The sequence below is a fragment of the Pleuronectes platessa genome, chromosome 8 (assembly GCF_947347685.1).
Source record: "Pleuronectes platessa chromosome 8, fPlePla1.1, whole genome shotgun sequence".
Classification (NCBI taxonomy): Eukaryota; Metazoa; Chordata; class Actinopteri; order Pleuronectiformes; family Pleuronectidae; genus Pleuronectes; species Pleuronectes platessa.
The window spans coordinates 18,716,323-18,856,567 of NC_070633.1; the positions used below are offsets into that span (position 1 = coordinate 18,716,323).

General features: G+C 41.5%; 14 protein-coding genes across 25 annotated transcripts; 6 read left to right on the forward strand and 8 right to left on the reverse strand.

The window, feature by feature from the left end:
- Positions 1-965: 965 nt before the first annotated feature.
- On the reverse strand, positions 966-7,895 carry ube2ka (ubiquitin-conjugating enzyme E2Ka (UBC1 homolog, yeast)). Its single transcript, XM_053429622.1, has 7 exons — positions 7,548-7,895; positions 6,855-6,948; positions 6,577-6,635; positions 6,377-6,459; positions 5,776-5,875; positions 2,480-2,608; positions 966-2,369 (listed from the first exon to the last, which is right to left on the reverse strand). Exons 1-7 carry the CDS (start codon positions 7,608-7,610, stop codon positions 2,295-2,297), a joined length of 603 nt encoding a protein of 200 aa, XP_053285597.1. The 5' UTR covers positions 7,611-7,895; the 3' UTR covers positions 966-2,294.
- Positions 7,896-9,035: 1,140 nt separating this feature from the next.
- On the reverse strand, positions 9,036-15,596 carry klb (klotho beta). Its single transcript, XM_053429621.1, has 6 exons — positions 14,509-15,596; positions 12,989-13,502; positions 12,621-12,889; positions 12,277-12,533; positions 11,177-12,111; positions 9,036-10,425 (listed from the first exon to the last, which is right to left on the reverse strand). Exons 1-6 carry the CDS (start codon positions 15,268-15,270, stop codon positions 9,989-9,991), a joined length of 3,174 nt encoding a protein of 1,057 aa, XP_053285596.1. The 5' UTR covers positions 15,271-15,596; the 3' UTR covers positions 9,036-9,988.
- Positions 15,597-17,019: 1,423 nt separating this feature from the next.
- tlr1 (toll-like receptor 1) lies at positions 17,020-21,995 on the forward strand. Of its 2 annotated transcripts, XM_053429625.1 has the most exons (3): positions 17,020-17,302; positions 18,376-19,102; positions 19,328-21,995. In XM_053429625.1, the coding sequence occupies exons 2-3, from the start codon at positions 18,383-18,385 to the stop codon at positions 20,795-20,797; spliced, it is 2,190 nt and encodes a 729-aa protein (XP_053285600.1). In that variant the 5' UTR covers positions 17,020-17,302; positions 18,376-18,382; the 3' UTR covers positions 20,798-21,995. The 2 variants fall into 2 exon arrangements, with proteins under 2 accessions (XP_053285600.1, XP_053285598.1); XM_053429623.1 differs by having other exon boundaries at positions 17,021-17,302; positions 18,376-21,995.
- On the reverse strand, positions 21,016-29,721 carry ints10 (integrator complex subunit 10). Of its 6 annotated transcripts, none has more exons than XM_053429628.1 (19): positions 29,050-29,721; positions 28,345-28,536; positions 28,153-28,220; positions 27,969-28,072; positions 27,183-27,322; positions 27,005-27,086; positions 26,771-26,917; positions 26,483-26,657; positions 25,561-25,730; positions 25,291-25,430; positions 24,996-25,149; positions 24,564-24,646; positions 24,265-24,420; positions 23,408-23,516; positions 22,990-23,069; positions 22,699-22,861; positions 22,484-22,577; positions 22,124-22,192; positions 21,016-21,589 (listed from the first exon to the last, which is right to left on the reverse strand). In XM_053429628.1, the coding sequence occupies exons 2-19, from the start codon at positions 28,471-28,473 to the stop codon at positions 21,433-21,435; spliced, it is 2,220 nt and encodes a 739-aa protein (XP_053285603.1). In that variant the 5' UTR covers positions 28,474-28,536; positions 29,050-29,721; the 3' UTR covers positions 21,016-21,432. The 6 variants fall into 6 exon arrangements, with proteins under 6 accessions (XP_053285603.1, XP_053285602.1, XP_053285604.1 ...); XM_053429627.1 differs by lacking the exon at positions 29,050-29,721 and adding an exon at positions 28,770-29,043; XM_053429629.1 differs by lacking the exon at positions 29,050-29,721 and having other exon boundaries at positions 26,777-26,917; positions 28,345-29,043.
- LOC128446531 (mitochondrial nicotinamide adenine dinucleotide transporter SLC25A51) lies at positions 29,094-33,478 on the forward strand. The gene is made up of 2 exons (XM_053429632.1): positions 29,094-29,241; positions 30,938-33,478. The coding sequence occupies exon 2, from the start codon at positions 31,007-31,009 to the stop codon at positions 31,940-31,942; it is 936 nt and encodes a 311-aa protein (XP_053285607.1). The 5' UTR covers positions 29,094-29,241; positions 30,938-31,006; the 3' UTR covers positions 31,943-33,478.
- A 1,480-nt stretch (positions 33,479-34,958) lies between these two features.
- On the reverse strand, positions 34,959-59,173 carry frmpd1b (FERM and PDZ domain containing 1b). 2 transcript variants are annotated; one of them, XM_053429608.1, is made up of 17 exons: positions 59,031-59,173; positions 51,620-51,771; positions 49,022-49,132; positions 47,418-47,590; positions 45,907-46,009; positions 45,377-45,422; positions 44,963-45,067; positions 44,712-44,807; positions 44,091-44,216; positions 43,780-43,899; positions 43,101-43,234; positions 42,601-42,727; positions 42,194-42,286; positions 41,433-41,615; positions 40,949-41,096; positions 39,717-40,688; positions 34,959-39,528 (listed from the first exon to the last, which is right to left on the reverse strand). In XM_053429608.1, exons 3-17 carry the CDS (start codon positions 49,126-49,128, stop codon positions 36,968-36,970), a joined length of 5,094 nt encoding a protein of 1,697 aa, XP_053285583.1. In that variant the 5' UTR covers positions 49,129-49,132; positions 51,620-51,771; positions 59,031-59,173; the 3' UTR covers positions 34,959-36,967. The 2 variants fall into 2 exon arrangements, with proteins under 2 accessions (XP_053285583.1, XP_053285582.1); XM_053429607.1 differs by lacking the exon at positions 59,031-59,173 and adding an exon at positions 53,157-53,528 and having other exon boundaries at positions 40,895-41,096.
- A 1,266-nt stretch (positions 59,174-60,439) lies between these two features.
- On the forward strand, positions 60,440-61,701 carry tomm5 (translocase of outer mitochondrial membrane 5 homolog (yeast)). Its single transcript, XM_053428932.1, has 2 exons — positions 60,440-60,669; positions 61,341-61,701. The coding sequence occupies exons 1-2, from the start codon at positions 60,549-60,551 to the stop codon at positions 61,373-61,375; spliced, it is 156 nt and encodes a 51-aa protein (XP_053284907.1). The 5' UTR covers positions 60,440-60,548; the 3' UTR covers positions 61,376-61,701.
- A 1,095-nt stretch (positions 61,702-62,796) lies between these two features.
- LOC128445443 (zinc finger and BTB domain-containing protein 5) lies at positions 62,797-65,054 on the forward strand. Its single transcript, XM_053428102.1, has 2 exons — positions 62,797-64,173; positions 64,225-65,054. Exons 1-2 carry the CDS (start codon positions 62,797-62,799, stop codon positions 64,837-64,839), a joined length of 1,992 nt encoding a protein of 663 aa, XP_053284077.1. The 3' UTR covers positions 64,840-65,054.
- On the reverse strand, positions 64,933-68,243 carry grhpra (glyoxylate reductase/hydroxypyruvate reductase a). Its single transcript, XM_053428109.1, has 9 exons — positions 68,018-68,243; positions 67,490-67,620; positions 67,082-67,154; positions 66,856-66,972; positions 66,620-66,708; positions 66,427-66,528; positions 66,193-66,328; positions 65,783-65,913; positions 64,933-65,690 (listed from the first exon to the last, which is right to left on the reverse strand). Exons 1-9 carry the CDS (start codon positions 68,101-68,103, stop codon positions 65,569-65,571), a joined length of 987 nt encoding a protein of 328 aa, XP_053284084.1. The 5' UTR covers positions 68,104-68,243; the 3' UTR covers positions 64,933-65,568.
- Positions 68,244-69,363: 1,120 nt separating this feature from the next.
- si:ch211-203d1.3 (protein phosphatase Slingshot homolog 3) lies at positions 69,364-80,163 on the forward strand. Of its 5 annotated transcripts, none has more exons than XM_053428106.1 (19): positions 69,375-69,524; positions 69,862-69,964; positions 70,443-70,508; positions 70,795-70,937; positions 72,288-72,325; positions 72,417-72,603; positions 73,064-73,179; positions 73,291-73,359; positions 74,127-74,192; positions 74,319-74,501; positions 75,475-75,568; positions 75,689-75,817; positions 76,032-76,078; positions 76,207-76,353; positions 77,119-77,319; positions 77,486-77,699; positions 77,798-77,899; positions 77,997-78,092; positions 78,725-80,163. In XM_053428106.1, the coding sequence occupies exons 4-19, from the start codon at positions 70,890-70,892 to the stop codon at positions 78,842-78,844; spliced, it is 1,857 nt and encodes a 618-aa protein (XP_053284081.1). In that variant the 5' UTR covers positions 69,375-69,524; positions 69,862-69,964; positions 70,443-70,508; positions 70,795-70,889; the 3' UTR covers positions 78,845-80,163. The 5 variants fall into 5 exon arrangements, with proteins under 5 accessions (XP_053284078.1, XP_053284081.1, XP_053284079.1 ...); XM_053428108.1 differs by lacking the exon at positions 69,375-69,524 and adding an exon at positions 69,650-69,665; XM_053428104.1 differs by lacking the exon at positions 70,443-70,508.
- Positions 80,164-80,205: 42 nt separating this feature from the next.
- Positions 80,206-83,781, reverse strand: mrpl18 (mitochondrial ribosomal protein L18). The gene is made up of 4 exons (XM_053428110.1): positions 83,546-83,781; positions 83,258-83,426; positions 80,535-80,769; positions 80,206-80,426 (listed from the first exon to the last, which is right to left on the reverse strand). Exons 1-4 carry the CDS (start codon positions 83,625-83,627, stop codon positions 80,349-80,351), a joined length of 564 nt encoding a protein of 187 aa, XP_053284085.1. The 5' UTR covers positions 83,628-83,781; the 3' UTR covers positions 80,206-80,348.
- Positions 83,782-84,717: 936 nt separating this feature from the next.
- On the reverse strand, positions 84,718-94,267 carry LOC128445442 (V-type proton ATPase 116 kDa subunit a 3). Its single transcript, XM_053428101.1, has 21 exons — positions 94,107-94,267; positions 92,650-92,772; positions 92,321-92,399; positions 92,065-92,213; positions 91,729-91,824; positions 91,333-91,394; positions 91,116-91,242; positions 90,943-91,025; positions 90,773-90,866; positions 90,424-90,636; positions 90,168-90,318; positions 89,684-89,823; positions 89,160-89,317; positions 88,978-89,068; positions 88,752-88,870; positions 88,170-88,383; positions 87,149-87,259; positions 86,698-86,784; positions 86,471-86,588; positions 86,146-86,317; positions 84,718-85,219 (listed from the first exon to the last, which is right to left on the reverse strand). The coding sequence occupies exons 2-21, from the start codon at positions 92,764-92,766 to the stop codon at positions 85,126-85,128; spliced, it is 2,475 nt and encodes an 824-aa protein (XP_053284076.1). The 5' UTR covers positions 92,767-92,772; positions 94,107-94,267; the 3' UTR covers positions 84,718-85,125.
- Positions 94,268-96,155: 1,888 nt separating this feature from the next.
- Positions 96,156-101,905, reverse strand: prpf19 (pre-mRNA processing factor 19). Its single transcript, XM_053428669.1, has 16 exons — positions 101,711-101,905; positions 101,350-101,499; positions 100,486-100,562; positions 100,007-100,148; positions 99,807-99,880; positions 99,641-99,706; positions 99,493-99,534; positions 99,291-99,365; positions 99,125-99,200; positions 98,911-99,020; positions 98,622-98,777; positions 98,445-98,514; positions 98,186-98,359; positions 97,964-98,046; positions 97,110-97,215; positions 96,156-97,008 (listed from the first exon to the last, which is right to left on the reverse strand). Exons 1-16 carry the CDS (start codon positions 101,727-101,729, stop codon positions 96,911-96,913), a joined length of 1,518 nt encoding a protein of 505 aa, XP_053284644.1. The 5' UTR covers positions 101,730-101,905; the 3' UTR covers positions 96,156-96,910.
- An 8,069-nt stretch (positions 101,906-109,974) lies between these two features.
- On the forward strand, positions 109,975-115,700 carry LOC128446223 (uncharacterized). The gene is made up of 7 exons (XM_053429220.1): positions 109,975-110,220; positions 111,920-112,192; positions 112,538-112,834; positions 113,092-113,246; positions 113,730-113,828; positions 113,917-113,961; positions 114,426-115,700. The coding sequence occupies exons 1-7, from the start codon at positions 110,169-110,171 to the stop codon at positions 114,588-114,590; spliced, it is 1,086 nt and encodes a 361-aa protein (XP_053285195.1). The 5' UTR covers positions 109,975-110,168; the 3' UTR covers positions 114,591-115,700.
- The last annotated feature ends 24,545 nt before the right edge of the window (positions 115,701-140,245 follow it).

Genomic DNA, 140,245 nt, shown 5'->3' on the forward strand with positions numbered 1-140,245 from the left:
ACTTGCTCTTTTTTTCTCCCCCCCCAAAATCTCATATTCAGCTCTCTGTTGTGCAGCCCTCTGCTCTGGTATGCTTGGAGGTGTTCCAGATATGTCAGATACACGAGAGCCATATGCCAAAGGATAGAAAATGAGTTTGTCATTAGGGGGATTTGGTAAACCTGAGGCTGGATTGGTTGTGTAGCAGGTGCAGTGCAGCACACTCACAGATCGACACGACACGCTGCTGATTAGCAGACGCACACACATCCATGTGGCAGCTTCTCTCCTGTGAGGTGCAAGCGAGCATGCTAAAAACCAACATTTAGTTTTCTGCCAGGGTGTCCTGGAGAGATTCAGCATAACACAACATGTTACCAAGCAGGCCATCTGTTACTGTACTCCTCCTGTTTACCTCAGCAAGGTTATCCAAACATTATGAGAAGCGGTCGGGCATCGCTTTCTTGGTGAGGATTTAAATGCACTTTCTACAACCAGGAACTTTAGGACAAAGCAGTGCACTACTGTAAAAGTGCAAAGTACTTGTAAAGAAAGGCAAATTCCAATATGCACAATCCATTCTGCAGTTCTTCTGCAAGCTCATTCTTCATCTAAATTGGTTTCCTTGCTCCATTTTCACTAGCGATCCAATTCCCTGTAGGTTCAATTTCAGATGGTCTTGTAAATTTAGCGCCTCGCACTACTTTTTATTCAAATGTATGCACAGCCAAACAAGCTCATAAACACATGCCGGATCCCAAACAGCATCACACACTAAAGGTCCCTCGATAGATTATGATGTGGCTGAAAGGAAACTTGGATTGACCATCAAATACTGACTGAACTGAAGGTTGTTTCTAGGTAGTTTTTGCATGATATGTAGATTTGTTGCATTTCGTTGAGGTGGGGTTGGATATTCCATCCGTCAACTATCACACAACAGAGATGTGTCTTAAAGAGGCAACACAGACAGGACAGCATGTGGATTTAATTTACACAGACTTTAATATCTTTATTTACAGATGAATCATTTGACATTTATCTGTTGCCGTAGTTTAGATGATGCAATATTTTTCGAACTCGTTTGGAACGATTCCCATCCAGACCGGTTGTGTAGGGTTCCGTTGCTGCTGAACTTGATTATTTTTCTCTGTTTGTTTAGTTTTCTCTTGGTTTTAAAAACAAGAATCCAAATGAATTCCTGTGGGAGGCGACCAAAACCAAATCATTTCCTTTAAAAAAAAAACTGGGGGAAAGGGACAGGTGGAGGGAGTGGGGGGCTTTGGGTTCATCAGACATCTGAAGTGGGGAAAACGTGGCATGAAAATGAGTATGTCTACACCTCAGTACCACTTTAGGATCTGGTCTACAGAACAGGGAACAAGCTTCGTCCGACTCTGTCATAAAATCATATTTCATATTTGCTTCTAGGTGCGCTAGATTTACTTTAACACCATTTTTTCTTTTTGAATGTCCAAATGTTATGGAAAGAATATTTTTATAGAGCCATCAAAACCTCATCATCTATTCCAATGCCAGCTTACATTGGTTGAGAGCCGGGTCAACCCTGGAGACCAACAACCATTTACACTCATTCACGAACCACCGTGCCGCAAAAGCTCCCAATGATGGCAAAATGTTCTCTTACTAAGTTTGTAGAACCCTATACCACCATAGAGAAGCCCAAAGTGCGTGTTTATTAATGTGTGAGTGATGGCAGTTCTGGTACCAGTTTAAAAGTCTAGGACTCGGCTAATCCCCTGTTTAGAAAGCAAGACCAAAGTGTGTAAAAATCAGGTCCAGGTCCAGAAGAGCCTCCCTGAATGGCTTGACTTTCTCCTACAAAAAGGTTCCCACAAATGAAAATAAAATGCACTGCATAGGCAAAGATAAGCTGCTGACAGCCGCTTCTTGGACACAGCCAGAAAAGCCGGGAGACTAACAGGTGTGGGTGGGGTCTTAAGTCTTAATTCAAAGGGGGTTGAGATGTGGTTGGACTTTTGATTGTAGTGACGAGTGGAATGTTGAATGGACTTAAAGTCACCAGAGATAAGAGCTCACAGAGCGACTGACTGGAGTGTGTGAGTTACAGCAGAGGTGACGAGGAGGGAGGAGGGATGCCACACAGAGGGGAGAGAGACAGAGAGGGATGGAGGGGGGGATTGTGAAGGTGAGGATTCCACTGTGAAACAGAGGTGGAAGAGACGGACCTTCAGACAGCTGGAATTGTGAGTAGAGAGGGCGTGTATGTGTGAAGTGGGGAAGGGAGGGATCAAGACGAAGATGGAGGGGGAGGGAGGGGTGGTGGGTGAGATTCAGTTACTGAGCAGTAGCTCTGTTGCTGACCCCACATCCCAGGATTTCGACGACAACGCCACTATTACTGCATTCTAGGGAGAAAGACCAAAAACAAACAGTGAGAACCATGGTTTGATTCTGCAGCAGGATTCAGCCGTGCAATGCAACATAGTGGAGTGAAAACAAGTTCATAGATACTTACTCTTTCAAAGCCCATGGAACAGAGTTTGTCTATTTTGCGTGTGTACTCCGCACTAGAGACGGGAGCTCCTGCATAGACATGAGACCAGAGCCTCGCTGTCTGTTTGAACATCTCCGGGTTCTGCTTGTACTGTGTGAACAAATGTGAAAAACATTAGTGGGGTTGTGGCAAAGTACCGCAGTCAACACTTTCTACGTTTCTACGCAGATTAGATCAAGTTGGAGAGAATGGCTTTCACCAGGAATGTTCATCTTTAACCGCTTAACCGTTTATTTTGATCAATTCATGTTCATGAACATTTTGGAAATTGCATTTTTGCAATATGTTGGCTTGGTAATAAGATAAATGGTCTAAATAAAGAATAATAATACTCTCCAGCTGAGGCTCTAATCTGAAGTTATACAATGTTCTAAAACTATACAACATGTAAAATATATACATAAATATATATATATGGGGTGGAAATATTTTCTTTTGCTTTGAATATCTCTCAGTAAATACGTGACTGCTAGCAGAAGAGTGGTGCAATTATGGCCCATCTATACGATTGTGTATATGGGGCTCAACAGCAGGTTGCCAATAAAATTATTCTCTGCAAGATTTTAAAGCTGTTCAGCCGGTCAGAGCCAGAAGAACTGGCAGCGATCATTTCCGCTTTATGTTTTCATGCTGTGTTCGTATAGTTGGCATGTAATGCAGTTGTAGATTTCCCATCATCATAAAATATTAGTCGTTAGAGTACCTACATAAAAGAACTGATTTACAGCTTCATATTCAGATTTAGACTCGACACACTATATTTCAAAAGCCCATTATCTAATACAGTAATGACTAACTTAATATTATTAATGTCAAACGTTCAAGCTGCATTTTCCCTGAAGATATTCTAAACCACCTGAACAGCATTAAGCTCAGACTTCTTTGAAATCCGGACGGATTCTGAAATCAGGTTGCATCACCCATTCGAGGAGTCTTTGCAGATATTTTATTCTTTAATCTCAAACATGCTTGCTCACACTGAGCTTTGAAAATAATGGCACATCTCACACTGCCGGTTACTATTCAGATTATCACTCTAAAGGCAGCAACACAACACCTCACGTCACCTCTTAAACATGATCTTTTGAAGAAGAAGGTGCAAAAAAAACCAACGCAATGAAGAATGGCATAGTGTCACAACTGGCTCCATTTGTAGTAATGATTTGCAGTGTTATAAAACAAAAGCAGAAGATATGACTCAGTTACACAGTTATCTTTTTACTCCAACTCAAATGTCCACCACACTGGTAGAAGAGCTTGTTTCCCCAAAGCTTTTCCAAACAGTCAACTTGTCTCTCTCATTGGTTCCACCGGTAATGTATTGATGTAATTATCCTAATTTTAAATCCTAAATCTCAAACACGTTTGATAATTATCCGGGCGACGAATCTGCAGGCAGTTTGAGAGGTTAAACTATGGCTGTTTGAATCAGGGTTAAATCAGCCTCAAATTCCTGTAGTATGAGCCCAGCTTCAGGTTTCTACTCCATACTGGACCTCTGACCAAATGTCTAAAATTCAGTAATGGAATTTGGGTTTAAAAACATTAATGTCATTTAAAAAAAACAAATCCTATACAACGCTGTATCTTATTTAATTCCTGTGTTCACGTTTCATTGGGATAAGGGCTGGTCATTGACAGACGTATGTTGCTCTACACTGGATTGGTGATTGTATGAAGGTGGTGTGGTTTCAGTAGAAATCTTTTAAATAAAAGGAGCAGATGATGGGCAAACATGTCCCTGCCTATATGTGATATTTCACAGCAGTTTCACATACTGGCACTGCACTGAATAGTGATTAACAAGTAATTGTGTGAAGAACAATCCAGGCCTGTCTAACTGACAAACATCTGAATCAAACAAATGAACTTGACATAAAAGATATCCCTCTAGAGAAAAAGTTGGAGTCTAAAATGTATCTTGTTAACAGAATAATATGATGTGACACTACCTGTCCCCTCTCTCCAGTTATAATATGTACAGAAGAAAGGGCCTGAAGGTGTAACTATTAAATATGATAGATTTAAGAGATATTTCAGCTTTCACTGAGCTAATGTTCCCAGGGACATCATATTTATATTCATAATTAAGGCTTTAATATTAAAAAGGTTTAGAACATGTAACTGAGTGTCAAACAGATGATAGGATCCGCAAAGACGTTGGGGAAAAACACAATAAAAATAATAATTGTCCCTTGGACATGTATTTTTATCTGTGCTACAGTTGAAACCCAAAATGATTCTATTTACTTTAGGAATTATTTAAATGATTCATCTCTTATTTCTTGTCAATGAACGAATGTATTGTCGACTGATCGTCTGCAACTTTACAGCAATTCATCAACCAATCCCCATCCACTGCCCAGAAAGACAAAGCTCTCTGCCTTGGCAGGTGCAACAGCAGGTTTGAATTACACTGCCATACATAAATATCACAATGTTTCTGACAAATAGTTCTAATGATGTTTCTTGGGTGTAAGTGGTGCTGCTCACAGAACGTATTTACAGGTTCATCACCTCCGAGTAAAAATCATTATTAGTAATAGTGGGGATGATGTTTAAGCAGGTGGAGGAATTGATTGTGCATTTTAATCTGCTATAAAAATCCAATACACAGATTCCCAAGAATATCAGTACGAGGGAAGCTGCAGTGTGGTCATTTTCTCACTTGGTAATAAACTGATGACATCACCAGAGTAACTGATTACATCGAACCTTTTACAAGAAAGGAGTGCGTTAGATATGGCTGCTGGAAGCTTTACTCTTCTGCTGCTCTTGAAGATGTGTGCCGTGTTTAATTACCCAGACTATGGTGGTCCACTTCTCATAATCGAATTAAAGATCTTTAAAATGTTTACGCTGCTGTTTCATTGAAAAGCGTATAGCGCTCTGCACCACAGTCACTAACTCAATCCTTCTCTCTCTGAAGCGTTGACCTGTCTCTTGGTGAGCCAGTGGACCTTTAAAACAACTATAACGTTTTTACCATCTTTTAACACCTAATCCTCGTCAACCTTGTCGATCAATACTCCTTTAATCCAGGGATGAGACATTATTCCTCCTTCTTTATAATTGGTTCAGAAAAGTAATTCATCCAACTCCAACTGAAGCATTTACAACCCAAGAACTAATGAGCATTCCATTTATACAAGCTACTGCATTAAGGATAATACAATAATAAATATAATGTTATATTATGTCATGCAATAGTATAATATTACATGAAAAGGTGAAATGATAAATACATGCACACCTACCTGATTGGCTACTACTGCGTCCTGTGGGTCATCTGGTTCTGCAGCTGCCAATAAGGCTTGTAGTGACAAGAGAACTGTCCTCAGAGTCATAGCTGCCGCCCTGAAAGGACATAAAGTACAATATAAGTCACTGTTTAGTGGAACAACAATACAAGAGTGATCTCTGCTCACAGCCTCTGACTTGTGATTTGTGGTTCCCCAAGAGTTCCTGGATTTGTATGAGGGTAGATCATGAAGATTTTCAAAACTCAACAAGATTGTTGACAAACTAGTTTAGGTAGATTTGGTCTGGGTACCTGAATACCTAGGCTCACTCCTCTTTGTAACTCTGCTGTGCCCCTATTATTTATTAGAATAAGTGGGAGCTTGGTTCAACGCATATTGGAGCTGCATCAATCTCAAGCTGTAATTATTGACAAAAAGGCTTGTGTTATCCAGCCGTTAAAGGGCACTGAATAAAGGTAACTTGGATATGACTTATGGGTTTTGGTAGGAGATAAAATGTCTGACATGGAGAAATACTGTCTATACATGACTAGAAAAGTATTTTGTGATGATGCATGGTGGATGAAGAATGTAAAGAATGCCAACACACACTCACCACTGGTCTTTGAGAATGTCCAGACATATTGCCCCTGTGACTGAACTGATGTTGGGATGCCAGATCTTTGTGATAAACCGCACCTGAGAGATGGCGTAAGAGCGAGACGGAGAAAACCATTACTAACAGCACATTTCTGAAGCCATCGTACACAATGAAAGTGATTACGATCAGCAACAACAGCAGCAAAGGATCCCTACCTTTGGTGGATTGAATGGATACGTCTCTGGAATTTTAATTTCTAGTTGATATCTACCCCCTGGAAGAAAAGACAGGTATCACCATTGTTTAGGGAATCATGATAAGGCAGTTTGAAGCATACAATAAACAGGGAAGTTAATACTCTTCTAGATCACATTACTATGGATTAAAAACTTATTGACATAGTCGGGGATGCCCTCACAAACAGACAGGTTGTCAGTACAGCATTGTGCCAGCTTGCATCCAGGTGAGCCAGCAGTGTGAATGAGCCCCTCACCTTCATATGGTGTGTCAGGTGGTCCTGCGATTTCCCCTTTGAGTTCTGTGAAGTTCTCATCCACCAGATCCACCTTTATCTGGTTTTTGCTCGTCTGGAGTGGGTGAAAAGGGGGAAACACGTTATACTTCAAACCTGCCCATGCAGCCCAAGTTACACCCCCCCCCCCCTCCACACACACACAGACACACACACACACACCCCTCTACCCAACATTATCCAAAGTCGACCTCTACTTGTTGCACACATCTTAGGACTTTAACACGTCGCGGTTGTGTTGATAGAGGTTGTCCACACCAGGAGGGGGACACACGTGAAGCTGCGCACCTGCAGCGCTACAGGCGGACCACACCAACTATCCTAGCCAGGGGCTAACACAGCTAGCTCGGAAACCATACAAGGAAGGCACGGTGAGCTAGCCACAGACTTAGCAAGATTTACTAGAGGCTAGGTGGAATTTTAACATCTGCCCTAGTGCTTTCGAGCAGTGGCAGCTGGTGTGTTTGTCCGTAGCACCGCCGCAGAGCCGCCATTAGCTCGCCGTCTGTGTAGCCGTGTCGGACACAGTTAGCTAAAGCTAGCTGCGGCTCGGTGCTTAGCAAGCTGACAGCTGAGCCAGCGACGCGTCACTCGCGTTCAGCTCCTAGTCATGGAGAGAAAAGCAGAAAAGCCGAAGCGGGGGCTTCTTCTAACCTCTTCGCTTTTGAGGACCTCTTTGAATTCCCGTTTTATCCTCTGAACCGCGATGTTGGCCATGGTTCCCCCGCGCTCCCGTCCCGGTTGGGGCCTCGCCGCCGTCCGACCTGCCTGAAACGTTAGCTGGCGTCTCGAGCCCACCGGAGCGCTGCACTTTTTTGGGTGGGGGGGGGGACACAACCTGGACAATAACAGCTGTGAGGTGGTAAACCGTCGGTGGCGTCAGTCCAGGTGATCGACGGGAGGTTCCAGCCGGTTCAAGCAGCTCGGCGCGTATCTGTCATCTCAAATGTATAACAACACGATGGTTGGTGGCACTGGAAACATTTTAATACCAAACTGCATGCAGTCTGGATGAGAGGGGGTCATGTGATCTGTATTGCCATCCTGAGCGCCTCCTGCCATTGGCTGCTGTGTTCGCGAGGAATAAGGGACTGTATTATTATAATAATAGTGATAATAGAGATAATGATAATCGTCTTCTTCATTATCATCCCGGTAATATTAAAAATGAAATATTTACAACCATGTGATGTCCATAAGGATGCTACAAAAAACAAGATTCTACGTCACTTGTTCACAGTAGTGGGATGTAACTGAGTACATTTACTGTACTTAAGTATATTATTCATGTACCTCTACTTGATTTAAGTAGATTTATTGCAGGTATTTTTCACTCTTACACCACTTAATTTATCAGTTAATATCTGCACTTTCTACTCAATTTTATTTTACAACGGATTGTTCTATAATAATATAGAATATAATTTTTTTTTTAAATTTTATTTAAAAAATTTTTTTAACTCCTTTGCAGAAGTGAACTGCGTACCTCCTGCACAGAAGTTGACTGCACAGGATTCATTTCATTTAATAATATATATGTATTTAATTTTTTTACAATTTGTTCTCTTTGCCCACACAAATATATAATCATATGATATAACGACATGGTTTAAAGATGTCTGTAAACATGTGGGAGTAGAAGAACAAAAGGAAACATGGGAGCAGTAAAATGAAATAGTTAACTAACCCTAACCAAAACAGAGATGCCATCTTTACTCAGGTCAGGACACACAGGAAATCTGAACAGTTCATGCAACAGGCTGCATTTTCAGTTACTGCACAGGAGTACCCCAGGGCAGTCGTCTTAGCCTCCATCTTTTCTCATCACCATCAATTAAAATAACAGTGTTTATATTTTTACATTAAAATCTGACAATTAAGATGCAAAAGAGGAATAAAATAATCAGATATTTTTGTTATGTTAAAAAAATCTACAAAGGACATCATTGGATTGTAAGCATTTTTCTAAATCGTTATATTGAATGTATACTTTTTTAATATCATTTTATATGCTATAATATGATAAAATATAGAAGTAATCAATAAAGAGATAAGAAAACAGCTAAAATGGGCTAGAAAGAAGCCACTTCTGAGGCTCAGCACTCCATTAAATAAATGACAATGCAAGAGTTTTTGGTATCATCTGCAGCATTCTTTATTAATATATGTATATAGTGCTTATGTATTGTGCAAGCATGGTGAGTTGGTTTTAAAATCAGTATGCAGCCATATTGTCTAATAATTGGAGTTAAATCAGTGTGACTGTCTCTCATATAATATGAAATGCAATATATTTTTGAAGACAGATATGGAAACAGATTAATTTGAAAGCAAATATCTTAGGGGTTAGAAAATCCTCAGTGAGCACGTTGCACTTCTGATGAGAGTTAAAAAGACTTGAGATATTAATAAAAGTGATGCATCCATGTTTTGACACACAAACTTTAAAAAGCCACAATCATGGCATCTTTTAAAACACAAATGGATCCCCAACTTCTGTAGCAATGATGCTTCGTCTCTGAAAAGAGCATTTCATGTACTTTATGTATTATTCTACGTCTGTTAAGAGAAGAGAAACCTGCATTTTATAGTGAAAAAGCTGGAAAAAAGCAACACTAGGGGGCATCATTGTACCATGGAAATATACACTGTTTACTGTGTTTACTGGGGCCCACATCACTCCTCCTGTTTGAATGAAGTGAACACCATGTTATTTTTCTTACCAAATTAATACAATCCACTATACAATCTGAGCTAAACTTATATTATATGATGTAAAATACAATATTAAGGTCACATTAAGTCTGATATATACAATACAGTCTTCTCTGACTAACTTTTTTACAATATTACAATATTAGAATCATTGACATTGGCATATTTTCTCCACCGAGTGAAGGTCAAAAAATAGGGTCAATATTTATGAAAAGTAATTCTTAACTGTGAACTACAGAGCTCAAATAATCAAGTTTTGAATAAGCTTAACATATGGTTGTTACCATCCCAGGGTCTTTTGATATATGGAGCAGGCACAATAACAGATCCTAGGTCTACTCTGTCAGTGAGTTGCACAGTTTGTACAGAGTCGACCTTTTCTACCGTTTGCACTTAACGACAGGTGGACATGAGAATACAGGAACTCTTTTCCCTCTCCTCCTCCTCCTGTGCATCCTGTCCGTCCTCCTCCCTTCACCCCTTGCTTGGTTTCTCTTGGCGACGATGACAGAGAGGATGAGCGCTGCCATCATCACAGCTGTTATCAGGAGGCAGCCTCCGAAAACCAACATGGTTTTGTTCTTGAGCATCCATGCACACACAGAGCACCGTTCGTGCAGCTCGCTGAACCTGCAGGTCAGAGCAGTGTCGTCCTCAGGGAAACCGCTGTGGGTGATGATTTCTCTGTAGACGGCGACAGAGGCCTTGGCTTTGGACTGGTGATGGGTCGAAGTGAAAAGGCCGAATTGTGGGACGTGTTGATCTTGCAGTTTCCACATGTAGAAGCCCTGCAAGTTGACCCCATCTAACTGTTGAGCTGAAGAGAAAGACAATCGGGATTAAAATCATTCCTCGACTTTCTCCTCCGTTTCAATGAATAACCTAAATCTCTTGTTCCAAATCAGATACACAACGGTTAACCTATAAGGACACAAATGTGCAAGAGAGCCATAAAGGGCAAAGTATGAAGTCAACACTGATATGCATTGCTGCTGTACAGTGTTTCTCTGCCTTCTTCTATGTTTTTATATTTATGGTTCCTCATAACATTTTATAGTATAAAGCAATGTGACCATAAAATCCCTAATGGCCGTGGAGCTATATCTATGTCTCAACCGCCTCAATACTGCAGATCTCCATTTTGTTCCCTGCACCAAGGAGGTTATGTTTTTACGTCTATCCCTTTGTTTGTTTGTTTGAATGGCTTACCATGAAAACTGGTGAAAGGATGTTAATAGGGTCAGAGAATAACATTTGGTTACATTTTGGTGCCGATCCAGACTCTTTTTTTTCACTTTCTTGTTCATTGCAAAATGGAGCTTTTTTTTTTTTTTTTTCACCATTTTGTCAGAGAATAATTCGTTCATTCAGGGAACTGATATCTATGAGGGTGTATACTTTGGTGCAGCTTGACTGAATGTAAAGGAAACTGTTGGGCTTTGGCGGAGGCATGTACTCTACTGAGAGCCTCTAGTTCCTACCGACACATGATTTCACTACACATTTTGGATCAGACAGCAACAACATGATATATTTGAAGACGGGTTGAGATGAAATCCATGTCCCACCTTTCAGAGCCTCTTGCAGGTAACTCCTGAGGTAGTGCTGCCTGAGTTTGTCCTCTAAGGGAGCCTGATCATCGACCCCGCTGGCTGTCACAATGATGGGTAGAGCGCCTCCATATCTGTGGCTCACCCAGTTCAGGATACTCCTCAGGCCCCAGGGTACGAGAGCCTGCCCCAGACTGGATGAAGGCCAGGTGGGATCAGAGAGGGTCAGACAGTCATGATCAGGGGGTTGTTTCTTCTGCTGAGAACCAGCCTGTGCGTGAGGATAAGGAGACACCAACCGGGTGGTAAAATGATTCAGTGCTATAAAATTCAAAGCCCCTCTCAGCTCTTTCTTCTCCGTGTCGGTAAAACTAGGAAGAGGAGATTCGGGGAGCCCCATCACCCGAACTCTCTCCTCCAGGTATGCCTTCATTTCTTGTGGGTACCCCCCCTCGCTATGCTTCACCTCATATCTTGTTCCCAGTAGCGGGTCTAAAAAGCGACCGAGTTCAAACAAGAGGAATCTCTGTGCTGCTGCCGTATGCGAGTCAAGGAAGGGGTTGGCCGGCTCAGCCCAATCCGCATGCAGTGCAAGTGATACCATTCCTCTCTGCTCTCTGTATTGTCCCTTTTCATATAACCTCCACGCTTTTGCATGAGCTAGAAGAAGATTGTGAGCTGCTTGATGCTTTTCTTTCCCATCAGAATAAACATCTACGAGTCTGTTAGGCTCATTGATGGTGATCCAGTATCCAACCCAGGATCCCAGCTGCTCGTAGCACAGAGCTGCATATTCCTGAAAAGCTTCTACTGTGCTGTGGTTGAGCCAACCCCCAGAGGCATGGATTGGAAATGGCAAACCCAGATTTGGAGCTCTGTGTGTGGGGTAGTAGAGGATCACAACTGCCTCCAGGTTTAGCTTCTTGAGCTCGGTCAGGACACAGCGGTAGTACCTTTCAGATGTAATAACAAAAGGGGAAACCAAATTTAGAATTAGGAATTAAAGACTGACTCAGATAAAGACAGTGGGGCTCATCTTTAAATCCAAATTGGTGCTGGATGTTGGGATGACTGAAATTGTGACAGGTCATGTTGACGTGCATGTGTTTATCATTTACCTCAAAGCCTCGGAGTTCACCTCTGAGAGGTCACCATGGGGTAAAATCAGAGACCAGTTTAGGGCGAAGCGGTAGTGTGTTGCCCCAGTGGATGCGAACAAGCGAAGGTGACCACGAATCGCCAAATAGTCAGTGCACTGGGCTGGTCTAATGGGGAGCTTCACCCCTGGGACAGGACGTAATGATCCGTCTCCTGTCACGTTCCAGCTGTACAGATGTGGGTCAGTAAACTGTGGTGAGAAAGGGCTGAAGTGGACCTGCCACAACATAAAAGACAATGTCAAAGTGGTAAGAACCAGTATTAAGCTTTTTTCTTAAGCAAAATCCCCCTCTTGTCCTCTCACCTGTAAAGTGGAGTCAGAAATACCCCAGTGAAAGTCACACGGGAAACACCCCTTGACCTCACTGGAGGTTTCACCTTTGAGGAAGCCGTTGTCAGCCACAACACGTCTGTAGTACAGAGCAGACGTCTTGGGGGTCCTGGTTGGGTTTGATTGGCTGAAGTCAATGTAGAAAAGGCCTCTTCTGACCGTGTAACCATAATTCCACTCAAATCCATCCACCAATGACCAGGCGACGTAGCCAAACACCTGCACACCATCCAACTTAATTGCTGTAACACAAAAGACAGTAATAATAGAGACAAATGGATATAACATATTTGTGTTATGATTTCATTACAATATTTGGATCTTTCCAGTTCTTCGCTTACCTTGCAGGACCTGGTTGATAAAACTCTTCATCAGATAAATGGACACTGTGTCCTCCCTTCCCACCCCTGCTTCAGAGAACCAGCCTCCCTCAGCCACCAGCACACTCGGGTCCCCATACTCCAGCTTTATCCAGCTCAACATGCGCCTCAGGTCTGGGGACACAGTCTGCCCATACTGGATCAGGGTCCGACCCAGACGGAGGTTATAAGGCCCGAAGGAGAGAGCGAAGAAGTCGGCTGTTTTCTGCACCCAGAGCTTCTCCTCAGGGGTGAACGTGGGCAGGAGGGCCCCATGCTTGGATCTGAAAGACACCGGATAGTCCCCGTCTCCAAAGATGGGGTTGGAGAACCAGCCGAGCACAGCCTCCATTGACTCCTGGCACAGCTCAACATTGGCGGCTGTGGCCTGGCCGCTCTGAGGTTCGATCCAGTGGGATCCCAGAACAATGGATACTTTACCCCTCTGAGTTGGGCGAAAGTGGGTGTTGTAGGTGTGCCATGCTTTGGCATGTGCCTGAAAATCATAAAAGACATATTATGATGCACTGCACAACGATCTAAAACAAAATCACCATTATATAATAGTAGATATTCATTGACAACATTGCATGTAGCAGTAAGAAAGCACAGGTGTAGATCAAATAAAAAGCTGGAGTCTGAATTATTTATTGCTTCAGTTTCAGGGTCCTGGTTGTTGTTCATGATGGATCACTGTCATGGCTTTTGGTCATTTCTTATAGACTTTTTAGGGGGCATTTTTCCATTTATTGACAGGACAGGAATTAAAAAAAAAATGTTTTAAGTGCATGCATATATCAAAGGCTGCACAATTTTCAATCTTCTAAATTGAATCATTAGAAAAAAATAAAAACATTTGGATCCAGCCCAGAATCATTCTAGCTCTGCAAATGATTTATTCATGAACTGACCTAACTTTCTACCCTCATTCATTAGATGTCATGCAAACCAACAGCTGCAACCAACAAGTGGGAACAGAGTTATGACCTCCTCGTTGGAGTAATTATGAAAACAAATCTGTTAGACTTGTTTTTTGCTTGTGCTCGACACTCGACTGCACACTCATAAGTGATTATTAATGAAGCATATCTCCAGGACTTCCTGTCACATGCTGCTTCTCTCAAGCACCGAAGTGCTGATGTGGTGGACTTTGACACCAATGAATCTTTCCTGTTTACCGATCACAAGCTTGCTGAAACGAAATATGACCAGCTGATCTTTTAAAAGTTGTATTAGAGGTAAGCTTTGCATCAGTGTATGTTGCAATGCAATAAAACGTGTCCTTATTGATTTAACTTGATTGCTTGAACAAAATATGAGAGCAAGGGTCTCGTCTGTGTTTGAATCACTGCTTTAGGACCTCAAAATCATTTGGACGATGCAAATATTCAATGTCATAAACTGATAAAAGTTGCACAAGTTCAAAGTTTACAGACGGCCTGCACAATGAGATAAATCTTCTTATACAGCCCACTAGCAGAACAGGCTCCAGTCTTACTTACCCTGATCAGGTTGTGGGCCACGATAAGAGAAGCAGAGGGACCCCCTGTCTCTCCAGGGGCGTGCAAACCTGTCCCGTACCCCTGCACAGCCACCAGGTACGGGTTATGCATTGTGAGCCAGTATCTAACACGACCCCCAAATGTGTGGAAACAAAAGGCAGCATACTCCTCGAACAGTCCCACCAGTGTGTCATTCTTCCAGCCTCCATATCGCTCCTGCAGGGCCTGTGGCAGGTCCCAGTGATGCAGAGTGACGATGGGCTCGATTTTCTTCTCCAGAAGCCTCTCTATGAGGTGGCTGTAATGCTCCACAGCAGCCCTGTTGGGCTGGCTCCTGGCGTTCCCATCAGGAAACAACCTGGGCCACGAGAGAGAGAAGGAGTATGATCTCACACCCAGCAACTCCAGAGCCTTGACATCTTCTTCCCAGTGAGCGTAACCATCACTGGCCACTCCAGGAGCCTCGGTTGCCAAATCACCAATGACAGAGGAGTGGGTGAAATGGTCCCAAATGGAGGCTCCCTTTCCCTCCTGGTCCCAGGCTCCTTCTGTCTGGAAGGCAGACGTCCCTGAGCCCCAGAGGAATCCTGAGGGGAAGGTGTCATGAAGGAAAGACTGGGCTTCGATGGGGTCTGGCTTGGGCTGCTGCCAAATCTCCCTGCCCTCCCCAGGAGAACAGGCGACCTTGTTCCAGCAACACGCCGACAGCAGGGTGCACAGCGAGAGCCACTGGAGTGTGTGAGGAGGAGGATGGTTCAGCATGCTGAGGGAGTCCTTCTTGTTTCAGAGTTCCACTTGAAGGAGATAACTGGCATCAGTCAGAGCAGCTGCTCTGTTCAAAACCCCTCCCGTGATTGACAGAAGATCCATAATGGGGTCGAAGGAAGGGAGAGGAAGGATCACAGCCAGGAGAGAGGGACAAGTGAGGCTCTGAGGTGCTGCAGTGTCCATCTGACAACCTGGTCCCACTTCCTTATCGCTCCCTCAGCCCCTCCCGACCACATCATGTTCACACATTCAGCGGCTGACTCACATCACACACACACAAGCTCTTATTACTACACTTCTGGACGGGTTTCAGGTGAATTATTTTTCACTTGTAATATAAAAAAAAAAAACACTCTGGCCTCCCTCAATTGTATCATCAAAACAAAAAGAATGTTTAAGGAGAGAAATGACACTTGTGAAGACAAACACACAGACACACGCACAGTAAACATGCTGCTGATTGCTGTAGAGAAGGCTCGTCAGTCAATAATTACCTTGTACTCTGATCTTAGCTCTATAACAGAAGTAGTTCACATTTCGGTCCCACAAACACATACAGATTTTTTTTCTGCTCACATTTCCAATACGAGTTCACACTCCACATGTATTAGATATAGTCCCCGTATGAAAGTACATTTAAATTCACTAGATCATAATTTTTGTATGTGGATCTGCACCAAATCGCACTCACTGGTAAATATCAGTCTCCTAAATGTGTGTGTTTCTTTCCATCAAGATCATTGAATTATTCTCTGAGGGGAAATCAACCAATAATTGAATGTTGAAAAATGGATCCGCACAGAGATTTAATTGGCTCTTTCCTGACTTACAACACATCCGTCCACCACCCCACCCTGTAGGTTTTGTGTAATCCTGCTAACTTTCAGTCAAACGCAGATCAGAACACAACCTCCATGATGGGGATAACAATATAAACAAGAGCAGCCTGATAAAACAAAATACAGATGTGCACACAGGCTATTGTCTTTGTGTCTTATGGCCTGGAGCAGGGAAGCATGTCCACACGGTTCTTCCCAGATTTGATCAAACCTCGCCAGGTGAGAACAGTCACACCAGCTCATATGACCTTATTCAATTTAGCTCCACTTATGTGAGTAACTGGACCAAGGAAAAAGCAGAGGGACCAGACTAAAAACATTGTGTGCGTGTACATCTATCTGTACACACTCTGTGATTAAGCCTCCCGGTCACTTGAAAACTGCATCAAAAAGCCCCCGTGCTCGTTGATCAGGGCAGTGTGTACAGCTGTCCAGAGTAAACAGCGTAGTTACCCAGGTTACGCTCTGCGATGAGGCATCAGTAGGATAAATCTGTTGTGTTAGGACAAAGTCATTTCCCACCCAGACTGACCTCAGTGTGGTCACTGTGGTTCAGAGGATATGATCCAGATAAACTGAGCAGCATTGTGACTGGATAACAGTGTGTTTGCATCAGGATATATACATTGTTTCATAAAAGACATTTAAAGAAAAAGTGCAAAGGAGACAAACCGGTGTTTTGCACAGTAAAGTGAGATTACCCCATTTGTCAGGTTATTCAGATTTAATTACATGAATTCTTAAACCTTCTGTATCCCTTCCCAGCATAGGAACCGGAGATGATCATCTAACTTTCTACACGTGATGATATAATCTCGCTCAACGTATATCTCCTCACGATAACGGTAAATCCTTTCTCTGAGGGCAGATTTAGGGGAAGTAAATAGAGGATGTGGGAGAGAGAAATCTGTGATTGGTCTGAGAACTGCTTTCATTTCTGTGTCTGTTCCCCTCAGCGTTGGTCTGCACTGTAACAGCAGCAGAGAGCGGATGCACTTCCTCCGACTGCAGTTAGTCTTTTTACTCAATTTTATTTTCCACCCTTTTTGATTTTGAACCTCTGCAACTGACATTTCTCTGGACTTGAAAACATGAGCACAGATTCGCACCAGCTGAAACAATAGCGACTAATTACACTCTCGACAAACTATAAACACGGCCGAAAAATCCATCTGAACTCAGTACAGGTTAGTGCCCTTTTGGTTTGTCTCTGTATTAAACTGTTGTAAATATAGTTTTTATGATTTTATTATTATTATTAATAATAATAACATTAGATAAATACATTTACATTTTACTAGCATATAGTCTCTTAAAACTGACCTGTCCTCTTGTCATATATAGCAGAGTCTTAAAAAGCCCACGTGCAGATGACAGGTGAGGTTTTTAAATCATAATGGTTCAAACTGTGATTACACCAATTTGTGTGAAGAGTTGGAACCCTCCTGAGCGAGGGGCCACAATAGTGATAAACGCAGTGCTGCTCCCTGTTGGTCATATTTAAAAACAGCAACAATTCTTCCTTTGACAGAACAGAGCCAAAGTAACAATAACTTTTACACCAAATTACATTACTTACTATGTTTCCATATCAAGTAGATAAAAAAAACACTATGTCCTGGGTCATAGTATAATTCCGTATTAGATTAGAGTTAGTGGTTCACATGACATAGAAACTATTGGAAAGGAAATATGATTTTGTGAAATATCAGAAGGAACAAAATCTAAAAAGAAAATTAGGTGTGTCCTGTTTGTCTAGGGTAGTAATACTATTTTTGCACTAGTTTGGAGTCAGTGGGTCACATGACATGGAAGCTATTGATAGAAATGTCAGTTTTTTTAAATGATCAATTTGAATATGAAATAGCTGACACACATACAAACTCAATATAAAAAAAGGTGCTTCCCATATCCAAATATATAATTAAATATATATATATATATGTTATAAATATAAGTTGGAGTCAGTTATCAAAAACAATGCTGATCCCTCCAATTCAAACAGGAATTTATTGATGAATTTATATAAAATAAAATCCATGGCCTACAAGGGATACTTACATTTGTGATATGTGTTTGACAGGGGGAAGAGCATAATTCTAAATTTATCACTGACAGTTTATTCTCAAAGAAAACACTTCCTGTTATGTCCAAGCAGAAGAGGCCGCAGGTCACATGAGGGAAGAAAAAACAATAACTTTACATAAAGTCTGTGAGGTGATCAACCATAACACTGATTTCTCTCCTTACTGTTGTCCAGGAAAACGATGAGGCCGGCGACTGAGGCCCTCTGGGCGGCACTCATGTTGGCGGGACTCCAGCAGCTCACCTCTCTCGCCACATCACCTGACAGCAGCGTGGACCGCTCGTCCCAGAACCTCCCCTCTGTCCCCAGAGACCTGCCACCGGGGGTTGAGTTTTTAGATCTGTCACACAACCACATACGGCAACTTCACCAAGGAGACTTTAAAAACACCACTCTCCTGAGGCGCCTGAATGTGTCCTGGAACAGTCTGGAGGGGATAGATCCGGGGACGTTCCTCAACACTCCACTCCTGGAGGATCTGGACCTGTCCCACAACAGGCTGAGGAACCTGTCGGGTCAGCAGTACCTCCTGCACACAGGAAATCTCCTGTTGTTGAATCTGACCTGGAACTCGTTCGTCACAATGACACTGGGGGATTCTTTCCGTTCCCTGGCGAAACTGGAGAGATTGGCACTTGAGGCAGAAAACATCAGTGTGGGTGACTTCAAGAGCATCGCTGAAAAGAAACTGCAAACACTTACACTTTGTCTGGGGGATGAGCTGGGTTATGAGGCAGGCAGCCTGAAGGACGTTCACGCTCAAAGGCTTCAGATAGCCTCCACCAGTAGTAAGATCGTGGACGGTGGCTTGTATTCTGATGCTCTGTCATTCTTTGACGAAGTGGAGTTGATGAATTTGACTGGTGGCTACAGGGAACTTACTGAGCAGCTTAGCCAGAGGGTAAAAATCCGCACTTCTCATCTTTATCTCACCAACATATCAATCAAATGGTACGACTTAACTTACTTTGTCAATGTGATTCTGCAAACTTCTATCACCCATTTGGACAGCTCTGATGTGAGCCTGTATAATTTGCCCTATGTAGACACTAAGGTGACCCAGAAGTCTAGAATGAAATCCGTCTCGAGTAGAAGGATTGTGGTGAAGTCTTTCTTTTTCTCACAGGAGGCCGTATACAACTTCTTCATCAATATGCCTGTGGAGAGTTTCTCAATCACAGAGTCTCCAATCATTCACATGACCTGCCCAAAGTCACAGAGTCCAATGCTCCAGCTGGATTTCTCCTACTGTGCTTTATCGGACACCATCTTCTCCATGGTGGAGGAACAGCAAACTCTTGAGTGCCAGACTCTCAGTAACGTGAGAAAACTGATTCTGGTCAGCAACAATCTCAAGAGTCTCCAGCTGCTGAGCCAACGCATGCAACACATGAAATCACTGCAGCATCTTGACCTCAGCCTCAACTCCCTCTATTACGAGGGTATAGATGAGTGCGTGTGGCCAGCAAACATCACCAATATGACTCTGTCCTCCAACCGTCTCACGGACTCTGTTTTTAAATGTCTACCAAAAGGAATAGAGACGCTGGACCTCCAGAACAACCAGGTTTCTGTGGTGTCGTCATCCATCTTAAAAATGGAAAGCCTGACATCTCTGAATCTGATCGCCAACCGGCTGCGGGACCTGCCTGTGTGTGACGGTTTCCCTAAACTGAACGAGCTTCTGCTCGGGTCAAATTCCCTCCACGCCCCGTCTGTGAACAGGCTGGAGACCTGCCCCGAGCTGAGAACCCTGGACGTCAGCTACAACCCCTTCACCTGCACCTGCGCTCTGAGGAGTTTCATACGACTTGGCATCGAATCTGAAAGGAAGAACAGTCACAGAGGGATTGAATTATTGCGCTGGCCAGGGGAGTATTACTGCACCTACCCAGAGGACGTGCGAGACACCATCTTGAAAGACATCTGGATTCAAGAGATCACCTGCAATGTTGGCGTCCTGGCAGCCACCATCTTGTGCCCAGCAGTGGTAGTGATTTTGGTAGTTATGACCCTGTGCCATCGTTTAGACATTCCCTGGTACATGGGGATGATCTGGCAGTGGACCAGAGCCAAACATCGTGCCAGAACAAGACAAGTCCGACCTGAGGACCTGATCGGTGTCGAGTTTCATGCTTTTGTGTCTTACAGCCAGCACGACACCGACTGGGTGCACGACTCCCTCCTTCCCAACCTTGAAGGTCCTGCAGGAGGCCTCCGAATCTGCCTTCATGAGAAACACTTTGTGCCTGGAAAGACAGTTGTGGAGAACATCCTCGGCTGCGTGGAGAAAAGCAGGCGCTCCCTGTTTGTGCTCTCGGCTCACTTTGTCAAGAGCGACTGGTGTCACTACGAGCTGTACTTCGCCAGCCACCAGCGCCTTTCCCGGGGATCCGACAGCATCGTACTGGTTCTGCTCGAGCCGCTGCCTCAATACACGATCCCATCCAAGTACTATCAGCTGAAGGCCATGATGGGCCGGCACACCTACTTGGAGTGGCCACAGGACAGGGCCAAGCACAGGCTGTTCTGGGTGAACCTCAGAGCTGCTCTACAGGCAGACCTGCCCAACGCACCGGTCACAGAGATAGAGTGACTGCACAGGGCAGAGGAAAAGAGGAAAAGGAAGTTGCAAGAAGAAGTACGAAAGTGGCAGAGGAAGTTTGCTAGAGGGAACATAGGAGTAAAATCGTAGGAGCAGAGGGGACACTGTTTCGTTTGTTTATACACTCTTGTCTGCGAGCTGAAGACAAACTGTTGTTTTAAGTTTGTACGATTTAAATCATTTAGTCACTTCACATGCTAACTCCTTGGAACAGTTCAAAAGACATTTAATGTTGACATTTACATAAACTAACAAGTTGATCAGGTTTGTAACTAAAACAATAAACATTAACAGACAATATCAAAAAAACACGTGATTCTTTTATCAACACTGACATCCAGAAAATATCACAATATGATTAAACCACTTCAAATGTGGTTAAAAGCACATACTGTGGTAAAAAGGAAAACGATGCACATTCTGCTTTTGAAAAGATAGATCCACTTTTAAGGCAAGACAACTTTTCAAGTACAATTAAAGATGAAAAAGAGACGAGAGCTAAAAGTGATGTATCCTTTTGTAGAGACAGCATCCACAGCTGCTAAGGTCATGAGGTCAGTCCAGCTGCATTAAATCTGTGTCCTGAATATCTGTTACGAACAGAGTCAAATGTCAGAGTCCAGGAGTCAAGGAAGAGACTGGATGATCATGATTTTTTCATTGATGCAGAAACGGTGAAGCACGCTCAGGAGGTTCTCCCCACAACGCGACACCTGCCTCTCCATGGCCAGACGGAAATCCTCTTTCACTCCTTTGGTGATTCCCCGCGTCACTGTGTGGTGTCTGTAGAAGTGAAAATGATGAAAAGAAAAAAGATGAACACAATCATACACATGGTCAGAAATGTATTCTTATGAGCTGATTTGTCACAGACACAGAAAGGTGACCTATGCGGTAAAGACAACGTCATGAAGACAAAATGCTAAATTTCTCTTTCACGCTCATCAACCAGTCAAGATTATTATACAACAAATCTTTCACAGTCATAAATAAAAACCACATAAAACATGTCCACAAATGAAATGTTACCAAGTGTCATGAAAAGCAAAAAAACTAAATCAGCTGTACAAAAAGACCAACATAATCCTTGTGTAACAACTATAACAACATCGACAACAGTAATGACCACAGAAAGACGAGCAATGGCTCAAATAAACAGACGCCGACAGGAAATCAAAGAACGTCTAACTCTTGATGTAAAATGACAGGCCCAAACCAAAACTGGGGGGGATGACAAGCCTTGAGGTTGGGAAATGAAGGAAGGGTGACTGGTGTGGGGGAGGAATGAGGGACTCTGGGAGGAGGGGCCTGGGGTACCTGTCCATCGCCTGCACCCCTTGTAGTAGTAGGGTGTTTAACTCCACCCCCAAGGCGGGACTAGGGTTCCTGAGGGAGAGCAACATTCAACAACTCTCAGTCAGTGAGGGTGCATTCAAGAGTCTTAACTTTCTACAGCATTGAATGAAGGAGCTTGAAAGAAGCTTTATTTAACTGTAGACCCCTTTTGTTGAAAATGCCCGCTCCGTTACCAACAGTTTCATTTCTAAGTAACAAACTTCCCCACAGGCCATGTCTACTTAGATCATCAGTCAATAGCACTGTTTTGTATAAAAACACAACAGAACGGGAGTGTGCAGAGTCACGATGCCAGCTGGAATGTGTCTGCGAGGCGCTTACTTGATCAGCATTCCCTGATTGGGCAGCAGCTCCAGCTGAATTCTACCTCCCTCTGGAGTACGCAGGTATGCAAACTCCTCCAGCATGTCAATATCTGGCAAGAGTCATGAGCTCATGGAAACTAACATCCAAGACGAGACCACATATTATTAGTGTATATGTACTATTTATAAATCCACTCTAGTAGTTGTAGAGTAGTTACAATTAAAGGATACTGGTGACATAGTTGAAGAAATTCTCATACTGCAAACCGCCTTGCTGACAGATTTTATCCATCGCCTTTAAAAACAGCATCTCCCCGTGTGGCCAGTCCTGCTGCAGGAGCACCACCACGTGGCCGAGGGACAGGTCGTCACGATTGTCTGTGAAGGCACGGAGCTGATTGGCCAAAAAAAGACAAAGATTTAAATGTACACGGTATCAAAAAATGCACGAGCACAAGTAGTGCATATGTTACCACCATAAAACGAAAGAAATCATAAACTCCACAGACGTAGAGTAGGCACCTTGAAGCAGGCGAGCATGAGCTGGAGACCGAAAGGTAACACAGCTTTGCTGGTGCAGGGCAGCAATCGCAGGTCATTGCCTAGTTATGAGAAAAAAAATTATAGAATTATCTGGCAACACATAACTGTGTCACTCGATAATCAGTGTCTCTATTTTGACCTCTGTATCTTAAATCATTGTGGGATTAAAGGTTGTTGCTACAAATATGCAGAACACACAGTTCAACTGAAAACATTGTATTATAGTAGTATTGAATCACAAAAATGTATTATCATACAATTGTAAAATATAAAAAATGAAAATATGTATCCATTTTGCGCTCAAAACAAAAATTTAATTAGACATCAGTTTGTAAAAGCTGTTCACAAGTTAGAATTGTCACATGACCATTGATTTACAAAACTGGTAAGTGTTTACCTTTCCTCGTTTTGGCCTTGACTCTCCCCTGATCTTCTGGGGTCTTTGATGGTTCTTGGTTTGGGGGACTCAGCCCACCCACAACATCGAGCAGCTTCTCACAGGCCAACTGATCAACAGATATGGTACAAAATCTACATGTCAACTGTAAACAGGGCAGGAATATCACATAAACTTCATATCCAATCTAATTAAAACTGTTTGCTATTATTTGTCATATTTCATCTTAAATCCTGTTGTAGGCACGTTATATGTATAGGCTCATGTGTTATGGTATCACTTTACTAGACCAAAAACTTCTCTGAAAATCATTGATGACCAGGTATGTGCACATTTCAGGTAAAACTTATAACATTTTTAAAGACTTCAACGTTGCACCTATGTAACAAATCTGGTAAAATACTAAATTAATGAAATATCAGATAGTCACAATGTTTACAATGACAAGTTAATTGTAAATATCGGTACTATAAGGCCACCTGCAGGCCAGTTAGTGTTATGCATCCATTTTTTATGCATGGTCCAAAGAGCATCAGGTTTTTGTGCTATATTCAGCAGATGTTAGAATGTACTGAACCTAAAATATGTCCCCAAATATGCACATAACAATAAAGTATGAGCAACAGTATAGTATTAGAACAACAGCTCAGTGATGAAGTGGATGAAAGTGATGAAGTGAATTAAATCATTTTAATTGAGATACTATATTATCAGAATTTCTGTGCAATTTGAAGTGTAATATAATGTATTTTGGGTAAGCTGTGGATTTAATAGATATAAAAGAATCCTTCCAATCCACGCGTGTGTGTCTGTGTATGTGTGTGTGTGTGTGTGTGTGTGTGTGTGTGTGTGTTTACCCTGTACTCTCCCAGTGCGTAGTGGCAGGAGGCCTGCTGTATGAGGGCCCTGTGTTGCTCCAGACTGACCTGACCCGAGGGGCTCTGCTGCCCTGGCTGAGGCTGCAGCACTGCAGCCATCTGGTGCAGGCTAGAGAGGGCCTTACGGTACTGTCCCTGAAGAGGGAGGGAGAGAGAAATCATTGCAAACATATGTTGCTGCATTTCCCCGCAGTGACAAATAAAGTGATGTAAAATGAGAACAAATACATTACAGATGCAGCAGTTGTTTTGTCACAAACAGTGTATGATTTTCTTGCCTGATAGATGATCATGTCAGTGAGGAATATTCTGAACCATAACCAGCTGTCTGTCTTCCAAGATGCACAGATCTTCTTGAACTCTGTCAAAATTACACAAACAGTTAAATTATTCATGTTGTTGTCATGTAGTCATGCATGATCTGGTGCTCTTCATTTTATGATATTTTATTTCAACACTGCAGAGCATTTGCATTTTGTGCTGTTTTCCAGTTTTTTGTATTTTAAAGGAGCCGCTAGGTAAAGAGACATTTTAGAGAGAGAATTGCAGAGAGAGAATATATCACAGTAGTAAACATCTAAAAACAGAGAGAAAACGTCTGTATCTGTTGTTGAATTTGTTGTGGTTGCCACCTTATGACACTGTGACAGGGTGACTGGACCCTGCGTGGATGTGTAAACACAAACAAAAAACACATTAGAGGTGTTTACCAGTTTCCAGGCCGTCATGGGAGTGAAGCAGATCCCAGCTCTCCCTCGCTGTGCGGAAGCTCTCCAGAGTCTCTGACCAGCTGGGCATCTCAGTCTTGGTTACTATGATGTGTCGACCGCGGCCTTTTCCCAACCCTTCCTCGTCATCTGAGCTCTACAGTGACACACAAACATATGCATAGTAACACAATGCAAATTACATGAAAATAGATACATACTATAACCTCTTTGTGAAAGTTATCCGTCTTTGGCTTTTCAAAAAAATACATCTAATTGATCTCTGATCTAATCTCACCATTGTCTTCTCTCTCCCATCGGCCAGTTTGCGTTTCTTGTGTGCATGTTTCACAGCTCCCCTCTCCAGCTCCAAATCATTATACACCGAACTCAAGTCCTCTACAAGGATCCATGGCCCCGAACTCAGCGCATTCACGGCTGCCAAACATAAACACATCATTTGATTATTGAACCTTTGATAGAAAACACAACAGAGGGGCATAACCAGAGAGATAGAGTAAAAAGCGCAAACAGGGAAATGTTTGTGCTTGCAGAAACAGCGGCTGACCTTGGAACAGTGCAGGCTGTACAGATGAGACATAGAGAAAGGCGCTGCGGAAGAGGACGAGTGCCGCACAGATGACCACTTGGCTGCAGCAGCGGGACCGAGTCTCTCCTTCCAGACTAGGAAGGTAGCGACACAACTCCTTCACCCTCAGCAGCATGTCCACATAAGTCCTAGTACACACACATACACGCAAAAACAAAGACACAACAAATACTCTGATTATTTGCCGCCATAGCTAGTAGTGTTATTTTGACAATGAAGGTTGGTGTATGTGATCATGGCAAAATGTCGTCCTGGGGACAAATACTGTGGAGGGGATGAGGCAGTTTGAAGTTCTTCTAGTAATTGTGTGTCCTTCTGTGTGTCTGTGGACAAATTCTGTCATCATGACAGCATCACATACAAGATATAGTGAAGATAAACTTTATATGTGTGTAATTAAGATCAAAATGAAGGCTTGAGTTAAAAGATGTGTGAACGACCCATACAAGATGGTGTCAAGTATTTTTTTTCATAACATCAACGTACTAAATTGTTTATTTTAATCAGATTATTACTATTTGCACATTTTCTATATTCCTACACTACTATCTATTATATTACCGTACTGAAACATATCCACTGCCTTTTAAATATATTTCATTAATAGATATTCTGGGGTGCTCTGCTTCTCAATGGCCTGGTAGGGTTAGGGTTAAATGATTTATCCACATATACACAATAGAGTTCAACAGGACCAAAGACTAAAGCCTCGAAAATGTCTGTTAAGTAAAATCAACGCCTCTTTAAAACAAAAACTGATTATTATACCAGTAGTGATTGTAGAATGAATTCCAGAGCTGCTGTATTAGGCTGCATTCATGTTGGCTAAACAACCCTAAAGTACAGAAGTGAGTGACTGACAGGCAGAGTGAAAGAGCACCTCTGTCCCTTGTCTCCCTGCCACTCGCAGCGAGCTCCAACCACAGTGAGGATATCCAACAGCCGCTCCCAAGGCTCTGCTACCACTGAAGACTTTTCAGACAGGCCATCAATCACGTAGCGCTGGGAGCCACGGGACATGTTGGGTGACTTCAGCGATCCAGCTTCTTGAGAGCCTGAAAAGAAAGAGCAGAGAACGAAATAATGAACACAAATTTTACAAAAAATTTCAAGTATGAATCTCAATGTTCAAAATGATCACACTGGGTTATCACAAGGAGTGTCTTACCCTTACCCTGTATCTGTACATCAGGTGAGGGTCCACGGGTAACATAACCAATATAGAATTCAGCTGCTTTCAGCATGTATTTCTGCATCAGACTGGCCGGCAAGCGCATGTCCATGTTGTTAATGACCAAAGGGAGGACATCACACACTGTAATAGTAAAAGAAACATATAGCATGAGTATTTTCGTTTTCAAATGAATCAGAAACAACCGGTTTTAAAATGTGTTTCACTGACCAAACAGTTTTCTGAAGCAGTTGACGGGAGTCTCCACATTCTCAGACACCTCCGCCTCCAGCAGCGTCTCTCCTAAATTGACCTAAAAAATACAGCAGATAGTTAGTTTTGACTGTTCGGTGTTGATTTAATCTCAGTTCAAACTTCAAAATTGAAGAGTTTCCATATTTATATTTACCCCGTGTTGGACCACAGACTCAGGAAAGCGCTTCAGAAGAAGCAGCAGCATCTCTGCCTTCTCCAATGTGTTGAAACACTGCTCGGTGGCTTTCAGGAGCATTTCACACTGCACACGGCCGGGAAGTGTCTCAAAAAGTCCTGAGACGACAAACACATGATAAGAGATAAAAAATGGACGATCTTGTGATTGCTCCACCTGACACGGCCTCTCACACTTGACTGACCCTGTTCACACCTGGTCAAAATGCTTTCTGAACGCGTCTCTTGTGACTACTCCTGTGATTAGATCTCCCTTCCCCATTCCATATGCAAATACACATGTATGGCAGTTGTGTTTGCTAAGTCCAAATGAGTTTACAGATGTGTCCAATGTCATTTTTGCGTTCACCCCAGCGAGCAAGATGGAGAGAGTCAATAGTCAGGAGGGGCTGAATGAATCTTGTGCAGCTCTACCATGAAGAAAAACTATACCAATTTAACAAAGGTATCGATCAATGTGGTGATCCCTGCTGGTTCTGAGATGGTGGCCATAAACAAATCAACTTGTGGACACTGAGAAGCATGTCATAGACCGTGGGTTACGGTAATGTGACATGTAATGGGATTTGAGTGAGCAGATCTCAGGGTGTGCTCAGGACTCATTTGGGGGCATTCAGACCTGTACTTGGCGCCGGCCACTCAGGACGGATGTTAATACACGGAGTGAACAGGGTCATTATCAGACCTCTCACTGTGACGATATACACTGTTTTCATGTGGTGTGACGGAGTTGAACTCCACTCACCTCGGAGAAACTGTGCATGCTTGTCCTGAGAGTCACCGCGTAGGGCAGCTGTGATGACACTGATCTCCCGCCACACAGTGGGTTGATCTGGAAAGTTGATGAACCTGAAGGATGGAGGAGTCATTAGCCACTGAGCACAGGCATGGAAGGGACACTCACATAGAGAAATCACACCGGAACTCACATGTCATACAGGAGTCTCCCTGCAGAGGCGGTCCTCTCTGCGTTGCGTTCAATGCTGTACATTTCATACTGTGAAACCAAACAGAGGATCCTCATGATTTGAACATGTGACAGTGCAGAGACATTTAAAGGAATACGTGCAGCTGAGCTGGTAGTAGGATCAGTGATGAATAGAGCAGAAGCGTAGTGTTACCTGTATGTTGAAGTCTGCAGGGTACAGGGTCCTGGCTGTGATGAGCCAGGCTTTGGCCGCGCACGGATCATCAGACACCAGCTCCCGGGCTCTTCTCACCAGAAACTCGCAGTCTTTTTGCGCTGACATGTTTACATGAATCAAGCCTTCACAGCCGGAGACGTCAGACGAAGCTCACACACGCAGCTCAGGCTGTAGTGGAACAGATACGGTTGTGTACTCAAACCAGGGTGGACGTGTTATTCGTTGCGCTTGCACAGCGTCTCTGTGCCAAAGTGCCACAATACGGCTAACTAGCGGAAGGTAGCTAGCTAGCTCTGCAGAAGTCTGTCTGTGCACATCTTTGCTAAAAACGTTCAACAACCGGATCTCCCAATCTTTAACACAATTATCTTATTCACGTATAACAAACATATGGAACAAACCAGAGAGGCTAAAAGACCTGACGATGTTCTCATTCACACCAACATCTTCATATACCGACACAGTTCCTCCTAGCGCTGTGATAATGTCACACCAGAGTCGTAAAATCTACCACGTCCTGCTTTACGGCTAGTGTTTAGCTGGTAGCATCAAAACAACGCGGAACTGCTCGTTTCTGGCCGTTTTACTTGATCCACACTGTGCGTCTACAACTCTGATGTGATTCAGCAGCTCACACCATCCACTCATCGACTCGTACATTACAGCTGACTGAGTATTTACATGTGAAACGACCTCCCATGAATCCGGCTACCTCCCTCATCCATGTACTCTGCTATCTGCGCATGCTCCAACGCTTTACTGCTGCGGTCACCTGTCGTTGGATCCGCAGACACGACCTACAGACAGTTGTGGTTCGATTCCCTAACAATAACACACGCCCGGGGCCAGGACAGCGACTGGTAAACACGGCAGGTAAACACCACTTTACGGGTCCGTCGCTTGTTTGACCAAAAACACCGCGAGACGCTGTTTCGCTTTCAGATTCGTCTTCGATCATCAGTCAGCAACCGGGGCTGGTCCCGTTTAGAATGTTAGCCACTTAGCATGCTAATGTTTTTCTCTCTAGCATGGTGGCATCACGTATCACGTCAGCCCCTCTGTCATTCACCTAAACATACATCTGACTCGAGTGGTGCTATCACAACCTAGCAGGCCCCAGCACTGTCGAGCTAGCTATGTTGGCTAACTAACCAAGTATTCTTGAGTGTAGCTATTGAGCTGAACATGCTAGCCCGAGGTGCCAGGTTGGATCTTTAACTACTCATACATTCGGTTACTTTTTGTGTAGCTTTGTGTCATTGTAAGTGAGATCAGGGCTTTTCTGTGTGTATGAAGCCACTGACTGCCAGCCTGACACGACGCGCCCGACAGACCAGGAAGCAGCACGCAGAGGGCGTGTTCTGTCAAGTATTTATTTGGAAATGATCGGATTTCCTAATGAGGAAGCTGTTTTTTGATCTAACATGTTATTCAAAGTGTCAGTATCATAATGTGCTCATTTTCCACAATGGAAAAACTCTTGATTTCATTCAAACTGTTGTGAAATCATTATTCAGACTTCACTATCTAAAGGAACAACTGTAGTATACATACAACGTTCATATTAACTTGTAAGTTTCAATAATGCAAGTGATCATCGGAGTTGTAACAGTTCGGGAATGTTTTATTGACTTGTATGTTCTCTTAAAACACTTTTTCTGCTAAGTTACTGTGAATGTAATCTGGCAAATGTAGTTTGGTTAAGCAATTTCCTCACTCAAGTCACAACATTTAACTAAAATACCTGTACCTCCTAAATACTTTATTATGTAAACGTGGCCACTTGTAAATTCCACAACAGGCCCCTACACATCAGAAGTCATTCATTCAGGTTTGGTCTTACTCACTTGAAACTTTGTGTAGGAATTCTTGAAGAGATATTTTGGTTGACGTCCTGCGACCTTTGAATGACCTCACAGATTTGACACCACTGTCTCCTCCTCACTCTATATTAAGACAACTCCTCGAGAACTTACTTTATTTACTTTGTGTATTTAAATACTTTACTTCGGAAATTCTTGCTTTAATCTGAGCAGAGATTAATTATTGCTGTTTTGTTACCTCAAAAATAACTTTTTCATAAAACACCATCATACTCAATTTGCATTGTTTAGTGATGTACATTAAATTGTTAAAGGTGGTGTCTTCTGTCACTTGTAGCTGTGCTCTACCACACCATGACCTGGCTGACACGTGTCAACACATTGAGTTGTGTAACAGCTCTTATCTGTTGCCAGTGGGGGCAGTCTTTTTTGAACAAATATAAAGAAGGAAGTAAACGGTTCAATCTGCTTGGGCAATTTCTATGAAGATCCATTAATTATTCTCGGAGAATTATGAAAATGTTGAAAATCACATTGTTAAAGAAATTGAAACCAAAAACCTCCTGTATTTGTCCCCTGATTCAAATCTGCACCAAAATTGAATATGTTCTGTGCAGTCTTTGCATAATTCTGCTGAAAAACCAACACAGATGAAAACATAACCACCTTGGTGGAGGTAAAATACATTAAAAAAAAACAATGAAAATGAGTGTATGTATCTGATATTTTCTATCTCACACTCACAGGTGCAAATTTTACAGAGAGGGCTGTTGACGTGATGCTGGAGAATCAGGCTGTGGTGCACTGAGTCTCCCATGGCTGTGAGCACCATGGACTCGGAGTCAGCCCGGACACCTCAGCCCCAGGCGGCCCTCTCTAAAGGAGGCCGCTCCATGATGCCTACTGGGGCTCTGAGTGCTACGCTGGGCCATCAAGGGAAGCACTATGTCTGTGGCTCCATTGCAGCTTTTACCAATATCATGGTGACCTTCCCTATCCAGAAGGTGCTGTTCCGCCAGCAACTGCACGGTGTGTTGGCCACGGAGGCAGTGCGACAGCTCCAGAGGGATGGGCTGAGGAATCTTTACCGGGGCCTGCTGCCCCCACTGCTCCAGAAGAGCACCACGGTGGCCATCATGTTTGGCCTGTACGAGGACTTCTCTCGCGTCTTATTGGACCGGGCTCAAAGCAGTGGAGTGCCGGAGCTGGCCACACGAAGCTTTGCTGCAGCATTGGCAGGAACCGCAGAGGCCCTCCTGACGCCATTTGAGCGTGTGCAGACTCTCCTTCAAGACCATCGGCACCACGGCCGCTTCAACAACACAGCCCACACCTTCCGGACACTTCTGACTGAGTATGGTGTCAGAGAGTGCTACCGGGGCCTCGTGCCCATACTCCTCCGTAACAGCCCTAGCAATGTGCTCTTCTTTGGGCTCCGGGGGCCCATTAAAGAGCAGCTCCCAGAAGCCACTAGCCGGGTCGGTCACATGGTGAATGATTTTGTGTGTGGAGGGGTGCTGGGGTCCGCCCTGGGCATCATGTTCTATCCATTAAATGTGGTGAAGTCCCGGGCCCAGTCTCAGGTTGGTGGACCCTTCCAGTCTTGCAGAAAGGTTCTGCTGACAGTGTGGAGAGAGAGGGGTGGTAGCGTGGCCATGCTCTACAGAGGGGCTCACCTCAATTACCACCGATCAATCCTCTCCTGGGGGATCATCAACGCCACCTATGAGCTGCTGCTGAAGATCGTATGAGAGGGGGATCGGAGATGACAGAAGGAAAGACAGAGAACGTACTTAAAGGGAAATGCGTGTATGGAGACGTAGATCCAGTTTGCCAAGAAGAAAAAGGAAGTAGTAAAGTAAATCCAATGCACTAGCTGTCCAGCAGTGTTTGTGAGAGACTGGAGTTTCTACAACTAAAAGACAGCAATGATGTTGCACTTCTGACCGGGGCCAACACTCAGCGTGAGATAACCACCTGCCATTGTGACCAGTCACTGATTTCAGAGTTTAAACCTATCGCACTCTGTCGCCTATAACAAAACCTGTGCCAGGGTCCAATTGAAATGCCCTTGTTTGCTCTGTGTACGAACTTTGATCAGAGCAGACTGAACTCCCGTGCTTTTTCTTTTTCCCACAGTTTCACGCAAATGTTCCACGACGGGATAAAGTGTTTGTAAGAGAAGCTGCTTTCTTTCTATGTGCTGTGTGCTGTGGTGTCTTGTTGACAATTCCTTCCACCAAGAGCACTTTGTCTATGAACCTGAATTCTGCCTCTCAACTCAAACACGTCTTTGCTTCTGGCTATTATAAAACCTAAGAATTGTGTCACGGTAATACAGTGCGTTACTGTCGGCTGTTGGTGAACTCGTGAGGCCAGTGAGTATCCGTGATGTACATGTTCTTGGAAACCCTGTCCAGGCTGGCCATTTTAAACTATTTGTTCTTTTTCACCTCATTCATCGATGTGACATGTCGGTCTTGTTTATTTTCCAAAGTGTTACTTCCAGGGAGTGTGTGTTATTTGAGTTTTGACAAGTGCCCTGTTGATGTATACGTCAGTAAAATTTACAGTTACATGCAAATCCTGTCTGTTTCCTGTCAAATTCTTTGGCAGAGAATAAATAATATTCACCCGAGATTCATCTACTGTAAATAATCCCAGTTTAAATCACCCAATTTTTTTGTTTGACAATTCATAATTTCTCTTCAATTTATTTATCTTATGTGATCGCTCTTATACATGGCGTCTCTCCTCTCCCTCTGCTCACCTCTTTATGTTTCCTCCTCTCACGCTTGCGCTCCTCTCAGTCAGTAACATCTGTTGACATAATGGGCTCAGATTTCAAGCTTGAGTAGACTTGCAGTCACCACGTGGCAGTGCTCCCTGGGTATGACAGCCCGAAGAAGAAAGGCATGCTGCTAGGACACCAAGAGAGACTGAGCGGTAATGGTGCCGAGAGAAGAGCGGGACAGAGAGCAATGTTCAGTGGCACAAAAAGCACAAGCTGCCATGTAAATGGACCACTTGACCCATTTCTTCAATTTCCTTTTTTTTATTTTGTCCTTCAACAATCAACTGCATTTTCTTAGATCTTTTCAGGATTTCCTCTTCGAAAGTAACAACCTCATGTTCGTCTACGTTTTTGAAAGCAGGACACCCCCGCCGGTGCCGAGTTACACTATTCACCACTTTCCATGATACACAGAATTCACTCACTGTCAAAATTAATAACTGCAACCAAATTAACTGTTCCAATAATCAACCTATTAAAATGAAAAAATGAACTTGTTTGTCCTGTGGGTGTTTATGTGGAGGAATTTGTCGCCATTCACATTTTCCTGAAGAATAAGAAGTCACAAGTGTGAAAAGTGTTTTACTTCATCATGAAACCGAAGGGATTGTGTGTGACTGAGTCATACTTTATTATATCATGTCTCTATCTCCCTTCTTGGCTATCAATAACAACAGCATCACCAACACAATGATGTATTGTAGTCAAGCCGAACAGTGAACAAACACTTCAGTAGGTTGTGTGGTTGGTGTAACACTGTCAAGACCGTTTTGTACGTGTGCGACAGTGCGTTGTGCGACTTTCTAGATTACTGTGTCAAGAAGTCAGGCTGCAGATGATGATCAGATTAAGGGCAATCTGACATTGGTACTTTGGATCAGGGTCAGGGCTGTGCTCACAAAGCCTCTCCACGTTCTCGCTCTACTTTAACAAAACGTCTCTGATGATCATCTTGGCCGAATCCATAAAGATTTTGACTTTTAAATCCATTATTTAAGGATGTATTTTAATAATAGGAGTAGAAACGTCGCTCTGACTCTGCCAGGCTCTGTGTAAATATTTCAGAGGCACTTGCTGAACCAAATGAAAAACAGAGAGGGATGGTAAAATGAAGCAGGCTCCAGTGATACATGGACAGATAAACACTGTGTTTGTGAAGTGCAGCAACTCACAGCAGAACAGAAATCTCACAGTAATGCTTATTAACTAATTAGCGTTAAAGAGAGGGTGTGAATAGTGATGCCGATTGTCTCCCTGCCAAGGAGCTCATATATTAGCAGGATGACGCAGAATCTACACAACTGATTTTCATGAAAGTTTGTGGTGCGGTGCAATGTGACACAAGGACGAAACCAATACATTTTGGTGAAGAGCTGGATCGAGGGGTTGGCCCCAGATTTTAAGATTAAAATTGTGAGATTTTTCCATATTTCTTTCTCTAACCCTGTCCCTCAACCAAAACTGTAAAACAACATCAAAGCAGAAATGGCTCTCAACAAGAAAAAACAAAGATGATTCTGGTTGGTTAGGAAGAACCCAGTCTGTTTACCACATAACAGAGAAGCTCAGTGGACTTTTACACCAACACATCCCCCAATCAGCGATTTAAAAACTTTAAAAGGATTTACAAGAAATCTAAAAGAAAAAGGTTTTGAAATATGTATTTACATGAAAGTCATCTGCCACATTATGGATTATGGTGAGGAATGGTGGTGTTTGAGGGACAGAGTATAATTCATGGATCGTGTTAAAAAAGAATCAGACAGGTTTAAGGGACTGATATTTATGAGTGTGTGCGATTTGGTTCAGATCGAAATAAAAGCCATAGTTTGCCATTGGGTTTAATATTTGACCAAATTGAACATCTTCTAATCTGTTTTGTCTGTGTGCGATGTTTATACATGAACTTAAAGTGGCACAATACAACATGACAAAACCCGAACACTTGGACCAACAACATTATTAAGGTCAGTGTGTAGTTTATTTCCGGACAATACAATTCTTGGTACATCGACTTCATTGAACGTGGGTACGAAAAACGTGTAGAAACACAATGTCCTCTTTGAATATGAAATGCTGTTGACACCGTTGTAGCATACGGCAACAAAACACACAGGTGACCCAGGCACTGTTCACTGTCGGGGCCTGTTTGATGAACTGCTAGAGATGCTCCTGAGACACACAGTATGTCTTGATATTAGTGCGACGATGGACACTGCTTCTGGTCGATACCTCCATGGCAACTTGGAAGCTCCTCTTATTTTTTCAGTCAGAGCCACCGAGACATAATTTCCCTCGCACATGTTTTTGGAAGATTAAATATGCTACCTAACTCCTCACCCGCTGCCTCTGAAAATGTAAGCAGTCTTAATTTCAGATAATCCCATAATCACACTTGTAGAAACCGCTGCTGGCTGATTTGGCGTAATTACCTTCCCAGTGTCGTAGGTGGCTCGGGTAAGTCCCTCAGATCGGATGGCTCATCAGATGATCTGACATCGTGATACGGACGAGCTGATTGGTGAACACTGCGCATCAGCAAACTCATCGAGCAAAAGAATCCTTTTTTTTTTTTACAGACAATTCACAGACATCAGTATAGACAGGAGTCCTAATATTGACAAAAGGTAATGCCATGCAACTCTGCAGAATGCATACGATCCATAATGCAGTGGGTTCTCCTGAAACAAGACAAAAAGCCAACATTCCCAACAAAGAAAGCACCCATTATATCCATACAAACATAATGTGGCTAATGTTGTTTTTCATGTCAGCACATAAAGAAATGAATATACAGTATACAGTGGGGGTGAGGGTTTTATGTTTGCATAGCCATAAACTAAGGTAGAAACAGAACAGGACACAGAGATACAGTATAAATGTATATGTGAAGTTCTGACCCCAGCACACAGCAGTCAGTCCATGTGTCAGTGTGTTATTCATAAGGTGGTGCACCCAAAGAGGAACGTGTGGTGGGGAACAGTTGTGGCTCAGTGTTGTAAGACTTTGGATCTTTGCTACATCTGGACAGAGTTTAACAGTCACACTTGTGCCAAGTCAAAAACTAAACTAAAGAACAGAGGTCCCCTGGGCCCGATCAGCACATTCCCAGAAAATATATATGTAGTGTCCTTTGGATGAGAACTAGATTAGTGTTATAATACTGCATACGTCTGGGTATTTCCAAGAAGCATTCACTCAAGGGTCAGTCAGGAGAGTCAGGGCAAAAGGGGGTAGAAAAAACACTTTACACAAGGGTACGTGTCTCATAAAAAGGTGCAATCTGTAACAGTCAAAAGTGCTCTCCCTGCTTTGTAATGGTGTCGTTTTGTATCCAATTTATATGCGACTGTAATATTGAAAAACTAAATCCTTTAAAAAGGTGCGATCCCTGCACATACAAAACAAATCGGTCCATTTCTGTATTTCGCGAGAGCGATAAAGTATATTTTATGCTTTTTGTCAGTAAAACGTACTGTTAGTAATAAACTTGAAAACTGACAATTTACAGATTACACCTTGTGGAGTGGAGAAATCTTTAAAGCAGCAAAAGGTAACATAACACTGTCTCAAAGAGAAGGAAAAATAAAAATTCCAGTGACATCCATAGTTTTTTTTTTGCACGCCACAGATCATGGTGCAAATATTGTAAAAATAAATACATAAATACATACATGGGTAATCAATCCTTACATACACATATTGTATCATAAAATAAGATAATTATAATATAATTATAAAATTCATATGTACAAATGCATAGTCCATATGCGTCCAACAAGAGTCCAAGCAATGACAGTTTTTCTCTTTTGTTTTGTGTGTGTGTTTGTGTTTCCATGTGGTTGTGTGTAATATAGGTTAGTCCGTGTGCTGTGGTGTGTGCATGGCACTTACTGTACAAGAACACAGGGCTACACACCAGTTCACTCTGTGCTGTCTCGTCTCGCCTCCTGTCAGTTATTAATGGGTAAAAGTTCACAGGTCAAAAGTTGAGAGGTACGTGGCCGGGCGTCTCCGAAGAGTCTAGTGTGTGTGTCCTGAAGAGCTGTGTGAGTGCGAATACGGAGGAGATGAGCACGGTGCAGCGTTTGGCCAGCAGCCTCACCCCGTCACTCTCCCCCTGACCCAGTCCTGCCCCGCCTCCACTCTTACCCCCGGCACCAGTCCCTGCCGTCTCGACAGCCCCGACAAACTCCCTGTAGAGACCGACAATCTCCTTTAGCTTTGCCATGGCCTCCTGACTGTCATCGTCCTCATCGCCGTGGACCAGACTCGTATTATGGCAAATGTCACAGCCAGAGCAGGGGCTCGTTCGCAGGCAGGCCACAGACAACTGAACCAGAGCACTGAAGCTGTTGGATAACGAACGTAAGGCTTCATCAGGAGCCCAGCCGACCCGCGTGGCCCGCTGGCACCCAGATGCCAGTCGCCGAGCTTCTGCCTGGAGAAGAGTCCTTTCAGCCTCCGTCATGGTGACAGAGCCGGTCCCGGTACAGCTTGAGACTGCGGCTGTGGTAGCGCTGTCTTCAGTCCCATTATGATTTAGGTCAGGCCCTACTTTCATATCCTGCTTTGAGTCTTGATATAATGTTTGTTGTGGCTGCTCTCCGCTCTCTAGCACCAGCAGAAGTTGTTCTATATCTTGACGTAGGGAGGCAAACCCCCCCTTCAGCCCGCCGTAATTCTTGTTGGTGAGCGATCGAAGAGGACCGCCGAACGAGGTTGTGGGGGAAACTGGTCGCGACACTAAGGGACTGAGTTCAGACGAGGCAGTGGAGAAAGTAGAGAGTGGGCGTGGGTTATCTTTCAGCAGAGACAAAATATTGGGTTTTGGAGAAGGTATCGGAGGAGAAGGGACAGGTGCCGGCGGGGCAGGTTTGGGTCGCGTGCGGCGGGAGAATTCGTAAACGGTGAGTTCCTCGTCAAAACTGACTCCGTCCTCTGTGTCTCCGCTGAAACAGTTGGCGTAAACAGTGCGGCAGCCACAAGCCTCCCGCTGCTGCTCTGGTGGAGTGCTGTCTGCGAGCGAGGAGGTTGGTGAGTCTCCGCCAATTTGCATGCTGGACACGCCTCCCAATCCTACTGCTGAGTGGGACCGTGACTGAGGCTGCTCTGATGAGACACTGCCACTGTGCGTTATATTCTCTTTAATAGTGAGATTAGGGTGTGAGCCATTTGTCCCATTGGCCCTTTTCATATGTGACGTCACATCCTGGGCCTCCTTGATGGTGGCGATGACAACCTCAGCTCCGTCCTCTAAAACGGTCCCTTTCCCTCCTGATTTATAGGCAACAGTCTCTTTTTGCTTGACAGGGGTTCTGTTTAAATCTGATAAACCACTGGCGACAGACAAACCAGAGCCAAATCCAGATGTGTCTCCATTGATGGAGCTCGTGGAGGGATAGTCCAGAGTTCCCAAAATCTCCTGTGAACGGGTCATGTACCAAGGCAGAGACTGGATTCTCCCTCTCAGGGCAGAGGCTGGCAGCCTGCCCCCCAGGCTGGAGGAGCTGGTCCTCAGGTCCAATCCTGATCCAGATCTTCCATGTTCTCTGCTTTCTAGGCCCCGAACATCATTAGAGTTAGTTGAGGTGAGGGATGTGGTAAGGGTGACTTGTGCATCTGTGTTTTTGGGTGAAAGGCTCTCATGGCTCAGAGAGACCCTCCGGGGTCCTGACTGGATGGTGCCGTTGCGGCTGCTCCAGGGATGGATTCCATTTGGCGTAGTTATGCTATCCTTGAAGATCCCTTTGCTTGGATCAGTTGGGGAGACCGGAGAGCTAGCAGGTAGTGACAAAGGGTGGAGATTAGTGGGAGACGTGGGTTTTGGGGGCACTGGAGGGGGGATAGCTAGCTTTGGGCCTGAATTAGAGAGAAGGATAGGGGGTAGGTCTAGTGGTTTCTTTGAGGATAGGGAAGTCCCATTGATTTGACTCTCAACTTTTGGCGTTTCCTTTTTATCAGGAGTGTTTGCTCTGTTTTTGTAAATGACATGAGCGCCATTTTCATGTGTCACATCGTTATTCTGTTTTAAGCAGTTTTCTTGCCTCTTTGTCTTTTCCCCAGTGTGTGGCGTCGTGATCGCTGGAGGTTGCTTGCTGCACCTCACTGCTGTGATCAAAGGTGATGACAGAGGCAGTCCGCCCGCCCCAGATGTGACCGACTTGAACTCCATGGTTTCTGGCTCCATTTCCAGGAGTTCAGAGGACAGACGTCCAGAGGCATCCCCGTTGCAGTGGGCATACGATCTCCCATGCTTGGGGGACTTGGGAGGAATGATCTGAGGTTTGGGAGGCAGCTGGGGCTTGGGTGCCAAAGGTGGTTTGACTTTAACTTCGGGTTTCTGTGATGACTTTGTTGGACTGGGACGTTGGTTGGTAAGCTGATTTGTGGGCCTTTTAAGTGCCTCCACTTCCTTCTTTATCTTAGAGGATTGGGCTTTATTGGTAAGGGGGGAGGACGGCTCTTTCCCTTGGGCAGTTGGAACACCATTCCAGGTTCCACTCAACCGATTAGCATTTTGACGGTCGGCCAGTTCAGCATCTGTAAAATACGGAGACAAATGAAATGAAGCACACTAAGACATTTCTTATTCACACTGATGTTGTCCTCACACTAAAAAAACATGCCAGCTTCTCTCAAATGTGACACAGATAAACCTTCTTACTTTCAAGTCATAACAAACACTGCATTGTCCCTTTTTAAATAAACTAAAACTGCTGTGAACAAACCTGATAGATCAGGAACTGGGGGAGTAAATCTGTCCTGTGCATCAAAAAACTCATCCTCAGACTCTGAGACAGTGTCTTTGACCAAAAGAGCTGGTTTAGGGTTTGGTGAAGGTGTCAGGTATAGACTGTCTTCGTCCTTGGAGAGACGCTGCTCAGCCTCTCCTGCTTTGTGCCCGGGAATTGAACTTGTCCTTAGTGGGACTTTCGGCGGTGTCTTTTTCTTTCTTCTAATTGGGGATCTTTCAAAGGGTATGCTGTCAATCATTCTCAAATCTCTCGAGCTAGGAATCTTTGACATGCGTCTGAGTTCCTCCACTCCCCGCTCTTCGTCCTCCTCCTCATCATCATCGTCATCATCGCTGGTGGCCTCAGGCGGGCTTGGCAGGAAATCGGCCTTGGAGAGATCAGCGAAGCAAAGGCAAGAGTTGTCATTGCCCCGATAATTGAGGTTGGTGGGTCGCAGAGGGCCCTGTTGGCGTTTTGGCTCTAGGAGGAAGGGGTGGTGAACGTCCAAGCTGGGTAGGTCCTCGACCGTGCGTTGTCCACGAAGTGCATCTGTGCGAGATGGGGCCTTGGCTGCGGTGCTGCTCTCCTCTAGTGCCGCACTCAAGGAGTTACTGGACAAGCTGGAGAAACTGCTGGTGACCCGTGGGTCAGTGTGATACCAGGGGGTCTCCGGGTTCATTTCCTCATCCATAACACTAAATGTACGCAGTGCATTTCCCGTTGCTCCTCCCTCCTCTTCACCCTCATTTTCTTTAGCTTCTATTGTCACTATTATTTTCACTTCCTGTTTGCCTTTGTACTCCTCTCTCTCTTTCCGTTCTTCTTCTCTCCTCTTTTCTTCCTCCTCTCTCCTTCTTTCTTCCCAGTCCTGACTTGCAGGGTCTGGACGTTTGTAATTCTGTGAATCCATCGGGTCGTCGTCATCTGTCGAGTCGTCCGAGTCACTACAGCAGCGAGACACATAACCTAATAACACCAGACAAACACCGCAACACAATATGTTAGCACATTAGCGGAATAATAATAATGTTCAAATTTTGATGGTATGACTTTCTTTTCTATCCGTACCCGTACTGGTTGGTGATATACATCAACATGGGATGTTAAAAATGTCTATCAAAAGGCTAAAAAGCCATTAAGTGATTATTTTAAGTGAAACAGTTTTTGCTCACTTGATAGGGATTCATAGCACACGCCCTCTACTACGGCGAACCTCCCACACACACCTTCTTCAGCAGGAATCCGGTGCACCCTCACTTTTGGGCGCCCCAGACGGAAGACATTGACACTGGGATCCACAAGGAGTTTGCAGTAGCCTCCCAGTAGACACCCTAAGTCTTTGGCTGCCAGAGAGTCCATCAGTAAGGCAAATGGCTGTGAGGGGGAGGGCATTGCACAAGATAAGGTAAGGAGGCAGCGGTTAAAGTCAAAGGGTAAAGGGAGAAAAGATGAAGGAGTGGGAGAGAGAGGGAGAGAGAGTCACCTTTGAGACAAGTGTATTATAAGGCTGGCACACACTCCCTCAGGCTTCTTATCATTTGTGTGCTGAAGGAGAAATTCCTGACCTATATTTACTCTAGCATGAGCTTTCGCACAAATGTAATGTGTTGAGTGAATATCTTTTTTCCCATCTGTGTCAGTGTGTAAGTGCCTGCAGATTAATGAATAATGGACCCTGGCGTTTCAGTGACCATACATGTTCTTCCTTACCTTCATGTCGTGCAGTGAGATGCGCAGCAGGCTGACTTTGTCCGACTCCGAGAGCAGCTCCACTCGGCTGATGCTGCTGAACTCGACCAGTGTGGAGATCACGTTGAGCTTGTGGTTGATGATCTGACTCATCCCGTACTTGGCTCCGACCAGCAGGCTGACAGCCACCTCCCTGTCTTGTAGCTGAGAGTGACAAGAAGGTCCAAGTTATATTGTGTATATTATGCACATATTCACTGTTTTTATTCAACTTTATTTTGTATTTTGTTGCTGATTTTTTATTGTTATACTTTCACATGTTCACTTATCTCATTCTATCTGCTGGTCTTACAAGTTAATTTCCCCAGTTTGTATCTTATCTTATCTTAAGTTGGTTGAGTAAACAAAACATGTAAAAGCTGTAAAAAGTCTGGCACTTACAATCAAATTACAGGAAAAAAAAATTGGGTTACTCTACAGAGATTTATTCTTTCTAAATACAGATACTAATTCAAATATAGATTCATATAAAGCAATAGTTAAGTATTATTTGTATTTTTACATAGAATTCAATGTAATGTAACATTCAAGACCATTAAGCAATTGAATATCCTTCAAACAAATCTATAATTGTTTCATTATACATTTATAAGGTTTATAATAAAAGTACTTTATTTTTATTGCATTCACACTAAGTGTAAAACACTGTTAAATAATACAGTGACATTCTTTGAAAATACTTTTTTTTACGATAAAAATACCCTCTGGGCCACAAACCTTACCATCATTGTAGCTGAGTATGATCGCCCTCCGTATGAGATCAGCTCTCCCAGCTGAGTGAGGTAGGCCACTCGAGCCTGAGTAGCAGATATTACCTACAGTAGACGTAGAAGAAGAGGAAGAAGGGCAGTGAGAGAAAACTAGAGGATAAATTATGGTTGAGTCACTGAACAAAACAATGCTCTCCATAGAGAAATATGCTCCTTTCCCCCAAACTTGTAATTTACCTCCATCCCAACCACCATCTATCGCTTTCCCTAGATGCTATAGAACTTAAAACTGCAAGGACATTAGCAGTCGCTGTAAGAGTCGACCAAAAATTAGCACAACGCCTCTGCTAAACTCTCACTCTCTGTGTTTTTACGCCTCTCAGTGCTTCCTCCCACTCGTCCCTCAGTGTGTTTTGTACCTTGTGCCGTGGCTCTAGCAGGGACTGGATCTTTTTGAGGTGGTAGCTGATTGCTTTCCTCAGGTCCTTCTCCCTCATGTTGCTCAGCAGCGTGGGAGAGATGAAGCTGTCTAGGCCGAACTCCTTCCTGTCACCACACACAAACACACACACAGGAATCAAACTGATACATAATGGAGATTATGTACATTTTATGTAACCCTAACCGTAACTATATTTTAAAAGAATGTCCCTTTAATTGCAAGCAGTGAAGGATCTGAGCTTTGAAATGTGTGAGACTGAGACAGAAAGAGGGAAAATTATGTCGCACACATGAAGACAATTGTGATCCACACACCTGAGATAGAACAAATACACACTCCTGCGCACGCAAACCATTTCCCATCACATTAATTCATTATTCATTTATCAATCTGATACAAATTACAGTGATTGCAACGGTCGAGCAGGAGGAAACACTGACCCTAAACTGACAGAGACAAAAACAACATATAACTCACGTGATACTCTTGATGGAGGTCCTGGTCTGTCCGCAGCTATCCAGTCTCTCGTGCATGTGCAGCGCTGCCAGGCGCAGTGCAGTGTTACACTTCATCTCTACTGCAAAACGCTCCTGCAACACGTCCCCGACACTCTGAAAGAGACGCAGTCACAGAGTGATGCATACAGCCATGGGAAATGTAAATATACATTACAATAACTTACCAATAAACAACTTAAAATCACCAGACTTTTAGATTGAGTTATGTTAGGTGCATGATGTTACCAATCATGCACCTTATATTTGTAAGTAAACCAACCTCAGGGACACCTATGCTGTGATTTATGCAGCAAAAACAAACACAGCAAGCACAATAGCACGCTACAATAATAAATCACCTTGACATAAGTGGTGCTGCCAGTGCTTTACTGTTTACTGCTGTGTTGTGTCACCGAAATAATCCCTTGCAGGAGAAGACAGAGTTCTTTGTTGATTCATAAAATGTTTCCACCGGTGAAATCCGGATCTATTAAATATAAATGTGGTTTCATGAGGGGACGGTTGGGCCTTGGTGAGGGTATGTGCTCTGCTGTGTGAGATTCTAGTTTGGATTGTGAAATAGCTGAGATGTTCCTCAGACAGACAGAGATACAGCAGCCCTGTAATATATAAGATGAGAGAACTATAACTTCTCTGACCTGTAAAAAGAGGTACTCAAAGGTAGAGGAGTCGTCCTGCAGCATGTCCATGGGGTCTCTGGGGATGAAACACACCCTGAACAAACATCGGTAATCATGGGAGTCTTTTTTCTGCACCACCTGGTGAAGACAAAGCACAGAGGAGTGAGGATAATAACAAACAGTAAAGGCAACAATTCATATGAGCTGTACCCTCTGGATTTAGGTTGTCTGTAACCGGTATTCTTGAAAATGACAAAAAGGTGAAATCACACCCACTTTAAAGCTACATGTTTGTGTGTTGGTCTGTGTGCGTTCGCTGTTTCCTTCACCTTCTGCATGAGCTCGTCTTCGTGCAGCAGCAGCAGTTTGTTGATGCTGTACTGTTGCTCTAGCACCAGGGCGAAGTACTCGATGGCCCGGAGGGACAGTTTATCCTTCAGGGTCAGAACAATGTCCTGGAATGGTGGAAAAGCAACAGTTCAGAGCCCCTTAGACAAACAGGTTTCACCCCAGTCTGCTGGTGACAGATGGTCAAGTCTGATCCCCACCCCCCCCCGTCTCACTTTCCCTTTGGCTGGGAACATAAACGGAAATACAAATACTAAACTGGCTGTCACAACAACAATGTGCTTATAAAGACAGTCACCCAAACAGATCTTATGATGTTTGCTATCTTATTATATTAAATTTCAATTCAAATCTAATATATTTTTTCTAGCTAAAGTCGACACACACTCTGTAACAAATGATAAAAACAACACAATTTGTTCTTTGAGAACAGAAAAGACATACGTGTTTATATGCATACAGAGCGGGGGAGTGAGATCTTAATGATGACATGATGTTCACACCAGATCTGGACAGGACCTCAGTCACACATCACAATAATCCAAATAGGCCTAATATTGGCGTAAGTGCCATGGAGCCCTGAGATTCTCTTCAGTACTCACTTTGACAGTGGTGGTATTATCAAACTTGAAGGCCTTGGTCTGTCCGTTCTCTAAATAGACTTTCAGGACATTGGGCAGGAAGAGAAGAGAGTTTCCCTGGTGAGGAGAAGTGAGAGGTTTTAGCGAGGTTTGACAGCTTAGAACATAAGACCAAATGAAGATGGATCAAAGGTGCAGAAGATGTAGAAATGAGGATCGATCGTTTGTGGTACGCGTCAGCCATCACTCTGTGTCAAATGAGGTTCCCCCACCTGAGTGTGCCCGTTGACCACCACCTCCTCCGCAAAGCGCACTTTCACTGGATTACTCCTCAGACGAGCTCTCTTCTCTGCTGACATGATGGAGGACTTGGGATTCTGCAAACCACAGACATATACCGGTGCCATTATGTCAGAAATGCACACAAGCACTTACACACACGCCCGTTGAATTCAAAGCGGTGCAGTGACACAATTAATTCTACAGGTCAACAGAACTTTAAGACACAAACAACCACGGCCTTAATCAAAGGGTCGACACGTCAGAAGACTTAAAGTCACATGCTTGGAAACACACAGAGCTTATGTGTAAATGAGGACTAGTATAACGACTGTGTGTGTGTGTGTGTGTGTGTGTGTGTGTGTGTTTGTATGAGGGGATGTCAACAATGTCTTCTCTCTACTCACCGTCATGTACCGCAGGATAGTCACAGTGATACAATCCTCCAAGTCCCTATGCAGAAAAATCACACAACACACAACCGTACACAGAAACATGTGAAAACAAACACATAAGATACACATGTACGTGCACACACATACACACGAGAGAACTCAATATCCTTCTGTCCAGCTGTCAAGTAACCACTTTCTCTCTGACCTTTTGACCATAAGATCCTAAGCCATTCTCCAACACATGTACGCAAACACACACGTTTGTACAGCTATCTTAGTGAGGACACTCATTGGCAGAATGCATTCCATAACCCTTAACTTAAAACTAATTCTAACCCTCACTCTAAAGCCAAGTCTTAACTACCAAACAGTGCATTAAAGGGGGGGGGGGGGGGGGGGGGGGTCACAAAGTGAGGACCGGCCAAAATGTCCTCACTTTCCCAAAATGTCCTCACTCCGTAGGTTGTGGTCCTCACAAAGACAGCTGTACAAGAGCACACAGTCAGACACAGAGAGAGAATTATCTCTGCAGTTGTTCTCACCTTAAGATGCTTTCCACCTGCTCTGTGCTCAGATCCTCCAGCACTGTATCATTAATCTGCAGTACCTGGTCCGCAGGGAACAGTATCCCATCTGCAGGACTCCCTACACACACACACACACACACACACACACACACACACACAAACATAAATGAAAACAGTGAGTGCTTGAATAAAACCAAAACCCAGCTGCATGTGAGGGCTAACACTTTAAGTTCAGATAGAAGGGAGACGAATGCTACAAATGCACACACACAGAATGACACACACATGGTTGTTCAACATGGCTGACTCAACAATGTTCAGCTGAGCTCTCCAGGATGTGAGGGGTTACAGTTATTCTGGGTCTCATCCAGCTTTGCTCTGCTCCACTCTGCTTTCCCTGGCTATTTATAATCATTTGTCTTCGGGCGAGAGAGCACGACTGAGGCGCAACACTTTCAGCTTATTCTAACACACATATACATACACACACACACACACACACAAGTGGATGTATGCGTAAACATTCACAGTACGCCATGTCTACATATTTTCACACACCCAGTGCCTGGCAAAGCCCCCACCCACTGATGGCATTGCCACACTGCTCTGCTAGCACACACACACACACACACACACACACACACACACACACACACACACACACACACACACACACACACACACACACACACACACACACACACACACACACACACACACACACACACACACACACACACACACACACACACACACACACACACACACACACACACACACACACACACACACACACACACACTTTCACCTCCTCAACACCAGGACCTCACTCTGTCTTCTTTCACCTGAAGATTTCAACCAGCCTTCCTCCCTCCCTCCCTCCCTCCCTCCCTCCCTCCCCTCTGCACACTTTCACACTCTCTTTGCATATTCCCCACTGAGTCTCACTGCTTGCATCACTATAAAATGTTCTCCTCCTCTCTTACCCCCTCATTTTCTCTTTGGCATCTTATAGCAGTCACAGAGCTGGTCCTTTATCAGCTTAATTTAAAGGGTAGAAGTAAAAGTATTGGATCAGCACCTCTCCCCCCCGCCCCCACTCCTCTCTCTGTCGCTTTCTCTCGATCCCCATTATCAAAGCTGTCTACCTGAAAAGGGATTGAATCAAGGAAGGATGAGCATGTAGCTCTGTTCTCTGGCACTGTGCCTTTCAGTTTGAGTGCCAGGAGAGAGTCGATGTATTAGTGAATGCATGTGTGTGCGTGTGTGTCTTTGTGTGAGAGAGAATGAGTGAGAGAGAGAGCTTATAAAGAGAGCCTTGCTGTAGGCGATGCCATGTTGCATAAAGCAGGTGGCCATTTGGAGAGGAAGCAGGAAAACAAAGTGCAGTCATCAACGTAGACAAACACCTCTCACACGCCCGCACGCGCACACACACACCTGACATACACACACACACACACAGACACACACATACACACACACACACACACACACACACGGATGCAACCTCACATGTCACGTACCTGCGGCGATGTCCCTGACCAGCAGGGGTGGATTTGTGGTGAGGGTGAAGCCATGTCCAGTGCTGCTGTCCAGGACCGGGTCCCTGGTGATCTGCAGCGTCAGCTTGGCCAGGAAGTTCTGATTGGACAGACTGTTGGAGCGCTGCGACCTCCCATCACCTAGCAACCGCTCTCTGAGAAAAGAGTGAAACAGGGTGAAAGGTCACCGGCGTGGAGACTACAACACTGTGGTCATCAACAAATAAATGCAGGCGGATTAAAGGCGAGAAACATTGTTGCTGTGAACACGTTCACTGTCAACACTTAGCTCTTTCTTTCACAGATCAAGTCACTTCTTTATCAGGCCGGGAATAGTACTGTAAAAAGCTTACACTATGTTATATTTTATATTATATTATTATATTGTATGAAATAATTTCACACAGGTAATGTATTTGATCTGGCACTATGTCTGTTTGTTTTGTTTGTGTTCTACTTTATCCTGTTTATTTGCCGTGTCATTGCTGTATACAAGATTTTGTAAATAAAAGGTTACAATTTTACAAATCAAAGTACTCCACCTATTAACATTTCGAGTTGATGATGTTACAAAAAAGTTTAAACTTTTGGTTGAATGTCTCAACCAAATGTTTCATTTAATCCATTAACTTGTTGTTGAGGCATTCAATTACTAGATTTATTAGGATTCATCATCTGAAAACCATGAATATGCTTCATTTCATGGTAAATATGATGCAGGTCATGTTTTATCTGAGCTTGGCTGCTGACATTAATTAGCAGACCAAATAGCCTGTATTGATCTACTCCTCACATTTCAGGAGCCAAAGAAAGGTTACATTCAATCAAATATAAATCATCAGCTCAAACGAAATCTAGGAATAAACAGTATCTAGATTGTTTTCAGTTTTTCCTTTACCCGAGAATGACTAACAGGGAGCTTACTGGCTCTGCACCACCTCCGCTGTTGAGAATGAGAAACAGCTTAGCTGACAGCGAGTGAACGACACACTCTTGAAAGCATATTTGTGGTTCACTGTTGGGTGAAGGGACAGTCAGGTTTGAATATGTACTCAATGTCTGACTGTGTGGTTGTGGGGAGAAAATCGAGTGTGTGTGTATAGCAAGGAGACATCAACTTAAAACTGTAGATTTTTTCCCAATTTTTGTAGAGTTTTCTGTAGATTTTAAAGACATTAGCCCTTTTTCTCTAGCAGCCATTTGTTTTTAAATGACATTCACTTTTTCTCAGCTAAAAAGACCAGCCAAATACATCTTTTGCTCTAAATGATTTATATCACAAACACCCACACTCTTCCCCCACAACAGGATCTGGGCGGCCGGCCGAGGAGTGGATGATGCTGTTCGCTCCACTCTCTTGCTCCACTCTCTATCCCAAACTTGACTGTTTTTGTTTTTCTCTACAATAAGTTCTTGACGCAGGGGGTTTGTCCTCTTCTGCTTTTGCTGCGACTGGTTGTGTGCTGCCATCACTTTCTACTGCACACTCAGTGGTTTTTCACATCAAAATCAAATCTATTTTCTCCCTGAGAGGACATAGGCTCCCTTACACCAGGGTGCCAGGCGTCATAGTGTCCAGTCTGTACCTGCTTAGCGACTCCCGGGTGCGTCGTATTATTGTTCCCACCACCTGCTGCACCCGACTGGCCCTCCGAGCCGGAGACCTGCTCCTACATCGCTCCTTCTCCTCCATTTATCTAAACAGACAGACAGAAGAATGTGAGACAGATTCACAAAGAAGCAAAAAGCAGAGAGAAAAAGAGACAGAGAGGACCTGAAGGGAAAACCGGTCAAAAACAGTTGAAAGAGATGTTTAGCTCCCACTTAATGGGCTCTATGGTCAGAGCCAGAATTGTGCTCCAGCTACATTTGCATTTCATTTGCTCCGTTGTTGAAATGCAGAGCATGTCGCCTTCCTTGAATACAGAGAATAAACAGATATGTGAACGGAGAACAAGAAAGGCTGTGAGAGAGCAAGCGAGCGGTGACGTTTAATCAGCATGTCATGACTCACATTTGAGCCTGAATGACTTGATTTCTCAGCAAACAACTGCACCATGATAACTGAGCTCAACATAACAATGCTGCAATCTGTGTGCAACTCTGCAGCTGTGACTTTTCTGCTTAGCCTGCCCTTTAAACTGGGGAGTGGGGGGGGACTTAATGAGGGACGGTCCAGGCGGGTCAGCCCTGAACCTCGACCACATCTCAAGATTTCCTCAAGACTTTCCCTCCCTCAACGTTTTCTCTCCCAGCCAATCACGAAACTAGATTTTAACTTGCAGAGATAATAAGATGCCATACTATCTATTATATGATCGTGTTTCTTTAGTGTTGAATGTAAAGACAACTAGAACGCCTCAAGTAGAGCGCATCCCTCAACAGGTCAAACAGAACTTATAAGTTCTATCAAACTGCACCAGGTCTATAGGTATCAGTTCCATAAATGTGCCTAATCTTTCAAATCAAAACCAATGAATTGTTCCCTGGAAAATCTGTAAAAATTTCAAAAAACATCTCACAATTTCCTGGATCAAGAGAGACGACCAAAAATTAATAGGGTGCTTCCTGGACCCACACCACATCCTTCCACCAAGTTTACTGCTAATCTGTTTTGTGTGATGCTGCTAACGAACACACACAAAAAAACAAGAAACATAACCTCATTGGTGGAGCTCACAAAAGATTAAAGATAAAGATTTCCACGTTTGAATGAGTGGTGAGCCATATTGGATTGAATTAAATCTTTATTGCCAGCAGATACTATTTTACTGTTGTCTTGAGATATACTTAATGTGCTGTTGTTGCACTGCTGTATTTTGACCCCACGAGGCAGAGAAAACGAGGTGGTAAACTTGGGTAGAAATGGGAAAAGTAGCGACTCAGACCCGATCAATACAGGTAACGATGACGGATGTGCTGCTGGAACCTACTGATCCATACCTTGGCCTCGGCAGCCAGCACGCTGAGAGCTATAGTCTGATATGGAGGAAACTTCTGCAAGCCAAGACTTGAGCTGAGATCTTAAATCAAGCAAAACCGTTTTCTGGCAATCTGCCACAGTTAACTGGGACACTTAAAACATCCCTTTGTCCAATAAAAGAGGAGATAAGGTCATTACAGTGCAATAACCTTACTGTACTTTCAGCTTTGATTTATGTGGAAACAATACACGCCGCATTGCACTCTAAATATATACAGGATGTTAGGCTGTGTTGCTGTGAGTTAAGTTGAATTCATGAGACAGAAAACTAAATCCAATTGTCTTGTTTTTGAAGAAACAATCAGCAGAGAAAACAGCAGGAGTTCAGCTCGTCTCTGTGGGAGAAGATTGTTGGCCTATAGGGATGACTGGCCTGATTTCATAGTAGTACAGTATACAGTGTGTGGGATTGTCCTTTAAGAGGATTAGCGGCCGTCGTGCTGCACGGGCCTACACTGGTCAGGGTGTCACTTTAGCACCTCCCGCTGATCCAGATTGAGGAAGATTGATGAGGACGAGGAGGGATGAGTGATGCTAGGCAGCTGACAGCCGCGCACTGAGGAGCAGATTGTGATTATTGACACATCCACCCGCCGTTCAATCACAGAGGAAACAGAAACTGACTCATCGTTCAGCTTCACAGAGACACGTTTGGACTGCTAATACACTTCTCAGGCTTGACATCATGTTGTTTTGAGACTTGTGCTCTTGTGGGTTTCGGTTGCATGTGTCTGCTGCAATCAATGCAGAGTCAGGTGACATTTTTTGCAGTCTTTCCTCTCTTTCACTTTCTCCCCCCCTCTCTCTGTCCTTGCCGAGTCAGGGAGTCGTCTCCAATGACAGTTTCTCTGGGCAGCAGCAGCAGCAGCAGCCTGCCCTTTCTTTTCACACACGCACTTCCTAAAGCAGGGGTTTACTATCCTCCCTCAGCAGTAACAGCCCATCTTTACAGCTTAACTAAAGCAGGTGTAAGGGAGAACATGCTGAGTGCGTATTGGCATAGAAGGTGACACCTCTGAATATTACACCTGAAAATGAGCTTTTGCACATTAATCTTCTGGGAAAGGAAGGAAGACATTTGACATTCATTCCGCGCACAGGAAATCAGAAGCAGACCTCAGATCAGAGGCTCAAATCCTGCCCTCGCATTTATAAGACAGCAGCAAAACGTCTGGCATTTCAACTCGAGGGGGTGACTCACCGTGATGTGGCTTGTCTCTTCAGGACTCCAGAACACAAATACCCTCTCGCCCTCTGAGACATCAGCTCTGCGACCCCTCCACGATTGGCTGAAAAGGGCTGGAGGAGGGGTCTTTGCGATCATCAGGGCCAATCCCAATCTGGTGCGGCCACCTGTGCCGAGCAGAGAAACGTCAAAAAGCTGTCAAGCCCCGTAAACAAGATGCACATCCCAACACGACGGCTTTATCATTACAGCAGAGCAGGAAAGGACCAGATATCGAGTCGGACTGGGCTGAACCTGCTTTGGGATTTTGAACCTACTTATAAGTGGTGGAGCTATATTCCAGTTATTGATAGTTTCAGAGGGAACACGAAAGCATATCAAGCAAAGCAGATGTGAGTCCAAAGCAGCTATGTGGTTGTGGTTTTCCAAGAGGCCCCTCCTCTGGTCCCCAAGGCTCTCTCTCTCTCTCTCTCTCTCCCTCTCTCTCTCTCTCTGTCTCTCTCTTTCTCTCCCTCTCTCCACTCCTCCGCAGCCTCAAAAGCACATGGCAATGTGGAGACGAGGCACTCCATCTCCGTCTGGTTGTACTAAATTAAAATTTCATACCGCCCAGTTCAGTTAACGTGACTCCTGATGTGGCGGAGGGAGAGAGCCATGCCAGGCAGATGTAGTTCTTAGTCAATAATGAAACAGGACGAGTCTTTCATGTGAACGTCGGGGCAGATATGGCTGAAACCTAAGGCGGCCTCTGGTTTTGGGGAGAAGAAAAACACACTGGGGGGAAAGGCTTTGTTGTGAAAGGCCTGGCTGTTGAGTTAGGGGAGACATTGAATAAACATTCTTGATCTTGTGTAAGGAAACCGCCGGATTTTGCACTTGAATGTTGATCTGTGAAGTAAACGCACACTCCCACGGGCTTTCATCAAGAGGGAGCAGATATCGGGGGAATTGATAGTTCCATCTGTGCAGCTCGTCCGTCAGGCCCTGTGTTCCACACACAGAGCTCTCTCTTGAGGCCCGTGCGTCCCAGTGAAAAGCCAGCATGAAGGCCTAAACCCACACACAAACTGCAGGGCACATGAATAATACATGGGGCTAATGCAGCTAGCTCGGCCTCCACCGCCTCCTTCTGCCACTTTGCCAACACTTTCAACAAGAAGAGAGGAGAGAGAAAAGACACACAGGAAAGACGTATTGGGGGGGAGGAGGGGGGGGGGCTTCAGAGGTAGGGAGAGGGGCTGGGAAAAAGGGGAAGAGACTCAGAAAAAGAGAATTGGTCGAGGCAAAGAAAGGGGAGAAAGGACAGGATATTGGAGGGGGGCGAGGAAAGGGGGAGAATTTTAAAGAGGGTGAAAAGGGCAGCGGCACAGAAATGAGCGAGTGAAGCTGCAGGGGAAGAAAAGAAAGAACAAAAGTGTCTACAGTGAGAGGTAAAAGAGTGCGTTCAGCAGGAGGAGTGAACGGAAAACTGACTAATGCAGCAAACAAAGAAAAGTCAGGCAGCAGACAGTGATGTATGAACAGTCATTACGTAAATAAATCAAAAGCAAACCTGTAGCACTGCTCCCATTCCTCCCCCTGCTCTGCTTTGAGACTGTTCCCTCTTTCTAATGATGTGACGGCAGGCTCCAATCTGATCCCAGTGTCAAATCCAAGACAGCAAAGCCTGTGTGTGTCCGGGCGGGTGATGAGTCTGCTCCTAATCTGGTTCTGAATCAATAGTAATCGCGAATCCTGTCGTCCACTGTCGTGTCCTTAAGTCTCCAATCCGCCCAGCACACGCAGCTCATCAGCGACCCTCGTCGTCTGTCCAGCCTTTCACTCATCCTCCCTCCATCTTCACTCCCTTCACCTTCTCACCCCTCCTCAAACCATCGCTGCACAAGGAGCATATTTGTAGGAAGTGCTGTTTGGTAATAATGAAGGCATGTCTCAAGCCTTGTGAGCCTTGTGTTTCAGTGTCTCTGAGACAAACCAACCCCACGCCACCCCCACCCACCTCTGCTCATTTTCCCACATGCACAATGTCTCTCTGTCTCAGACAACACGGCCAGTTATTCAACCCTGTCGCCTGGTATGAGTACACACGCAGTTCATAGACGAACTCCACAAACTCTCTCTTCTCGGAGTTGGAGAAGTGGCACTGAAGTGGCAGTTGCTGTTCAGCCAGCTGGACACGAAAACAGCCAAATGAAAGCTGCTCAAGCCAGACGGGGGGGGGGGGGGGCTACTGGAGGTCAGACAAACATGGACAGCACCACGGAGAAGCTGCATTATATCCTGCTTATATCCTGCTAAATATCATAATCCAAGCTGATGGATGTGACAACCTGATCTGATCTGCGTCTAAATGAAGACTGGACTCAGCAATAACTTCATTATTGCAGTTACAAACACTCGAGCACACAAGGCGGCACAGACACACACACACACACACACACACATTTACAACCCATATGCTTTAATATGATTTGTAAGTGGGGTATTGCACAACTGGTAACCAGACACCTTCATAAGCTTTGTTGACTGACAGCACGGACACCCCCTCTTCCACACACAGACACACACACACACACACACACAGGCACACCGGATACAGCTGCGGCACATGAGTTAGCAGCAGCAGGGGAAGGTTCAGCCACTCGACAATTAATTTTGGCTCCGAGTCTCTGCCAGCAAAGTTGGACGCAGACCTCAGTGATGGTTCAGTCTGACAGCAGCACACTTGGCACAGAACTGAGTGTGTGTGAATATCTGGACGACCTGAGGCGAGAGAGATCTACATTTATGAGAAGCATTTGGATTGCTTCTGATTTCATAGTTTAAAATATAGGTAAAGATGTTGAATATTCCTTGTATGCTTCAAGGTCTTCTGCATAATGTAGGTTACCAACTACCAGTAGATGTTAGCAGATGTTAGTGGCCACCAGCGGATGTACGGGACATAACTTCAGTTGTGCACCATCAAGTGTATTGTCCTTGTATTCAACGATACAGGCCGAACGTGAGGGTACGCTGAGGCTCACGGTGAATCTGACTGGCTACCGGAGTAGATGGAATATAAATTGACTATAAATAAAAGTTATTAAACAAAACACATATTTTCAAAAAACGTGTTTTGGAAGATAACGAGAAGGTCACTCAGAGAGCAAGGCTTCTTTATCACAATATTGCCTATTGATATCAGATACACACACAATGTACACAGAAATGTTTTCTCAACCACACTCCTTCTTTAAATCAATATCACCCCATGAAAAACAGCTTCTAGAACAATTAATCATGAGTGTAGGAAATCGATTCATGTCACCACGGCCTGCTCTTAAGACATGAAAAGTGTCAATCCTTTCTTTTCATTTGTTAATTGTACAGTTACCCGTGAATAGGAGTAGACAAATCATAATAACTTTCATGATTCATCACATTTCATCAGTATCAGTTTGAAATGTGTCTTTTTTCAGTGAGGTTTCTCTGTTGGGTGGATTGCCATGAAGTTTGGTACACACATCATCAGATAAAATGGATCCACTCATCCAAAATCCACAGATCAAAACTCCCCTTTGTCTACTACTTTGATTTATGGCTAAATACCTGGAGATGTCATTGTCCACATCGGCTGAAATTGTAGATTTATAGATATTTAGTGATGTTATTCTTAGGACGGTTCCTGACTGAGTGAAATTACCCAGTTGTATCGAAGCGTCAGCCACATGATAAGAGACGGTTGAATTCCCTAAATTCTTAGGAAAGATGCTTCAATGCTTCCTTTCTTAAGGACACACTGAGCCGTTCTTTACAAAGACACAACCTTGTGAGAACTCTTTGAATACACCACTCCACTTATTGATTGATTGTTTGGTAGATAAAATGTCCGAAAATGAGAAGACAAAGAAAATGCTTAAGTTTTGTTTGACAGTCCAAAAACCCAGAGATTTTCATTTTACTGTCAAAGAAAACAAAACAAAACAGCAAATATTCTCATTTGAGAATCTAGGAACTGGACATTTGATATCAACTATTTATCATAGATTATGCTGACTGAATTTCTGCTGAATGTTTAATCAATGACAAATTGTTACAGCCAAACAGTGTACACTGTGTTATGTGGCTATGCTATGAGCTTTGTCCCTGTCCATGAGTACTGCTTATCTTTTGAGGGTGGCAGGAGGGCAGACATCTGGTGGGAGTGGGGTCTACGCTGGACATGTGCTGGCATATTAAAAACAAATAATCATTCATGCTCATTAACGGTGGGAGGAAACCCATGCAGGCAAGAAGAGAATATGCAAACTCCACCAGGTCAAACAAGGGTCTGAACCCAGAACTCCCTGTTACCTGTTAAACAGCAGCGTGCATGGTGGCTCATCTGTCTGTCGATTTCAACTGTTGCTGGTTATTATTGACATCATACCTGCATGTCTTCCCGACACAATCAAATGTCCCGTTCTTAATTCAGTCTGTCAGCTCATTCCATTAGCATTATGTGGACGGAGCTCACTGTGCGCCACTCATTTAATTTCCCCTTTCATCAGCGACCTGGCGAGGCTTGAGTTCCCCTGCGTGCTATTAAATAATGGGTCTTTCAAAGATTAATAGTGCGCAGATCTCTATCAATAGTTCCGATGGTTCTGGAGAGAGACACACAGCGGAACAGCCACAGAGAGAGATCTTGATGTCTGAGGAAGGTTTTTGGATGTCATTGGATGATGGATGTTGAAAGTCTGGAAAACTGTCTGCCTCCCTTCTTCTCCTTCTGCTGTTGTCTGGGCCAATTTCCTTTAGCTCAGGGATCCTTCAACTACTGCACAATAGAGGTCTTATCTTTAAGTAAAAGTAATATGAGTGCAGCCTGAAAGTCTGCAGCAACAAAGGGCCCCCGGGCTCTGGAGTAATACTTACATGTATATAGCTACAGCAAGACTTTAATATTTCATATTACAGCAAGAAATAGAAGAGGAGAAAACCGAGTTATAAGAGGCTGACGACTTACAGTACTCAAGCCCTATGATTATTTTAAGGCTAATGCTTTTCATTCTCTTTATATTATTTGTGTCAACCTAAATGACACCATCACTGCCAGTCAACTGTGCCATCACCATAGAGCTGTCATATCAATGAGGTCATGCCTCCTTTTCCCTGTGCTGAAGTACAATTGGTACTGTCTGAGAGAGAAAACAAATACCCAGCCTAACCCAAATATGTTCTAATATCCATCAACGCGCCCATTAATAAATCCATCCATTCAATCGTTTACGGTCATTATCATACACCGATGCAACCCCTGAGTGCCGTTAGTGAGGAAGGGCAATATTGAACAATCAGCGGTAACCCTTAAGTGTGACAAAATTAATCGAATTCTTGAACAGGTTCATCTATGGACGGATGTAATGATCTATTGGTCGAGGCATTGGACTGGAGCTGCAAACACCAGCCCAGCAACAGTGGTCTGCCCTGGAGACTTGAAGCTATAAGACCATGGAGGAAGGGAGAGGAGGGCTGCCTGACTGGCTGCAGTATCTGGGACAGGGCAGCATTCAGCAGAGCAGATCCAGGCTAATGCAGCCAGGCATCAAGTCTTTCCTGATGTGCAAGTTCTGCCCGTAGTGTCTCCCTTCAGGCAGAAGGACCTCGGAGCTGCAACTGCCATCACATATTGTGGCATACATCCCTGAGTCATAGCACAATGCCTGAAGCAGTGGCACAGCGCACACACAGACACTCGGTGCACTCGAGAGTGAAAAGGAAAACACATCCTCAGCTGAAGACTTCACAGGGCTGAAACAGCATTCATTCATTCATTAGATGTTATTGTGTGTGTGTGTGTAGTCCAGGAATTACTCATGTTGTGGAGACCTGAGTCTATTTACACAGTGACATTATGGGGATTTGTCTTCCTTACGCAGACAAAGAGCAAAGTCTCCATCGTGTAAATCATTACATTTTAGGTTAAGGGTATAGGTTGGGGTTTAAACATAGGTCAATGCAATGTCCTGTGAAGTCATAAAGACACAATGTGTGCAAGTGTGTGTTTGTGTGTGTGTGTGTGTGTGTGTGTGTGTACCGGTCCTCACATTCTGACCCACTTTCAAAGAGCTGTTTGGGGGTCCAAGACTTGGTTTTAGAGTTAGGTTTAGAATTAGGTGTAGGTTTGGGTAAGGGGACAGGGTATGGATTATTCCAAAGACAGTCCTCACTTAAATAGAAATACAAGGTTATGTGTGTCTGTTCCTGTACTTATGCCTTTGTGAGGACCATTAAATCACAGACCCTACAGAGTGAGGCCATTTTTGGAAAGTGAGGACATCTGGACCAGTCCTCATCTTTTTAATGGGCTGCTTGAGGGTTAAGACTCGGTTTTAGGGTTAGAACCAGGTTTAGGTTGGTTAGTTTGGATGGTTAAAGAGAGGGTAAGGGGCTAGGTCATGTAGTAGGCCAACGAGTGTCCTCACTAGGATAGAAGTGCAAACGTCTGTGTGTGTGTGTGTGTGTGTATGTGTGTTTGTGTGTGTGTGTGCGTGTGATCAGCTGTAAACCACACGCAGCAGCATTATGATGCAGTTAACAACACTCCCCGGGATGTGTGTGTGCACAGTGATCTTCTGCAGTCGCACACGTGTCCAAACGAGGGATCGCGATGAGCGGTCATATAAAATCATGTCATGCGTTAAGCAAAGGCCCCAGAACAGCTAAACGCATTGTTCCGGTCTAGTTGTGTCTCGCTTGTCATGCACGGCACGGCACGGAAGAAGGAGGCTGCCGCTGGCCGCAGGGGTACAAGGAGGAGAGATGAGTGTCACATCGCCTACGCCCATTCATAACGTTGCGTGCTCTACGAGCCACATTCCCGGCATCCCCCCCCTTCCCACTGATCCACCAGGATTTAGCCCGTTCCTGTCCACTCTGTAGCCGGCGACCGTGCTTTCATTGCGCATTCAGCAGCATGGATGCGCGCTATCACTGCGTGTACATGTGGCACACGAACCACCACAGATTTAGACTGTGACCCCCTCTTGTATCTGTGTACATCCCCTGGTGACCTCAATTCAGACATAAATAGATGTAACCAGCCACACATCGGACGTGTCCGCTGCTCATAGAGGCGTCACAGATGCGTTTAAAACAATCAATATTCCCATTACACTGGTCGCGCAGCAAGTTGGATCGGCGGCCGCGGCCATGCCAGTCAAACCACGGGGCTAAACAAAGAGACAGGGGGAAAAGGGTCAGTCTTTTGTTGCTTCCTTTATAATCTTAATCGGATTTAAATCTCTCCATCGCCTTCCACCGCGCCCACGGGTGTAGCCCGGTGGACGCCACCAGCATCAGCCCAGCGTCATTTCGCTGTGCTAAAGATTAAGCAGAGGGGGGATGTAAGGTGCAGCTCCTCCATCAGACAATAACACCGGGAAACACCGAGAGGACTCACCTCGTGGAGTGAGGAGGAGACGGGCGGACGGGAGTCAGGGAGGGCTGCCCACCCTCCTCCCTGAAAAACACGATGAGTCCCGCGGATCAGACCGGGTGGACGGTTGTCTCTCACGTTTGTGTCCGCGGCGTCCTCCCGGATGGTGGTGCTGATGTGTGATGGTGTGTGTCTGTGTGTGAGGGAGGAGGAGGAGGAGGAGGGGGCTCGGCTATGTGCTGGATGCTGTCATCGCGCTGGGACTGTTCTCTAATCCTGAGCTCAGAAACAACCCCCCACCCTCCTGCCTCCGTCCGTCTCTACTCCTCCTCCTCCTCCTCCACTGTCTGCCCGGAGGAACCTCCTCCACAAGGTCAATGAGTCAATCATAATCATAATAATAAAGAATTATTCTTGTTGTACTACTACAAAATGATAAATATAATATAATAATAATAATGTTATGATTTATGATGCAATTTATTTAGTTTAACCTGCTAATTTACAATTATAGGGACTGTTTTAAATAACATAAACTTGTGTTTACCTTCATTGACATTCATCTTTTTTATTCCGAAGTCTGACGTGTTGTGTTTCATTATTATATAACAATGTTGGGTGCAAATTAATAAACCAAATTGCTAGAATTCTTCTTATTCTACTAATACCATTTATTATGAGTCATTTTACTATTGGTACTTTTTATACGTTGATGCTCATACTTTACCTTTATATTTTAAATGCACGACTTTTACATGATCATTTCTACTTGAATATAATAACACAAAAACTATAATAATAACAACAATGATAATAATAATAAGGATTATTATAATGATCAGCATCATTTATAGTAGTAAAGTATTAAATAGCACAATAGTAAGTTCGTGCATTGATTAAATTATAATTGTTTCGTCAAAAGCATTAATGTATTGTGTTACAGTAATTATTTTTGGGTAATTGTATTTAGTTAATGCATTTTTCAAGAGTTTTAACTGATATTGGCTCCTGCACTGGTGCCTGTCTTTCTGAGGGTGCTCTGCTGTAATTAAAGTCCAGAAACTCAATGGGTAAGTTAATTTACCAACAGCCCGAAAGCCTAAATATTTTTTTGAAATTAAGTATTCATTGCTCCTCCACAAAAACATAGTTTAGTCTTCAGCCTTTTTACACACAAATCTTAAAATGTGTTAAAATAACAACTAAATGCCATAAGCTTGAACTGGGCACAATTTGTACTTCTCTTTAGAACAGGTAATATATGAGCCACAAACAAATAAACTTGCTCATACAAGATATGAAATGTGAAAATATTTAGAAACAATAACTACACAGTGATAACACTTATCACCGTTACATTTAATATTTGCCTCTCTGGCCTGTTCCTGCGGTTTGTCCCTCGGTGGGTGCCGTTGTCGTACAACCTACTTCCGGTTATTGCGTCTTTCCGGTTTCTTGCTTATTTCATCCATGCTCCTGAGACGGTGAATTTTCTCTCAACACGTTCGGCGGATAGAAGATCCGGTAAAAACAGAAGCGATCATGTTCAAACTGGAAGGACTTGGACCTAAAATGGACCCGGAGGAGATGAAGAAGAAGATGCGTCAGGACGTCATGTCGTCTTTGAGGAACTTTCTTCTTTACGTCGCTCTCCTCAGAGCCAGTGAGTTCGGACCTGTGACATTGACATATAGCCTCATACTTATCATATTAACCCCCGCAGAGGGATCTCCAGTGGTGTTTACTTCATATTTGGTCTCTTCATGCAGTTGATATTCAGATCTGGAAGAAGCGGACATGTTGGTCTTTGGCTGTTTTTTGATTGACAGTACAGTATTTCTTAGAGGATGATTGTAAAAATCAAAATCATAAAGGTCACTACATTGATAAATGTTTCACACACACAAGATGCTTCAGTTCTGTGTCACTGTGTCTCTTCTAATGCAAGACAGTTTTATTTATAAAGCACGTGTAAATACACAGAGGACGATTCAAGGTGCTTTAAAAACAACAAAAAAAGTAAACAATTTATAATCAGGCAGAACAGTTTAAAAGAAGTCTAAAGCAATAAATAAAAAATAATAAAAACAGTAGAATAAAGCAGTAAAGAGAAAATTTAACAATAAATCCAAATGGAATTAAAGTGAAGTAGATGGAACTGTGTAAAATAATCGAATAAAAACAAAGGAAAATACAATGATGACAATGTAAAGTAGCTTAGTTTTACTGACCATCAGGGAGTTGTTCTCAGTGCGATGCTGCATGCCAACGATAAACTGCTTCTCCTTGTTCAGACTTTAACAGTCTAATAATCTGTGTTTCCTTCACGCACAGCTCCATATGTGCTAAATAAGCTGGACAGCATATGATTGGACCTGCTGACCTCTTCTCTCCTCCACCCACTACGAGTTTCCTGTGTCGGAGACGGAGCACAGACCATCATCATCATCATCATCATGAGCAGACCGCTGGGGCCAGGGCATCATCTTCCCCCCCGTGTGAGACGACCAGCGTCAGTCCATCACTGTGACCGAAATCCAACCTGTTCTCGTTTCTAGTCCTGTTGTAAACATTAGTCTATTATTTTGTGTGTTTTTTGTTAAATAAATTGTGATCATTGTTAAATGCAGTGTGGGACAATGTGCAGGGTTGCTGCATCTTGCAATAAAGACAAATAATGTTGAAATGGTTTAAATATGTTTGGCTGTTATGTTCTCAAAGATATGGAAACAGTCGGCACAACAGGAGTTTCACCAAACTACTCTGCCAGGAATTGATTATCATTTTTGTTTTGCTCTCAGACTCTCAAAATCCTAGATCGGCCGGGGGGGAGGAATCAGTGTTTGAGTGGGTTTTCTCTGGGTACTCCGGCTTCCTCCCACAGTCCAGGAACATGTGCACTGGGGGTAGATTTGATTGGACCATAATATTTTTTAATTAATCATAATATAGGAAATGGATGGATGAACAGACAAACTGAGAGATTGGTTGTCTTCCCACTACAAGGTAGATGGAGAACAAGTGTGATTAACCTCCATATATTTTCCAATGAACTAAAATGGGGAGAAAAAAAAGTGTCACGTATGTGTATACGTAAATATTTATTTAAAGGGTCTACTATATTGTCTACTCTCAAATACTCTGACTGGCAGGGTGCCATAGTTTTAACTAAAACAATCTTTATATAACACCTTTTATAACAATGTGCTTTACAAGTTAAAACTCAAATTTAAGGCAGGAGATAAAAAAAATGTTAGGTCAAAAGTCAAAAATTTAAAAGAGGACATTTAGTTAAGTAGACAAATGCAAGTGATGTGTGGTCGTACAATAATAAATTGATCTGAGTAATAGAGAATGAGGTGCACTTTCAAGAGATAACCGCCTGGGGGCGATGTTTTATTGCAAGAACTGTTGGTGGTGCCGGCGACAAAGGATGCAGGATGCAACATGGCTGTGAGAGCGGGATGAATTATTCACACCAGTAACTACTGGGATAGATACCGTTACAGTGCTTAAGTTGCAGCAGTGAAAGAGGACCAGCTTCGCGGACAGAGAGCGGCTGCTGCTGGAGACAAAGCCCGGGTCGGAGTCGCATCTCACCGCGTCATAGTTGGAGCGGGCCCGCCCAGACTCTGGAGCAGCTACGGGACACAGCAGACAGATGCACATCAGCCGGAAGGAAGGCTGCTGTCTGTCCTGAAGCCGAGCTCAGCACATGAGACGTGGATGATAAGAAGCGTCTCCTCGCGCTGCTTCTTCCAGTGACCTTCATTGTGTGAACATGGACACCATGGACTTCCCAGGTCATTTCCAGCACATCTTCCAGCAGCTCAACCACCAGCGCCTGCACGCTCAGCTGATCGACTGTGTGGTGCTGGTGGGAGGCCAGAGCTTCGAGGCTCACCGCTCCATCCTGGCAGCATGCAGCTCTCACTTCAGAGCCCTCCTGAGCTCCAGTGACGCTGGAGATGAGGTTGGAGCAGCGTGGGTCGACAGAGGTGAAGGCCCAAGTGTGATAGATCTGGATCCAGAGGTGGTGACCCCCGAGGCCTTCTCCACCCTGCTGGACATGATTTACACCTCCACCCTCTCCCTGGGACGCTCTAACGTGATGGACGTTCTGCTGGCCGCCTCGCACCTCCATCTGAACACTGTGGTGAAGGCCTGCAAGCTCCACCTGTCCAGGAAGAACTTCCCTGCTTCGCCGCCTAAAGGATGGAGGTCAGTGCAACAGCAGCAGCAGCAGCAGCCGTGTCCCCCCTCACAGGCCGAGAGTTCGCCCTCCCTTCAACTGGTCTCGTCTGCCATGGAGGAGGACCCAGATGAAGATGGAGAGGTAGTAGAGGTGAGCCAATCGATTGGGGAGGTCAGGGGAGTCAATGGAGAGACAGGTGCAGCCGCACCGTCCTCGATGTATAAAAGGAAGTCACAGGAGGACAGGCTCAGCGGCAGGAAGAGAAGCTGCAGAATGCCTGAGGGAAACTACAAGGAGTGTTCTACCACTGTGACCAGCAGAAGCACTGTCAGTGCAGAGGAGGGAGGAGATGATCCACCGTCCCGAGACCACCTGAGGACAGCTGATGGACTTTTGGAGAACCAAGGGGATGAGGAGGTGGAGGAGAAATACGAAGCAACCAGGGGAGAGTCAGAGGAGATCCAGCTGCCGAGCCAGTCGGACAGCAGCACGGGAGGTGCAGGGGCGTTGAAGAACGATGGAGATACAGATGGAGACACGGTGGTGAAGGTAAAAGTGGGAGAAGAAGGGGAGGAAGAGGTAGAGGAGCCAGAGATGGTGATGCTGGAGGTGAAAAAGGAAAATCTAAGCTCTTGCTCCCCAGATTTAGATTCTCCTCCATCCCAACCACTAGACTGCACAGACAATTTGAACGCACAAGTAAATAATGAGAAAATGTCCACGGCAGCCGACCCAGCACTGGGTGGTGTTGGCTGTTTACAATCTCAGCTGTGCACAGATCTTCAGACTGACACACACAGGGACGATGGGGATTTGTGTGAGGAGGCTGAAGGCCTGGACAGCCTGTCAGAGCTGGCCTTCTCCTGCTTCCTCAATCCCAGCGCCCTGGGAGCCCTGGAGGAAGAAGACAGCCTCGCTAGTCTCACAGCTGCAGCCACTGCAGCCGCCGCCGCCGCCAGCGATGCTGGAAATGTAGGTGAACCATGTCAAATCTCAGAAGAGGCAAAATTCTCTTTTGCTCAGTCCTCTGATTCCTCCTCCTCTCTTGTTTTTCCAGTAACCTCTGTCCCTCTGCAGCAGCTTCTTCCGACTCAGAGCTCTGGTTTTAGCGACACGCTCATCCTGCAGCCCACCCAGAACTCTTTAGCAGGGTTTCTAAGCGGCATCAGACCCGGCCTCAGTTTGGAAGCCTCCCTCGTCCCACCCACACCCTCTAGAGGTGGGACAGGCTCAGGTGCGACAACCTTCCGTCGCATTGCTCCCAAGGTGGTGCCTGGGTCAGAGGCCGGCACAGATCCGTCCTCCTCCTCTTCTGGGTCAGCGGGGGATGCTGCTGCTGATCGGCCTCCTCTAACCAGAGCTTCAGAGGATGTTATGTCCAAGTGCAAGAAGGCGGCAGCCGAGGACCATGTGCTGTTAGTAGAAGGGGAGAAGAAATACGCCTGCAGCATCTGCTGCAAAACCTTCATGAACCTGACTGACTGTAAGAAGCACATTCGTGTCCACACGGGAGAAAAGCCCTACCCCTGTCCGAAGTGCGGCAAGCGCTTCAGCCAGTCGTCCCACCTGTACAAGCACTCCAAGAACACGTGTGTGAACTGGAAAGACGAGCAGTCGTTCCCAGAACCGCTGCTCTGACCTCTTTGCTAGAGGAAGAAAACAAATTACACTATGAATCTGATTATTTTCAAATCTCAAACACTTGTTCCATGAAATCAAAAATCAATGTGGTTATATATTTACTTGATGTTTTATTTTGTTTCAACCAAGCTGTTTTTTCCCATAAGTGAAACATTCAATGTAGCAAAACCAATGTGAATGCACTGAAACTATCCTCAAAGAATAACATGGTTGATCTCACTCAAATTAAGAGTGATGAGAAAATAAAGAATTGCACTCAGTGACTTTTATTGATCATTTTTCAAGCACAAGGATCTTTTTAAGACACGCACAAAACGTCACAATTCTACTGAAAGATAAGTTTTTATTCTTCAGAAAAGCCAGAGCAGGAGTGTTGAAATGGAGCATCAGGTTAATCGTCAGGTTAAAGTGCAGACCAACGACTGTATGTCTAATCTTCATGGCAAGAACCGTGTTTAGAATGAGAGAGAAACATTCTACTTTGAAGGACTCACCTTCAATGCAAACAAGATAATTCTCTTACCATAAAAACTAAGGTTAAGGAGTGCTTCTAGCTGAGGGGACTAAACTTTGCACCAAGCATTTCCTTCCTAAAAGTGCAGTTCTTTGTTACTGTGACAGAATCAAATGAAACTATCGAGGCAGATCTATTATCACATCTGTGGGGTTTCTGTTTCCTGTCTTCTGCAAAGCATCAGAGGAGACACAGCGGCTCCGCTTCAGACTCTAGAGGACGAGTTCTTTGGGCATCTCTGTGCCCCGTAATCCAGCCAGCAGGTTCTGAGCCGTCAGCACTGACATGACACCTCTTGTGGCGTAGGTGGCACTGCCGATGTGCGGCAACACCACTGAGGAAAGAAAGAGGACACAGGGTACCATAAAGAGAGAATCAGGGCAAAATTCCTTGTCCGTTTTTTTTAGGGCCGAAATTTCTACTCACCACAGTTTTTGAGGGTTAGAAGGGGATGGTTTGGTGGGAGTGGCTCGGGTGTTGTGACGTCCATTCCAGCGGCAGCTATCTGTCCACTGCTCAGAGCCTCGTACAGATCGTCCTGGTTCACCACAGTCCCCCTAAATCCAATAATTCACCATATTTTCATCCTCATGTCTTTTCCATACACACAGCTGGTGTCACAGAGATATGACAATAATCTAAACCCACTAACAGTCCATTTCATTTGTTATGCCGATGTGGTCACATGAGAAACATGAAACCAGGTGACACCTACCGTGGGTTTGAGCTCATTACCGTCATCTCTGCCAAACCTTGGAAATATGTTGCTTCATCACTGCGATGAGAACAAAGTACATAACGCCACAGCCTTACTGGAAACTACTCTTAAAGTCTACCTGCTTGAGTTGATGAGGACTGCGGTCTTCTTCATCTTGCTGAAGAAGGCCTTGTCACACAGCCCCTGGGTTTCTGGAGTCAGGGAGCAGGTCAGAACTATGAAGTCGCTCTCAGGCACAAGTGTGTCCAGAGGAACTGTTCAACAAAGAGAAGAAGTTAAAAAACAATTGATTTTTATCATACAATTTTAGATATGATTTTCACAGTTTTACAGTTTCTCTCATTACTCTTACCAAATTCTCCATTCAGCTCTGCAGCCTGGGGCTTGGCTGTTCTCCCAGAGTAGAGCAGCCTCTTCACCCCAAAGGGCATGAGTCTCTTAGCAACGGCCATACCTGAATAACACATGTTGCTAGTTAGTTGAGGTTACAGTTAGTTACTGGATGTAGCCATATACCAAAGCAAAAGAAGAAATCATAAGCCTACCAATGCGTCCGAGTCCAATGATTCCTACTGTGCTGCCAGAGAGGCCATATCCACACAGCCAGATGGGGTCCCAGGAGCTCCAGCCACCACTGAGAGAGTAACACAAACACAGTTGGACCATTGTGCCAGTTTAAGTAATTACTTGTACTTTTAGCTTAAAAAATAACAGAAACACAAATCACGATCAAAAGAAAACACAGCTGATACGAGTCAATGTGTAACTCTGTGAGACTGACTTCTTGACCTCCTCCACTCCCTCTGGTAATCTGCGAGCAGTGGCCAGCAGCAGAGCCACAGTCAGTTCAGCCGTGGCGTCGGTCAGCACGTCCGGAGTGTATCCAACACGTATACCACTGGGGAAAACACACAGCGCTGGAACTTCAGAGGTCATGTGACACTTTTAATCTATTAGTCAGAGCTGGGTTTTGACGGCGTAAGCTGCAGTTTGTTAATGTAACCTACCGTTTTTTTATTTCATCCACAGCCAAGTGGTCGAACCCAACGGACATGGTGCTGATCACTTTCAGGTTCGGTCCTGTAATCAGAGACAGATCTAGACACTTGTACATTTGATAAGACAGCTGCTGGTCTCTAATTTAAGCTGAAATAGTGAAAGCATATTGAACTAGGCAATCAGCAGGGCTCTTACAGTCGACAGGGCCCAAGAGTCCCATTAAATTCACACAGTCATAGATATCACATCATGCACATGCGCGCACACACACACACACACACACACACACACACACACACACACACACACACACACACACACACACACACACACACACACACACACACACACACACACACACACACACACACACACACACACACACACACACACACACAGAGAGAGATGAGAGTGACCTGCAGCATCCAGGACCTCAGCATCGATCTTGTCTGTCAGCATACACAGGAGACCGTCAGCCCGTTCAACGCCCTTGAGAAGCTCTGCTCTCGGCACTGGTTCACTCGAGTCCCACTGAGACACTTCACACCTGTTTGCATGCACACACAACAGAGACATGGCTGAAACAGGTACGTCCTGCAGAGGCTCCCTTCAGATGACGGGGCCGTTAGTTGAGAACGTCCTCTGCCAGCGACCATATGGACCATCAGTTAGCAGAATCTATTCTGCTGCACTTTATTCACTCACAGACTTATTCTTTACCATCACACGAGTGGTAGTGTTGTAAGATGTTTCACTTATAGTAATAATAGATGAATTTATAGAGCATTTTTAAACACAAAGTACAAAGTGCTGAACAACAAAAAAAAACATTTTGAACATATAGCAGGAAGTACATCGGTAATGATAATAATAGAGATAGAGTATCTGCTGGTGCTACACAAACTGCTGCTTTGCTAAAGTCAAGTAACAGAGACACGTCTTACTCTCCGGCCGCAGACAGGAGCTTCATCCCCTCCTGAGGGATCCTCCGAGTCACGAACACCTTCATGAGTTTTCCAGCTGCCTGCATCACACTTCGATAAATCGTGTCCGGAACAGAAGAGCAGAGTCTAAGAGGAAAGTTCACAGTTTGTCCAGGTACATACTTCACTGATAGCTCTTCTTCTTCTTCTTCCTCCTGGTACCGGGCGGGTTAGACACCTCAATGGCGCAATGCTGCCCCCTACTGTTGGGTGTTTAAGGTGCACGTATGTATGTAAATATGTATTTATAGATTTATACATTATATTCCTATATAATCTGCACTTAATATGCATAAATAAAAACAGCAAGGAACGATACATTTATATTTCTGTATCTTTGTTTTTATTTGTTGACAGTATTCTCAAGTCTTTGGTTCTCAAACAAACATTGAGAAATAAACATCCGTTCCACTGACAGATATTACATGGGTCACTTTGAACTAAACTACTGATACTTGTGTTTTCATGAATCACAAATGTTGTTTTAACTGAGCTGTGAAAAGACTTGAGATGGGTCGTTGTTGCCTCACTGATGCTATGAGAAGTACTGTTTAAGTGTTTTGTTTTTTCTCAGTATTTCTAGAGTAGAATATCATGAAACTGACATGCAGGCAGTGGGAGTCACAATGAACAAGAGTCCGGTGAAATATATTTGTCACCTCTCAAGGATTTTTTTAATGCATATTTAATAGGAGCAGGTTACGAGTGCAATAATACAAATTGAGCTGACTTTCCCTTTAGTTTTCTCAATATTTCTACAGTAAAATCTTCTGAAACTTGACATGCAGACAGGGGGACTCACCATGAACCAGAATGAAAGGAGAATTATTTGTCACCTCTTAAGGATTCTTTTAAAATAATATTGAATAGGAGCAATATATGTTTTATGAGAAATAATGTAAATTAAGCTGACATGTTTTCTTTAATTCTCTTTATAAAACACATATATGTAATATTCCATTTCATAAAACGTGTTAATGTGTTTGTGTGCAAATCAAATCAAATCTCCATAATAAGGGAAATTAAACTTTCAACGTTTATTTTCGGGTCTTTTCTTATTTCTGCTCCAAGCATCTGGACCGTAACACCCGTAGTAGACGCGCTGTAGACGCGCATCAACATTTAAGCTGGACCGTGTTTCCACAAACCACACGACCACAGACTTGTGTTTCCTTATTTCTCTGGAATCGAACCCACTGGGATCAATGGTTCAACTCGATCTCACCTTTCCCGAGTCTCCGCTGCCGGAGGACGTCAACGTAGCCGGACGTGTTGGTGCATGTGACGCCTCCGGCCGCTCCTTCTCCTCCTCCTCCGCCTCCTCCTCATCCGCCGGGGACGCCACTGTACACAGTGAAGTCTTCTCCCTGGACCCGAAGCGAGGGCGGAACAAACCGGGAGCTGTCGCTGCCAACACGCAGGAGCCGGAGCAGGAAGCGGAGACAGGAGGGAGTCGAGTGTGGACGAGGTGACGAGTTTGTGTTTTATCACTTCGGTTGATCGTTATTTATCTTCGTCGTCCTGTTCGCAGCGGCGGATCAACACGGAGCGTCAGCTGTTGGCTACGAGTCCAGCAGCCTGCTGCTGTTTCCCCGAAGCTCACTCAGATGTGTGTGTGTGTGTATGTGTGTGTCTGTGTGTGTGTGTGTGTGTATGTGTGTGTGTGTGTGTGTGTGTGTGTGTGTGTGTGTGTGTGTGTGTCTGTGTGTGTGTCTGTGTGTCTGTGCGTGCGTGTGATCAATACATTTACAGTGTACGGTCTCGTGTAGACGCTCCAGCACTTTCACCTCTTCATGGTTTCACAGCATAAAGTCCCGGTTTAAAACGAGCTGCAGCCTGATCCCACATCTGCTTTTTATAATGGAGGCGTCTTCAGCCGAGTTCGTTTCGTGTTGACTCTCAACAGTGGTGAGTTGAGTGGTGCACACATATGTCCTTGAAACGGACTCGATGTAGGTTATTATTTCATTTTTTGTCGTTTACTTTAGTTATATCGGTCGATTTTCTCTGCACTCAACGACCTGAGCCCGTAGCCCGAGGCACATCCTTCAACTCAGGACAACTTTATCAACAATAAGAGTCAAATCCTCTCCAACCACAACAGGGAACTGCATTATCTGCATTTGATCTCATTCAAATAACTTATTTTGAGTATTTCCTGCCTTTGTGGTGTTATGACATGATAATGCTGCATATAGACAATGCAGTTTCATCATCAGTTTGTGTAAAGAATAATCAATTCTACCTTTTGAGTCAAGGTATGGATTCGATTGTGGATCACAATCTATGTAATGTTGATATTGATCTGTAATAAGATAATATTGTGCCATGTTCTAGATCTCTAGCTTCTTCCTTCTAGATTAAATGTTCTGTGATCTTATTACAGACAGTACTTGATGATATTGATGATGTTGATATCAATTCGCTTACATCTGACCCAGCCGCCAATCATGTGAGTCGTTGGGGTGGGGGGTTGGGGGGGTGTCACATGAGTTACAGTAGGAATGGGTGTCAAGCTGCCGGGGGGAGGGATTTTCAAGACTGCATTGGACATGGTTGAAAAATGACATCGTATTTCACCTCCTTCTGGTGTCTCATGCTTTGAGACTCTTTTAAACCATATCTGGTCCAAATGGAAACCACCCACACACAGAGTCCTCAGGCTCGTTGTTTTCTCTCCCTGGTGCAGTGCTTGTTTTGCTGGATGTAATCAAACAAAATATTCCTTTCATTTCCAGAGAACCCCTCCAGTGTCACCCCACCCACTGCACACGTTTGGCTGAGGAACCTGCAGAGCCTGTCTGAGCTTGTCAGCCACAGTGGGTTTAGTGCAATGGCTCTGTTGACCCTGCACAGGATTCCATCCCTCTCCACCGCTCCAGTGAGTCCCCCCCGTCTCCACGCCTGTTTTTTGCTTCATATTCTCACATATGAAAGTTACCTTTCACTTCAGTAGTGATCCAGGACTATCGGAGCTGCCCCTGCTGGACCCTTGTCCATGAATGTGTCCTTTGTGGGTATCTGCTCTGTATTTGCCTGAATGATAAAGAGGCTGTTATGTTTTTTAGTTGTTGCCGGGGATGGAATTGCACTGATAGGTTCTATTTGCCACAGATTTGTGGTCGGCAAAATATATTTTTTTAAGGCTCCCATTCACAGTCATTAGAGCAGTGTCAAGAGATGATTGAATCACAGTCTGTCCAAATCTGTTCAAATCATACAAACACTTCATCACCCGGCTCTGTCCGTAACTTTATCTCTTCTCATTCTCTCATTCTTCTGTTGAGCTGATTTAACTTTACGTCAGAAGCTTGTTCTTTTCTTCCGGTGTTTATCATTGCCAACCAAATCCTACATGACCTGACTGTGGGTCCAGGCCTCCTTTTATTTGCATATTCTGTCACTGAATCGAATCGACTCTTCTATCTTAACGTGTGCTCTCTCTTTTTATCTTCTTCCCCTCCTCATCGTTTCCCCTCCTGGCTCCTGCCCACTTCTCCTCTTACATTTCTGTTTATCTTTCTTGACTCTGTCTGGACTTGTCAGTTGCGTAACAGGTAAAGTCGCTGTCTCCGTAAACCCTTACTATAGCTGCTACTTCTCTGTTGTACCCCCCCCCCCCCCCCCGCCCCACCCCATCTCCCCGCACTGCATTTCTTCTTCTTACCTTCTATAGTTTCACTGCTAATCTCTGTTTTCTCTTCTCACCCCTCGGTATCCTCTTCCTTCTACTCACATGTCACTCTTTGTGTCCGTCCTCCACTGCACCATATCTGTGTCGCACCACATTTCACCCGAGAAAAGGACTGAACAGTTTTTCCTGCCATATGTGTCAGCACTTTGAACAGGAAATACATTGCACGCACTGCTGCTGGTGCTCCCAGAAAGCTTGTCATAGTGTTTGAGGAGTTAGAAATGTGACCCTGCGGGAGCATTAGGATCAGTGATCAGCATGTACTCATAGTAATTAGCGTATTACAGCAGCCCAAGCATCGGCCTCCAAGTTTCTTGGCAATGTGCATTTGTTCATAATTATAAAGCACCAGCTCCAGAGAAGCTTCAGTCTGCTGGAGCGTAAAGGAATGAAATAGAATAATACAAATCATCATCAATTAAAGAAATGATTTAGCATTTTTTAGGTTTGTAGAATTACACACAAACACATCAGAGATTAAATATTAATATTTTCCTTCTCTGTCTGTCTTTGTTGTGGTTTACTTTATTTTGAAAGGATGAAAGCCTCCAAAAAAGAGGGAGACTGCAGAAAAGGTAGATGTGAACCCTCGTCCTCTCTGAATTGACATTTAATGACACTCGTAACAGAATGATTTTTTAACTAACTGATGTGTTTGCGTCTCAGGGAGAGCTTTGCCCTGGTTAAAGGGGCGGTGCTTCTGCTGGAAGAGGGCGAGGGCGAGGACCCCCACAGTGAGACGTCTCACAAACCAACGTCTCCCACGAAGAAAGAGGGCGGAACGTCAAACACACGGCACAGACACCTGCACGCCATGATTGAGCAGCTCAGGCCAGAGGATACCATCCAGCTGGTGAGACCTCGTCTTCTCACGCACGATAGGAATCGGATCAGATCTCAGGTTAAAGGGGCCACATGCAAACTTTACTGTTATATAGCCATTAACAGCTGTGTGCTCACCAGTTTAACATTTTGCTCCTCAAGACACATACGGAGTATAAGAAAAACAGAGATATGTTTCTTTAAGTGGACCACAGCCAGTGTCTGGGCTTCTCTGTAAACAACACTGACTTCCTTGACTTTTAATTTTCCGAAGAAGGCCAAAGAAAATAGAAAGCACAGGCATTTTCTCTGTGCATAATCAGCGAGGTTTTGTGAGATAAATTGGAGAATCCAGACCTCAGAAGAAACTGCAACATGTCGCACAGACGCACGGTGTTTACAGAGCATCAGACCTGTTGCGTTTACATCTTGTCTCCTTTCTGTCTCACACATCCTCCGTCTCTCTGCCGCTCTTGTTTTCTGCCATGCAGGCGGTGCAGCTGGAGTCCATGAACCCCAGCAGAGTCAGGTATCTGATCGTGGTTTCCACCCTCGGCAGCAAACAGGAGAGCGTCCTGCTGGGGATGGATTTCCCCGACTCAGACAGGTGTGTGTCACCAGCATGCTGGTGCACTGTTTCACGAAGAGCAAACATCCATTGACGTTTTAAACTTTGTTCCTTGCCTTGAGTCTCTGTGTACCCACTGGCTCTTTGCAGTGACCGGTGCACCATCGGCTTGGTTCTGCCGATATGGAGCGACATGCAGGTGTATCTGGATGGAGACGGGTAAGACACGTTTGGATTTAAACTTTTAGCAAAAGTGGGGATGATGACTGAGTAAAGGATTTCGAAGCAGCAGCAATGAGTTTAGGAGGCTGGGGCACAGATGGTGCTGCTCGATGCCTGGGATTCTGGCCAGAGATAATGAGAATGAGTAATGACTCTATTTATGGAGTTGAATCATGCTCCATAAATCACGACTGCTCCTATCACTCACTAAGACCTCTGGATAATCATGGAGCTCATGTGCTTTGGAATGTGAAGTATGTTTGGCTTCGGTCTATAGCTGAGAGTGTAGCTGAGGAAAGATCTGGTAAATAAACTCCCTGTTTGGGTTGTAATGCATCCAGAACCCCTAAATATCCACTGCAGCTCTGGTGTGATTCGTCTTAACTGTCTAAAAGCAGTGACTCTGTGCTGTGGCTCTGCTGCCTACTGCCATGTTTTAACTAATCACCATCACCCGCTGAATGTTACCGATACGAGACGCTTTGATTGGCTGCCATGTTCACCCTCATCAGGCTGGATCGCACCTCCCACTGTGCTCACTTCTCACTGGCCTCACATTTTCTTTCCTCACGAGAACAACCGCTCATTTACACTGAATAATACCAGGATTCAATTCTAAAAATAGTGGAGCGTGTGTCAGTTTGCTTTGTAGCAACACTCACAAAGCTTCTTATAAGTGTGACTTCCTCTTCTCTCTTTCTTCTCTTTCACTTTCTGTTCCCCTGACTTAATTATCAGACCTCATGCTTGATTTTGTCCCTCAGTGGTTTCAGCGTGACCTCAGCAGAAGAGACCAGGATCTTTAAGCCTGTCTCCATGCAGACCATGTGGTGAGCAAAATACTGACACTCAGGTGTTCACACCAAGCATGAATGTACCTTTAATGGAATCCAGCACCACACATCCAAAAGTACCAAGTGACATTTTCTCCTTCTACCCCTCCCCACCAACATAAGGTCCGTGCTGCAGGCGCTGCACGGCTGCTGCGAGCGGGCGGTCAAGGCAGTGTTGATCCCAGGCTCTGGACTGGAATGGGCCGAGCACTACCAGAAGCTCATCGAGTCAGACCGCTTCTGCCTCAATGAGTGGGAGGCCATGGACGATCTGGAGTCAGTCCGAAAGGACGTTAGTGGACAGAGGTGAGAGGTGTTTCCTCTAAATGTCAGCGCAGTGCTCTTATCGGAACTAAGTGAGCTCCTGCTGCCAGTGGTGGATCAAGTATTTAGATCTTTTACTTAAGTAGAAATACAACATAATCCACTTCAGGCAGTCCAGCTTTTAAAGTCTAACATAAGCAGAAGTTCAAAAGTACTAACAGCTAAATATATTTGAAAAGTAAAGTAAAAGTGCTGAATAGGCCCATGTGATTGTTGTGTTATAAACCAGCTGTAACTTCTCTCAGAAAAAGTAATTAGTTAATAATTAAGTTCAAAATTGTCGCTCTACCTACAGTGTTTCTCCTAGGACTGTTCTCAGGCCTGGTATTTCTCACCCCAGTTTAAGAGCGGTGCATGAAACTGAAAAACACTCGGACACTCAGAAACAAGAGAGGGAGCAAAAGAAACTTAACTTTCATCAAAAACAACGAAAGAAATTTTGAATCGTATCAAAATAAGCTGTGTAACCTTTAACTACACATCATGAACTAAGCGTGCGTGATTCATTTCTGCAAATGGTGAAAAATGTCATTAATACTATACACTTTAAACTATAAAATAAAATTTTAAAAAGGAGATCTTACAGCAATTTTGTTGTTTTTTGTTTTGTTATTAAAAATTGTTTTTTTAGGGGGGCCTGGCTGGGGTTCATGCCACCAGGCCTGTACTGTTATAGAGGATAACAAGTTGTTATTTCCAAAGTAACAAATGTTCTCCGCTACATTCGTTCAAGTACAATACTTGATACACAGTAAGGAGGTACTTACTTTGTTATTTCCAAAGTAAGTACCTCCTTACTGTGTATCAAGTATTGTACTTGAACAAATGTTCTCCGCTACATTCGTCTGCCTGTAGCTATAAATGTGTAAATACAATTAAAGTTTTCACCTGTTCTTATTGCTAATGCACACCTGACAATCTGTACTAAAAGGTTGACTTGTCCCTGTTTGGGTAGCTCGGCAGACAGACTCTCCAACGAGATGCTGATCAAAGAGAACCTGAGAGACATTATGAGGACTGAAGACCTGGACAACCTCACGTCGAAAATGGTGAGACGTGGGCAGATGAGGAATTGGGAACTTCTGTAGCAGGGCTGCAGTTTAGTCCGTCAAATATTAACAAGAGGATGTTTGCAAACCTGCGTTGATCTTTGCTTTGCTCTGACGTAGGTGCATTCTAGTCTAGAGTCGAGGATCGGCTTCGATATGAGACCTTACAAGGAGTACATTGACAATGAGATCCTGGTCACCATGGCTCAGATGGACAAACCCTCTAAAATATTGGACTTTCTCTATCTGGTGAGTGGTAGCTCAGCTGCTAAGAGGTTGGTCAGAAGGCTTTGTTTTAGTTGGTGTGTTTGGTGGGTGCTTTCACCAGGATGTCGTAAGTGACTGTAACTTCCTCTTTGTGCTAGACATGTGTCGACAGTGACAGGGAAGATGGCTGTGTTGGCCCTTTTCTTTTCCTCCTCTGTGCCCTCGGTTGAATGTGTCCTTCTTTATCTGGTTTCAGGGCTCTGAGTGGAACGCCGCTAACTTTGAGGAGCTGCAGAAAAACAAGTCAGTGCGACACATTCTAAAGCTCTTTGTATCCAAGTTATCATCCAGAGTTTCCATTGTTTTAACTCTGAATTGTGTTTTCCTGAGTCACTGCCGCTGCTCTGACCCTGCGTCTATGTGTCTTTCAGTGTGGGCTACATTCTGAATGTGACGAGAGAGATTGACAACTTTTTCCCAGAGTCCTTCACGTACATGAACATCAGAGTGTACGATGTCGAAGCCACCGACCTGCTCCCCTACTGGACGGACACATACAAATTTATCAACACTGCAAGGTAGTCCTGAAACCGTGCACACATACGAAGACTCTTAACATCCAAACGTGTGTAAAAGCATTGCCCTGACAATCACACAGCTACCACATGTATGGCTTCAACCACTTCACATGCAGAAATGCTGAATCATGTTTATATATTTGTGACCTGAGACTCCGTCAAAAAGGGAAATAGGTAATTTGTGCCGACTAGGGGTGCAACGGTTTTTAGTCACGGATAAGATCTTTTTCAGATCTGCAAAAAGAATCGAGAGAAATATAACGTTGCTTTCTTTTCACTAAAGAACCTAAACTATAACAAAGTAAGAACTTTTGCAACATTCCACTTGTTCAATGTTTAAATAATAATTTTAAGTAAACTATTTGATGCTTCCTTGTTAAATAGAAGTGCAAAATGAACAATGGTGAATAAATCAAGCTTTTTGTTGTTCTGTCTTCAATGTTTCCAATTAGTTATCTAGACCGAAGCGTATCATATTCTAATTTGTCCTGCCACAGTCTCATATTGAACCAACAAAAGATACAAGTGAAGAGATTTCTAAATTAGAGTTTTTTCTGCCTGGTGCTCGCTCTGCCTCTCTCTTGAACACTTGCAGTATCGTTTTTTTACGTTAAAATTGTCTGAATCTACAGCCACCTTTTCTCAAGCTCATAGCTTTTAATTATCAGGTGTTTTAAAAATGGATTTCCTGTGGAGCTGAAACCTCAAGTAGAACTCTAAACCACTGATGGAGCTTTTCTCTTTCTCTTGATCTCTGTGTTGCAGGAAGAGGGGAAAGGCGGTGTTGGTGCACTGTAAGATGGGTGTGTCTCGCTCTTCGTCCACGGTGATGGCGTATGTCATGAAGCAGCAGCGCTGGTCGATGGATGTGGCGATGGGCTACGTCAGGGATCACAGGTCCATCGTTAAGCCCAATGATGGCTTCCTGAAGCAGCTGCAGACCTACGATGGCATCCTCAACGCAAGGTCCGGCCCACTGTTAGGACTTTTACTGTGCAAAGATCTATATTTCTAAAAGTTTCTTGTTTAGTTTTAGTTTTGGAATTAGTTTTCGGCTGCTTGTGAACGATTTGTGACGTTGATACATTTACTCGTGGATTAAATTTGTGTTGTTTGTTCCTCATCATTGCAGCCGGCAGCGTCACAGCGCACTCTGGAGGAGAAAGTCGAGAGACCAAAGACAGAAGTCAATTCGCAAAGAGGAAGAAGGCGATGAAGGAAAGCCAGAAGAGGAGGAGGAGGAAGAAGAAGAAGAAGATGAGGAGTATGAGGAGGACCAAGAGAGTCCAGATGACAAAGATTCCGGTTGCTCAGAAGAAAAAGATGAATCGGAGGAAGAAGAAGAGGTAATTAGTCACAACAATAACATGTTTATCCTTCATCCTTTAAATCCTGCAGATACTTATTTTATCTTCATGTCTTTAATCTTCTGAACCTCACGCAGGTGTTTGAAGAACCCGTCCCAACGTCTGACACCAATCAGGACCTTGGGCCGACGGAACCAGCCGCTGTCTGTCCCACAATAACTCTACACGAACCAGAAAAGGTGCGAGAAGCTGCCTGGCACCATGAGCCTGTACCTTCCCATGGCACGATAACATTCACTCATGTAGATATTCTTTTTCTCTCTGTCTCCCCTGCAGGTGGCTTCGAGCATTAATCGCAGCGGCAGGATGAACCTCTTCTCCCTCATGCAGTCCATCAGTGAACTGGATGCTGAAGATAAGGGACGTGAGCAGGTAAATGAAGCAAAGAGCAGAGAACAAGGAGCGAATGTCAAATCTCTCTCTGTTTTTGTTTGTCCAGTTCACTTGGACTCAAGGATGAGCTGATTTGATTTTGGTGGTAATTCTAGTTCACATCCTTCTAGATAGAGGAGAAACTCTGAGTTCCTTGTGACAGTGCCAGGAAATTGTAGATATAAAAGATCAAATGTAAATTCCAAAAGTTCTCATGTGGAGTTGTATAAGACTGAGTCTCTAATGTGCTCTAATCTTTTACAGCTTCATTTCTTCGGCCTTCAGTTAAAACAAACTCTTGACAGTTATAGCTGCAGCTATTGCTTGATTTAATTATTGAATAATTAACTGCTTAATCATTTAATCTGACTGCGATGTCTTTACTGCGTGTTTAGTCCATCTGTAAAAAATAGTAAGTTTACTTTCAAATACGAGGAAGAAAATCAACAAATTGTCACTTTTAAGAAGCTGGAAAAATGTCTTGCTTGAAAAATAAAACTATTATTGGATCATCAATAAAGCCACCGCTACACAACAAATTGATTGACCTACTATTCGTTGCCGCTCTAGAGAGAATTGTTATTTCCAGCTCCACATGTAATCGCTCTTTTCCTCATTTGTTCATTTCAAAGCTTCCTGGCAGCCCGAAGCGGTCTCCAGGGCAACGCAGGAGAAGCAATGCACGACGAGGTCTGACTCACCAGACGGCGTGTGTGGACGTTTCACCTGAACCGCGCAGCCTGCCGGACTGAGTCCACCCTCAAGTGAAAGAGGAGGGAGGGAGGGAGGAAGGGAGGAAGGAAGAGGAGGAGGAGGAGGAGGAGGAGGAGGAGTCTGAAGGAACGTGAGCTCCAGTAACATGCCAAGCTTTTTTTTTTTTACACTGTTCAGATTATTTTAGAACGTTTTTAATTCATGGTTTGAATTTCTCTTCTCATAATCATTAGAACTGATGGGTCACCATTGGTATAAAGGATCTTGCTGCAGTATTGATGTACCAGTAAAAGACAGGATGAGAGATTATTGTATTATTATGGTTTATAAAGTGTTTTTAATTTTAGAACATATCCTCCCACATATAGACGGTTTCTTCTTCCATGTACCATCCTCTTTCTCAAGCTCCTTTCTTTCCCTCTTCTTCAGCATTGTCTCTATGCAATTACTGTCCTCTGTAAAGTAGGCTGTATGCTGCCTTACCAAGGTCGTCAATGTTCTTCATTTCCTCTCTCTCTCTCTCTCTCTCTCTCGCTCATCAGAAGTCTTTTACATGAGCTGCTCACTGCTGTGAGGGTTCTACTGTGTCTAAGCTGTGCATTATGGACCAGGGCCAGTTTCATGGCACAAGCCTGTTTGCCAAACAATGTATTCCAATGTGCCAATGAACATATAGTGTATTTAATTGAAAATATGTATCATGTCACCTATTCCTATTTTATTTTCATAAACACCAGGACTGGGTGAGTGCCTTCAACCCGAGAATGAAATCCAACTTTGTGACTGGTGTTTTAATGTTTCTACTACGAGGTGGTGGCTGAACATTGGATGTACCTTGTGCTATTTCTCACTTGGTGTGATTGCAGTATAAATGTGAGCATGTGTGTGTGTATAAAGCATATATATATATAAGCAGTATATGTATCCACAGGTAATTGCTGATGAGCTGGGTGCATGTTGTGTTTTTATACAGGCCTATGAGAGCAAAGCGTTCACGTATATTTATATGAGCATTTAATGGATAAATTATTCCACATATTGTTTTCAGATTTACTAGATGCTGGTGTTGTTTATCCAGAGAACTCAAGCTACAGCTTACTTTACATATAATCTGCATGATAGTTAAAACATCATGCACTTTATACTCCCACAACACTGTTCCCACTGCCTGAGCCAACATCAAGCTATGCTGTCCTCTGCTCTAAGTGATCCTTTTGGAAGACTCATTACTCTGTGTGTGTTTAAAACCAGGTCTCTTTGCCTTGTTGATTTAATCTCTCCACTGAATACACTGTCTCACTCTTGTTTACAAAAAGCATCACGAGTGAAAAATAAATAAACATCCTCCACAAACCGATTTTTTGTTTCTTGATTGAATGACACACTAGAGGACAAATGCTCGGGTCCACAAACATTTTATCCACAAGACACAAAGCACAAGCAACTGTACTTTCACCAGTGATTTGTAATTTACTCATTTAGATTCTGTACAGTCATTCTTCACAGAGCAGACACGAGAGATGGGAGGGATGAAAACTAAACTCATTTTGCGATGTATTTCCTTCTGGGTTCACTGAGCGTGACTCCTCCTTCTTTCAATGCTGTTCTGAAAGCCTGAACCTGTGTGAGAGAAAAATCCAGAGGAGGCAAATGAAGCAGGTGATGAAAAAAACGATATAAAATGAATCACTGCATCTTGTTTCTGCAAATCATGCTTGATGTTCTCACCGCGTCCGAGCGGTACGTCCAGGGAATGGCCCTGTACACCATCCTCGTGATGCCGGCCTGTTGACATCGGATCGCCAGAACCTCGCCCACCGCTTGACAGGTGGCCACACACCTGGTGGAGGCCAGCTCCCTCCTCAGTGACCACTCTGTGGTTGAGCAGGTCAGCACAGGGACCGGCGAGCTGCTGGAGAACACTTGTGCCGTCACATGGTGCTGGCTGCGGGAAAACACCAACCTGAAACGGGACAATACATAATGAATTAACGGAAACTGATGCAGGAAAATCCAAAGCTTGAAGAATATTTGAAAACAAAATGATGACTGTAGATCCTTTCTTCAGGATTACGCAAAAGCCACTTGATGGATTAACCTGACACTTGTTGGAAGGATGTGGTGTGGGCCAGAAAAGAAGCCATTCAGTTTCGGTTAGGATCAAGGGGTTGCAGGAATTTTTTCACATTTCATGGATTTGTCCGTGAATAATAGATGCCTCTTGAGTTTTAAAAGATCAGACATGGTAAAAATCTATGTGATGAATTTTGATGTGGTTTCAAAAAGGGACTGTTGACGGCGGAGGGAAATTTAAATATATAAATATTTTATAGTTGAATTAGTATTGTAGTAAGTTGTATGTACAGTTAGGTCCATAAATATTTGGACATTGACACAATTTTCATCATTTTGGCTCTGTACACCACCACATTGGATTTGAAATGAAACAATCAAGATGTGCGTTAAGTGCATACTTTCAGCTTTAATTTGAGGATATTTACATCCGAATCAGGTGAACGGTGTAGGAATTACAACACATTTTATATGTGGCCCTCCCTTTTTAAGGGACCAAAAGTAATTGGACAAACTAACATAATCATAAATGTAATTGTCACTTTTAATATTTGGTTGCAAATCCTTTGCAGTCAATGACAGCCTGAAGTCTGGAACCCATAGACATCACCAGACAATGGGTTTCGTGCCTGGTGATGCTCTGCCAGGCCTCCAATGCAACTGTCTTCAGTTCCTGCTTGTTCTTGGGGCATTTTCCCTTCAGTTTTGTCTTCAGCAAGTGAAATGCATGCTCAATTGGATTCAGGTCAGGAGATTGACTTGGGCATGGCAGAACATTCCACTTCTTTGCCTTAAAAACTCTTTGGTTGCTTTCGCAGTATGCTTCGGGTCATTGTCCATCTGCACTGTGAAGCGCAGTCCAATGAGTTCTGAAGCATTTGGCTTAATATGAGCAGATAATATTTCCCGAAACACTTCAGAATTCATCCTACTGCTTTTGTCAGCAGTCACATCATCAATAAATACAAGGGAACCAGTTCCATTGGCAGCCATACATGCCCACGCCATAACACTACCTCTACCATGCTTCACTGATGAGATGGTATGCTTTGGATCCTGAGCAGTTACTTCCCTTCTCCATACTCTTCTCTTCCCATCATTCTGGTACAAGTTGATTTTTGTCTCATCTGTCCATAGGATGTTGTTCCAGAACTGTACAGGCTCTTTTAAATGTTGTTTGGCAAACTCTAATCTGGTCTTCCTGTTTTTGAGGCTCACCAATGGTTTACATCTTGCGGTGAACCCTCTGTATTTGCTCTTGTGAAGTCTTCTCTTGATTGTGGACTTTGACACAGAAACGCATACCTCCTGGAGAGTGTTCTTGATCTGGCCAACTGTTGTGAAGGGGTTTTTCTTCACCAGGGAAATAATTATTCTGTCATCCACCACAGATGTTTTCCGTGGTCTTCCGGGTCTTTTGGTGTTGCTGAGCTCACCAGTGCGTTCTTTCTTTTTAAGAATGTACCAAACAGTTGATTTTGGCCACACCTAAAGTTTTTGCTATCTCTCCGATAGGTTTGTTTTGATTTTTCAGCCTAATGATGGCTTGCTTCATTGATAGTGACAGCTCTTTGGACTTCATAATTAGAGTTGACAGCAACAGATTCCAAACACAAATACTTCACTTGAAATGAACTCTAGACCTTTTATCTGCTCCTTGTCAATGAAATAACTAGGGATTAACACACACCTGGCCTAGGAACAGCTGAGCAGCCAATTGTCCAATTACTTTTGGTCCCTTAAAAAAGGGGGGTGCCACATATGAAATGTGTTGTAATTCCTACACCGTTCACCTGGTTTGGATGTAAATTCCCTCAAATTAAAGCTGAAAGTCTGCACTTAAAGCACATCTTGAGTGTTTCATTTAAAATCCATTATGGTGGTGTACAGAGCCAAAAGGATGAACATTTTGTCAATGTCCAAATATTTATGGACCTAACTGTATATGGTGTTTAACTGGGTAACTGGATATAGTAAAAATATCAGCTATATCTTGATAAATTCCCTGTGGGGAAACTAAAATCATTTCATATTGACATGCAGTTTTTCCCAAAACAAATAATAAAATAACCCTGTCATTGTCTATTTTGATATTTTGCCTTTACATACTGTGAAGACACACTCACACTTTTGGTGCTGACAAAATCTGCATCTAACTTCTCTCAAGACTGAAAAATAATCCTAAAAAATACTCTGACATTAGCAAATAAGAAAATTAAAGAGACTCAATTACATATTTAAAGATGTAAATAAGGAAGAAATTAATTAGTGACATTCAGACACAGAAACACACACATTCTCTCTATCTCACACACTCCTTACAGATTCACGTTCACTTACAGAATCACACTCAGACTCTAAGGGTCCCACACACCCACCTGTGGTAGAACTCCCGGGGGGGCCAGCTCGTGCTCCAGCCGCGGTCCTTCACAGCCAGGGCCATCTGCTCCAGGTTCCGCGGGTTCCTGTTCATGAAAGTCGGGTTCACAGCTTGATTTTCATCCGCGCTGGGCTCCGGCTGCGGGGCCGCCTGGTTCAGACACCGCGCTGAGACAACACGTGGACAATGGAAACAATCGTTGCAGAGTTAGTAACTGTTATCTGGGTTAAATCAGCCATTAAAGAACGGACTGTCATATATCAGTAAATTGAGACGGCGGACTAACCTGTTTGACTTGTGGCGACACGATACTGTTGAATTTGACCGAACAACCGCCGCAGGCTGAGGTTGAATCCGCTCAGAGCCATGTCCTCCCCTCGTGTATTCAAATAGAGCTCCTGTTTGATTATAATCACCTTCTGAAGCCTCGTGTCCTTAAAAACAAGCAGATTCTCCTGCAGCTTGACATCAACTCACCGTGACAGGGCCAGCGCCATCTTTGACTTTCAGACAACATCCGGTTCACTGTGTGCCACTCCACAGGAAGCACTTACAGAAACAATCGGCAACAAACATTGGGTTCCGCGTCACCAAGAACATTTGCATTAGTTTTGTATTTTCTTTAAATTAGTAATAATAACTAAAGTGCTGCACTTAATATTTCAGAGTTATTCTCGAATGTATTTCTATTTAATGTTCGTTAACAAAGGGTTCTCTCCTTCACTACATGGGCAGAGAAAAATTACTGGGAATTACAGATAATTTCTGCAGATTTGGATTTTAAAGAAGTGTATGATATGATTTCCGGAAAATCAGCAATGAACCAATTCATCGTTGGGTCCATGTGACAACTGATCAAAATGTGAAGAAGTTCTTAAAAGGCAAACTTGAGATATCATGATCAGGAGGCCAAAAACCATGTGACCTCGACTTTTAACCACCAAAATCCTATCAGTTCATCCTTTAGTCAAAGTGAATGTTTGTATCAAAATTTGAATCTATTCCCTAAGGGCGTTTTTGAAATATCGTGTTCACAAGACTTGGATGCACTTGATAGCATACATCTTTGGCCACTGCTTGTCGCCGTGCAGAGGTAGACATTTTGGTTTAGTTTCACCAAAACTAGCTATAGTACATGTCCATGCTAAAGAAATCACACTAATTCGCTAATAATACTTAAGAATATTTTCACTTGAATGCTAAATTTCTCTTTTTTAACCATTAATGATAACTGTACTTTTTTTTATTTGATTGTTCACTTGTGTTCACTTTAATCTAAAGCCTTCTTAGTTTATTTATAATTAAACGGCCACATATCTAAAACATTGCTTTAGTTTTATAGCTTTACTTCTTATACCTATAATCAAATATTAAGATTTAACGGACTTCTTCCATTGCTGTCAACTTCATTTATGAGTCTTAAATACACAAAATAATGAGTGACTTCCCACAGTAAGGTACAGCGAGAAAAAGTGTTTTAATTTCAGTTGGGATTTTACAGTGCAAACCTGCAGAAAAAAAAGAGACATGTCCATGTTGTTTATGATGATATCATTTATCCAAAAGTCTTCATGAATAAACAAGCACTCTGTCCCAGTAAGGCACCTGAAAACCAGTCAACTACCAATAAATACCTCTTGGATGTTTTTGCTTGGAAGACATGGCAATGAGTGGAAAGTACCTTTGGCTCATGAACATCAGAGATAATTGTGATGAAAGCGTAAGTGATTATTGTTATCATTCATAACCCACAGGCTGTAGAATAGCACAGTTAAGACGGGGGATATCCTTTAAGTGTTGCAGTCCAAGTGCTCAATACACAGGTTAATGTAACCGTTTGGCAAGTGTGAGGAATCATTTGGCTGATCATATCGGAGCTGATGCGCTGATCAGAGAGGAGAAAGAGAAAGGGCTCAGCTTGTATCCGGTTCCACTGTAGAACTTGTTCTGAAACTCCACCCTGCAAGAGACAGAAGCACAGTCAACACACACACACACAGCAAAGTAGATGCTACCGAGCAGAACACATACCTCTGCCAAGGCCCAACATTACCCGCATGAAACCACATTTAAATTCACTAGATCCAGATGTCTACCGCGCCACCTTGCCCATAAACATCTGGGATTTTTCTCATCAAGATCCACAAATTATTCTTCTAACAAAAAGGTTTCAATGTTAAAGCTCCACCAAGTTTCATGGGAGTCCTTCCAGGAGATTTTCTTTAATTCTACTGAATACCAAACAAACAAACGCAGATGAAAACATAACTCCTGCGAAGGGGTAATACACTACAATAAAAAAAATGTCTATACTTCTCAGACCAACAGTCACATCCACTTCATTCTAGAGCTGAATATGATTATTATTAGCATTTTATAACCTGATGTTCTGACCTTTTTTAATGGTTTGATATGTTTGTTAATCCAAGAAAGAAAAGAAAAAAAAGAACCCAAAGAAAAAAGTTTCGTCCCACAGGGAGGGTTTGGTGAAGTTGGAATATTCTCTCTAGCATCACAATGCAACAGAAAATATTTAAATAATATACAAGAAATACCCCAAAAAAAATAATGCAGTCATCAAATGTACTGAGCACATTCATGGCTACTGAAGGAGGAACCCTAAGGAAAAGCAGCAGGGCATGACATTTGATGATCCAGCTAATTTGGTTCTTCAAGTTAATACAGTTGGTTGATCTGTTTATCTGAGATAATGATAGCTTGAATAGCATTACTCTTACTCAGTTTTGGAAATAATTCATAAATCTTTTATAATTTTTCTATATGTGATGTGTTTATCTGAAAATGGCTCCAGGTCTTTTTTTTAAGGCGGTTCAGAAAAGAACCAGGCCTTTTGGGCAAATGTCTTCTTTGTCCTCCCATCCTTACCAGTGCAGACGGAGCGCGTGGAGGAAAGCTGAGAGGCCCTCCATAACCAGTAGAATGGAGACAGTCAATATGGCAAAGAAGCCAAAAATCACAAAAAGGACCACAGATCCCACATAGCCCTGCCAGCGCAGGGCGAGACGCATCACCATCACCCACAACACCTCTGACAGCTCTGTGGAGACACAAGTAACTCACTGTCACGCAACCACAGTCACATGGAACAAAGCTCTCACATGTATAATTAACCATGTATAAACAGGAAGTCTGATTCTATGCATCATGTGAGCGTGAAAATACACATTGTGTGTGTATGTGTGTCACTCACGTGCATGTGCCAGACTGAGAGCCCAGAGTCGGAGGTAAGAGGCCGTGTTGGAGATGCAGCCCAGGCAGTACTCTATGGTGTGGATGGCCTGATGCATGAACACGTCTGCAGCATCAAACTAATGCAGACAGCACAATCAATAACAGTCGGACAAGAAACAAAAGAATAAGCTCTCTGAATGGACGTTATTTATTCAATGAATGAAGTCACTTGTGCTTCTCCATTACCTCTTCTTCTCCAGCTCCTCCATCCACCTCCCCCTCATGAGTGTTGATGGAGCCTTCATCAGCCACCAGCAGATGTCTGTCTTCTTCCTGATGTTGGGGGGATTACAATTGAGTCAAAACTGGAATTACCGCCCCCTTTTGGTTGCATGTCTCAGCTAACCTGTTCATTGTCATTCTATACACTTTTCAATTTCAGACTCATGAGGCCACGGTGACCACTGACCACTGAAATCTCATGAATTCATCTATAAGTATGAGTACAAATGACAACTGCTCAAAATCTGAAGACATTCCCTACAGGCAGACTTGATATGTTCAAGAGGCTAAAAACATGTTTTGTGAGGCCACATTGACCATAATGCCTCTGGCCACTTGCTGTTACCAATGCGGAGGCCTGTAAATGTAGCTAACTGTTGCTGAAAGAGTTTAAAGTTCAGAAAAACACACTCACCGAATGATGCCGTCTTCTCTTGAACGTGAGGTATTCGTACGTTGGCTTTCCAAAAAGCAGGACCGGGACTGAGCACAGAGCCAGAACCACCAGGATCTTCTGCACCAAGTTCTGCAGAGTGAAGGGAGACCAGCTGCTCACTTTATCCACAATGAAGGACAACACTGTTTTTTTACCCCCATTCACAACACAAGCTACGCAACATACACACTTTGATTTCTGCGAACCATATTTCAAAGCATGTCAGAGTTTTGTCAACAGGACTGGTATTTGCCGGTCTCAGTTCATCTTGCAGAAACTAAAGCGTAGCTCAAGATTAATTCTCCTCACAGTGAGCGTTTGTCTATTACTAAACATGAAATGACTTGAGAAACTGAGCAACAGTTGTAGTATTCTGGTCTGTTTGATTGTTTTAGGAAATCTGCTGCTGGTGTGTTTGTAGAAAGACTGCGACATGTTGAAGAGTGATCAGTTAAGCAGCACTGCATTTACAAGCGCTCTTATCAGAAATGGAAAACAGAACAAGCAAACAGAAGTGAAATAAGGAAGCTTCATGCATGAAAACTGTTACTAACTGATATATCTAATCTAAGCAACAATTTTTGATTTATATTCAACAACAAATCCATTTCATATCCAGTCCAGATGCATTTCCGTCAATGTTTTACGACTCATTAAATCTCCACATGGACTGTTTACCTGCGGGCGACCAAAGCCTGCTCAAACCTGATTGGTCAAACTAGAAACCGAAACCAGAAGACTCCCGGCCCCAAAAATCATGTATCTATAGATTCTGCAAATTCCCGTAAAGAGTCTGTTTATACAGATTATTTCATACATAACAACAATTGAGTAACCCTCATATAAGATCATGCAGACTAAATCATCACTGTTTTGGGTTTTCAGCATTTTCAAAGCGAGTTTATTTTACTGTATTAACAAAATCAAATAAACCAGAAGCTTCTTGAATTTGAGAATACATGGATTCACACAACATTAAAGAAGTGAACAAACCACACACCTGTCCCCCATAGAGTGGTGCGTTGTCAGGGTTGTCTGCGAAGAGGAACATGTCTATGAAGTGGATGAGTATACTGGGAGCGAGTTTGGACTCAGCAGGAGTATAGGCAATCCACTTGAAGATCACCATGAACACGAGGTAGCCGAACAGAGACACCATGAAGAACAGCTCTGGGATCAGCACAAAGAACACACTGCTGATCTTGCCAAAGTGCCTGGAGAAAGAGATGGGGGAGTAGGAACAGAGGAACAGGGGTGTGTCAAGACGAGAAGGAAAAGAAATGAAGAGAAACAAGGAGCCAGTTGGGACCTGGTGTTAACATGTGTCCTGAGGGAACTGATGATGAAGTGGTCAGCCCTAAATTCAGGTCTGAATGTATCCAGATGCATCCTGAGGTCTGATCACCCGGACACATTCAGGACATATTTTAATACCAGGTGTGAATAGACGAACTCAGAGCTGTCCACTCCGGATCATCGGCTCAGTCAGGGCGAGTGTTAACATCGGGTCTGAACAGGGCCAATAGTGGAGGTTTACACGCTCCAAACACACATCCCAAAGAAGTGAAGCATGATCACTTACACGTAATTAAAGAATGACAAGCAGACTCCAAACGTCATGTGAATGACGCCGATTATGACTGACATCTTCATCTTGTACGAGTTCAGGAAAGTCAGCTTGTTGTTGGACATGCCCCAAATCTGAGGATGACACAGACACAAGAGAACGAATAAATTGACGGAGCTGATGACGTGAATGAAAAACAGTGAAGCTGAGAGGGAAGAGGTGAAGAGTTTGATGGACTAACCGGGTCAATGCCAAATGGATAAGGGCTGGTGAAAACCCCGGACACAACCGGATCCATGGCCAAATACTGGTTCCCTGCCAGGACGGATGCACTGTAAGAGATGACACAGAGGTAAGATGGACGGGAACCGGAGCCTTGTAAGAACGTCACTTTGAAGCTTTGCGATTTTGAAATGTCCTCACTTCCAAATGTTGTTCTCAAACATGGGGGCGACGTGCCACGCTGAGTTGAAGGTGCTGAGGCCTCTGCTGAAGCACTCGTTGTAGATGGCCCCCGTGTAGACAGAGAACAGCCCCATCAGCAGAATCAGGTACCTGCCTCCAAACATCATCCTCCATATCTATTCCACACACACACAGAGGGAAATCACACAAATCATTCATTTCAGTTTGCACTGTGCAAGGTTAAAGAAGTCTTTGAGCAATTTTTAGCTTGAGCCTGAATAAAATAGTTTTGTAGATCTCCTGGCAATTTTTTTTCAAAATCCTACAAAATAAGCCACATTTAGGGAAAATACAAAAAGTTTAATACAATTGCCTGCAAACTAAAACTGACTAAGTCAAATAAATTTCTCTAGTATGGCAATGAATTTTCAAATTTTTTAAATGTTATACTATTGATGGGTTAGGGTTAGGGTGGGTTAGCCTCATCCTTTGAGTTGAGCAGTGAGTGTGTGTTTTGTATGAGCGGATATCCTCTGAATTACCTCGTTGTTGTTATTCCTGAGTTTGGGGTCCTTCTCCTCAAGAACCATCCAGAGTGCGGCCAGAGTCATGAGTAAACCATGACCCACGTCCCCAAACATCACAGCAAACAGGAAGGGGAATGTAATTATTGTGAACACCGCTGTAGAGTGTTGAGAGAAAAGACGTCATTCAGTTTAAAAGGAAGAAGACAAGGTCAAAAAAACGAACATATGGACGGACTATGTGTGGTGGATGTGCAAAATTGAGAATGTAGTTGAAAACTGATGTTGATGCAAACTACTAGAATTAACATATATATGATGTCATTGAATTACCATGTTTAGTGTGAGCAGATATCAACTCTTTCTGTTTCACATTGTCTCAGTCAGACTTTGGACTGTTAAACCTCCCGCTCAACTGATTTAAACATTTGCGAGTACGCACCCACGCAGTCAAAAACAAAAGATAAACTTGTTAGAACTTGTTTAGTCTTTGCGGTTGTACCTGGATTGACTTCACGGTAGCTGGCCACTCCATATGCATCAACAATGTTCTGGAAACCAGCTGAGAAAGAGTTGATGGGAAACAAGGTGGGTGGAGGGGTGGAGGACGGCAGGCGGTTGTAGAAAGAGTCGACCCCACTTCCACTCTTCCTCTGAGGTTGGAGGAGAAGTTCAGTTAAAAAAAAGAATCAGGAGAGTGAAAAATTAGACACTTCACTTAGTTTGTAATAAAGGTCTTGTCTGCGATATTGTCGTACCCCTCCCTCTCTGAGAGCGCTCTGCAGTTCAGGCAGCTTGGAAACGGGGCACCAGGCCTCAGCGATCAGACATTTGTCAGTAACAGAGGGGCTGCAGAGATTCAGCACCATCTGGACAGCCTTGCTCTTCTGAACCCGCACCTTCCACTGAGGCAGCACGGCCACCGCCTGCATCAATAGCTGCTGCAGGAAGGCCTCTGTCTGTGATAACACCTTAAGTACAGAGGAGCGAGAGGAGGACAAGTGTTAACAGCCTTTTAAAGAAAAACCCAAATTACTGCTAGTGTACTTTTATGTACTTTTATCAAGTACATAAAACTGTACTTTTATCAAGGGAAACAACACTTACTGATTTGATGTCTTCAATTCTGCCTTGAAGTCCCTGAAGGATCTCCTCTCTATCAGCCGTCCTCTCGGGGTATGCAAATGTCTGTGTCCGGAAACTTTGGGGAAATCAAAAGATTTTCAGCAAGTTCAACAGACGGTGTAGAAATGTTACTGGTGCAGTGATTTACCCACCAGTCACATATCTTCTTGACTTTCTGTCCAATCTGATCTCCCCAGTAGGAAATAAGGAAGACCGTCCATTGCACCATTTCCCCCTGCAAAAGAAGACACAAGAAAACAGCCGATGAGAGAACACCTCAGAGACGACTCCCATCTCTCAACCACCATCGTCTCTCGATTCTCACGGTGTCTGGGTGCTCGAGGCGATCCTCCATTTCTCTGAAATCCACGATTATGTAACCACGACACGCCCGCCATAGCAGCCGCTCAAAAGAGGGGACCTTCCATGGATGGACTACTCCTGCCACAAAGCTGGAGGACGGGACACAGAGAAAGAAGTGTAAAACAGGAGAAAAGGTAACAAAGAGGGAGTTTGAATACATTTTGAGGAATTGATTCCACCTGAGGTGGACATCTTGGCGGTTATCGAACAGGCCTTGGCTCTCCACCACAGGTGGTGGTGCCTGTAAGAAGAAGCCGAAAAAATAGTTATTTGTAAGTTTAGTCAGTTTGATCACTTGTACAATTATCAAAGAAAAGGTAATAAATGATATAGGAAATGCTGCAGAAAACAATATTACAACCATATGAAGACATTTGTATTTGAAAACATCTGTTTCTGCCTGTCAGACCAAAACGCAGCTCCAGAATTTTCTGACTAAAACAGGGGCAGCAGCATTTCCAGATTTCCCTGTTTTAGCAGCTCAAAAACTCTAGAGTAGGGTGGACACCTGGCGTAATTGATGCAGTTTCAAATGAAAACAGAGTAGTATGGATGCAGCCTAAGCCATTACCCACCTGTGAGGCTGTTAGAGAGTGTGTTCTGGTCAGGACACCTCGGTACTGAGAAAGCTGGGTCAGCTGGGCCCGAAGGCTGTCTCTGTTCTTGGACACCTAGTGACACACACACACACACACACACACACACACACACACACACACACACACACACACACACACACACACACACACACACACACACACACACACACACACACACACACACACACACACACACACACACACACACACACACACACAGGAGCAAATAAAAGCCAATAAGTTCAAACCGTTTTCAATAGAGCAATAAAGAGAAAAATAATTTTCTTCGTCTTCTTCGTTTCAAGCCCTCACCTCTCTGAGCTCTCTGGCCAGCCTCTCGCTCTCCTCCTCTATGGTGATAAGTTCGCGGGGCTGAGGGGCAAAGGGGGACGGACATGGAAGAGGGAGGGGACCATGCAGGGGGGGGGACAGGGAGCGTTTGATCTCCTGCTCCAGGAAGGCTGAAGAGTAAATAAGAGACGTTCAGAGGACAGATAGAGAATCTAAACAACTTATTAAGAACATGCATTGACCTACTGGCAGGGATCAATGAGTCAATCTCACTTACAGAAGGTTTTCTCAAGTTCCTCACATCGTCTGACTTCGCTGACGAACTTCCTCTGAAAGGAGTTCACGCTGGGATTTAACTGGAGGGAAAAGGGGAAGAGGGCAACATGGTTACTCATTGTCTGGAAAATGTATTTTTACAAGGGGGCTACAGAGAAAAACTGACTCGCACATTTGTGTTCACACATGCAGCCACTGTCTGAAAGCAGCCTGAGAGAGGAAACATGTTTATTTTTACTCAATCTACCATTCCATCTAAGATCAGATTCAGATATGCAGCAGACCGCAATGTGACATGATAAAGTAATTTCAGGAACAAGAGTGACTCACGTCTCTGAACTCAACCAAACCCAGTTCTCCCAGCTCACTGACACAATTGTAAGCCGAGCCAGACTGAAGGAAGAGCTGCACCAGGCACACCTCCTCGCTGCGAAACATGGAGCCCATAGTTGGCTGCGCGACAGCACGGAAACAAGTTCAAGTTAATAATTTCATCTGAAAAAAAAAACACTGACCTACATAAAATACAGCAGTTCCTAGCGGAACAGGAGCTAACAATGAAAAACTGGAGTGAGGCAATTTACAGTTAATAAACATGAAGTTCACAGAGAGCGTCTAACTTCAGTTACAACAATAAAAGCATCTTGGCTGTCGAAGCAGATGCTCATGAGTTGAAACTGAAGAAAGGGGAAGCGTCCTGACTGTGACGCTCAAGTGGAATTTCCAGGGTTGCAAAGGCATCTTTCTGCCAATATGAGAAGCTCCGAGTTGTATCAGTTATGAGAAACATCCCTTTACAAACAAACTAAATCAACAAAAAGGAATCATAAGCACAAGAGCTCTGCAATAAGTCTTACCTATATATGAATGTTGAACAGTTTTTTGTAAGTAAGATTAAACACAAACATCTGAGTGGATTTCTAGGGTCAGGGGAAAACCCAATAAGTTTGGGTTGGATCTAGATCAGGGGGCGGGTACTGGATTTATTAATTTTTTTCAGTTTTCGTTTTTCTACATTTCCCAGAGAATAATTGATGGGTCTTGTTGAACAGTATCCGGCACTTTAAGGGAACTGATATCCACAAGTGTGTGAAATTTGGTGCAGCATGATTGAGTTTAAGGAGACTGTTGGTGCAGGGATCAAGTTGAAACTGTTTTAGAGAAGTACTGCTTTGTTTTTTTTAGACTGTAGCTTGTGGTGCTGTTGAGCTCTATCACATTATATCATATTTAAACTTCATTAACTGCAGCATCAAGGACCAAACCCTCAAATTTTGCAAAAAAAACCTGAATTGAATATTGTAATTTTTTTAAAGAGCAGAGCTGTTGTGTCAGATTGCATCACATTATTCTGCTACGGTGTACCTAATAAACTGACATCTGAGTTTTATAGCAGGTCATAACATTTGTGAACAGTGTTTGTACTGAAACAAAGAAGAAGAACAAGACTTGGCATTAAAACTATAAACACGTCATTACAAAATGAGTATCTATAGGAACACTTACAAAATAAACGTTTACATTATTTTGAAGGAATAGCGACCTACACACTGTCTGCCTACTTTCCTTCTGTTCAGCACAAAGTAACTGGGGCAAGGAAACGGAGGCGCAAAGGTTTTCAGCTCGAAACTGGAGAATTTGACGTTAAATGAAAAACAGCTCTTCGTCAATTAAGGCAGAGGAAATGAACTGAAAGTGTTAACGGAGCTTTGACTCGTTCAGCTCTGAGGGAAATACTGAGGGCAGAAAAAAGACCTGATGAAGCTGAATGAAATTAAATCTCTCACCGGTTTGACCCCGAAACTCGTCTGGACTCTGACCCGCTTGAGCGCCACCCCGTCCCGGCCTCAAAGCGACGGACACACCGGTGACTACGCGACCGAGGACCGATGAGAAGCGAAGCTGTTTGTGAGAAGTTTCCTCCTGACTCCAACTTCCTGTTTGACCAAGTCACGTTACTCTGGTCTCACGTGACAGCTGCCGTTTTTTGTTTTCATTCAATCAACTTTATTAACATCACAACTCATCACAATATAGGAGCAAAGACGAGTGAGTGCTACAGAACATGTATAAATAAATAAAAAACAACAACAAACATACTAAGAAACATAACACAGATATTAAGAATAAGAAACAAACAGAAACAGAAATTTAAGTTTTATTCAATTTTATCAAAATCAGGTTTTATTGCCGACCAGGTTTACACATACAAGGAATTGTAAGTGTTTTTGTATAAAGTATAAATATATACAATATAACAAATAGGAATTTTACATCTATAGTATTATAAGCCCAAGGTAAGTGATTGTGCAATATGTTGCAGATTATCACACAAAACTGGATTGTGCAGCCATACGATTTAAATGTTTAAACACAGTTATGAATAATGGCCAGGCAATTACTTCAAACTTACCTAAGTATTCAAGTTCAATGAAGTAAATGTACCTTAGAAAGTATAACATGCATAAAAAAAATACCTCCAGTATATTGTGTATTGTGTTCTACACAATAAAGTGTCCATTCTAAACACACAGTAACACTTTAAGCTTATTGCCTTTTTAATTTTGTAAATAAACTTTGACATGAATAAACTTTATGAATAATATTGATTACATCGCGATGAAAACGGTGTGATAGAATAAAATGTGGAAATTAGTCAAATATAAAAAGCTGTTCATGTGTGAAATGATCATTTGTATCATGGGTTAATGAGCTAATTATGTTATATTATTCAATTTTGTGGTTTGTTATAAGCCTGTAATAAACTGAGCCAGTTCTTTAAGTTGTAAGAATCTTGTCAAAATTCCACAGCTGGAAGAAAACCCATCGAAAGAAACTGGCCCGTTACCAGCACACCCAGACATGGTTAGATATAGTGCAGGAAATAAACAGGTTTGCGATGGGAAGGGTCACTTATTGTTTTAGAATGAAAGAAGACAGAAAACAGAGACATTTAGCTTTAGAGATAAAGGCATCAGCTCTGTAAATTATCAAGTGTATACCCTCTTGACAACTGAATTTGTGTATGTATGCAGAAAAAGCTTTTAAACGGGAAGACAATTATAATTAAAGCATGTTAAATCATCCAGTATCTAAAATCCCAAAATTTAAAGTTATAATAATATTCCTTACAATTTCAATAGGGCCTCAACCTGTCAGAACTCTGGCCCTAAAGAGCCTATCATAATTGCTTGTCATATTTAGAAAATGTAAAATAACTATGGATAATTAACTCAACCACAATCATTAAGTGCATATACATTTCCTCTTGGCATCAGTAGTGACTGTGGCAATATTAAAGATCCCCTTCAAGCGAAACAAGTCTCAGTGGAGTTTTTTTTATGCAGGACAATGAATTCCAAAGCAAGTTAAGTGACAGGTTTCATCGATTCTTTCTGCATCACTGGAAATTTCCAACTCTAAAATCAACTAAATCACATTTAAAGATTAACTCCTGGACAAGATGTAATGCAACTGCACTGAAATGTTTGTTCTATTTTCATCCATTTAATATTTCCACATTACTCTTCAGTTGGATGCGGAATCAGTGACTCACTAACAAGTGGTCTTGTTAAAAAAAATCATGTTCAGAGATACAGAACTTAAATTCCTGATCTGTGGCATATCAGACACTTTTCTTCTCAAGCAGATGAGTAAACCTCTTCTTAATGTCAAACTCTGGACTTTTGTCACTTTGAAGCTCAAGGACTAGATAAGTACCGAAACAACCCCTTAAAAGTTCATACACAAACATTTGCAGTGTAAATTTGTCATGAAAGACTTGAGCCAAATTGAACTCATTGAGCAACAGTGTAACCTGATGAAATGTCTGAAAATGGAGGCAAAGTAAAATCATTTTATTTCCTTTGGAGGATCAAACAATTCCTCTTAATCTGACAAACACATGAATGGCCATACAAAAGATATTTTATTTTACTGTAAAAGGGCAGCAACGGGTAAAATAGCAAGTAATGAGAAATATACAATTGGAAGAGAAAGACAAAGTAGAAATGAAACAAATGATGCAGGATATGAAAATGGGGGAGGTCACACCAGACTACATTTGTCAGAGGAAAATGAATCTCATACGACTGCTTGGTTGAACTGTTGGTCACAACAGATGATTTTACCCTAAAGATATTGTAATAAAGCGGGTCTACGTTAAAGTAAGTACGTTTTTGTCACACCACATTTGTCCAAGAGTGAACAACAACTATGGAGTTGTATCACAAGATATTTCAAAAACCTCCACACCCCCCCACCCCACACAAAGAAAATACTACAGTAAAATCATAACCGCTGCCAAATCACACTGGAACATGACACTGGCTTCTGTATCTTATTTAACATCATTTATATTTCAATGCCGACAAAATGTTGTTATCCTAGCCATTGTGCTGTGGTTTCAATCAGCAGTCTGTTTCATGTTCTTTCCTGGACATGACAACTAACACACTACAGAAGCAAAGTTAGCACTGATTTTGTTTTTTTATTTTTGTCCTAAAAATTACAGGTCTATAATAGGTCTGTGTCCAGGATTGCTGCTGCCAACCTCCCCTCACACCTGCTCCTATCTCGGATGTATGTTTCTCTACAAACTGTAAAATTTGAGACTTCTGTCCATTCCTGCAGAGGTCAGGAACTGAGCGTTCTCTCCAAAGGCCACTCCAGTCACCAACCCTGTATGGTCTACAGTTTGAAAGGACACAGCAATGTCAAAAATCTGCTCTTTTCAAAAGCAAATACCATATAACATGTGATAATTTTGACATGGCATTTCTCTTCCTCACCTGAGAAGTTGAGGACCTCGGACCACTGCTTGCAGATGTAGACACGGATGTCAGACCCTCCTACAGCAAGGTAAGTGCCACTCTGATCGAACACAAGGGACTTTACCTGAAACAGAAAAACACAAAAATGATTATTCCTTATTGTGAATCTGCGTTCACTTTCTGTTTGTAAAGCTCCAATTAACATTCTGTCTTGTTAGACTCTAACTTTGAGTCACCTCTATAACTACATCCTATTCAATACAGGGTTTCTGCAGGTCGCAATAAGAAATATAAGATTGAAAAAACAAACTTTAAAGATCATACTGAATACAAAATTAGCCCCATAATTGACGGAAGTTTAAGAAACCTGGGAAAGAACAATATGGAAAATGCCACAATACTTCATAATCAGCCTTATGTTAATCTTGTTTGTAGTTTGATTACTGTAGGCGAACATCCAACAGTTGAGAAAAAACTACAATACAACACAAACAAAACATAAAAAAATAAAATAAAATCGCCTTTTTTAGAGCAACACAGGTAGAATTAAAATAATGTTGACAGAATTAGGACCTACCTTAAATTATTGTAAGTCATTTTTTAACCTATTAACCTAATTATTTTCCTACTTTCATGCCTGTACTATAACATGAAGCTGAAGACACAAGATGACAATTTGGGGAATCAAGACCCCAAATAGTCGCAAACCACTGACCTGGTCTTATAGGTTATAACAATTCACCTACCATAACTCTACCTTTTACTAATGCAGACAATTTTACGTGTAGAGATGTTGACATGTAAAAGTCTAAGTTACGGTTTTATGGGTGGCTCCACTCTGCTATTTTTCTCGTTTATCCCTCTCGTCTTACCTCGTAGTTGTTGTCAAGATTGATTGTCTTGAAGTTCTTCAGTTTTCTAAGATCCCACAGTTTCACAGAGCTATCCTGGGCGCCTGAAGGAAACAACCAGAAAAGGTCACAGCTCAGTTCAGTGCCAATACAAAGGCTGAAGAGTTAACAGTTATTTTAGATCAGTGTAATTGTAAAGGTTCCTGAAACTTTACACAAAAAAATACTTTTATGAGTAGTTACCTGTGGCCAGATAGTATCCATTCTCAGAGAAAGCAATGGAGGTGACAGGACCAGAGTGGCCAGGGAAGTTGGCCACATTGGTGCGCTCCTTCAGATCCCAAATCTTGATTTGAGAGTCAGCCGTACCAGTGCCAAAAATGAGACCATCAGGGTGGAACTGGGCACAGGTGAGAGCTGTAGAGAGCAAACAGAAACATTACCACCTGGAAGAAGATTCATTCAGACTATGAAATTCACTTGTTAATATAGATGCACTTACCACAGCCAGCACTTTCATCAGTTACTTTGGTCAGGACTCTACCTGTCTGAATATCCGAGAAGGCCCAGTACTACAGGATAAAAAAAAAACCAGTTAATTTAGAGTGATAAAGAAGTTTTTCTAGCATCTTTGTAATTTATGGAGTCTGCCTTTATTTTCTTCCAGATGCAAACGTACCTGATCCTCTGAGGAGCTGAGCAGGTAGTCTCCAGTAGCATGCAGGGAGAGTCCAGTGACACCTCCCTCGTGGGCACGAATCACCTGGACACAGTTGCCTCCAGTGACAGACCACACGCGGATGGTGGTGTCTGGAGATGCAGAGAAGACCACCGACTACAATGGAAAGTTAAAAACAGTTGAGTTAAAAAAAATTAAGCTTCGCATGTGTTTAAATCAGCTTTTTCATTTAGTTACCTGAAGATACATTATTTTGCAAGGTTGATGTTTCCCAAAAAGGAAAAGTTACCTGAGATGGATGGTAAATGACAGAGGTGACCTTCTTTGTGTGACCCTTAAGTGTCGCCACAATCTGCTCCTCATTCTTGTCAAACACCACCACGTTCTTATCAGCTCCACCTAGGAGAAAACAGTCAGGGTTAGTATACAAGATGCGTCAAAGGATGAGTAGAAGGACAACAAATTTTAAAAAGGTGTAAAAAAGGAAACATTATTCAATGTACCGGTGAGCACTTTGTTGGTGTCTGAAGGACACAGATCCAAAGCCAGAATACCAGGAACACTGGCACTATGAAGACCCTGAAGGCAAAGAAACAGCATGTAGGTTGAATAACTTGATGAATCTGTTGCAGCCTCCTGATCGAAAAACAGACAGATGCATATACTCACGGCATGAGTTGCCACTTGGCGGTATTTGCTAAGGTCCTCGGCTCTAACCAGCTCCTCTGGCACAGTCTTTCCTCTCTGGAGAAATAAAGAACAGGCGTTACAGGTGTATATAAGCATTAAACCCAGCACCTCAATGTTTGCTTAACAATTCAATATTACTGCAGAATTTATCAATGAAATAAATCAAAGAGCAGTATAGTACCTTCTTTCTCTCCGTGGTAAGGATTGTAGCTTTGTCTTGGAGCTGAAAACAGAAGAAAAGAAAAACATTGAAAAACATCTTAGGGCTGCTACAAACATGGAAAGTTTGATTCCAAATAATGATTGATACAAGTTAAAGGAAGTCTTACCTTCTGGATGATCTCTGGAGTCATTCCAACCTGTTCACTAATCTCCATAGGCTCTCCACCGGCACCCTATGAGGGGAGGAACAGACACCGTTATCAGCAACTATGGCGAAAGACGATGGTGAGCATCAGCAGCATATCAGCTGAAATTAAGAATCAAATAACTCACTGCTGCATTCGGCTGAGAGGTGGGAACTGCCTGAGGGGCCACCAATCCAGCTTGGGGTTTGAGTGTGGCAAGAGCTGCAAGGAGGAAATACATCACATTAGAAAAACAGGCTCTCACAACATCATATAAAGTCACTCTTTATGGTTTACAACTGTGATAACTCACTACAGCAGAGGACAGGCAAACTGTAGTTAACTCACCTTCTCTCGCAGCAGTGACCTCTTTGGTGAGTCGAGCGATGACTCTGCAGGCGGCATCGTGTTGGTAGAGGGCGTGAGACAGTTCTTGGCGAGTAGTCTGCAGCTGCTGCCGCAAGGTGAAGCTGTGAAGCATAACGGCATCCTACAAAAGAAAAGACAATATCAAATAATGATTATCAACTTTGCTCATAATCACTAGAAAAGCTTTCAAAAAGAATCAGGGAGCATTTTTGAATTCAGTGCATTGTATGTGTTAGGTGAGAAAAAGAGTAATGCAAAATATAATTACAGCAACAAACCAAGATTTTCCAATCAGAACAGAATATGCTTAGTATTGTACTCTAGGAAAGCCACAATCACAAAAAAATACATTAAGTTCCTCCCAAAGTGTTGACATTGAGAATATTAGTTAAAAAACAATTGAAAGAAAAAATATCCTCTTTATCCCTCTTTGTCTCTTTAGAGTTAAGGGTACTTACCCACTCATCTTGAAGGGATTTGAGAATGGCAGGAATGCTTGTTGCTGATGGCGCCTTTGGTCTAATAGGATGGGACACTAGAAAAGGGAAAAGGTTCACATGTTCAGAACAAGCGGCCTCTCGTTAATAATTTGGTTTCAGGGACACTTGATAGGGAATAAATGTGAGAGTCAACCTTTACATTGTTAAGCGTGATTCCTTAACATAAGGAAGTACAATAAATATATTTATCTAACTTGTGTTAAAACCCCTGAAATAACTGCTCAACAGTGAAAAAGAATAAAATCTATTTGCAGAATAAGAAATATAACAAAGAAGTATTTTCCAAGCACAATTCCCCAAAACTTTCCAGTTCCTGCTGCTCAGTAAAGGGAATTGTTTTTGGGCGTCTTGGACTGTAAGTCACAATAAACAATATTGAAAAAACCCTAAAATTATCAAATCTAATTTATTTAGCTTGACATTAGAGAAATTTGTATCAAGAAACATCAAGATATATATGTTTATATATACAAAATAATCCCAGATCGACACTGATGTGACAAATCCTGCTAAAGAGATCTTACATGACAGGAAATTAGGTTAAACACTGCAATATTACAACATACAATCAACTATATTTTCCTGGATGATAATGTGTTTAGTTTGAATTACAGTTGATATTGTCTCCTCTTTACTGGGTTGTTCATGTTACTAATCTGAATAACCATTCTTATTGAGGTGGACAAAACACTAGAAGTACCCTTCAGTATAACGACGTACACATCAGCCTCCAAGCTGAACACACACGTCTATCCACACAATTTAAACTGGAGCGGGGCCGCTGCATTAGTTTTAGTTTAGTCTGGAAGCTGATTAGTTCACCTTTGATATCTACGAGTTGTTCCTCAGACAGCGGTTGTCCATTCATCGGGTCCGTCCCATTCTCCGCGATGTACTTCTCGATGAGCCGGCGCTCGAACACCTGGTTGGAGACGGGGGAGACGCACGGGTGCTCCGGCACCTCGTTGGAGACTGGGTGAGGAAACAAGAAGTTGTTACAGCCTTTTAAACCAGGCGATGCCGGCGGTAAAACCAGCGCAATCTACCAAGACCCGAGAGCTACCGCAAGTCAAAGGCGGCACTGCATGGCCGCTAGCGTTAGCTCAGTTGGCTAGTAGCATTAGCGCGCTCGCTAGCTAACCTGCACAGCCTCCGTCATTTCAATGAAAATAGCTTCACTTACTTGCACAAACCAAAGACATCCTCCCAACGTGACCCTGTGACTTTCTGAAATAATTTAAATAACGCTCAAACTGTTCGTAGTTGGTTACCGCCGCTAGTGCCCACTTAACTTATGTTTTGCTCAATTTGGAAGTAGCACGCTGTTCTTTCATTGCCGCTACAACCGTGGCTTATTCTTCCTCTACGCTTCCCTCCAGGCAGAGCGTCAGAGCATCGCGGGTGCGCCACTGCCCCCTACCGGAGGAGCGTCGTCACTGCTCTGTTCTAATACAAGGAAGTCTCTGTTTAAAGGTCCAGTGTGAAAGGAATCTATTGACCGAACTTTTATATAAAATAATCCTAGTGACGAGTGTTTTTCATCTAAATTGTACGAATTGTTGCTTTCTTTACCCTAGAATGGGACCTTTATATTGAAATACTTTTTACATCTGGAGTGGGAGTTCTCTACAGAGGCTGCCATGTTTTTTACAGTAGTCCAAACTGGGCAAGACAAACCCCTTTTGAGTTTTTATGACAACTGAAGGCTACCACAAGATCTCTTTCAGGTTTGGAAGGGGAGGGTGAGGAGAGGTGAGGGGAATTCAGCGGCAACATGACACTTCACCACTGAATTCTACACACTGAACCTTTAAACCCCATCAAATGTGAGTAAAGGCTGTTTTCTTCATTTCAAATATGCTGAACTGCTATTGTTTTTGTATCGTCATGTGACAACAACTCATATTACTCAAAACTACAATTACACTCAGTGGAGCGCATACCACAGCCAAGGCCCAACAATCCCCAAATAAAACTACATTTAAATTCACTTTATCTGGATTTTTACTTTAGATTTATTTGTATATCATGTTCGTAAAATTCATCAAGATCATTGCACTCTTCTCTAAAAAAAAATCTATGAAAATGTTCAAACATTTCCAATAACACAATATCAACGAAAGTAAGAAAAATACCTGGATACGCCCGCTGTCACAGATTCGCACCAAAATGTGATCAGTTGGGTAGTTTTTGCTTAGTTCGGCAAACAAAAAACATAGCCTCCTTTTGCACACTAAATATATATAAAAATCCACGGCAAATAAGATTAATAACTAATGTATAAAATAATAACTATTCGTCAAAACAAACAGCATATTTGATTAAAATAATCAGAAATATTTTGGTTAAAGACAGTCTACAGTTTATTGTTTGACATGTTAATATTGTAAAAAATATATCAAGCAGCAGTTCAACCTCTTTAGTCACTAAAAAGATGTGGTGATGATATTTTATTCCTATCACAAAGTTCACAGATCAACTAGCTATTGAACTACTTGGTGGAACATGTTACATTTTACACAATCACTACTACCGTTACCTTGAGGGTTAATACACTACATCATTGTAGAAGCCATCCAACAGATATTTAACATCAAAACAGATTGTTATCAAGAGTGAGTAATGTTTAAAACTCCTTAAATTACTGTACAGTTCTGAAAAATTCCCTTTTGCTAACCTGTGTATCATAACTTTATTGCCTGCATATCCCTAGAGATCACATTACACACACAAACATACCACATGTTTACACACACTCAGCATATACAGGACAGGTAAGAATGGTCCTGAGGGGTGTGGAGGTAGGTAGCAGCAGGAGATTTCAGGAGCACCAGCGGCAAGATTTGGGTGAAATAAGACAGGAAGGCTAATGTTCCACTCATGCTTCGGTAAAATTACATGAAAAAAATAAATAATTTACATGCAACATTGAAACCAGCCCGTGGAAACTGGGCTAAGCTGTAAAAGGCACATGTGAGATCTTTCTATTCCACCAGAAAACTATTGGTTGTCAATGCTTCATGTTTCTTCTTCTTTCAGATCAGCTCCCATTCTCCGTTTATGAGAAGTTCAGTTTATCTGAAGTGTACACGCTGCAGGACTCCGAGGTGTTCGTGTCCAGCGGCATTGTGGAAAAGTATTGTTGTGATTTGCTCCACCTTTCTCTATCTCCATCTGTTTTGATCTGGAACTGAACACAGTCCTCGGACGAGTGGAGGCAATCTGAAGCCCCGGCCACTGAGAAGGAAATCCTCCTCGCTTCTTCATTAGATGTATTCTTCTAGGAAAGAATGAAGACATAGGTTAAGAAACTATTTTAGTCTGTGACCATAGAATGTATGTAAAGATGAACTACATGGCTGTGCCCCAAAGGCTTAGCCAAAGTGTCTGGATCGCCACCTACTGGCGTGCTGCAGTCTACGTCATAAATCCTGCCTCTTCCATGTTAGTGGATGGGCCGGGACCAAACTATAAAGTCTGCGTCAAATACATTTTTCTAAAAGATGGTTTCTGTCATTGTAGGTAGTACTTGTCACATTGATGTATGTTCAAGCTGAACTGATGATATAGAAACAGGGTGAAACATCTGTGGCTGACTCATGATTGGTCTAGCATGTTTATTGAAATGACCTCTTTACACAGATCAAAAGTGCACAGACTCTGGCTCCAAATGCAAAAGATGGTAGTGTTTGTATTCTGTGGGTCTTAGCTTTAATTTTGGATAGTGAGAGGAAGAAGAGACTCGTTGTCCATCTTTATTTACAGTCTCTCTTTGTGACCTACAAATAATCACAGCGGAGAAGCTTAGAGTCGTATTACCTCAGTGGTTGAAATACGCCTCGGGGAGATCTCAGCTGTTAAACTGTGTGTTCCCTGGTTCTCAGCTCTCTGAGTTTCTGATCTGACCGGAGTGTAACTCTGGAAATAAAAACACAAGCACACATATAGCACATTCACACAAAATTAACAGTTTTAGAGGAAGTTAAAACCTGACAATATACTTCAGCTCATCGTCTTACAGTGTGATTAGGACTCGCTCTCGGGGTCCATTCTCTAGGTGTTCCAGGCTGCTGAGACTGACTGTAGTAGCTTGAGGGCTCAGAGATGGTCTGACTGTAGTCCTGCACACACACACACACACACATGATTCAACTACATTGTCATTGCACATATTAATATAAAGATAAACAATTACAGTGAAGGAACAATAAACCACTGGAGCAGAGGCAGTAAGAAGTCTAAAATGCAAATTAAATAAAATGTAAATTACTATTAAATGGAGGTAAATTTTGTTATTGCCTTAACTACAATATGTGTTGAAAATATTCCTTTGTTTGCACCATTCAGGAATTTTTTTAAATTAGCTATTTACTCGCTATTTGTATTATTATAATTTTCATTATTATATGCATATCAGTTGGTTTTGAGCTCTCCTAGATGCCTTTATTTTGAAGGGCCAGTGGCAGGGGAGATGGATCTGGATATACAGGTAGGCAGGGATATGACCAACAGCAATAGGAAAGAGCTTATTGTTTTAAACTAGGGCAGGAGAGCAGCACCACCCTTTGTTTCATTGTGAAAAATGGCCGAACAATGCATTATTTAATACAGTTCAAGCAGATATTTCCTCACCTGGATGTTAACTCTTGGCATGCGGTTGCAAATTGGAAAGCGTGAAATGAACATCATTAAACAAGCCAGTGACGCCAACATCCCAGAAAGAGCCTTGAGGGCCCCAAGCACTACTTCCCATATGTCTCCCTTTTCTGGAACGATTAGAGACACAGAGGTGGATAATGAGAGGAAAGGACTGTTGAGAAGCAAACACAGATCGATATGAAAAAGAAACTCAATGTTACTTACCAATCACCTGTAAAAAGGTGGAGGACACAAGGTTGCCATCTCCGTCTCTAATTTCATACAGCCCATCATGCCTTGAGCTCAGCCTTGCTATGAATACCTCATTGATGGTACCCTTTCTGCCCAGGGAGATGAGGCCCCTGTAGCGCACATCGTAGTCAGATATTTGTCCCTCGCGGATCAGCTGCACGGGTCCGCGGGGGTGCTTTGGGTCGAAAGGGCCCATGGAGGATTCATTAGGGTATCGGGTGGGGGTGAAATTGAGGTGGGTGTGATTAACAGGGAGAAAGAGGGGCAGGTTTAGAGTCTCCTTGCTGAAGCGGGTTACATTGAATGAGTGGCCTGACTCCATTTGCAGGATGATGAACAGAGGGAGAGGAGTGGAAAATGAAAGAAATGTGAGGGTATGATCAGATGTAAGATGGAAAAGGAAATATAAAACATCACTATTTCCACTGACAGTAACACAACGTTAAAGATAATCATCTTAAAACATTTAGCCTCTTGTGATGTTTCTCCTCTCACCACGGACGGTGAGGGTGCTGCGGGACAGCACCCTGCCCTGCGGGTCTCTCAAAGTGTAGTTGCCTTGGTCCACTTGCGTCACTCTCTCGGCCACCCAGAACTTCCCGCCTCGCAGCAGTCGACCCCGGACCGGATCGCCGGTCCCGGGGTCTGTGCGGTTCCAGACAACGATGGGCATGGCCTCAGACGGAGCTTCCCGGGGAGAGAACTCCAGGAGGGAGCCATTCTCAGGGATGTTATGCTCAAAGTTCTCGCCGTAGTTTCTGCGGTAGGACTTAATGCATTCTGCAGCGGGGTGAAGAAGTAAGAAGATGTTCATCAGTGGATTAAAGTATGTGAAGTTCCTGAGGTACTTAAGTAGTAAGTATTTTACTTTTTAACGAACTACATTTATTTGTGGTAATCCGACTTTTAGTTTTTGCATAATCTTGCTTGCAAACAGACCAACCAAGAAGCAAGAGGACACGCTGAGGTACAATACATGTATAAAAATGACATGGAAGTTTATTTTCCTCATTCTTCTACACCCTATATGAAAACCACATAGCCTGCACTACATAAGAAGCAACAAATGTCTCTGACTCCACCACCTACCATCAAAAAACATTGCTTACACACTGATGTATGAGCAACACCAGCCCAATAAATAAAAAAACACAACAGTGCTGTTTCTCTACAGCACCAGCACATTCTCCTTTATGAATATTTTGCTGATAATAAAATTAAACTTTTGAGCAAAGGACCTTTACTTGCAATGGGGTATTTTCTAACAATATATTGGTAATTTACATGAAAGAATCTGAATACATGATCAGATGAAGGAGAATGATCAAAGTGTTAAATTTCAAGAGTCAAAGAGGCATTTGATTGAAAACTCATGGGTTTGGAGCAAAAGGAAATTAGATGTACAGATGAATTGAAGGTCTCGTACCTGAAACAATCAGACGAACTGCCTCATCGGTGAATCCAGAGGACAATTTGATGGCATATAGTCCCTGATCCCTGTGAGACACTTCTCTCAGTACCAACATCTTGTCTCTGGTCCATTCGAACCGAGGGTCTTTTACCTGCAGTTCGTTAATAGGTTTTGACAATCTGTATGCACAAAGAAAAAAACACTACAACAACTATGAGCTCCGATAGACTTCCACTCACCATGGTTTTGTCCAGCAAGACACGTCTCGGTCCCTCAGGGTCTGGTGTAAAAGTCACTGTCCGGGAGGTGGAGTACACCGGCAGATGAAATTCCTTCCCAGCACAAACCAACTGGACTTCTTCTTTTTCCGCTGTGACAATGGAAAAGACAGTCAGGACACTCTTCAGAGAAAATGTTCTGTGGGTAGAGGATATTTAATGAAATGTGGCAGCAGACTCACCTGGTATGACCAAACCTGTTGGAAGGGTCGAATTGATATGATTATTATTGAACTTCTCCAGCAGCAAGCAGAGACCTCACAGGCAATGGAATATCACTTCAATTATATTTGTAGTGTACGTGTGTATAAGCTGGTCTGGAACTATGGATGTTGTTGATGTTAAAATATTGTTTCTGTTTTTAATTCAGGTGTTTAAGCTCATCACAGCACTAAGTCAGCACTTGTTAAAGTCACCATGCCTTCCACTGGCAGCTGACAGAGGTGATTGCTTAGTTGTAATTCTATTAGAAATTTGTCCATATCTTTTTAACATTGTTCTCTTGCATCGCTTAGAAACTTGGGATAGGACTTAAGGCCACTGCTTTTCTGCTACTTTCAGACTTTGGCACAAAACAGCCTCTGCTGTTTTAATTAATTTGTGGAGTTCCACAAGGTTCATGCTTGGACCACATTTAATTTCAGGTTATAAAGAACCAGGACTGTTCTTAATCCATGTTGACACAAGTGACATACAACTTTAAAGTTTGTTCCACTTAATTGCAATGCTACTACATCATACAGTCAGATACGTGGTACCGCCTCATCGAATGTCTAATATTAATTATAATAAATGAGACCGTTTATATTTTGTAGATTGAAAACAAACAACCTTTGAAAATCACTGTTGAAAATCTGTTGATTCCTATTTCTGTTTTCATGAACAAAAAAAAGATAGATGGACAGACATACAGACAGATGCACATAGATAGAACTTACCCCCAGCGAGGGGAATGGTAAAGAGGGCCGTGAGTAAGACATAGGGGGACATCTTCTCCTGTGAAGACGGACCAGTTTAAGTTTTCATCTTTAAACACAAAGAACAGATATGCACACAAACACACATACACACACACACACACACACACACACACACACACACACACACACACACACACACACACACAGAGAGAGAGAGAGAGAGAGAGAGAGAGAGAGAGAGAGAGAGAGAGAGTCATCCCTGTTCCCCTGCTCCTCTGGGAACATGCAGCAGCAGACATGCAACGACTTACACAAGGGGGAGCCCACACACAACAGTGTTGATGATGATGTCTCTGCAGATTGATCCCTCCTGCACGCGTCCACAAAAAGCATCCGCGCTCTCTGAGCCTTGGTCCATGACGCACAGTGAAGTCAGGTGTCAAACATGTTCCTCCAGCCGCTGCACATCGTCTGCAGCGACGCAGCGGACTACCAGGCCTTGAGACAGTGATCACACACACACACACACACACAAACACGTCCGTACAGCGTGTGACACATCCCACTCACCTGAAGGACGCGTGAGAACACGACTCCACGGCAGAGTATTGATGAGTGTTTGAGTGAATGAGGATAAGAGGATAACAACGTCCTCTGCGCGGCGCGCATGTGCACTGGCCACCTCTTCTATTTATGGCTATGGCTTGGTTGTATTCTCAGCAGCTCTTACGCAAAATACATCCCACGTTGCTTTAGTTCTTGCAAACAATTACGTCATTGGCGTAAAAGAGTGCACGGTTATAATGTGGAATCTGAGAGATAAGATTAGACAGAAATGTCCAATCACAGTACTGCAATATCTGCACTGATTATACTCATTTACATCTCACATAAATACTTTACTTTATACTCCATTACATATCAGATAGATGTACTGTACTGTATACTCCATTACATCTCACAGAAATACAGTACTTTGGGTCGGGGAACGTCGGGCCCCCGGATCGTCAATAATAGATTATTAGCGTTTGTACCATGTCAGAGTCTCAGTCTGTATCCTCCTCCACTGACCTGAGCTCACTCCACACTATAACTTCAAACACCAACACCCATCTCAAGTTATCAGGATCTGAACAGTACTGAAGTTTACTTTGTGTTGGTTGGTCTATTTGATACCCTCCAAGGTTCGTGAGACACACGCACACACACACTAGGGAGGTAAAGCTGGAATATTAATACATCCCATCCACTTTACTGAGCAGGTAACATATATGCATATGTCCTGAGCCAAATATTTATATATATTATTTATGTATCTGTTATCATTCATTCAGTCATTCACTTATTACCTCCGTCAAGTAGATTAAGATTTTGTCTATGTTTGTTTGATAGTCAGCAGGAATACACAAAAACGTGTTGCCTATCCCTAACCCACTTTTGGCTGTAACTAATTATTATTTTACATATCTATTATGTTTTTTTGCTGTGAAATTTTGGTGAATATTTAGCACGAGAAATGTAATTACTTCCGCCAAGAAGTTTGTTTGTTTGTTTATGAACAGGATTACACAAAAAGTACTTTTTGAGGACAGATGGGAGATGACCCATAAACAGTCTATGGACATGACCCAAGGAGGAACCTGGATCAGGGGGGTGATCCATGAATTTCTTTCACTTTCTTTCACATTTCACTGGGTTTTATAACATTTACCTTAGATTTCTCTCCCTGGAAAGTGTTACTGTGACATAACGACAGATTTACTGTAGATCATTGAATTGTGCTATTAGTGAACTGTCATATACGGGCTATGTGTGTCTCTCTTAATGCAAACACTGCATGGCTGATGATCTCCATGCTGCTGCTTCTCAGTCGAGCCCTAGAACCTTGGACAACAGCAGTTTCTGACCGTCCTCAAACGCACCGCGGATGTCCTTATGGCCACGCCCTGTTGGGTGGGTGTGGCCCAGAACACAAACACCCGGAGCAACAGTGTCTGTAACAACAGCACCGAGCGGAATGTGTCAGGCGATCAGTCCAGTCTGACGTGTGTGTGTGTGAGAGACATGAGTATATGATCAGTAGAGTGTCGATAGAACAGCGATCGAGTGTTGGACCCGTCGGGTCGTGGGGGGGGCCTCAGGATGTTGGTGTTTATGCTGCTGCTGCTGCTGCGGGCGGCCTCTGTGGACGCGGGTAAGTCACCGACATCATCCGAGCTGGAGATCAAATACAAACACTTTCACTTCGGTTTTCAAAGCAGTGGTTGGTAGTTTGATTCCAGACACGAGACATGTGATCGTCCGTGTGAAGTTTTGGAGGAGCTGGTCTGCAGACACACACACCTATTTTAGAGTAGACCCTGACTGCTGTCACGTGATGTAGGGGGACTGAGGCTACATGTACCGTTGCCTAAAGTTTGTGAATAGAAATCATTTTCTCCATCAGGCCACTCTTTGTGTAGACAATACTAAAGCAGACATATTGTCCTAATATATTATTCATAATTGGATTTGAGTTGAGGACACATCCGTGTCCTCTATTGTCCATTCGCCGCAGCTCCTCTCTCAGCCTCTGAAACACTGCAATTAAAGATGGACGACAATGATGACATTTTGGAGCCAGAGTTCTGATCGTGGTGTGGCCCGGCGGTATTGAGGTCACAAGCTTGACCAATCGTGGCTCAGTTTGTCCTGTCAATCATGACCCATCCCCTGAATCTATACAATTGAAGTCAATCGTAAGATATCGAATGCATTTTCCTTTTTCTGAGAAGTATCCCCGTAAGGAGTTGTTAGGAAACTACATGCATCTATATGACGCTTTTGCCCCTTTCTTATGACGTACATTATCTCAACGTTCTCCACCATTGCCATATGTGTTATTGTCTGACACTCTTGACTCTGTGCTGCTATCTAGTGGATGTACTGTTGCTAAGCCTATTTCCAAAGGTAAAGGCAGCATAAATGAGCCTTAAAGGTCCAGTGTGTAAGATTTAGGTGAAAGGGATCAATTGGCAGAAATTTAATAACAAATAATACAAGTGATGTTTTCACTGGTGTGTTTCACCTAAATTCTACAAATTGTTGTTTTCTTTACCGTAAAATGGGGCCTTTATATTTAAAAACTTTATATTTACATCAGGAGAGGGTCCTCTCTATGGAGGCCGCCTTTTTTTTTTTACAGTAGCCCATACTGGACAAACTAAAGTACTTTTGAGTAACCGAAGGTTTCCAAAGATTCTCCATCATGTTTGGAAGGGGAGGGTGAGGTGAGGGGTATTCAGTTGAAACATACAACTTCACCTCTAGATGTCACTAAATTCTACACACTGAACCTTTAAGGTACCCCTTCCAATAAAGTTCAGTCGGCTCATTGACCTAGCTTTGGTAATATATACATATTTATGCAATATTGGCCACTGACATCGCAAGGGTGCGGAGGAAAAGGAAAAAACTGAAAAAGCATAGTATGTCTTCTTTAACAAATAAAGAAAAGAAGTGCCCAGGGTTTTTTCAGCTACTCGGCTTGAGTAAGGATGTTAAGCAATCTATGCTATGTCCCTTGTCTCATTATATTTATTATTATGCTGTACAAGATTAAAATGTATTCTTATTCATATTAATATTTTGGGGCATATGGAAGAGATTTCTTATGTAATAAGCACTTTTACTAGTATTGATTTAAGTACATGTAGATAAAACGTATTTTTTTACTAGTTACAACGTATTTTTGCATCGTTCGATCTGACCACACCCTCCATCAGTGAACTCAGTTGTAATAAGCATCTGTCTCTGTGTAAATATATGAATAGTAGAAATGAAAGAGAGGCGGTGTGCTGTGATTTATAAGGTTTGTCCTCAGTGTTTTTTTTTTAATCCGCTGGGTTTCCTAGCTCCAGACTATTCCTATGAGAAGCAGTATGGGGAGACACTCACTGTCAGGATGTGGTCGAATGCTCTTTCACTCAAGTTCATCCCAGACAACACCAACTTTGAGTCAGAGATCTTCTTGAAACCCAGCGACCCTTCGGTCCCCGTGGACAGCAGGAGGAGTGTCTTTGGGGGCCACTTGGAGATCAAAAATCTAACCCAGAAAGACGATGGCATCTATGAAATGATCGGCCAAAATGAGAGAGTCCTGAAGACATGGTCCCTTGAGGTCACAGGTGAGACATTTTTAAACGTATTTAAAGTTGTGGCTGTGGCTCAAGTTAGGGTTTAATGGGGACTGTGTGCACGACTTGGTGCTTATACTTTGAATTTGGTACCTTTTGAACAAGGTTTGATCAGCAGTTTACAGTTTTTCTGCCAAGCTAAGCTAACAAGAAAGGAAATAAATGTGTTTCCCAAGATGCCATCTATTCCAATAAATCTGTTCCTGTAACCTGCTGTGCCGTGTGTGATCAAACTAGAACCTCACACCAAGAACCAGGTCTACATGGTAATAATCGGCTAAGATTAAGGCTGGAGTAGCTTTTAATGTCCTCTGTCTTGTGTGTCCTCTTTTCCAGCACAATATAAGGACCTTGAGCGGAAGGCTGGTGAAGAACTCAGATTCACATTTCCTCTGGTCAAGGACCACTGCAACATCCATTTCTTCCCAAAGAAAAAGGATGATGAATGGACGAGGTATGACACCGAGCTAGTTCGTAACGGCAGAACGGTGGATACCAACTCACTCTGCAATGACTTTGAATTTGTAAAACCGTGCGGGTTGAAGATGGAGATGCAGGAGTCGTGCGACGGACACTTTGAGGTCAGAGATCAATATGATGGAGTCGCCTTGAACCTGTATGTGGATTTGATGGGTGAGTATCCTTTCTGTTTTGTCGTAACTGAATTATTATTATTACTAAGTTACATTTTGACACTTTGTAGTGAACGATAATTCACACATTCATTTATTTCAAAAATCGCGTGGTCTGTAGTTGTCATACAAATGTGATAAAATACTTCTCAATTACTCAGATCCCGCCATCAGCAAATATTTCATGTTCTTGCAACTTACACAACCATTAAAATACAGACCTTGTTGGTGACAGCGTTTCTGCTCATATCCTTTCAGACGAACCTTTTGATTTGGGCTACATTGGAATTTGCGTTGGTGCTTCCCTGGCCTCACTTATCTGCTGCTGCTGTGTGAAACGCTGCTGCTGCAAAAGCTCCAAGAAAAAGGACACAGACTCTGCTGCCGCTGAAGTGGCTGTGGCTTACAACGAGGTGATCACATTGAAGTTGTTTTACACTGTGTGTGTGTGTGTGTGTCTGTGTGTGTTAGTGTGCGTGCAAGAGTGAAAAGTAGGGTGGCCCTAAAGCACAATTCGCATCGACAAATCACAACACATTATGGCATTAACTTTTAAATAAAAAGGTAGGTGCCTTCTGTAGACAGTGCTCGTCGATGAATGCACTGTGTCTTTGTATTTGTTGTGTTTTCTTATTTGTTGTGTTTTCTGAGCTGTTGCTTTGTTTGTGTCTGTTTTTGTGTTTTGTGATTTGTTGTGTTTGTTGAGTTGTTGTTTTATTTCCGTATCTGTTTCTATGATTTATTGCAGTGTTTTGTTAAATGTTGTATTTTAGGATTTGTTGTGTTTTAATAATCGCTGTAGTGTTTTGTGATTTGCACTTCAGGGCTACCGTAGAAAAGTCGTGCTGTTGAAACCATGTCATGCTCATTGTGTGTCTTGTATATCCAAATTGCAGTATGACCACACGACAGTGGCACTGGGGCCAGCGCAGCCCACTCCGCGCCCTGTGACATACTACACCGCTCCGCCTTCCCAAGCTCCGACTGGCCCGCTGGTTAGTGTGTGTTGTATCTCTCTAATCTTCTCGACAGTTGCACTCCTCTGTCCACACTGCTGATATGTTGTGTCTTTTTACTCTGCAGATACACAATCCTACTATAGTGAATGGGCCACCTGCTTATTCTGAGGTTTGACCTAAATTCACACACACACACTCACTGAGAACAGCTGATAACGTTAGTCCAACACATCAACGGTTTTGTGTGAACCCCCTTGATTGACTGTGTACAGGAAATTGCAGTGAAACCTAGAAACCCCCTAATGAGGCCGCGTGCCAAATACTCTCCAGCAAAAACTTAATGGTGAAGGTTTTGTTGAAGACTACTACCTCTGAATGTGTGTGTAGTAGAAGTCTCTCAAGACTTCTGGATTCACGAGATAGACTAATGGATCGATGATGATACAAAACTGCATTACATGCTAATCCAGCCAAATCATTGTGACAATTGTTTGGCTGGAACTTTCTTCATGTAGCACCTGTGTAACAGCATCTGCTAACATCTGCACATCAGACTGAACTAAGGCAGGCTGCTTGTGACTTGTGACTTGATCCTTTGATAGTGACTTTCACTGTTTGTCTCTTTCTCTTCAGGTTTCTGCTCCAGCAGAGCCGGCCGACGCTCCCGGTCCCTCTCTGCTCTCTGACTCTGGGCTGCAGTTTGAACTGAAGGGAATGAACTTTCCCTGTGCTCCCCCTCTCAGCGCAGATCCAACTTACATCAGTGTTTATACTTCCAACAAACTCGACTTCCTCTGAAAGCCTTGAATTTGAACGCTGCACTCATTGAATGAAAGGTTTGACATTGGGGATATATGCCTCATCTGGTTGTCTAAGGAACTGGCTCCAGCCAAGAAACAGTCACACAGCCTTGTCCATAAGAACAGAATTAAATAAGCAAAACATGGTAATCTGTGGTTTTTAGAAACACTGATGAGTTCATTCAAATAGTTAAACAGAAAGCAGAGATATGTTTTCCTGCCTATTTCTTTTGTCAATGCCCAGCTAAGCTTACCAACTGCTGGCTGTACTCAACCAGCCGTCATACAGGCTATAGGGAACCGACTCTGAAAGACACCCATCCATTGAAGATTCCATAACGCTCCGTTGTGCCAAATTTGACCAGACTGGATAAACAGGGAAGTAGCAGGAGAAAGGGAAGACCATAGGTTTCACTTTTATTTGAGATCACTCTGATCTTCGAAAGCCATGTGGGACGATCAGTGAGTTTAAAGCCATAGGTAAAAAAACATCCACTCTCAAAAGCAAGTCCTTCTGCAGGTCTTGTCAGGAATACCTCATCTGTTACAGACCAGTTTGCCTGTGAAAAACCTGCATCAGGGAAGCTGTGGATGTTCACTCACATTTGTAGAGATGCAAAACTACTAACTGACAATTTTTCTCAGGTCCGTCCACGCACAGACTCGAATGGTTTCTTTTTAATCGAATGAAAAAAGACCGTATGATAACTTGAAAGATACCAAACACCGAGGTTGCTTTTTTTCCATTGTTCTTTCGATGAAGACTTTAACACACCTCTGTGCCGCACTCATCTCAGCACCGTGCCTTGACCACGCAACTAAACATGAATGTAGGCGCACAGACGCTCACACATGCTCACTTCACCTTCTTCCTGCATGTCTCCTCCCTCTCATATATGCACTGAACACAACAGTAGATTTTTATTTAGCTTTTACGACCCATGTGATAGTTATTCAATTAGTTGTCGTCATACTCTGCATGTCGTAGTGCATTCAATTCTGTAGATGGGTTGGATGTTGTTGAAACTGTAGTTGTAACACATGTTAGAATCCTGTTTTTGTATCATGGTGTATTTTACGTCAGGAGTATTAAACCTAACAACAAGGATCTGTGTCTGTGCTTTGCTTGCGTATCTTATCTTCACATACACTATAATTTACTTGAAGATTTTAGACAACACCTCAACTACAAGCACCACCCCCCCAACCAACATGTCAGCTGGCATTCAGAAGCTCCTCGGAGCGCATAAATTCCTGACAGCATACCGACTGGTTCACAAAGGAAGCACCGCCGAGCAGGAGTTCAAATACGACTGAGGCTGTTGTGTGTCATGAAGAAGAAGCACAACTCTTTCTTTGTGGACCCATTTGTTACACTCACTGAGCCTGAAAACCCCTCCAGGTTTATAATCCCTGCTTTGTTTAGGGATGTAAACACTGCTACATGCATTTGAACTCTATTCAGAAATGACATGGACATTGAAATAGAAAACCCATTAACCTAACTGAAGAAAACCAGGCTCCCTCTGAAGGCCCTACTGAATCCTTCTGATCTTTTAAAATTATGTAAATTATGACTTCTCTACCTCCACCAAGGCCCAACAGTTCCCTTCAATTCAATAAAAAAACACCAAACCTCACACATACAGGTAACAGTCCCATAAATGTGCCTGATTCTCAAATGAAGAAAATTTATTCTGGATCCACCCCCTGATCTGGATCTGCACCAAAATGTAATGTGCTCTTCCCTGACACACACACCCCATCTTCCATATAGGTTTGAGGAAATCTGTCATGTTGATTTATCTTGCTTACAAACAAACAATGTGTGAAAACAGAATCTCCTCAGAGGGGTAACAATCATGAGTAACCTAGAGGAATTGAAATCTGATCGTTTCTGATCACTTTCTGATCTGATTTCTTTTTTTTTTTAAACAAGGTTCTCTTTTCAGAATACTCAGTCATTTGATCCATTGATATAACAAATATAAATCACTAAAATATTTAGTCAATCAATCAAACTTTATTCGTATAGTCCATATTCACAAATGACATTTTGTCTCAGAGGGCTTAATAAGGTTGGACAGCCTCAAGGGGAATGGTAAAGAGGGCCGTGAGTAAGACATAGGGGGACATCTTCTCCTGTATAGGCGGACCAGTTTAAGTTTTCATCTTTAAACACAAAGGACAGAGATGCACACACACACAAACTATCTGTAGATCTCTGTAAGCTGGTGTTTTCTTAATCCATTAGCTTCTAGATTTGTGTTTTTTTCTACATTATAAGATACATTGTATTGTAAAACATCACAGTATAACAGGAAACATGTAACATGTTCATGTAACAGTTTAGACAGTGTAAGTATATGTAGTGATGAGAAAGCACTTAGAGTGACAGTGAATGTAAATTTGGTTCAACACATATATCCAGAATAAAACAGGACGGGAAGCTGAGATATCAGAAGTATAACATTTATTTAATTCGTGCAAATGATTTAAAAAGACTGATTAAACAGCACAGTGACAAGTGCAACGGTTTGAACTACTGGCCTGGACTGTATATAATTACAGAGTAAAGAGAAATTAAAGGCTCCAGACCCAATTTTACAACGCTAAAATATCATGCATTAAAACAAAACACAGCACACTTTAAGAAACACTGCAAGCGATATAATACAATAAAAAGGGCAGAAGAGGGCCTACAGTTTTGGAGCCAATAACTCATCAATATTCAAGTCCTCGCACATTGCTATAGAACCAAATAAAATAAAACAAAACAAAGAATCCAATAATCAAACCAATTAATAAGAAAGAAACTAAATCTAAACAAGGCCAAATAATTAAATTAAATCTAAATAAGGGAAAAAAACAGTGACGTAAATATTCTGCTGGAGGCAGCCCTAAATAACAAACATGTTATATTTAGGTCACACAATTTAAACCAGTTTATCAAAATGTTTAAAAACATTTACAAACATAAAACACATCATAATGTCATACCCAGTGTTGCCACAGTTACTTTGAAAAAGTAACTGTTACTTTACAGATGACTTTATTTTAGATTACAAGTTACTTTATTTAGTTACATTCAGCAGCTGCCGACAACACCCCCGCCGCCTCAACATAAAAATGACAACTGGTTTTGCCAACACTCACTTTATTAGAAACCGCGCGAACGGAGGGTTCCCCCAGTGGGCGCCGTAGCTGAGGTGATACGCGAGAAGGGCCCGACACTACTACCGATGTTCGGCAAATACATCGGTGCAACACTAGATATTAGATATTTCCCATGGCACACCTGATGATCTCTCACGATACACTAGTGTGCCGCGGGACGCTGGTTGAAAATCACTGGGCTACATGACTTCACTCCCAGAGACGCAAGAAGAAATCAAATATATATTTTACTATCAATGACTAAATAGTAACGCACAGTGACTTGGACAAGTAACTTTAATCTGATTACTGGTTTGGAAATAGTAACGCGTTAGATTACTCGTTACTGAAAAAAGTGGTCAGATTAGAGTAAAACGTTACCGGCATCACTGGTCTGGACCTCATTTAAGTAGAAACAGATTGAAGAATGATAATTAGGTCTAATAAGATGGAATTTCCGTAACTATGTCAAACAGCAACAGCATCACAGGGCTGCTTTTAAAGCACTTCTGGTCAAATGTAACCAAACGCATGCATGCACACGAACAAACACACTCACACAAATGGTACATGAGGCCTATGACAACCACTATTATTTTCTTCATCATAAAATGTAAATATTTATGTTGTTTCTGCAGAATATCGTGCCTACTAATTATAATCTGTAAATAGTTCAAAGTTTTATGAAAATATGTTTTTTTGTGATCTCGCTGAGAGTTATACGAGAAGATGAACCTGGTTCTGTTCCAATACATCAAAATCCACAAGGACATCAGGAACTTACTGTTCCTGGACAAACATACCCTGACCACAGTGTTAGGTTTGGAGTTTGTAAACAAGATCTCATGTGGTATTAAATTGCTTTTAGTGATGATAGTAAATAGGTTTTATTAGCTTCTGAGTCTTTGTTAGCAAGCCTTGACACAATAACAGGGGAAACAGTGAGGCTCCATCTAAAGCCGACAAAATCTGTGTATTAATGAATTAACATGTTTGTTTAATCTGAGGAATTAAAGTGAAAGTGCAACGAGTCACTGCTCAGGAAAGAAATGATCAGACTGGTGAATTATTATTATATTTATTTCTGAACTTTGATCAGATCATACTAATTCAGTTTGAGAGATGCATGTTGAGATAAGCATTTTTTCTTCTGCCTGAACCTTTTCAGTCACTAATGGCCCAACTGTCAATGGCAGAAAAAAGCCAGACAATCCGTTTGAGTTTAATCAAACTGCAACAAATTTCACACACTCATAGATATCAGTTCCCAAGATCAATGAAGTATTTCCGGGGAATATTTTCTCAATGTTAAAGAATGTGAAAAAAAAATTCCTGGATCTGAATCGGCCCCCAAATAAATTGGGTTCTTCTCTAACATTTTTTTTGCACCCTATTGCACAGCATCCTTAAAAGCAAGACACCGCAGGGAGTTGAACCCTGTCCTGACAGAGTCAGGAGTGCCACCACCGGGGTCTTTTGCTTTTTTGTTTTTGTGGTAATAAGGGCAAAAGCAAAACCTGGAGGAACAAAACCAAGACTTTGTTCCCCCAGTAAAAAGAAAACCACTCAGCACCTGGCTGCTATATTATTCTATCACCACATTGGGATTTATCTCAGTCAGGAGGCCCTGTGGCCAAGGAGAAATGCTAGTAAAGCATTATTGTTACTAATTATTTGAGGTTAACATAAAGCCAGTTCCTAGATGTAATTTTTCAACTACAACATTGCAAAAGTTCATTATGAAAAGTTAAGCCAGCTGCTTACTACCTGCTCCAGGTTAGAGGACTTCGTTCTTGAGCCAGCAATAGTGCGAGCACTATTATTTCTGTGAAGAGAAGTGCAGGGATAAACCCAACCCAATAGCAATATAAACTACTGCAACACATTTGCACTGCATTTCAGACCAAATTAAAGCTGCACCATGCGCGATTTCAAGATCTTAATATGAGCAACCTACCACCTGCACAGTTGCATAAGGGCTAGCAACTGAGGGCTAATCATTTCAATCCATTGATCAAAAAGCAACCTGAATCCCATTGTTCAAACTGCATGTTGGTTGAGATGATTCCTGTGTTGTCTCACGTAGATCGCATTCTTCCTCCGGACTACTGCAGATAATGTCAGAATCAATGATGGTCCATCAGATCTTCCCCTGATGGACTAGAAATGTGAATACGTTTAGTGACCTTACCTGATGCTTGATGCGCAAGGGAACTTGTACAAACAATGAGTTTGGAGTTCCTGGTGATCTTGGGTATTGGAAAGCGCACAGGAACCAGCAAACTGAAAAATGCAAAGGAAAAAGCGTCTCCCCACAATATCCTTCCCCAAATACAAGCAGTACAACACTACAAGACAATCTCTGGAATTACAGTAATCCAAATTACAACAGAGGGCCAACTGTTTGACTGACTACAATTCAAAGTGGTAACCTTTTTCCAGAGGAAGCTTTTAAATACCACAGACCTGAACGCGAAGGATTCTTCCTTTATGAACCGTAGGTGTAGACTTGAATGTAGATTTTGGAACGGCGGCCCATATGACTTAATCTGCAAGAGTCAAGAATACACAGTCCCCTACCAACCCAACACAGCAACTTGAATCCTGTACAGAATTACAATGATTCTAGAAAGAGACTAGTTACCGCACTCCCTGGGAAAACAGAACGTCTTGCTCCATCTGGAGACTAGTTCTGAAGCTGCTTTCCTGTGATAGTGTCCATCTTGTTGGTGCACCTGGAAGTTTCCTATTCAAGGCCTTCTGTGCTGGTAACATGGAGCTGAGAATTCTAGGGAGAGACTGATTAAGGCCAACCCCCCCCCCCCCTCCCCATAACAGGCCATAGTGTAACATAAATGCAAACACAGAAATGGATTGTCTTAACTGCATCTTTGTTTTTTCAAGGACAAAGTTGTTTCCTTTGTTTGCAAAACGAAATTAATTTGTCTCTTATCGTTGCTGGATTTAGATTATAATTTACTTTTCTCTCTTTTCAGTCGTCTTCAAATCTAATTGTTTTGATATATATAGCTTAATTGTTATCTGAATTAATCCTTGACTTTGAGATGAGTCTGCATTAATTCAGACTTTTTTTAGTTCGTTGACTCCAGTAATATATGTATATTAAAATTTGATCTGAATTTAGATCAAATTTAATCTAAATTAAATCCTTAATGTTGCAACATGCAAAGTTACCAACAACCAGTTCATTCTAATAATGAGGGAGTTGAATAAAAATGGGCTTTAAAAAACTTGAGGATTCTGAGATTGGGATTAAGGGCCTCTGGCTCTAGCTCCATAGGAGTTAAATAAATATATTCAAAATACCAATTACTGATTGTGTCCGATTTGATTTGAGGTAATACATTTCATAAAATGTTTTGACTAAATAAACTAAAATGTTGGAGGTTACATGTAGACTTGTCGTTAAATTGGTTGGCTGATGAAATTGGCCTATACGAGCCGTTCACACAAATATGTATCCTATATATATATTTTCAGATATGAAAATCTTTGTACCACAGAATAAACAAAGAAGAAAATGTATTTGTGTTTTCTTATCTTTCATTAAGTTTTATGGTAAAACATCAAGCCCCAATTATTTCTTTATACGATAGTTTGACAACCAGATTTCGGGATTACTGTTGTGTTCTTTTTTTTTTTATATGCAACTGCCAGTGTTTAAAACTCTGAACAATGTTAGCATCCATTTATTAATTATTCTAGTTTTATATTATTTGTAAAAAGGTACGTTTGGCAACATTCATACAAATTTTAAATGCATACGAGTTAGCTGTAAGGTTAATTTTCATCAGCAGTCACTTTGCCAGATGATATTACGCATCCTGAACTTTCAAAATAGCGTGGAATAGTAGAATATAATTTGCATAACCCAGGGATAAATTCTACTTTTAAGAAATTGAATTTGAGTGACCTTACGTGATGCTTGATTCGCAAGGGAACTTGTACAAACAATTATTTAGGAGTTCCTGGTGATCTTTGGTATTGGAAAGCGTTGTATTCATACTTTTGAGCATTGCCAACTAAGAATGGCGTATTTTTAGTTAACCACTAAAGGTCATTTTTTTGAGTGACTTTCCATCAGTGATGGAGTGTAGCACCGTCAACATTTTTAAGTTAATTTCCCCTAGCCTTTAAGTTGTGTAAAATCAAATTTTTTAGTAAATGAATAGTCAGTGCAATGTAAATCTAATAAGCATTGTTAATTTAATTTGATTGAGCACGTGGGAATTAACATTTTTAGGTAATGTACCAAATAGATTTAAATTCAGATAAACTAAATTTCTTTAAAAAAGAATTAAAATGTTCAAGTTGACAAATGTAAATTTTTTAAGTACTACTTAATTTAAAAGTTAGGTTCTGTTACTTAATTTTTTTTAGGTAATAAGTTACCTCAAATATTTTGAGTGCTGTGAACTTGTTCGGTTAAAGAGACTTGTTACCGCACTCCCTGGGAAAACAGAACGTCTTGCTCCATCTGGAGACTAGTTCTGAAGCTGCTATCCTAAGATAGTGTCCATCTTGTTGGTGCACCTGGAAGTTTGCTATTCAAGCCCTTTTGTGCTGGTAACATGGAGCTGAGAATTCTAGGGAGACACCGATTAAGGCTCCCCCCCATAACAGGCCATAGTGTAACATAAATGCAAACACAGAAATGGATTGTCTTAACTGCATCTTTGGTTTTTCAAGGACAAAGTTGCTTCCTTTGTTTGCAAAGCGAAATTAATTTCTCCTATCATTGCTGGATTTAGATTATAATGTACTTTTCTCTCTTTTCAGTCGTCTTCAAATCTAATTGTTTTGATATATATAGCTTAATTGTTATCTGAATTAATCCTTGACTTTGAGATGAGTCTGCATTAATTCAGACTTTTTTTTGTTAGTTTACTCCAGTAATATGTGTATATTAAAATTTGATCTGAATGTAGATCAAATTTAATTTAAATTAAATCCTTAATGTTAAAACATGCAAAATTACCAAAAACCAGTTCATTCTAATAATGAGGCAGTTGAATAAAAATGGGCTTTAAAATACTTGAGGAGTCTGAGATTGGGATTAAGGGCCTCTGGCTCTAGCTCCATAGGAGTTAAATAAATATATTCAAAATACCAATTACTGATTGTGTCCGATTTGATTTGAGGTAATACATTTCATAAAATGTTTTGACTAAATAAACTAAAATGTTGGAGGTTTCATGTAGACTTGTCGTTAAATTGGTTGGCTGATGATATTGGCCGATATGAGCCGTTCACACAAATATGTATCTGTATGAATATTTTCAGATATGAAATCTAAATTAGAAAATCTATTTGTGTTTTTTTCTATCTTTCATTAAGTTTTATGGTAAAACATCAAGCCCAATTATTTCTTTATACGATAGTTCGACAACCAGATTTCGGGATTACTGTTGTGTTCTTTTGTTTTTATATGCCACTACCAGTTTGTAGAAATCTGAACAATGTTAGCATCCATTTATTAATTATTCTAGTTTTATATTATTTGTAAAAAGGTACGTTTGGCAACATTCATACAAATTTTAAATGCATAAGAGTTAGCTGTAAGGTTAATTTTCATCAGCAGTCACTTTGCCAGATGATATTACGCATCCTGAACTTTCAAAATAGCGTGGAATAGTAGAATATAATTTGCATAACCCAGGGATAAATTCGACTTGTAAGAAATTGAATTTGAGTGACCTTACGTGATGCTTGATTCGCAAGGGAACTTGTACAAACAATTGTTTAGGAGTTCCTGGTGATCTTTGGTATTGGAAAGCGTTGTATTCATACTTTTGAGCATTGCCAACTAAGAATGGCGTATTTTTAGTTAACCACTAAAGGTCATTTTTTTGAGTGACTTTCCATCAGTGATGGAGTGTAGCACAGTCAACATTTTTAAGTTAATTTCCCCTAGCCTTTAAGTTGTGCAAAATCAATTTTTTTAGTAAATGAATAGTCAGTGCAATGTAAATCTAATAAGCATTGTTAATTTAATTTGATTGAGCACGTGGGAATTAACATTTTTAGGTAATGTACCAAATAGATTTAAATTTAGATAAACTAAATTTCTTTAAAAATAATTAAAATGTTCAAGTTGACAAATGTAAATTTTTTAAGTACTACTTAACTTAAGTTAGGTTCTGTTACTTAATTTTTTTTAGGTAATCAGTTACCTCAAATATTTTGAGTACTGTGAACTTGTTCGGTTAAAGAGACTTGTTACCGCACTCCCTGGGAAAACAGAACGTCTTGCTCCATCTGGAGACTAGTTCTGAAGCTGCTATCCTGTGATAGTGTCCATCTTGTTGGTGCACCTGGAAGTTTGCTATTCAAGCCCTTTTGTGCTGGTAACATGGAGCTGAGAATTCTAGGGAGACACCGATTAAGGCTCCCCCCAATAACAGGCCATATTGTAACATAAATGCAAACACAGAAATGGATTGTCTTAACTGCATCTTTGGTTTTTCAAGGACAAAGTTGCTTCCTTTGTTTGCAAAGCGAAATTAATTTCTCCTATCATTGCTGGATTTAGATTATAATGTACTTTTCTCTCTTTTCAGTCGTCTTCAAATCTAATTGTTTTGATATATATAGCTTAAATGTTATCTGAATTAATCCTTGACTTTGAGATGAGTCTGCATTAATTCAGACTTTTTTTTGTTAGTTTACTCCAGTAATATGTGTATATTAAAATTTGATCTGAATGTAGATCAAATTTAATTTAAATTAATTCCTTAATGTTAAAACATGCAAAATTACCAAAAACCAGTTCATTCTAATAATGAGGCAGTTGAATAAAAATGGGCTTTAAAATACTTGAGGATTCTGAGATTGGGATTAAGGGCCTCTGGCTCGAGCTCCATAGGAGTTAAATAAACATATTCAAAATACCAATTACTGATTGTGTCCGATTTGATTTGAGGTAATACATTTCATAAAATGTTTTGACTAAATAAACTAAAATGTTGGAGGTTTCATGTAGACTTGTCGTTAAATTGGTTGGCTGATGATATTGGCCGATATGAGCCGTTCACACAAATATGTATCTGTATGAATATTTTCAGATATGAAATCTAAATTAGAAAATCTATTTGTGTTTTTTTCTATCTTTCATTAAGTTTTATGGTAAAACATCAAGCCCAATTATTTCTTTATACGATAGTTCGACAACCAGATTTCGGGGATACTGTTGTGTTCTTTTGTTTTTATATGCAACTGCCAGTGTTTAGAAATCTGAACAATGTTAGCATCCATTTATTAATTATTCTAGTTTTATATTATTTGTAAAAAGGTACGTTTGGCAACATTCATACAAATTTTAAATGCATACGAGTTAGCTGTAAGGTTAATTGTCATCAGCAGTCACTTTGCCAGATGATATTAGGCATCCTGAACTTTCAAAATAGCGTGGAATAGTAGAATATAATTTGCATAACCCAGGGATAAATTCTACTTGTAAGAAATTGAATTTGAGTGACCTTACGTGATGCTTGATTCGCAAGGGAACTTGTACACACAATTGTTTAGGAGTTCCTGGTGATCTTTGGTATTGGAAAGCGTTGTATTCATACTTTTGAGCATTGCCAACTAAGAATGGCGTATTTTTAGTTAACCACTAAAGGTCATTTTTTTGAGTGACTTTCCATCAGTGATGGAGTGTAGCACCGTCAACATTTTTAAGTTAATTTCCCCTAGCCTTTAAGTTGTGTAAAATCAAATTTTTTAGTAAATGAATAGTCAGTGCAATGTAAATCTAATAAGCATTGTTAATTTAATTTGATTGAGCACGTGGGAATTAACATTTTTAGGTAATGTACCAAATAGATTTAAATTCAGATAAACTAAATTTCTTTAAAAAAGAATTAAAATGTTCAAGTTGACAAATGTAAATTTTTTAAGTACTACTTAATTTAAAAGTTAGGTTCTGTTACTTAATTTTTTTTAGGTAATAAGTTACCTCAAATATTTTGAGTGCTGTGAACTTGTTCGGTTAAAGAGACTTGTTACCGCACTCCCTGGGAAAACGGAACGTCTTGCTCCATCTTGAGACTAGTTCTGAAGCAGCTATCCTAAGATAGTGTCCATCTTGTTGGTGCACCTGGAAGTTTGCTATTCAAGCCCTTTTGTGCTGGTAACATGGAGCTGAGAATTCTAGGGAGACACCGATTAAGGCTCCCCCCCATAACAGGCCATAGTGTAACATAAATGCAAACACAGAAATGGATTGTCTTAACTGCATCTTTGGTTTTTCAAGGACAAAGTTGCTTCCTTTGTTTGCAAAGCGAAATTAATTTCTCCTATCATTGCTGGATTTAGATTATAATGTACTTTTCTCTCTTTTCAGTCGTCTTCAAATCTAATTGTTTTGATATATATAGCTTAATTGTTATCTGAATTAATCCTTGACTTTGAGATGAGTCTGCATTAGTTCAGACTTTTTTTTGTTAGTTTACTCCAGTAATATGTGTATATTAAAATTTGATCTGAATGTAGATCAAATTTAATTTAAATTAATTCCTTAATGTTAAAACATGCAAAATTACCAAAAACCAGTTCATTCTAATAATGAGGCAGTTGAATAAAAATGGGCTTTAAAATACTTGAGGATTCTGAGATTGGGATTAAGGGCCTCTGGCTCTAGCTCCATAGGAGTTAAATAAATATATTCAAAATACCAATTACTGATTATGTCCGATTTGATTTGAGGTAATACATTTCATAAAATGTTTTGACTAAATAAACTAAAATGTTGGAGGTTTCATGTAGACTTGTCGTTAAATTGGTTGGCTGATGATATTGGCCGATATGAGCCGTTCACACAAATACGTATCTGTATGAATATTTTCAGATATGAAATCTAAAGAAGAAAATCTATTTGTTTTTTTCTATCTTTCATCAAGTTTTATGGTAAAACATCAAGCCCAATTATTTCTTTATACGATTGTTTGACAACCAGATTTCGGGATTACTGTTGTGTTCTTTTTTTTTATATGCAACTGCCAGTGTTTAGAACTCTGAACAATGTTAGCATCCATTTATTAATTATTCTAGTTTTATATTATTTGTAAAAAGGTTCATTTAGCAACATTCATACAAATTTTAAATGCATACGAGTTAGCTGTAAGGTTAATTGTCATCAGCAGTCACTTCTCCAGATGATATTAGGCATCCTGAACTTTCAAAATAGCGTGGAATAGTAGAATATAATTTGCATAACCCAGGGATAAATTCTACTTGTAAGAAATTGAGTTTGAGTGACCTTACGTGATGCTTGATTCGCAAGGGAACTTGTACAAACAATTATTTAGGAGTTCCTGGTGATCTTTGGTATTGGAAAGCGTTGTATTCATACTTTTGAGCATTGCCAACTAAGAATGGCGTATTTTTAGTTGACCACTAATAGTAGTTTTTTTGAGTGACTTTCCATCAGTGATGGAGTGTAGCACCGTCAACATTTTTAAGTTAATTTCCCCTAGCCTTTAAGTTGTGTAAAATCAAATTTTTTAGTAAATGAATAGTCAGTGCAATGTAAATCTAATAAGCATTGTTAATTTAATTTGATTGAGCACGTGGGAATTAACATTTTTAGGTAATGTACCAAATAGATTTAAATTCAGATAAACTAAATTTCTTTAAAAATAATTAAAATGTTCAAGTTGACAAATGTAAATTTTTTAAGTACTACTTAACTTAAGTTAGGTTCTGTTACTTAATTTTTTTTAGGTAATCAGTTACCTCAAATATTTTGAGTGCTGTGAACTTGTTCGGTTAAAGACACTTGTTACCGCACTCCCTGGGAAAACAGAACGTCTTGCTCCATCTGGAAACTAGTTCTGAAGCAGCTATCCTGCGATAGTGTCCATCTGGTGCACCTGGAAGTTTCCTATTCAAGCCCTTTTGTGCTGGTAACATGGAGCTGAGAATTCTAGGGAGACACTGATTAAGGCCCCCCCCCCCCATAACAGGCCATAGTGTAACATAAATGCAAACACAGAAATGGATTGTCTTAACTGCATCTTTGGTTTTTCAAGGACAAAGTTGCTTCCTTTGTTTGCAAAGCGAAATAAATTTCTCCTATCATTGCTGGATTTAGATTATAATTTACTTTTCTCTCTTTTCGGTCGTCTTCAAATCTAATTGTTTTGATATATATAGCTTAATTGTTATCTGAATTAATCCTTGACTTTGAGATGAGTCTGCATTAATTCAGACTTTTTTTTGTTAGTTTACTCCAGTAATATGTGTATATTAAAATTTGATCTGAATGTAGATCAAATTTAATTTAAATTAATTCCTTAATGTTAAAACATGCAAAATTACCAAAAACCAGTTCATTCTAATAATGAGGCAGTTGAATAAAAATGGGCTTTAAAATACTTGAGGATTCTGAGATTGGGATTAAGGGCCTCTGGCTCGAGCTCCATAGGAGTTAAATAAACATATTCAAAATACCAATTACTGATTGTGTCCGATTTGATTTGAGGTAATACATTTCATAAAATGTTTTGACTAAATAAACTAAAATGTTGGAGGTTTCATGTAGACTTGTCGTTAAATTGGTTGGCTGATGATATTGGCCGATATGAGCCGTTCACACAAATATGTATCTGTATGAATATTTTCAGATATGAAATCTAAATTAGAAAATCTATTTGTGTTTTTTTCTATCTTTCATTAAGTTTTATGGTAAAACATCAAGCCCAATTATTTCTTTATACGATAGTTCGAAAACCAGATTTCGGGATTACTGTTGTGTTCTTTTGTTTTTATATGCCACTACCAGTTTTTAGAAATCTGAACAATGTTAGCACCCATTTATTAATTATTCTAGTTTTATATTATTTGTAAAAAGGTACGTTTGGCAACATTCATACAAATTTTAAATGCATACGAGTTAGCTGTAAGGTTAATTGTCATCAGCAGTCACTTTGCCAGATGATATTAGGCATCCTGAACTTTCAAAATAGCGTGGAATAGTAGAATATAATTTGCATAACCCAGGGATAAATTCTACTTGTAAGAAATTGAATTTGAGTGACCTTACGTGATGCTTGATTCGCAAGGGAACTTTACAAACAATTAGTTAGGAGTTCCTGGTGATCTTTGGTATTGGAAAGCGTTGTATTCATACTTTTGAGCATTGCCAACTAAGAATGGCGTATTTTTAGTTGACCACTAATAGTAGTTTTTTTGAGTGACTTTCCATCAGTGATGGAGTGTAGCACAGTCAACATTTTTAAGTTAATTTCCCCTAGCCTTTAAGTTGTGCAAAATCAATTTTTTTAGTAAATGAATAGTCAGTGCAATGTAAATCTAATAATTATTGTTAATTTAATTTGATTGAGCACGTGGGAATTAACCTTTTTAGGTAATGTACCAAATAGATTTAAATTCAGATAAACTAAATTTCTTTAAAAAAGAATTAAAATGTTCAAGTTGACAAATTAAATTTTTTTAAGTACTACTTAATTTAAAAGTTAGGTTCTGTTAGGTAATTTTTTTTAGGTAATAAGTAACCTCAAATATTTTGAGTACTGTGAACTTGTTCGGTTAAAGAGACTTGTTACCGCACTCCCTGGGAAAACAGAACGTCTTGCTCCATCTGGAGACTAGTTCTGAAGCTGCTATCCTAAGATAGTGTCCATCTTGTTGGTGCACCTGGAAGTTTGCTATTCAAGCCCTTTTGTGCTGGTAACATGGAGCTGAGAATTCTAGGGAGACACCGATTAAGGCTCCCCCCCATAACAGGCCATAGTGTAACATAAATGCAAACACAGAAATGGATTGTCTTAACTGCATCTTTGATTTTTCAAGGACAAAGTTGCTTCCTTTGTTTGCAAAGCGAAATTAATTTCTCCTATCATTGCTGGATTTAGATTATAATGTACTTTTCTCTCTTTTCAGTCGTCTTCAAACCTAATTGTTTTGATATATATAGCTTAATTGTTATCTGAATTAATCCTTGACTTTGAGATGAGTCTGCATTAATTCAGACTTTTTTTTGTTAGTTTACTCCAGTAATATGTGTATATTAAAATTTGATCTGAATGTAGATCAAATTTAATTTAAATTAAATCCTTAATGTTAAAACATGCAAAATTACCAAAAACCAGTTCATTCTAATAATGAGGCAGTTGAATAAAAATGGGCTTTAAAATACTTGAGGAGTCTGAGATTGGGATTAAGGGCCTCTGGCTCGAGCTCCATAGGAGTTAAATAAATATATTCAAAATACCAATTACTGATTGTGTCCGATTTGATTTGAGGTAATATATTTCATAAAATGTTTTGACTAAATAAACTAAAATGTTGGAGGTTTCATGTAGACTTGTCGTTAAATTGGTTGGCTGATGATATTGGCCGATATGAGCCGTTCACACAAATATGTATCCGTATGAATATTTTCAGATATGAAATCTAAATTAGAAAATCTATTTGTGTTTTTTTCTATCTTTCATTAAGTTTTATGGTAAAACATCAAGCCCAATTATTTCTTTATACGATAGTTCGACAACCAGATTTCGGGATTACTGTTGTGTTCTTTTGTTTTTATATGCCACTACCAGTTTTTAGAAATCTGAACAATGTTAGCATCCATTTATTAATTATTCTAGTTTTATATTATTTGTAAAAAGGTACGTTTGGCAACATTCATACAAATTTTAAATGCATACGAGTTAGCTGTAAGGTTAATTTTCATCAGCAGTCACTTTGCCAGATGATATTACGCATCCTGAACTTTCAAAATAGCGTGGAATAGTAGAATATAATTTGCATAACCCAGGGATAAATTCTACTTGTAAGAAATTGAATTTGAGTGACCTTACGTGATGCTTGATTCGCAAGGGAACTTGTACAAACAATTAGTTAGGAGTTCCTGGTGATCTTTGGTATTGGAAAGCGTTGTATTCATACTTTTGAGCATTGCCAACTAAGAATGGCGTATTTTTAGTTGACCACTAAAGGTCATTTTTTTGAGTGACTTTCCATCAGTGATGGAGTGTAGCACAGTCAACATTTTTAAGTTAATTTCCCCTAGCCTTTAAGTTGTGCAAAATCAATTTTTTTAGTAAATGAATAGTCAGTGCAATGTAAATCTAATAATTATTGTTAATTTAATTTGATTGAGCACGTGGGAATTAACATTTTTAGGTAATGTACCAAATAGATTTAAATTCAGATAAACTAAATTTCTTTAAAAAAGAATTAAAATGTTCAAGTTGACAAATTAAAATTTTTTAAGTACTACTTAATTTAAAAGTTAGGTTCTGTTAGTTAATTTTTTTTAGGTAATAAGTAACCTCAAATATTTTGAGTACTGTGAACTTGTTCGGTTAAAGAGACTTGTTACCGCACTCCCTGGGAAAACAGAACGTCTTGCTCCATCTGGAGACTAGTTCTGAAGCTGCTATCCTAAGATAGTGTCCATCTTGTTGGTGCACCTGGAAGTTTGCTATTCAAGCCCTTTTGTGCTGGTAACATGGAGCTGAGAATTCTAGGGAGACACCGATTAAGGCTCCCCCTCATAACAGGCCATAGTGTAACATAAATGCAAACACAGAAATGGATTGTCTTAACTGCATCTTTGATTTTTCAAGGACAAAGTTGCTTCCTTTGTTTGCAAAGCGAAATTAATTTCTCCTATCATTGCTGGATTTAGATTATAATGTACTTTTCTCTCTTTTCAGTCGTCTTCAAATCTAATTGTTTTGATATATATAGCTTAATTGTTATCTGAATTAATCCTTGACTTTGAGATGAGTCTGCATTAATTCAGACTTTTTTTTGTTAGTTTACTCCAGTAATATGTGTATATTAAAATTTGATCTGAATGTAGATCAAATTTAATTTAAATTAAATCCTTAATGTTAAAACATGCAAAATTACCAAAAACCAGTTCATTCTAATAATGAGGCAGTTGAATAAAAATGGGCTTTAAAATACTTGAGGAGTCTGAGATTGGGATTAAGGGCCTCTGGCTCGAGCTCCATAGGAGTTAAATAAATATATTCAAAATACCAATTACTGATTGTGTCCGATTTGATTTGAGGTAATATATTTCATAAAATGTTTTGACTAAATAAACTAAAATGTTGGAGGTTTCATGTAGACTTGTCGTTAAATTGGTTGGCTGATGATATTGGCCGATATGAGCCGTTCACACAAATATGTATCCGTATGAATATTTTCAGATATGAAATCTAAATTAGAAAATCTATTTGTGTTTTTTTCTATCTTTCATTAAGTTTTATGGTAAAACATCAAGCCCAATTATTTCTTTATACGATAGTTCGACAACCAGATTTCGGGATTACTGTTGTGTTCTTTTGTTTTTATATGCCACTACCAGTTTTTAGAAATCTGAACAATGTTAGCATCCATTTATTAATTATTCTAGTTTTATATTATTTGTAAAAAGGTACGTTTGGCAACATTCATACAAATTTTAAATGCATACGAGTTAGCTGTAAGGTTAATTTTCATCAGCAGTCACTTTGCCAGATGATATTACGCATCCTGAACTTTCAAAATAGCGTGGAATAGTAGAATATAATTTGCATAACCCAGGGATAAATTCTACTTGTAAGAAATTGAATTTGAGTGACCTTACGTGATGCTTGATTCGCAAGGGAACTTGTACAAACAATTAGTTAGGAGTTCCTGGTGATCTTTGGTATTGGAAAGCGTTGTATTCATACTTTTGAGCATTGCCAACTAAGAATGGCGTATTTTTAGTTGACCACTAAAGGTCATTTTTTTGAGTGACTTTCCATCAGTGATGGAGTGTAGCACCGTCAACATTTTTAAGTTAATTTCCCCTAGCCTTTAAGTTGTGTAAAATCAAATTTTTTAGTAAATGAATAGTCAGTGCAATGTAAATCTAATAAGCATTGTTAATTTAATTTGATTGAGCACGTGGGAATTAACATTTTTAGGTAATGTACCAAATAGATTTAAATTCAGATAAACAAAATTTCTTTAAAAAAGAATTAAAATGTTCAAGTTGACAAATTAAAATTTTTTAAGTACTACTTAATTTAAAAGTTAGGTTCTGTTAGTTAATTTTTTTTAGGTAATAAGTAACCTCAAATATTTTGAGTACTGTGAACTTGTTCGGTTAAAGAGACTTGTTACCGCACTCCCTGGGAAAACAGAACGTCTTGCTCCATCTGGAGACTAGTTCTGAAGCTGCTATCCTAAGATAGTGTCCATCTTGTTGGTGCACCTGGAAGTTTGCTATTCAAGCCCTTTTGTGCTGGTAACATGGAGCTGAGAATTCTAGGGAGACACCGATTAAGGCTCCCCCCCATAACAGGCCATAGTGTAACATAAATGCAAACACAGAAATGGATTGTCTTAACTGCATCTTTGATTTTTCAAGGACAAAGTTGCTTCCTTTGTTTGCAAAGCGAAATTAATTTCTCCTATCATTGCTGGATTTAGATTATAATGTACTTTTCTCTCTTTTCAGTCGTCTTCAAATCTAATTGTTTTGATATATATAGCTTAATTGTTATCTGAATTAATCCTTGACTTTGAGATGAGTCTGCATTAATTCAGACTTTTTTTTGTTAGTTTACTCCAGTAATATGTGTATATTAAAATTTGATCTGAATGTAGATCAAATTTAATTTAAATTAAATCCTTAATGTTAAAACATGCAAAATTACCAAAAACCAGTTCATTCTAATAATGAGGCAGTTGAATAAAAATGGGCTTTAAAATACTTGAGGAGTCTGAGATTGGGATTAAGGGCCTCTGGCTCGAGCTCCATAGGAGTTAAATAAATATATTCAAAATACCAATTACTGATTGTGTCCGATTTGATTTGAGGTAATATATTTCATAAAATGTTTTGACTAAATAAACTAAAATGTTGGAGGTTTCATGTAGACTTGTCGTTAAATTGGTTGGCTGATGATATTGGCCGATATGAGCCGTTCACACAAATATGTATCCGTATGAATATTTTCAGATATGAAATCTAAATTAGAAAATCTATTTGTGTTTTTTTCTATCTTTCATTAAGTTTTATGGTAAAACATCAAGCCCAATTATTTCTTTATACGATAGTTCGACAACCAGATTTCGGGATTACTGTTGTGTTCTTTTGTTTTTATATGCCACTACCAGTTTTTAGAAATCTGAACAATGTTAGCATCCATTTATTAATTATTCTAGTTTTATATTATTTGTAAAAAGGTACGTTTGGCAACATTCATACAAATTTTAAATGCATACGAGTTAGCTGTAAGGTTAATTTTCATCAGCAGTCACTTTGCCAGATGATATTACGCATCCTGAACTTTCAAAATAGCGTGGAATAGTAGAATATAATTTGCATAACCCAGGGATAAATTCTACTTGTAAGAAATTGAATTTGAGTGACCTTACGTGATGCTTGATTCGCAAGGGAACTTTACAAACAATTAGTTAGGAGTTCCTGGTGATCTTTGGTATTGGAAAGCGTTGTATTCATACTTTTGAGCATTGCCAACTAAGAATGGCGTATTTTTAGTTGACCACTAAAGGTCGTTTTTTTGAGTGACTTTCCATCAGTGATGGAGTGTAGCACCGTCAACATTTTTAAGTTAATTTCCCCTAGCCTTTAAGTTGTGCAAAATCAATTTTTTTAGTAAATGAATAGTCAGTGCAATGTAAATCTAATAAGCATTGTTAATTTAATTTGATTGAGCACGTGGGAATTAACATTTTTAGGTAATGTACCAAATAGATTTAAATTCAGATAAACTAAATTTCTTTAAAAATAATTAAAATGTTCAAGTTGACAAATGTAAATTTTTTAAGTACTACTTAACTTAAGTTAGGTTCTGTTACTTAATTTTTTTTAGGTAATCAGTTACCTCAAATATTTTGAGTGCTGTGAACTTGTTCGGTTAAAGACACTTGTTACCGCACTCCCTGGGAAAACAGAACGTCTTGCTCCATCTGGAGACTAGTTCTGAAGCAGCTATCCTGCGATAGTGTCCATCTGGTGCACCTGGAAGTTTCCTATTCAAGCCCTTTTGTGCTGGTAACATGGAGCTGAGAATTCTAGGGAGACACTGATTAAGGCCCCCCCCCCCATAACAGGCCATAGTGTAACATAAATGCAAACACAGAAATGGATTGTCTTAACTGCATCTTTGGTTTTTCAAGGACAAAGTTGCTTCCTTTGTTTGCAAAGCGAAATAAATTTCTCCTATCATTGCTGGATTTAGATTATAATTTACTTTTCTCTCTTTTCGGTCGTCTTCAAATCTAATTGTTTTGATATATATAGCTTAATTGTTATCTGAATTAATCCTTGACTTTGAGATGAGTCTGCATTAATTCAGACTTTTTTTTGTTAGTTTACTCCAGTAATATGTGTATATTAAAATTTGATCTGAATGTAGATCAAATTTAATTTAAATTAATTCCTTAATGTTAAAACATGCAAAATTACCAAAAACCAGTTCATTCTAATAATGAGGCAGTTGAATAAAAATGGGCTTTAAAATACTTGAGGATTCTGAGATTGGGATTAAGGGCCTCTGGCTCGAGCTCCATAGGAGTTAAATAAACATATTCAAAATACCAATTACTGATTGTGTCCGATTTGATTTGAGGTAATACATTTCATAAAATGTTTTGACTAAATAAACTAAAATGTTGGAGGTTTCATGTAGACTTGTCGTTAAATTGGTTGGCTGATGATATTGGCCAATATGAGCCGTTCACACAAATATGTATCTGTATGAATATTTTCAGATATGAAATCTAAATTAGAAAATCTATTTGTGTTTTTTTCTATCTTTCATTAAGTTTTATTGTAAAACATCAAGCCCAATTATTTCTTTATACGATAGTTCGACAACCAGATTTCGGGATTACTGTTGTGTTCTTTTGTTTTTATATGCCACTACCAGTTTTTAGAAATCTGAACAATGTTAGCACCCATTTATTAATTATTCTAGTTTTATATTATTTGTAAAAAGGTACGTTTGGCAACATTCATACAAATTTTAAATGCATACGAGTTAGCTGTAAGGTTAATTGTCATCAGCAGTCACTTTGCCAGATGATATTAGGCATCCTGAACTTTCAAAATAGCGTGGAATAGTAGAATATAATTTGCATAACCCAGGGATAAATTCTACTTGTAAGAAATTGAATTTGAGTGACCTTACGTGATGCTTGATTCGCAAGGGAACTTTACAAACAATTAGTTAGGAGTTCCTGGTGATCTTTGGTATTGGAAAGCGTTGTATTCATACTTTTGAGCATTGCCAACTAAGAATGGCGTATTTTTAGTTGACCACTAATAGTAGTTTTTTTGAGTGACTTTCCATCAGTGATGGAGTGTAGCACAGTCAACATTTTTAAGTTAATTTCCCCTAGCCTTTAAGTTGTGCAAAATCAATTTTTTTAGTAAATGAATAGTCAGTGCAATGTAAATCTAATAATTATTGTTAATTTAATTTGATTGAGCACGTGGGAATTAACATTTTTAGGTAATGTACCAAATAGATTTAAATTCAGATAAACTAAATTTCTTTAAAAAAGAATTAAAATGTTCAAGTTGACAAATTAAATTTTTTTAAGTACTACTTAATTTAAAAGTTAGGTTCTGTTAGTTAATTTTTTTTAGGTAATAAGTAACCTCAAATATTTTGAGTACTGTGAACTTGTTCGGTTAAAGAGACTTGTTACCGCACTCCCTGGGAAAACAGAACGTCTTGCTCCATCTGGAGACTAGTTCTGAAGCTGCTATCCTAAGATAGTGTCCATCTTGTTGGTGCACCTGGAAGTTTGCTATTCAAGCCCTTTTGTGCTGGTAACATGGAGCTGAGAATTCTAGGGAGACACCGATTAAGGCTCCCCCCCATAACAGGCCATAGTGTAACATAAATGCAAACACAGAAATGGATTGTCTTAACTGCATCTTTGATTTTTCAAGGACAAAGTTGCTTCCTTTGTTTGCAAAGCGAAATTAATTTCTCCTATCATTGCTGGATTTAGATTATAATGTACTTTTCTCTCTTTTCAGTCGTCTTCAAATCTAATTGTTTTGATATATATAGCTTAATTGTTATCTGAATTAATCCTTGACTTTGAGATGAGTCTGCATTAATTCAGACTTTTTTTTGTTAGTTTACTCCAGTAATATGTGTATATTAAAATTTGATCTGAATGTAGATCAAATTTAATTTAAATTAAATCCTTAATGTTAAAACATGCAAAATTACCAAAAACCAGTTCATTCTAATAATGAGGCAGTTGAATAAAAATGGGCTTTAAAATACTTGAGGAGTCTGAGATTGGGATTAAGGGCCTCTGGCTCGAGCTCCATAGGAGTTAAATAAATATATTCAAAATACCAATTACTGATTGTGTCCGATTTGATTTGAGGTAATACATTTCATAAAATGTTTTGACTAAATAAACTAAAATGTTGGAGGTTTCATGTAGACTTGTCGTTAAATTGGTTGGCTGATGATATTGGCCGATATGAGCCGTTCACACAAGTATGTATCTGTATGAATATTTTCAGATATGAAATCTAAATTAGAAAATCTATTTGTGTTTTTTTCTATCTTTCATTAAGTTTTATGGTAAAACATCAAGCCCAATTATTTCTTTATACGATAGTTCGACAACCAGATTTCGGGATTACTGTTGTGTTCTTTTGTTTTTATATGCCACTACCAGTTTTTAGAAATCTGAACAATGTTAGCATCCATTTATTAATTATTCTAGTTTTATATTATTTGTAAAAAGGTACGTTTGGCAACATTCATACAAATTTTAAATGCATACGAGTTAGCTGTAAGGTTAATTTTCATCAGCAGTCACTTTGCCAGATGATATTACGCATCCTGAACTTTCAAAATAGCGTGGAATAGTAGAATATAATTTGCATAACCCAGGGATAAATTCTACTTGTAAGAAATTGAATTTGAGTGACCTTACGTGATGCTTGATTCGCAAGGGAACTTTACAAACAATTAGTTAGGAGTTCCTGGTGATCTTTGGTATTGGAAAGCGTTGTATTCATACTTTTGAGCATTGCCAACTAAGAATGGCGTATTTTTAGTTGACCACTAAAGGTCGTTTTTTTGAGTGACTTTCCATCAGTGATGGAGTGTAGCACCGTCAACATTTTTAAGTTAATTTCCCCTAGCCTTTAAGTTGTGCAAAATCAATTTTTTTAGTAAATGAATAGTCAGTGCAATGTAAATCTAATAAGCATTGTTAATTTAATTTGATTGAGCACGTGGGAATTAACATTTTTAGGTAATGTACCAAATAGATTTAAATTCAGATAAACTAAATTTCTTTAAAAATAATTAAAATGTTCAAGTTGACAAATGTAAATTTTTTAAGTACTACTTAACTTAAGTTAGGTTCTGTTACTTAATTTTTTTTAGGTAATCAGTTACCTCAAATATTTTGAGTACTGTGAACTTGTTCGGTTAAAGACACTTGTTACCGCACTCCCTGGGAAAACAGAACGTCTTGCTCCATCTGGAGACTAGTTCTGAAGCAGCTATCCTGCGATAGTGTCCATCTGGTGCACCTGGAAGTTTCCTATTCAAGCCCTTTTGTGCTGGTAACATTGAGCTGAGAATTCTAGGGAGACACTGATTAAGGCTCCCCCCCCATAACAGGCCATAGTGTAACATAAATGCAAACACAGAAATGGATTGTCTTAACTGCATCTTTGGTTTTTCAAGGACAAAGTTGCTTCCTTTGTTTGCAAAGCGAAATAAATTTCTCCTATCATTGCTTGATTTAGATTATAATTTACTTTTCTCTCTTTTCGGTCGTCTTCAAATCTAATTGTTTTGATATATATAGCTTAATTGTTATCTGAATTAATCCTTGACTTTGAGATGAGTCTGCATTAATTCAGACTTTTTTTTGTTAGTTTACTCCAGTAATATGTGTATATTAAAATGTGATGTGAATGTAGATCAAATTTAATTTAAATTAATTCCTTAATGTTAAAACATGCAAAATTACCAAAAACCAGTTCATTCTAATAATGAGGCAGTTGAATAAAAATGGGCTTTAAAATACTTGAGGATTCTGAGATTGGGATTAAGGGCCTCTGGCTCGAGCTCCATAGGAGTTAAATAAACATATTCAAAATACCAATTACTGATTGTGTCCGATTTGATTTGAGGTAATACATTTCATAAAATGTTTTGACTAAATAAACTAAAATGTTGGAGGTTTCATGTAGACTTGTCGTTAAATTGGTTGGCTGATGATATTGGCCGATATGAGCCGTTCACACAAATATGTATCTGTATGAATATTTTCAGATATGAAATCTAAATTAGAAAATCTATTTGTGTTTTTTTCTATCTTTCATTAAGTTTTATGGTAAAACATCAAGCCCAATTATTTCTTTATATAATAGTTTTAAAACCAGATTCCGGGATTATTATTGTGTTCTTTTCTAATATATATGCCACTACCAGTTTTTAGAAATCTGAACAATGTTAGCATCCATTATTATTGTTCTAATTTTATATTATTTGAAAAAAGGTACATTTAGCAACATTCATACAAATTTTAAATGCATACGAGTTAGCTGTAAGGTTAATTGTCATCAGCAGTCACTTTGCCAGATGATATTAGGCATCCTGAACTTTCAAAATAGCGTGGAATAGTAGAATATAATTTGCATAACCCAGGGATAAATTCTACTTGTAAGAAATTGAATTTGAGTGACCTTACGTGATGCTTGATTCGCAAGGGAACTTGTACAAACAATTAGTTAGGAGTTCCTGGTGATCTTTGGTATTGGAAAGCGTTGTATTCATACTTTTGAGCATTGCTAACTAAGAATGGCGTATTTTTAGTTGACCACTAATAGTAGTTTTTTTGAGTGACTTTCCATCAGTGATGGAGTGTAGCACCGTCAACATTTTTAAGTTAATTTCCCCTAGCCTTTAAGTTGTGCAAAATCTAATTTTTTAGTAAATGACTAGTCAGTGCAATGTAAATCTAATAAGCATTGTTAATTTAATTTGATTGAGCACGTGGGAATTAACATTTTTAGGTAATGTACCAAATAGATTTAAATGCAGATAAACTAAATTTCTTTAAAAAAAGAATTAAAATGTTCAAGTTGACAAATGTAATTTTTTTAAGTACTACTTAACTTAAAAGTTAGGTTCTGTTACTTAATTTTTTTTAGGTAATCAGTTAGACTTGTCGTTAAATTGGTTGGCTGATGATATTGGCCGATATGAGCTGCTCACACAAATATGTATCTGTATGAATATTATCAGATATGAAATCTAAAGAAGAAAATCTATTTGTGTTTTTTTCTATCTTTCATTAAGTTTTATGGTAAAACATCAAGCCCTGAATTATTTCTTTATACGATTGTTTGACAACCACATTTCGGGATTACTGTTGTGCTCTTTTTTTTTATATGCAACTGCCATTGTTTAGAACTCTGAACAATGTTAGCAT

Coding starts and splice junctions, on each gene's coding strand:
- grhpra (XM_053428109.1), bottom strand. CDS start 68,103: ATGCAGGCAGCTGGAAAACTCATGAAGGTGTTCGTGACTCGGAGGATC. Junction 67,621..68,017: donor CTCCTGTCTGCGGCCGGAGA/GTAAGACGTGTC, acceptor GCATGCAAACAG/GTGTGAAGTGTCTCAGTGGG. Junction 66,529..66,619: donor CATTGGACTCGGACGCATTG/GTAGGCTTATGA, acceptor TGTGTTATTCAG/GTATGGCCGTTGCTAAGAGA.
- si:ch211-203d1.3 (XM_053428103.1), top strand. CDS start 70,890: ATGGCTCTGTTGACCCTGCACAGGATTCCATCCCTCTCCACCGCTCCA. Junction 76,354..77,118: donor AAATTTATCAACACTGCAAG/GTAGTCCTGAAA, acceptor TCTGTGTTGCAG/GAAGAGGGGAAAGGCGGTGT. Junction 77,320..77,485: donor GATGGCATCCTCAACGCAAG/GTCCGGCCCACT, acceptor TCATCATTGCAG/CCGGCAGCGTCACAGCGCAC.
- LOC128445443 (XM_053428102.1), top strand. CDS start 62,797: ATGGACTTCCCAGGTCATTTCCAGCACATCTTCCAGCAGCTCAACCAC. Junction 64,174..64,224: donor CCGCCAGCGATGCTGGAAAT/GTAGGTGAACCA, acceptor TCTTTTGCTCAG/TCCTCTGATTCCTCCTCCTC.
- frmpd1b (XM_053429607.1), bottom strand. CDS start 49,128: ATGGAGGAGAAGGAGCGATGTAGGAGCAGGTCTCCGGCTCGGAGGGCC. Junction 47,591..49,021: donor ACCCGGGAGTCGCTAAGCAG/GTACAGACTGGA, acceptor CTCTTTTCTCAG/AGAGCGGTTGCTAGGTGATG. Junction 44,808..44,962: donor TGGTCAACGGGCACACTCAG/GTGGGGGAACCT, acceptor TCTCCTCACCAG/GGAAACTCTCTTCTCTTCCT.
- ints10 (XM_053429628.1), bottom strand. CDS start 28,473: ATGTCAGCGCAAAAAGACTGCGAGTTTCTGGTGAGAAGAGCCCGGGAG. Junction 25,431..25,560: donor ACAGCCTGCACTGTTCCAAG/GTCAGCCGCTGT, acceptor TATGTTTGGCAG/CCGTGAATGCGCTGAGTTCG. Junction 22,578..22,698: donor TTTCTTCAACTATGTCACCA/GTATCCTTTAAT, acceptor GACTCTTGCCAG/ATATTGACATGCTGGAGGAG.
- LOC128446223 (XM_053429220.1), top strand. CDS start 110,169: ATGTTGGTGTTTATGCTGCTGCTGCTGCTGCGGGCGGCCTCTGTGGAC. Junction 112,835..113,091: donor CCTGTATGTGGATTTGATGG/GTGAGTATCCTT, acceptor ATATCCTTTCAG/ACGAACCTTTTGATTTGGGC. Junction 113,829..113,916: donor AAGCTCCGACTGGCCCGCTG/GTTAGTGTGTGT, acceptor TTTACTCTGCAG/ATACACAATCCTACTATAGT.
- mrpl18 (XM_053428110.1), bottom strand. CDS start 83,627: ATGGCTCTGAGCGGATTCAACCTCAGCCTGCGGCGGTTGTTCGGTCAA. Junction 83,427..83,545: donor TGTCGCCACAAGTCAAACAG/GTTAGTCCGCCG, acceptor GTGTTGTCTCAG/CGCGGTGTCTGAACCAGGCG. Junction 80,427..80,534: donor GGACGTACCGCTCGGACGCG/GTGAGAACATCA, acceptor TCTCTCACACAG/GTTCAGGCTTTCAGAACAGC.
- klb (XM_053429621.1), bottom strand. CDS start 15,270: ATGCTGAACCATCCTCCTCCTCACACACTCCAGTGGCTCTCGCTGTGC. Junction 13,503..14,508: donor TGGCCCACAACCTGATCAGG/GTAAGTAAGACT, acceptor TATGATTTTCAG/GCACATGCCAAAGCATGGCA. Junction 12,890..12,988: donor TATCAACCAGGTCCTGCAAG/GTAAGCGAAGAA, acceptor TTTGTGTTACAG/CAATTAAGTTGGATGGTGTG.
- LOC128446531 (XM_053429632.1), top strand. CDS start 31,007: ATGGCTGTGAGCACCATGGACTCGGAGTCAGCCCGGACACCTCAGCCC.
- LOC128445442 (XM_053428101.1), bottom strand. CDS start 92,766: ATGGGCTCCATGTTTCGCAGCGAGGAGGTGTGCCTGGTGCAGCTCTTC. Junction 91,395..91,728: donor ACTCTCTAACAGCCTCACAG/GTGGGTAATGGC, acceptor TTCTTCTTACAG/GCACCACCACCTGTGGTGGA. Junction 89,069..89,159: donor TTTGAGAACAACATTTGGAA/GTGAGGACATTT, acceptor CATCTCTTACAG/TGCATCCGTCCTGGCAGGGA.
- ube2ka (XM_053429622.1), bottom strand. CDS start 7,610: ATGGCCAACATCGCGGTTCAGAGGATAAAACGGGAATTCAAAGAGGTC. Junction 6,949..7,547: donor AGGTCCTCAAAAGCGAAGAG/GTTAGAAGAAGC, acceptor CACCCACTCCAG/ACGAGCAAAAACCAGATAAA. Junction 2,370..2,479: donor GTTCCATGGGCTTTGAAAGA/GTAAGTATCTAT, acceptor CTTTCTCCCTAG/AATGCAGTAATAGTGGCGTT.
- tomm5 (XM_053428932.1), top strand. CDS start 60,549: ATGTTCAAACTGGAAGGACTTGGACCTAAAATGGACCCGGAGGAGATG. Junction 60,670..61,340: donor CGTCGCTCTCCTCAGAGCCA/GTGAGTTCGGAC, acceptor CTTCACGCACAG/CTCCATATGTGCTAAATAAG.
- tlr1 (XM_053429623.1), top strand. CDS start 18,383: ATGAGGCCGGCGACTGAGGCCCTCTGGGCGGCACTCATGTTGGCGGGA.
- prpf19 (XM_053428669.1), bottom strand. Junction 100,563..101,349: donor ACAACTCGTAGATATCAAAG/GTGAACTAATCA, acceptor TCCCTTTTCTAG/TGTCCCATCCTATTAGACCA. Junction 97,009..97,109: donor CGAGGTCCTCAACTTCTCAG/GTGAGGAAGAGA, acceptor TTCAAACTGTAG/ACCATACAGGGTTGGTGACT.